At 45.0% G+C, this 116889-nt stretch overlaps 12 protein-coding genes across 16 annotated transcripts; 5 read left to right on the forward strand and 7 right to left on the reverse strand.

Annotated features, from left to right (window-relative positions):
- The first annotated feature begins 12336 nt into the window (after positions 1-12336).
- On the forward strand, positions 12337-15356 carry LOC129600331 (uncharacterized). The gene is made up of 3 exons (XM_055498812.1): positions 12337-12675; positions 13151-13373; positions 14867-15356. The coding sequence occupies exons 1-3, from the start codon at positions 12669-12671 to the stop codon at positions 15354-15356; spliced, it is 720 nt and encodes a 239-aa protein (XP_055354787.1). The 5' UTR covers positions 12337-12668.
- Positions 15357-18663: 3307 nt separating this feature from the next.
- On the reverse strand, positions 18664-19349 carry LOC129600332 (G-protein coupled receptor 39-like). Its single transcript, XM_055498813.1, has 2 exons — positions 18726-19349; positions 18664-18678 (listed from the first exon to the last, which is right to left on the reverse strand). Exons 1-2 carry the CDS (start codon positions 19347-19349, stop codon positions 18664-18666), a joined length of 639 nt encoding a protein of 212 aa, XP_055354788.1.
- Positions 19350-22366: 3017 nt separating this feature from the next.
- LOC129600318 (uncharacterized) lies at positions 22367-24605 on the forward strand. Its single transcript, XM_055498802.1, has 2 exons — positions 22367-23449; positions 23928-24605. Exons 1-2 carry the CDS (start codon positions 22552-22554, stop codon positions 24449-24451), a joined length of 1422 nt encoding a protein of 473 aa, XP_055354777.1. The 5' UTR covers positions 22367-22551; the 3' UTR covers positions 24452-24605.
- On the reverse strand, positions 24138-26052 carry LOC129600319 (uncharacterized). 2 transcript variants are annotated; one of them, XM_055498803.1, is made up of 2 exons: positions 25764-26052; positions 24138-25684 (listed from the first exon to the last, which is right to left on the reverse strand). In XM_055498803.1, the coding sequence occupies exons 1-2, from the start codon at positions 25822-25824 to the stop codon at positions 24894-24896; spliced, it is 852 nt and encodes a 283-aa protein (XP_055354778.1). In that variant the 5' UTR covers positions 25825-26052; the 3' UTR covers positions 24138-24893. The 2 variants fall into 2 exon arrangements, 1 of the variants encoding a protein (XP_055354778.1); XR_008692038.1 differs by having other exon boundaries at positions 25554-25684; positions 25819-26052.
- A 215-nt stretch (positions 26053-26267) lies between these two features.
- On the forward strand, positions 26268-29030 carry LOC129600320 (uncharacterized). Its single transcript, XM_055498804.1, has 3 exons — positions 26268-27065; positions 27144-27537; positions 27933-29030. The coding sequence occupies exons 1-3, from the start codon at positions 26415-26417 to the stop codon at positions 28814-28816; spliced, it is 1929 nt and encodes a 642-aa protein (XP_055354779.1). The 5' UTR covers positions 26268-26414; the 3' UTR covers positions 28817-29030.
- Positions 29031-29714: 684 nt separating this feature from the next.
- LOC129600329 (uncharacterized) lies at positions 29715-31118 on the reverse strand. Its single transcript, XM_055498811.1, has 2 exons — positions 30938-31118; positions 29715-30867 (listed from the first exon to the last, which is right to left on the reverse strand). The coding sequence occupies exons 1-2, from the start codon at positions 31023-31025 to the stop codon at positions 30089-30091; spliced, it is 867 nt and encodes a 288-aa protein (XP_055354786.1). The 5' UTR covers positions 31026-31118; the 3' UTR covers positions 29715-30088.
- Positions 31119-34420: 3302 nt separating this feature from the next.
- LOC129600324 (uncharacterized) lies at positions 34421-38679 on the reverse strand. Of its 3 annotated transcripts, XR_008692041.1 has the most exons (5): positions 38180-38679; positions 37071-38069; positions 35886-36955; positions 35390-35757; positions 34421-34480 (listed from the first exon to the last, which is right to left on the reverse strand). XR_008692041.1 is itself a non-coding variant. In XM_055498806.1 (3 exons), exons 1-3 carry the CDS (start codon positions 36581-36583, stop codon positions 34449-34451), a joined length of 1098 nt encoding a protein of 365 aa, XP_055354781.1. In that variant the 5' UTR covers positions 36584-36603; the 3' UTR covers positions 34421-34448. The 3 variants fall into 3 exon arrangements, 1 of the variants encoding a protein (XP_055354781.1); XR_008692040.1 differs by lacking the exon at positions 34421-34480 and having other exon boundaries at positions 34971-35757; XM_055498806.1 differs by lacking the exons at positions 37071-38069; positions 38180-38679 and having other exon boundaries at positions 35886-36603.
- A 4794-nt stretch (positions 38680-43473) lies between these two features.
- LOC129600322 (dual specificity protein kinase zak2-like) lies at positions 43474-47180 on the reverse strand. Its single transcript, XM_055498805.1, has 4 exons — positions 46674-47180; positions 45556-46563; positions 44372-45440; positions 43474-44243 (listed from the first exon to the last, which is right to left on the reverse strand). The coding sequence occupies exons 1-4, from the start codon at positions 46987-46989 to the stop codon at positions 43718-43720; spliced, it is 2919 nt and encodes a 972-aa protein (XP_055354780.1). The 5' UTR covers positions 46990-47180; the 3' UTR covers positions 43474-43717.
- Positions 47181-50975: 3795 nt separating this feature from the next.
- On the reverse strand, positions 50976-56464 carry LOC129600314 (uncharacterized). Its single transcript, XM_055498797.1, has 5 exons — positions 55909-56464; positions 54702-55770; positions 51538-54573; positions 51398-51445; positions 50976-51334 (listed from the first exon to the last, which is right to left on the reverse strand). The coding sequence occupies exons 1-3, from the start codon at positions 56462-56464 to the stop codon at positions 54048-54050; spliced, it is 2151 nt and encodes a 716-aa protein (XP_055354772.1). The 3' UTR covers positions 50976-51334; positions 51398-51445; positions 51538-54047.
- Positions 56465-56514: 50 nt separating this feature from the next.
- On the reverse strand, positions 56515-57835 carry LOC129600315 (uncharacterized). 2 transcript variants are annotated; one of them, XM_055498800.1, is made up of 3 exons: positions 57340-57835; positions 57150-57245; positions 56515-57086 (listed from the first exon to the last, which is right to left on the reverse strand). In XM_055498800.1, the coding sequence occupies exons 1-3, from the start codon at positions 57638-57640 to the stop codon at positions 56515-56517; spliced, it is 969 nt and encodes a 322-aa protein (XP_055354775.1). In that variant the 5' UTR covers positions 57641-57835. The 2 variants fall into 2 exon arrangements, with proteins under 2 accessions (XP_055354775.1, XP_055354774.1); XM_055498799.1 differs by having other exon boundaries at positions 56515-57245.
- An 8728-nt stretch (positions 57836-66563) lies between these two features.
- Positions 66564-71649, forward strand: LOC129600317 (uncharacterized). The gene is made up of 4 exons (XM_055498801.1): positions 66564-67147; positions 67246-68265; positions 69510-70581; positions 70712-71649. The coding sequence occupies exons 1-4, from the start codon at positions 66835-66837 to the stop codon at positions 71235-71237; spliced, it is 2931 nt and encodes a 976-aa protein (XP_055354776.1). The 5' UTR covers positions 66564-66834; the 3' UTR covers positions 71238-71649.
- A 5715-nt stretch (positions 71650-77364) lies between these two features.
- On the forward strand, positions 77365-78571 carry LOC129600333 (uncharacterized). Its single transcript, XM_055498814.1, has 2 exons — positions 77365-78077; positions 78383-78571. Exon 1 carries the CDS (start codon positions 77365-77367, stop codon positions 77914-77916), a length of 552 nt encoding a protein of 183 aa, XP_055354789.1. The 3' UTR covers positions 77917-78077; positions 78383-78571.
- Positions 78572-116889: the final 38318 nt, after the last annotated feature.

A 116889-nucleotide genomic window follows, 5' to 3' on the forward strand; every position in this document is an offset into this window, starting at 1 on the left:
CCAGAGATGCCACGATGCCCTTCCGGGACGGAGGAGTAGCGATGCAAGATTTTGGCTTGAAGGAGAATTACAGTGGTGGTAATTCCTTAATACTGCGCTAGAATGAACGTCAAGGCGCTGCTTCGTTTCTTATTTATTGTGTCTAACTGTAAGTATACCATCTTGTATATTCGGCAATTAAAATTTACACACGTTCTCGTGATAATATTTATTTGGAAGAAAACTAGAATTAAAACTGCAAACAAAATTGATAACCATAACATGGTTAAAGCACATTTTTATCTTAAAATCTGTTTCCACGTATTTGTCGTTCTTCTTAAAAATCGGTTCCTTTCAGACTTCATGCGGCGTGTCAATCGTCTGCACACGCGAGACACTTGAATGCCTTCTCCTTAGCGCTGGTCAACCTTCCCGTAATGCCTCCGCATTTCTTATGAAACACAAGACGGCAGGTTGTACACGCAATTCCACGTTCCTTCTGACTTGTTTCCTTAGCACACTTGGCACACTGCAAAATACGGTATTATAAAATTTACATCCAGAAATGCTATTAGGAAGGGTTTGGGTATTGACCTTCACTTCATCATCGCGCGAAATAACTTCAACAAGTTTTGGTTTTCGCGTTTGAGGCCCAGAACCTAAAAAACGACTGGTCAATTCAAACAGAGAGATGTGGGAAATGCTAAACGAAGAATGTGTTGCGCATCATCTTCTTAATTAATACGACTGAAAAGCTTTGGTGTCATTCAGCGAGAAAAAAACTTGGATTTATGTAGTTGTAATTACTGGTAAATACTGTATGTTAACTCATTTTCACTAGATCAAACGGGAAAAACTAATAAACAAGGTTTTGGGCGTCTGTAATGGTAAAATATGTTCCTATAGTTTACATGAGGTAAGTATTTCCTTTCGGCTGTTTCAATAAAATGATGGGTTTGGATGACGGCACTTTTACAGTATCAAAGCATTATGCTGCGAGCTGCATGCGTTAACGTAATTTTACCGATGGATTTTGCCGAAGTGTTCTGGTTCCTAACATGATAAAGATATCGCAAAAGTTCGCAGAAAGTAAAATTATTCAGGAGCTAAAAATTACCATGTTTTTTACGACAGTAATTTAAATCAAAACAAACATCACTAAAATCTGGTGTCTGGATTACGAAGAAACGTCGTAAAGGTGTCCTTTCATGTCTAACGCCTATACCTCCATGGCCTATGCAACATGACCTATTATGCAAAGCGTCATACCAAGTACTGTGCATCTTCACATTATTTGTTCAGCGTCCTGATTGAAAAACCTGAGAATCTACATTCAGTTCTGATAAAGCGCAGCGCTGCTAGGTACCGTATATGGCCTTTTCATACCTGTATCCACAAGCTTTTCATACCTGTATCCTTCCGCGGCTGAATGTTAAGCCAAATTTGCAGACACACGAGTGTTGCTTGTTCTCTTCTTGTAAAAATTGTGGCGAACGTGGTGATGGAAACATTTCGAATCTGTTCTCAAACTGCCAACAATGCGCTTGTAACCGACAGAACCATCCGTCGGTTCAGAAAAAAATCTGTTGTACGTAAATTTTGCTCTTCCAGGATTTTATAATAACATTAATATGTTTACTGTCCTGTCAACGTTGCCCCCGCAAGGCTGCAGACAGAGTTTGACCTTTTGGCAAAACAAAAAGTTACCGGCAAAGCCACTGGACCCGCCCTCTCCCCTCCCGGGGCTCGTATGATCTGAACTGCATTATTCCTAAGGAACCGGACCAGCAAAAACACCCGGCAAACATTTTTGCTGTCTCCACCTTTATACGATCGCTAGAATGGCAACCCTTGGCCAGTATGGTAAAATTACAAAGATGGCTGCCCCACAGAAAAGGATGATTGGTGACCTTTTTGACCCTTCCACGAGCGCTGTTACAGTCTTACAAATTGATAACATTGCAGAATTATTCAAGACTGCTTGTGACCGACGAACGGACATCGCCAGTTACTTGGGGGATGAGTATATACGGCCACCGCGCACCGGAGCATGTCCCTCCCAATGCTTCCGTGCATATGTGCATTCGGTGGCGGTGACCGACGAACGGACATCACGCTTCCCTTTAATTCTGAACATAAAGGACCTTCGCTACGCTTCGGTCGACTACAATTATGTCTTGAACATTGGTTATGTTTGTACATATATATCATCAGAAATTACACCTTTGCCGTAGTTCTTACCTAACTGACGCATTAACTCCACAGCCTTTTTTGAAACGAGTTGCAGCGGAACGGCCGAAGCCTTGACCGGCCGACCGTCCAAACGTACATCCCGAGAAATTTCAGCGCTGGGAATAAGACGTAAAGTCGGCAAATAACTGCTCATAAAGCGCGCATCAATTCCTCTGGTCTTGAGGTTTGCCACAAAAGCGTCCTGCTTAAAGGCAAGGAAGGACACCGCTTCTCCGCTTTTTGCCATTCCATTTACAACTCTGACGCTACTCAATACCTAGCAACGCATTAGTATTTCGTGAGTGGGTTGTACCATAGATCTAACTAACATTCAGGTCAAACATATTATTTTTTGCATCGCTTTTCCCGGGTATCACCTACACTGATAATTTTAAAAATTTCTTACCGTGCTTGGATCCGCTTTCTGGACAGCTTCTTCGATAATCAAGCTCAACTTAGTGGGAGCCGACGCGATCTGCTCTTCTTTGACATTAGGCGAAAGCGGCGTCTGAGGTGGTGCGTGCTTGGGTTTAAGGTCGGGATTCTTCTGCCACTGAGCCGCTTCTCTGCACATATCCTTCAGAACAAAGTGACGTAGGGCTTCCAGACTTACGCATTTTTTATATCCACCATCTCCAGTACCTAAAGAAAAGCAACGAAGCCTTGTGACAGCCGTATACTGCTGTTGATCGACCACAGGCAACAACATGGCTCGTTTGTTCAGGCAAGGTTTCAATCGTTTAATGTTGTGCATCGTAGCTTATCAACGGAGCCTTATCAACGGACATCATTACTGCACTAGCCGTAACGCAAAAGCACATTATAATAATCATGCATGCACACCCCTTCGGAGCTGTTCGCCCACGACGGCACAGTAGAGGTGAGTTACGGTTATCGGACAGTGTACAGATTACTTTAAGATGTAAGCTGGAATATTTACAAGTTGAAGCACAAAATTCGCTTGCTTGACAAAATTTCTTGAAAGCTGGTCTCCACAGCTTAAAGATCAGAATTCTCCACAAGTTAAAATTAATCAGTTTATGTTTTCATAGTAAATAGTTTCAACCGAGTCCTAGACAAGTGCACTTCTGCAGTTTTTTTATACCTTTGGCATAAGATATTGACACTTCGATGATGTAAGTTGTGTAGTGCACGTAAGTACACGTTTTTGCTACACAAAGGCGATTGCTGTTATTTTGAGATTACTGCTGACGCAAAAAAGGAATCCTTTTTACGGTTAATAGCGGTTGAGCAGTTTAGTAAGAATGAGTTAAATTTAGATGTCTCAAGTCTGGAACGCAACTTTAGTGTTAAAAGCTGCTCTAAGTAGCTGCTTAAGTTGCTACTGCACAAAGTAAATGGGCGCTAACCGGTGCTTACTTTTGAAACGCTTGGATTACGCTTTCTGAGAAGACTACGGCTGCCAATATGGTTCCACGATGCATATATACGGTAGTATGACTTTTGGTTTGTTTTAAATGCATCGTCACACGCATCACTAGCAATTTTTGTTTTTACTGTAAGGAAACGCAATATTCTACCAACCGAAAATACTCAAACCAAATAAAAAACCGGCGTTTTTTGGCAAAGTCGCAATGTGCCATGACAGCGCAACCTGTTCAGCGTATGCACCCTGTCTATAACTTTTTTAGCTGAGATAAGATGTGTTTTGCAAAATGAAAAAGTTCAAAATATTTAAAAGGCCGTACGGGGAAAAATGGCACGTGGAAAAAAGGGCCGCGAGAAACAACCCAAAAAAGGAGACGGCCATTTTCTTTAGGCACTCGGTACTTCAAGCCAGACCGAAACTCGGGTTGTTTTTGTGCCTCTCTGTCTTTTAGCAGGATTTCAGATGATCTCAAGGACCGATTCCTTTTAAACATTTCAAATTGACTTTCATAACAGCTTGGTTAAGCTAGATAAAACCCAGGGAGCTCTGTTTATAATCCCGTACTCCTCATTTTATTTACCAGGTACAATAGCATTAGCACCAACGCTGCCTGCGCTTTTTCTACGGTCAACTCTTTAATACTGCTACTGTGCCGTGACTTGCCCTCACCAAGCACTAATCGGAATATTTCGATAAGACTCGGCACAGCCTCGAACTAGATCACTTACCACGCGAGTAAACCCATATATCAGAGAGATATTAGATCCAATTCGTTGTGTGGATTGACCCATTCCGTACTTCGTCAGCGTTGCGATCACTTCATCAAAGATCGAATCATGATATCGAGCAACAGCGGCTATCTCAACGTCCCGGCAAACGAATAACTTCAGAGCGTGCTGACAAAGAAGCCCAAAAAAAGTCTTGTCGCGAATGCGCAAAATTGCGCTGCGCTCCGCAATTTGCACGGAGAACGGCACAAGAACCCCTCGAGAAATGGTGCGCATGCTGAAAATTACACTTTTAGGTTTTTGCAGCTAAAAATATGAGAAACTAAGTTACGCACAGGCCGCTGTTGCGAACGTCGGCCAAGGCGTCGGAATTCAGTGTGATGATTACTGAAGTCTGTGGATATCGTCGTTCGTTATAATTCACCAAAGCCTTCTTTTGGTATGTGTCTTCAATTGCCACCTTCGTAATTTCTGGCCCAACAGGATCATGTATGACGACCGGGAGATTCTGTGTAGTAATCAGATCTCTGATTGCCGCTGGTGTGACTGTTTTCATGTCGGAAAGCTGAGAAGCACCATGTGCAAACATTTCCAACACCATGCTACCCGCGAATGATTTCCCACAATTAGTGTCTCCGTGCAGCAGTGGGGTAGGCATTCGAAGAAAGTTTTCAATGGTGACGTCGTAATGAACTCCTGCATAAGCTCCACCTAAAGTTGAACGTTAATAATAAATGCATGTTCTTTTAAATTTCTTCCGTAAGATTACATTTTTTGAACCAGTTTTCTTAAATGATGGCCAAATACATTGAAAGTAAAAGCCGGTTGCTGTACTGGGAAACAATTCCGCGTCTGATCATTTCGGCAGCACAAAATCACTGCGGCCAACGCTCAACTTGGCCGAGACTCGCTTCGTCCAGCACTTAATTTGGTCGGCGCTCCTTTTGGCAACTGGACATTTCCTTTCAGCCCTCCTAATTTTTCCAAGCTGTCCTATATGTCTCGGTTTTCGACGTTTTCGTATGTCTTCCTTAATTTTTTATATCTCCTCGTGTTTTTCTGATGCTTCCCTTATGTTTGCTGCTTTCGCTAATTTTGTTTACTCTAGCGGCTCGTTCAAGTGACACCACATAGTGTGATGTACGTAGCGGCGGTGAGTGTAGTGTATGACTGTACGTACTGGTACAGTGACGTACGAGTGCAAAGTATCTCGTACGTCACTGTACCAGTACGTACAGTCATACACTACACATAGTGTGTGTACGGACAATCATCACCTGTAGAGTGTACGCTGCTCCTGTTTGACAGCGCTGGGCATGCAGACGCTGCATGCATGCTGTTTTCCGTACATAGTACGAACAGTTTTTTTTTACTCGGTGGTGCCACTTGATCGAGACGCTACAGTGATTTTTGAAGTTTTTTTTAAATTTTTAATGTTTACTAATTTAAATTTTTAATGTTTAATTTTTAATTTGAATGTTTCCTTGTTTGTACATCTTCATGGGTACATGATACGGTATGCACAAAACATGATGACGTTTATATAAGCGGCCATTACTCGATTGTTCGGAGTTTCGCTTAGGTTATAAAGACTTCGATTTGAACATGATGGTGGCCTTAAGAGATTACGCTCACCGTTAACGAAGTCCATTGGCTCATAAAGAAACGGCCGCAATATGCGAAAGCCTAAATGAGCGTCGCCCGAAGTGATTCTGAAACTTTGGCGGCTGAAGTGATCGGTAGCCATCTTATAATGACTCAAATTCAACTCACAGTGCATTCTGACCAACAAATTTCACAGATCAAGTTTAGTAACAAGCCTTTCCAACATCTATTCGTTACTGCCTTTGAGTCTTTACGTTACTTGCCTAACCACGGTAATTATAGCATAAAAAGTTCTTGTTTGTTTACCTAGTGCAAGACTCAGCCCCAGCATCGTCTTCTCTGGCACCAACGACGACAGAAACTTCATAGCATCGAAATCCGGTGGAAAAGTTCTTGGAACCGACAGCTCAGGCAACGCGCCAGGGATCCAAATGTATTCGGAAGAGAGAAGATTAACGTCTTCAAAAGAGCCAAGTTGGGTTCGGCGGAAGGCTGTTTCAGAACCGAAAACTATCGTAGAACCATCTCCCTGTCTGCCATGACGGATAACTCTTTTTCGTACGATAGGTTGTCCGCTTTCTTTGGCTTTCCTGCTCGAAAAAATGGGAATAATGCAACTACCTCAAGATAGGCTGTATTGCAGCAGCTTAATTGCCACCGATGGGCTTTAGCAGCACTATTGCTGTAAAACCGTCAAAGTTCACAGACTTTCAAGATTTTCTGCTTTAGTGCACTATTACAGTATTTATTCATATATCTTCGTTTGGCATCAGGTAGCACACATATCCCTACGGCAACGCAACTTTACAGAAACTAAGATAAAATGTTTTCTTAAAATGCAGCTTACGTGACCGTTCAAGTGAACTGAACAGAAACTGTACAAAGTTAATTTGCAATTTCCGAATTGTTGTAACCACGCCAGAATGCCAACTATCATGCCTTCCTAATGCGGATAACACGAAAAACGTTAAAATACTAATTAATGTTGCAGGTAACACGAGAAACTGGTTACACAAGAAACAAAACTGAATACGTTAACTTACTGAACAAAATTATTGGTCAAGAATTTTCCGTATTCTTGGAGGTCATTCTGGCTCATTTTGCAAAATACAGCAGGTAAGCCTTTACAACCTTTTTTCAAGGCGGTTTTGAGGCATTCAGCGGAGTTCCAAGCAGTGTTGGAAAGAAAACCTTTGCTGAAACGTAATAATTTTATTAGTGGCTTGGTATTTTAAGGAAGTTTGTTAGTCATGCTGCAAGTTGGCGTTCAATTTCGCCGCTACGAGTACATGTATCTATACATCGAAATAGTAAGACAAAAGAAGTAATTTTTCAAATTAAAGAAGCGCGGCATAACTAACTGTTTTTGAAGAAAGCAGTATCATGCGGTCTAGGTAAATTATCTGAGTAACATTTAAGAAACTACAAAACGAAAGCAATGACAGACAGCAAGTTGTAAATATGGCATTTCACCACATTTATTTGAACGCCTAAATGTAGTGCACTGCTTGCTTTTTAGTTTTTACAGTGCTGGTTCTAAAGTAATTCTAATTGTCAAGACTCATTACACTCACAATGTTCCAAAAACATCGCAATCAACCTCCACTAAATATCCGCCATCCGTATCGTTTTCATCACCGCAGACAATGGCAATGATTTCAATTGCGCAGCTTAAAACTTCCCGTCGACCGTCATCTTCTTCCTTCAATGCCGCGACCTTAAAGGTCTTCGCGTTTTCCACGCCAAACGTGTAACAGGTGGTAGCCTGATTAAAAAGTTTTTGAGCAAAGCGTTACGGACTATATTCGCACATTAACATTACCGATGAATCCATGCGTCCGGTCAAGGATTATTCTGTAGGTGAGATGTCAACATAAGCACAATGCAGGTTTCATGGAAGATGAAATTTTACTGCATATCACCAAAACTACATTGAGAACATTAAATCTACCAGTTCTCTGCAATCCGAAGACGTGTTTTCGCTTTAATGAATTTTATTCGTGCGTCATCTGTGCAGTTACGTGGACAAGAAAAACGTGACTAACGCCACACCTTATGTGCTCTGTTTATGTGAACTGGGCCGGCACACTACCGCTTGCGGTGTATGTAATTGTGCGCGGCACATGAGAAGAGCGGCGCCTTTGGTCTTTGGCAACTGTGTGGTCTGCCTTTGCCGAACTTATAGATCTTTATGTGATGCATGCGTGTAGTCAGAGGCGGTTTTAACAAAACCATACAGAGTCACTTAAAGAAGATTGAACCCGTTTATATCTCAATGATCTAGTGATTAATGTTAGCGCCATGGCGAAAAGAATCAAGCTGGAGGCGAATTCTCGTGAAGCGTCCTCATTTATGGCTGAAAAATATGGTTTTCAAAATTTGGAGCGCCTGAAAATTTGTTGCGCAGCTGTACCGAAAAGTTTGCCGTTTCCTCGTCGACTGAAGGTGAGATGTCCTCGCTTTGAATGAAGCTCTTTCGCTAAATAAATTTAAGTGACTACACCGTTAAAAGTTTCCTTATATTTGTAATGCGGGCAAAGCAGATAACATGCATTTTTTGAAGATCAAATTACTACCCAGGACACATTTTTAGTGCTCAGATTTGAAAAAATGTCTTCCGTAAGCATGCTACCTATATGCATTTCTTAAACGAAACATGCTTGTTACTGCGTAGTTAGTGTTAAGCACAGTTTGATAGAGGTTTTGCGCGCCACTTTCTCTTTACAATTAGTGCAGCAGCAGATGTACCTGTAATTTGTCAAGTAAGGACTGAACAAAAACCCTGGGTTGACTCTTGACACCGTTGTCCAACCCTTAACTTTGCTTTGGGTATTTTCGTGCAATGACAAACAAAATATTTTGTAGTAAGAAGCCAATAGTCAACCATTTGGAAGCAACGAAATAATCCACTGCAGGCGGCTTGAATTGGTTATACGAGTATAACGCAAACTGTCCTTTTCACTTTACTGGTTAAGTTACAGTACCTCGAATTTGACTGAAACGGAATATCGGATTTGTGCTCCCCTTTCTTGTAATGGACACCAGCCCAGATCCTGTTTGAAAAACGAGGCAGCCCCACCCCTCTCTAAAATTACCTTACACCTCACAATTAAGGCGACCGCTAGTGAATAGTAAGCGCTGCAAAATAATAGGTTGCCGAAAATTTCCTCCTGAAAACTGTGAGTTATGGTTAAACGGACATCAGAAGGATGTTGTGTTGGCATAACGTTGCTTAGGTAGGTGTATGCTCTATAAAACTCGCAAAGTCGTGCAATTCCATATGCCGATAAGCCGGTAACTACTGCGTTCGATTCGACTTAAACTGGATGGGTTCATTTTTGAATATACTGCCCCCTTCCAAAATTTTTTTCTTGACAAAAATTCCACCCCCTAAAAAATTGCGCCCCCATTCAGAAATAATGCCCCATTGGCCATGGCCTTAGACTATTTGCATCCGGGGCCACAGATTCGATAGATACGGTGTAAAATGCAGCAACTGCATTACTAGTGCAACAGGAGCACTGATTCTCCCAATGACCCTAGTACGTGCAGTTGCAGACATTTCAGGTTGGGCCAGTGATCGACGACTGTTATAGGCCATGTCTACCAAAGTGCCCGTTAACCTAAAATTATTACTGCCGCTCTCACAGAGCGCATACGGCAATATGTACATATTACAAAATATGAATCCCTGTGTGTATACTCATTTCGTATACTCGAACACACATGCTCTGAGAGGATCATAAGATAAAGCAATAAGGACTTCGACCGAGCATTTTTTAAACGTTTCAAATTATCTTAATTTCAGGTATTATCGGAAATGCTGGGGATGTCTAAGTTGTTAACAGACACCTTTTTGAAAGACTTTGAATCGTTTTCTCCCGCATTTCTGGAAACTGGTCCTTTTGTTGCCCCATTCCAAGTACTGTGTCCACCAGTTATCCATTGTCTGAAAGGCTGCGTGTGGAAAAAGGGTGCTAATAAAGGAATGCCCAGAGTCTTGCAATGGCACCGTGATCCAACCAATGTACGACCGTAATTGTATTGTATTGTTAGAAAATTTGAACCTTTAAATAGTCTAGTTCGATTTATTTTGACGATGCTTATTTTAGTGTGTGTTCGACTAAAGCGACTAATATTCGACTAAAGCGAATCGAATGTACTAGGTATAGGATCATGGAAGTAGAACTTTCCTCTGTCACGCACTAATTCGAAATAGACCTTCCCACTACTACGAGAAGTACCTCAGTCCCTTGCTTACTGCTCAATTTAAATACCCGGTGGTTAGATACCCGGCTTAGGTTGCAATTCCATGTGACTGACACGGTACCGCTTATTCCACTAAAATATTTCGGTTTCATCCTAACGAAGCGGCAATCGTGTAGCAACGCGATGATAACAAACGTTTGCAGGCGTTCCCACAGGTAACGTCATGCAGCGAACGATTTGCCACCACAATATGCATGAGTTTCGCTTTCTTTTCTGAATTTGCTTACGACACCACACGACCTAGCACTCAGATCACCTCGTGATTAATATCATTATAATCCTAAGAATTTCTATCTTTTTTGAAGATCAAATCATTTTCAAGTAGCAGGTGGAGATTTTATAGATGCCCGCGCGGATACAATGACTGACTTAGATCAAAACGACAAAAGCCGCTATACCGAGCTGAGTGTCGTAATATGCATACTCGCTGCAACCTTTCGAATCTGTATTGTTTTTTCTCGATAGCTGCCTCACCTTTTCTGACCTGTCGCGCGCGTCAGTGCTGATGTTGCATGACTCCGATGCAGTGGGTGCTAGTGCGCGCCATGGGACAAAATGTGCGTTAGCATTCGAGGCAATACTGCTTTGAGTTCTTGATGAAAGCCGGCTGCGTAAGCACGCAACCGTCACTGGCGCCGTATGGAGTACTGCTGCCAGGATGCCTGAACAGCGTCTGATAAAGTTTTGATCGAAATCAGCTATCATATCCGCGGTGGCTTCCTCGAGAATTCAAAATTTTACTTTCCTACACGGGTATGATTTTGATTTTCAAAGAACATTATAGAGTTTCTGAGGGTTCTAAAGATAATAATCACGAGTTGATCCGGATTCCAGGTGGTGGAGTATGCCCCTCGTTAGCTACTACTGTCTCCAAAATTACCTACCGATCATCAGATTTATCTTCCCCCACGATCAGTTAGCTAACCTATAGACTTAAAATTTTACACTACATGTAGGCACTAAGTTTACGCTTTGCTTCAGGTTACAATGTTTTGTGGCGCCGGAAAAATTGTTCAAGGATTAGCAGTCACTTTAAGGTGCCGGGGTTGTGGTTCTCGTTATTCCCCTTGTACGTGGACGAATCGGGCTACGTCCACATATTCTTTTTACGATTCAGAGCAGCCGTTCCTTGATATTTCCCAGGAAATATACGTTTGCCGAAAATTTGCACTGGAAATCGTGAATAACATGTATGCTAGGGCTTCAGCGTTTGCAATGTTGCCGTTAAAATACTTCTACTGTCATTTTTTTTTACTTTTAGATTCTTCAATCATGCAACTTACGACGGTATTGCGGAAACCATGAGACATACGTACGGTTGGAAAAAATGTAAAGTCACATGGTTTTGCTAAGAATTAGTGAAAACGAGAATAAATCTGACATCTCTGAATCTTCTAGTGTTCTCACGAAAAACTGTAGCCATCATCTTCATACGGCATGAGATCGAATGTGACATTAGAGAGCGAAAGATCACGTACCAGTTCCAGGAAAAAAGAAGTGTGCTGCAATACCTGGACACGCGCATGGATGAAATTTTTACCAGCACCTACAAACACCGGTGTTCTAAAGCCTGCATAGCGAAGCAGTGCGGAAGGATCTTCATTATGGACGGAATCTGGAAAGTCGTTTTTCGACATTGTATAGCAGAAGTAGAAGTACGTAACTGCCAGAACGGCGTGCTGATGCAGAAAGTGAATAGTTTGTCTTTTCCCGTGAAAATGACTTTTAACACCCGGGTGTTACTGTGCTACGGGATTTTTTGCCCTGGGGTTACATTTTTTACGATTTACGTACCTAGTGGTTCGCAAATTAGGGGCTACGACCATCAGGAATTATAACTGGGTATTTCCCTATCTTATATCACTGTTGTACCAGTATTCTCTTGAAGTGTACGTACGTTACGTGCGTACACGATATGTCGAGACTAATTGCAGTTGTCTTCATAGCAACGCTCTAATTTACCTTTATATAACGGTAGCCGCTATTTGTGATAAGTTGCAGGTTGGCGAGTTCCAGTAAAGATACGTACTCCTACAAACGCATACAGTACTACCTTTACGTACATTAAACCCCGCATCGGTCCCTTCTTTTGGATTTTTTACAATTTGTGTAATGCAGTGGTGAGACGGAAGATCCGTCATGCTGTATTAAAGTCTTTCACGTATTTTAGTGTCCTTTTCCGTTCCTTGTCTTATAAGCATTGCTTGAATTAACCATTATACCAAATAGCATAATTGGTGTGAGAACGGGAGTCGCTTTATTGCTTTTTAGTATAGCGGTAATAATAATTAATTCGTGATTGCAAAACGATGTGATGATTTTTTCAGAATTTTGTGAAAGGGATTCCACTCGTAAACTTTCCATGTGTATGCACGCACTCGCCATCCGGAAAATCACTGTACTGCAAGAAACACACCCACCTGGACCGCCATACCGAGAAGGAAACCGATAACATTACAATACACATGGCAGGTTGGTTTTTGGTGGCACATGTAATAAGGGAAACAAACTCCTCATTAAGTCATCCGGTGTCGTTCTCCTGTTATCTTGCAACTACGAGAAACTATTTCACCTTCATGGTTTGCTACACCAAAGGGAAGCCTGCCAAACAAAACTTTATACGGGATCTTTCACTAGTGCGATGAAATTTGGCATACGGATTTTAAGCCTTGTCTACAATTCGAAGCGAATTCAGCTTTGGTGTGGTTGTTAAACTGCACAAGATAGCTGTATTCAGGGGCCACGCCTACAGACACGGTACGCGAAGCCACCTTGCGAGGTGGCAACAAGAAGCGTTTCGAACTTGGAACAAGGCCTTAGTGCATGTAATTGGTATCTTGCATAAGGTAACTGAATTCCGTTGCTCATACAGATGTACTGTTAAAGTTGTGAACGCGTTTGGTGAATTAGATCTTATTGCTGGTGTCAGAGCGCTGTGGTTTTCCAGGAGTGTCCAGAGCTATGCAGGCAAAAGCAACGAGTGACATCAACTCAATTCTGAGCGGTGAAATGGATACTGAGACACCGGACAGCGATTGTCGAAAGTTTGATCCGAATGCCGGATGCAAGAAAAACAAAGGAGAAAACCAGCGCGGGCACCTGTACAGCCGAGGATATCTTTTCCTTGTGGGTCCAACAGGCCACATTTTTAGCTTTGCCCCAATCTACAGGTAAACTTGATAATGTGTTTACAGTCACGTCAGACTGCATCGTCGCCTAAGCATTGCCAGTCGAGTTTAAAGCGTGGCGTTGTAGTAACTTGAGGTTGGAACCGACTTTAACACTACAAAATACAAGTATCTGCCTAGTGCCTTCTCCGCACATTACAACTTCTCAGTCTCTAGCTAACCTTGCAGGAGGCTGAAAAATTTGTTCCGCATCACCTTTCGCAATCAGCTTTCCCCTCAGCATTCTTCTCAGAAAATCTGACGGACAGAACCAGAGTTTCACGAACAATACCTTGGCAAAACTAATTCACGGAAAGTTTCTACGTGCAAACGCGCAAAAAATTGTCAATGTGTTTCTACTGCACCCGCCACACTTGCAAGACAGATCAGTTTGCGGGATGCGACGATCTTACGACCGATTGAAATAGATTGATTTCATCCTGTCTCCGGCATAGTGCTTGGGCAACTTGAACTAATCATATCGTTCGCGGACTCTGCAATTAATTGAAAACAGCCAGTTAAATTTGAGAGGTACAGCAGAAGTTTCTGTTTAATTCAAGCTCGGTGTCGAATTGCCCGTCGACCCCGTGGGCCCTTAAAAATAATGAAGCTTAAAAGAGGAACAACGACGCGTCATCGTCTACGAAACCAAAAATACTCCATAAATAGAGCAATCTACAATTAATGAACGGTTCGGGGGCTGCCAACTTGGTTAAGTCGACTGACTGATAAAAAGCTGCAAAACGTCTACGGCGCATCTAAATTTGCGGTACATCTCACCCATCTGCGTCACAGGGGCGGGCATCACGCCACCGGGAAATCAATCTACTGGGCTTTTGGTCTACTACGCCATTATGTTGATTTGTATAGTTCTGTTACCAAAGACAGAATTCCGTTTATGAACTAAATGGACAGACAAGCTATGCATTATTTCATGAAAGTTTTAAATCTAAGAGTCCTCAGAGTGAATTTCTCAGTAGTTTTAAATATGGAATGCTGACACTGAGCAAAAGCTTACGCCCCAACCGGATACACTCGAACCGGAAGGTAGCGCAAAAAGTACCTCGCGGCTTTGTCACCATAATGTTATGTGTTCGGACCACTGACAAAGAAATTCTTCAAAGAGCTGTCGAGAAAGATCATCGACAGTACAGGCAACCCCCGCTCAGGAGAGTTTTTACGCCAAAAAATCAGTATTGAGAATCAGCTAGGAAATGCAGTTTCTATTCTCGGTACATTCAGCGACACGGTAGAGAAGGAAGATATGTACTTTGCCTTTCATTTAGCGGATCGGAAATGATGTTATGGTTTTTGTTATCTGATATTCTTGTAATGCATTCTCCAGTACGAACCTCAAATGCAATAAAGTACTTCACATGTTATGTGACACACAGTAAAATACTTTGCAGTGACAAATGGCTATGTTCGAGGGATAAAAACTTTTTTGTCTGTATGCAATAGGATGGTGCAAAGGATCACGAACGGTTTTTTTTCAGGGCTGAAAGCCTTGGACAAGTTTACTTATTCGTCGTCAGCGCGCTTTACGATTTGCTGCAAAATGTTGCGCCGGAAGAATGGGAGAACATTTTTGTGTGCTACGATAACATCTGTCAGCTCAACAGACTTAAAGCCGCAAGCGCTCCTCTTCCTTTTCCGGAACCATTTGACCAAATCTGGAACCGTGTGTCGAAAATTGTGGACGGGCTTCATATTCAAAACCACAAGGATCCCAGATGCAAAGAGAAGTACCATCCTGATAAGTATTTGAAGAGTCATCCTACCGCCACTGAACGAAACACCATGGCAGCAGAACAGACATTTTCCTGGATCGCCAAGTTCAAGAAGCAATTAAATGCAATGAACAAGGCAAGGCAGTTTTTCTTTATCCACCGAATGATAGTGCGAAGAAACGACTACATGTCTCACTGTGTGGCGAAAAATAGCCGACCTGTAGGTGGTACGATGCGCACGTTTAAAGAAAAATGAGCGGTAATATTGGTGCGCAAGGGTTACTTAGGTTAACATCTTTTTCAAGCGGCTTCATTTAACTGGAAGAGTCTACGCCTTTCCATCTGGGTGTCCTCGACTTTAGCCAGCGATGTGTCAGCAACAGTGTGCAATTTGCCTGCTCCGTTGGCAGGCGGCAATGTAGTCTGTACAATTTATTGTCCTGTCGCGGTAGTTCGGGCATTTGCGTTAATCAAATTAAAAATATTACTGTACTTAGTTGTATATTATTTCTCGCAGTTTTCCAGTATAACTTTTCACTGCGGATCCGAATATGCTAAAGTCTAGTTTAGTGAGACAATAATCGGCCAACCAGTTGTAGCGGGAATCAAGTAGTGGTAACTTTCAAAGGGCTTATAGCTGACCTTCCAGACTGTTATCTTCTAGCAATAAATTCCACGAAAATTTTTATAAAAAACTTGAATTTCACGTGATAGGTGCTAGATGTGATGACTCCAAATGAAGGTGCACTTCCATAAACTTCTTGTATGTTAAAATATTCAGGAAGATTGTGGATAGTTATCGTGCAAAGCTAGCTAACTTGGAGATAATGTACCCCAAGGATGAGACATCCGATAAAGTACAAGTTTTGTGTTGTGCCTGATATCTAAAAAGCAGGCGGAAAGATAGAGCTGGAACAATCGAAGAAAAAAAGCAGTGTCTAATATTCACACACGCTAGCACTGGTTGCGGCCCGTTGCGGCCTGTCGCGGCAAATAAGCCGTGTCGCGGCTGTTGCGGCATCGCGGCAGGCCAGTGCTGGCACACACGCTAGCACTGGTCGCGGCCCGTTGCGGCCTGTCGCAGCTTATAAGCCGTGTCGCGGCTGTTGCGGCGTCGCGGCAGGCCAGTGCTGGCACACACGCTAGCACTGGTCGCGGCCCGTTGCGGCCTGTCGCGGCTTATAGGCCGTGTCGCGGCTGTTGCGGCGTCGCGGCAGGCCAGTGCTGGCACACACGCTAGCACTAGTCGCGGCCCGTTGCGGGCTGTCGCAGCTTATAAGCCGTGTCGCGGCTGTTGCGGCGTCGCGGCAGGCCAGTGCTGGCACACACGCTAGCACTGGTCGCGGCCCGTTGCGGCCTGTCGCGGCTTATAGGCCGTGTCGCGGCTGTTGCGGCGTCGCGGCAGGCCAGTGCTGGCACACACGCTAGCACTAGTCGCGGCCCGTTGCGGGCTGTCGCAGCTTATAAGCCGTGTCGCGGCTGTTGCGGCGTCGCGGCAGGCCAGTGCTGGCACACTCGCTAGCACTGGTCGCGGCCCGTTGCTGCCTGTCGCGGCTTATAAGCCGTCTTATAAGCCGTGTCGCGAATTCTGGTCCGCAACGAGACAGTGACAGTTAAAGCCGAACTTGGTACAGATTGAGCCACTTCTGGCTTTATCAGTTTCCTTCGTGGCGGCCAACTTCAATGTAGATACGACAAAATCGATTGACGGTCCCAGTTGCTCTGAAACCTTCTGCAATGGGATCCAGGAGCTGGTTGGTAAATCTGCGAAACTAGCGAAACCACTGAATGAACGCCGATGCCAGAAAGGCAGGAAAAACTAGCCATTTCGTGGTCCGCAGTCCCAACCCACCATCCCTAACCGGCAGTGTCATCTGGCTGCACTGAGCATCGTTCACTCCAACGTTGAAAACTATTGAAAATAAACTATTGAAAATATTTAAAAGGTCCATAAGGGAAAGACGTTCCAGAAGAAACAAGGTTTTGCGAGCTGGGTCAAAAAAATTACCTTTGGCCTTCAATAATTGGCTTCATTGCTAACAATTGCAGCCAAAATTTTTCAAAAACGCCTTACTAATTGTTTTAGCAAATATAGTAAAATATTCTCTCTATCGTACTAATCAGAACAATGCGGCAAGAAGCCCACGATAAACACCAACACAGGAAACCGCAATTTTTTTCAGGCATATTTAGCGGTTCCCGGTTTAATATATTACAACTGCCAGTTTCGAATTACCAGTGTAGTTCACAGTATATTCAAACCAAACAGTCATCTGGTTGGAACATTTAATTTAAACTGAATGAACAGACAAGGGTGCGGCCTCATGGGAACCGCATTGGGAAGGCGAAATTGTTAGCGAAGAATAACTATCCACGAACACACATCATGCACTTTTTAATACTTACGTAACTGTATTGTACACTGTATAATGTAAAGAAAACCGTCAACAACGGGGCTCTTGAATTAAAGCTACAACTGGATTGGGTGGCATTTGTTCCGAGGATACTGCGTGTTTCCAGTCCTTGATACTCTTTAGCACGATCCGTGGATTAACCATGTTTATCGCTTGACTGTCTTCGTCCAGCGCAGCATCACAGACCGGCGACACCCGATATTTTGCGGATGTTGTTGGCTTTTTTAGCTGGTGGTTTCTGCGGCTTCCCGCTTTTCTCCGCTTAACCGAGCCGTGTCAGTGTGTCACGCACGCCACATCCTCCGAAGACGAATTCTTCTCGCGTACAATGTGTCACGCATCCACTGCATCCAGAATATATATGGGCGCATCAAAAACAAAGGTCACTTTCTCTGTAATATACTAACACACGTCTTGCTCAAGCGACTCTACCCAAATGCACTGATATTGATCAGGGCCTAATTGAAGAACAATCGACCGGCAACCGCCGTGCGCCGGCTCCATTAACCTAATCCGAGCCGCGCGTCAATTGCACCGAGTAGGCCGCGGCATTCGTCTTGCCGCCGGTGGCCATGAACGTCCCGGTGGCTTCCGGCTGGATACGAGAGCGTTTCAGGACCGGGAATACTTTAACGATTAACTGCCGCAAACGGCGCCGGTAATCTTTGTTCAACACCAAACAAATAATCTGCAGAAAACTACTTCTGTAAAATGCATCCACATTTTAAAACAAATTGCAATAAATTAAACTTAAATTAAAAATACTCGTACATTACATATAAATTTAAATTTAAACATTATTCAGTCAAAAAATTAATTGCATTGAATTAGAAAATTTAATTAAAAATATAATGCGTTTAATTACTCTACCCATAATTTAAATAAATCTACAAAAAAATAGGTTAAAATTAATTTAAATTAATTGAATATTTAGAAAAAAACAAACATACCGGCACACTAGCGTAGCCTAATAACGCCACCGCCCGCAACGTCAGCTGCAGCACCGGGTCGGTTTGGAACGCCTTCCCGAACAGCGTGGAGGCCATCTGCATCGGCACCATACACGACGTATAGCAGACATAACAAACGAACAACATCCGAACACTCCGGGCGCGCCGACGCTGCAGCTGATCCCCCGGTCCGGCGGCCTTAGTGGTCGTCGTGCTGCGCCGGGCCATCCACCAGCGCACCAGCAACACCGCGAAGATCACCGTAAACACCACGGTCAACACGCCCACCGGGAAAAAGACCCCCAGGAATACGGACAGGAAGGAGGAGTACGTGTCGGTGTACTGCGCCACGCAGGCGCCCCACGGGAGGGCGCTTTTCAACTCCCCGCCCACGCGGTACAGCAGCAACACCGCCATGATGACCGGGAGCAACCAGGGTAAGAAGACCATGACGGTCAGCGGGAGGGGCCGGATCCATTGGGGATAGCTGTGCGGGAAGCAGATGGCCACGAAGCGGTTGATCCCGATCATCATGTCGGTCAGGGTCACGCTTTTGATACAGATGTAGAAGGCAAACATGGCGACGCGGCAGTAGGCGTTGGTGGATTGGTTGCCCAGCGGGATGCCGGTCGCGGAGGCCGTGACCATGGGCATCCCGACGCTGCACTGGAGGAGGATGCTGAAGAGGAAGTTGAGGAGGAGGACGCCGGAGCCGGCACGCAGGCGTTTGGAGGAGAGGATGATGGTGATGACGGCCACGCTGAAGACGGTGCCGATCAGGCTCAGGCACACCACCAGCCAGAACCACAGGAGCAGTGCTGGTCGGTGGACGATCCAGGCCGGGAGTGGCGTTAGGGTGGCGTTGTTGGTCAAGTTGGACAACATTCTATCAATCTTTTGACCTCAGCGCAGACGAGATTGACCGTATTACCAAGCGAAAAGCGTGGGAAGAATTTCGCGTAGTCTTAAAAAAAAGGAAGTTATGCAGATGATATATGGATACTGCTCGGGTCAGACAACAGGGTATCAATCTTTTGACCTCAGCACAGACAAGATTCCCCGCTGAACTCAGGGAAATAACGTGGGAAGAATTTCCCGTTGTGTGGACAAACCGGGAGTTATATAGACGCGCGGTTCGAGCGGGTCATGCGCAGGTGTGTTGTTGGTCGATGCGCACCGCAGCTAATCCGGCACGCTTCTCGGAATCATTCAGCCAGAATCAGGCTTGACGTTCCTTCCGCAACAGTGGCATTGTTATCGACAGTACGCCGGAAAAAAGCCGCGTTGATCATCCGACGCTATTTCCGTCGGCTTGGCGTGAGTAATGCTCGACGCATTCAATTATCCAAAACAAACTAGCAACGATATTCGATTAAATCGATGCTGCTTTTTAGGGAATTGTAGAAATTACCTAACGCACAAATATGCAAGACAGCGGCAACGTTGATTTATATAGCCGCTGGACGGAGTTACTGGAACTGTGCTTTCCAGGAGCTAAATTCCCGACTGGAGTCAATTTCCGGATGCGGGCGATTTCTTCCCAGTTAACGCTTTTTATAATGCAAGGATTGTTTCTAATCTGGTGCAGGTTAAAAGCTTCCGCCACCGGGAAGCCTGTTTAATGATGCGGCACATAATTCGATCAGCTCCTGGTTAAAACAAGTCGCCTGACAAAATTAATTCCTTGCGTGCCTGCACAATCTGACTGACGGTTAATGCCGGTCAAATTTACAGTTCAACGGCAATGGACGCGCTGACTCGGCATTTACTAAATAAATGCCCGGCTAAACAAGCGCCGGATATTTAATTCGACCTGGCGTTTACGCCATTCTATGCCCGTTTTTCAGGTGGTTTTTAACAAAGTCCAGATTGCTCTCCAGGCCAGCAGCACTCAAGTGTCACTTTGATACCAGCACAACGGTGGATCACGGGTTATTGTTGTGTATCTTTTTGTGCTGTATCTGTTGTATAAATTCAATTAAGTAATGCGCGAGTACCACTACCGGTGTGCGCTTGATTGTGACTGCTCAACAATTGACGGTGCATGCCGGCATCCGGCATTAACTAATCGAAATGAATCTCTCATGTCCGCGATTTTCCCCCATGGAATTTTACCCTTCTCTCATGTCCATAAAATGCAGAACCATTACGGTCGTTTTACAGAAATATAAAGCAAAATATAGCTGTACAAGCTTGTCCCGTAATTTCTATCGTATAGGTACAGAGAGCACGTATTTAGCGCGTAGCATGCGCTATGAACGACTGCCACTGCACTATGTCTACCACAATGACAAATTTGTTCCTATTAAAATTTAGGATACTGTGGAAATGAAGAGAGGGGTCAATATTTTATGATTTACATCGATAGTTTTTTTATATTAGATTGATATGCATGCATCAAATATGCTCAATGTATGTACACGTAAAGAGTGTGGGTGTAGCGGGCCGTAGTATGGAGTTTGGCGTACCCTTTGTATTTGTAGTGATCGCTGCGTTAATGCGGTTGAAATTACCGGGCAATCTCAAATACAATACTGTTAGAAGGATAATTATCAGTGTGATGTGCACACTCAGCGTGATATCGGTACTGAGGAGTCGCGTAACACCAAAACACTCGTATAGTTATCCACGCCCTCCCGGAAAAAGTGAGATCGTAGCGTGTTGCGTTGATATGACTCCACATATCAACGGAGCACGTTAGTATGTCCGCTCTCGCATTGGCTCGTCGAGCATCTATCCGCTCTGTGAGTGGCCAGGTTTCACCCAACCGTATTTGCGCAAAACCACTAGGCGTGATCATAACAAAGACGCTAATTGGCTCAATACTATCCAATGGGGAAATTAATAGCCAAATGGCACGGCATTTTAAAAGCACCAAATGCCAAACATTTCTTTCAAAATTGTTTATTAATAAAAACAATTAAATTTTGTTGGAGTTTTTGTTGCGACCCAGTTTTCTTTTTTAACTTAATTGTCCAGTTCGTGTTGGTGGTTTATGTGGACTGTTTTTTTCATTTTTTAATCCGTAATGCAGATCGAAAAAGCCTGTGCGGAGCTCCGCTGACAGAATAGCACCTAAAACCAGCATCGACACTTGAACAATCCACAGTGTGGTTGACTCTAAAACAAAGAAGTCAAAATTACAGCGAAAAATGCAGTAAACTTACCTTTGAGGCGCTGTTTGAAGAAATCAGCTACAAGGAGCTCCTTTATGTTGAGTTCTTGTAGTCCCAGTTACCTGTCCATGCAGACATTTAGAAGACGCTATCGCACAGTTCTTACTACAGTGTACGTAAAGCTTGAAATTTACCTTTCATAATAATGAAATCATCATGAATAAAAGGAGCTCCTACGTTGAATCCCAAGCGTTGAATCCCACAAGGTCCTTCACTTGTGCAGTGTTTGCAGAGAGATTACTGTAGTAAGTTTTATCGCTCCTACTCGGAACATCAGCTGTACTGGTGCAGACGTTGGAACTTCGACGTGTCTTTACGTGTTAGACTGCGTGTGAGCTCAGCGCTGCGCTACACGTCACTTAGTGTGTGAGTGCAGTGGCCCGAACTTGTACGAGCAGGCGCTGTACGAATTATTCCCCTAGTGCGACCCTAACGAGCTGTGCATAACGATGTTCTTGGGACTCACTAGCGGAACTTCTTCGTTTTAACGGAAGATTTTATTTCCGGGAGGGACGTTCCATAAATACGGTACATACAGTACAGACTTATTCACGATGCCATATGGTGATTGTCTTTGCTTTCTAAACAAACAATCTTGTCGTCGTCTTTGCCCAGAGATAAGACGCCCTTATCTGCTGCTATCGGCAGTCTCCATAAACCATGACCATGAGCTTTCAGAGAAAGCCCTTACGCAACGCTGCCTTATATTCTCTTTGCACTCACAACCGGCATTTTGCTCGATTAAATAGCAACCTTATCAAATCGCTCCGTCTAATTGAGTGTAACCGGCAGCGAGAACACCGCAATTTCTTCTGCCAACGCGTGCCTTTTTGCCATCCTGCATCCTTCCCGCACAAATTGCCTTCATTCCTCCGCAACCGTGTCTAACGGATCATTAACTATTTACGAGAATGTCGCAACCACGCAAGCACGTCGCGCTACTACCGTACCCGCTGTTCGGGCACATCACGCCGTTATTACAGCTAGCGCGGAAGATCAGCGCGCACCACGACGTCACCTTCATGACCTCGGCGCTGCGCGTCCAGCAGCTGCGGCACCGCGGCATCTTCACCGCCGCCGACGAACAACACATCCGGTTGGTCTCGCTGCAGGACGGCGTCCAGGAGAGCGACGACAGCGAGGGCACCCTCGGCCAGATGATGGAGCTGGGCGAGAAGACCATGACCTTTACCACCTCACTCTTCGCCACTATGCCGGCGGCCGTCGACCCCCATCCGGACGTCGACTACCGGCATTTAGTGGACCAACCGCTCCATCGTCCCGTCGACGTCATCATCGGCGACCTGGTGGCTTTCTTCCAGGTGGAGCTGCTGACCGCCCGCGGGATCCGATGTTTCTGCTTCCTCTCGTGTTCCGGCCTGATGCTAGCGAATAAACTGGACATCGGGTCGGACACCCCGGTGATCCCGGACGCGGCCTTCTTTTCTGATTGGGAGGCGCACGAGGACCTCAATGTGACCGGCATCCCGAAGGCGTACAAGGATATGGCGGATAAGTACGGGGGCAACTTTCTGAAGGGGTTCCACCATGTCGCCGGATATATTGTCAATTCGGTGGAGGGGTTGGAGGAGAAGGTCGCAAAGAGATTTGCGGAGCATTCGTTGACGGCCAATCGGCCGGTGCGTTTCGTGGCGCCGCTGTTTGCCGAAGCGGAGGGCGGGGCGAAGAATGCAGCGGAGACGGCGGCGAATAGTCTGGTGGATCAGTGGCTGGATAAGCAAAAGGAACGGGATGTTGTCTATGTCAGTTTCGGCTCGTATGCCGTCTCGCAAAAGGACCAAACACTTGGTACGGATCTATATTTTTTTCATTATTTCCCTTATTAATTTCTGTTTTTTTATTATTTTCTTTACTAGTTTCACGTTTTTTTTTATTATTTCCCTTGATATTTTTTATTATTTCCCTTATAATACTACTTGTTTATTTGATTTTTTATTTTAATTGTTTATTTTATTTATTTTTTCTTATTTCCCTTTTTATTGCCTTTTAATGGGACGTATTTAAAAGCATTTACTCATCGTATTATTTTCCGTTTATTTTGATTTTGTTGTTTGAGTACTTGTTTATGCGTTTGTTCACAGCATTATAAAAATTTAGTTAGTTTTTGTTTTTGTATGATTATTATTTATTAACGTCCATTAATATTTTCCGATTTATTATTTATTTTTTTAAAAGTCGATTAATGTTTTCCGTTATATAAAAAAATTGTTTTATTTTTCATTTGTTGTAGTTTATTTTCTTGGTATTATTCATTTCTCCGTTGCAGAAATTGCTAAAGCGTTAATGTCCTTGGATAAACCGTTCATCTGGTCGCTAAAAGCCAACCAACAAAAACTACTTTCGGACGACATGAAAGCCTTAATCGAGCAGCAGTCGGCGTCCAGTAAATATCTGGTGTTGGCGTGGACGCCGCAGCGGCGCATCCTCAACCACCCGGCGACGCGGCTCTTCGTCAGTCACGTGGGATACAACAGTCTCCTGGAGGCCTTCGACGCCGGCGTGCCGCTGGTGAGCTGGCCCATGTTCGGCGACCAGTTCGCCAACGCCAACATGGCGCAGCGCCTGGGCAACGGGCTCAGTCTGCCCGCGACGGGGATGTTGTTCGCCCGCGTCGTCCCGGCGGCGGAAGTGGTCGAGGCGGTCCAGAAGGTCGGGCAGTGGGATAAGCCGTACGCGGAGGGCGACTACACGCAGAAGGCGCTGGAGATCAGCCGGGTGGTCAAGGCGGCCGCCCGGCCAGGAGGCAGCTCGTATGAGGCCTTTTCCCAGCTTGTTTCTTGTGACATTTAAATAATAATCGGCTACAGTTAGTACTACCTATATACAGTAAATACAAGTAGAATTAATTTCCCTTTTAATACTCGGGGCGGTGGGTTGTTTTATGACTACTTCGAATTAAAATTGTGAAAATATTTCGCGGGATAAACCTTGGCCAGCACCGTTTCTGTTCGCATGTGCTAACACAAGCATAATTACAACTTCCAGGTGAACCATATGGGGTTCAATCGGTCGTATCCTGTACAATTCAGATAGGCGCAGATGCTATTGACACCACTGCAGAATTAGTAGCTATTGCACGCATTTCCGTAAGAAACCACCTTTGGGCGGTAACCAATAGGCTCAACAGTGCCTTAAGGCAACCGCCCATCGCGCTGCTAGCACGTGCGTGATAATTCTGTGTAGCGCACCGCTGTCATGTGCAGAAAAAAATGCGATTATTAACAGTCAACGGCTACTGCAGCGGCTGCGCGAAATAAACGTATGCTTTTTGGGCCAACCACTCGGAGCGGCGGAGATCGGGCCGGAACCAGCACTCGACACGTGCCAACAGTGGACAGGCCTCCGCGCGCATAGCGATGGTCAGCGTGCTGGCGCAGAAGGGATCGGCTGCTCCTTGTGCCGACACGTTGAAGGTGACGGAGCCGTTGAGCAGACCGGGGATGTCCTCGCCCAGCAGAGAAGGATAGGGCGCCGCCACGAAGTAGTCGTCGAATTTCCAGATGAAGTGCAACATGGCCTGCGTCCGGCTGCAGTCGACGTTCCCGCTGCAGGTCATGGAGAAGCTGCACAGCGCCGTGGACACGTCGCGCATCGGCGGGACGAAGACGTTACGGGCCGGAAGCTGCGGCTGCAGGTAGAACCCGCGGAGGCGGCACAGGGAGCCGTTGCAGGGATCAAGGCACTCCACCGTTCCGCCGGAGTCGCGGCCGACGTTGTGGATGAACAGGTAGCTGGTGGCGCGGATGGTCATCTGCTGGTTAAAGTGACCTTTGGGGGAGTCCGGCACGTCTTCGTCGTGGATGGTGGCGTTGTGGTGGCGCCACACGATCCGCTGCGCCGACGCTCCTGTTTCAGCGTCGCACTCGAACGTCGCCGCGTCTCCCACCGGAACACGGACTGTACCGGGCGGGGACGGTTCTGGCTGGGCCAAGGCGGGGTCCTCCAGGGCGGACAGGTTGATGACGCCGTCAGACTTGATGGTTTCGGCCAGGGTCAGCTCCAATGCGGCACGCCAGGGCTGTACTGCAATGCAGCGGAGGTCAGTGGAGCAACTTATACACTAATGTCATCGCCGGGCCAAATGTTCAATGCCCGAACGTACCAGAGTTCGAACCACTCAAAGGACAGCCGTTGACGGCACATCCCGGCATACTAACCATCATTCCTAGTTAGAGAACACTGTAGCCCATACTGTTGTAGAATTCAATACAATAACAACATCGAACGATGATTCGCTGCTCTGCCAACGTTCTCAGTTCCAAATATGTTGCTTTCTATGTTGCTTTCACTTAGTATAGTATCCATTGCTGTAAAGCCCTTGTTTTACGTTGTTCATACGGCACCACCAGTGCTGCGCCCCTGCTGAAAAAAATCCCGGGAAATAAAGTTGTTTTGTCTGCAGAGTACAACATACAATTGCCTTGTGTCAATGTGTATCTGTACAGTCGGTATTTTCAGTTGAAGTGGACTCTGCACAGCAATCTTGTTATGAGATCTACAATTTCTTCTATCTCGATATGTATCGGCAACATGAGCTGCTCACGATCAATATCGAAGTGCAGATAGCGCCAGTATAAGGTACAAGTTAAGCTGTAAGTCAAAACGGGAAGGCAGTCCCATGTTGCCGACACAGGCCAGCAACTGCTGCTTCCAAATCACGCTGCTGTTGCACCTGCACGACAACACAGTTGCAGTTCTTTTAAAAAACCTACCTTGTACGTATGTGTGTTAATAGCGTTATTCAGCAGCTCTGATGCAGGTGGCAGGTGCCATGGCGTCGTTACGGCCAAAGCAGCATCTTATCGCAATGTTGCTGCCAGTTATTATGTTTACGGTAGTCGGCATTGTCGGTGCCCTTCCTTATCCTGGGTGCGGGTATGATTATCAGTTGCGCAGTTTGGGGTGTACGAAGAATAATTTAACACTATCCAGAGCATCTCCTGTTGACTCCACTCCGCTTGACGTCCAGTTTATTTACCTCGGTTGTCCGGCTGTAAATAATTTTCCCCAACGTCGACCGTTCGATTACTGCAACGTAGTACACGATGATATATCATCGCTGCCATTCCGAAAATCTATATTGACCCTAACACTGCAAGGATTCACTGCAGCAAACGGCGGAAGGTTTCTCCTTGATAAACTCCTGCATCATAATAAAAATAATACTCAAAGACTGAACATTCATTACTGCAGAATCGGCTATATTGATCGCGGATATTTTGCCGGCTTCCAGAAATTGTCGCGACTCCAGCTGGAACACAATGACATTAGCAGTATCAGCGTGGACGCTTTCGACAGCTTGTCCGGGATATCAGCGAAACCGTCGCTGACGAATTTGTATTTGGACGACAACGCATTGGAAACACTGGACTGGAGTACTCTGTATCCATTGAGAGACACGTTGGTAGGAAGGAAGTTGTAGTACGAGTACAAGAAACACATAGAAGTACATAATTATGATCATTCTGAATTTGCTATACAGGCTAAACTACATCTTGACGACCAAAAGCCAAAGCTGCATTCCCTAACACTCAGTGGTGGCGCGTTTCTCACCTCAATCGTGCGCTTACATCTTGCAGTAAATTCACTGAGGTACATTCCCAACGAAATATTGGACAGCATCGGTTGGAACTCCTCGGTTCCAACTACCTTAAGCCTCGGTGGCAATGCTTTCTGCGAAGGATACACCAATTGTGACTGCTGCGAAATGGGCTACTTTATGTCCTGGACTAAAAAATTCATTGCGGTAAAAGGAAGACCCTGGAACGGGCATAACTATGTCACACTTTCTTGTGGATCGCAGTCAGGTCTGACATTCGGGAGTAACCACCCAGGATCTGCACAGAGGCTTGCAGAGCTAGAGAAGTCTAACCATTGTAAGCATTATTAGCCCTGACACTAATTAAAAAAGTTTAAAATCTTACAGATTCAAAGATCGTCTTTAAGTCTTAGACAGCTACAGATATAACTGTTTCAAGAACCGGGATGTTGGCAGTTCCTTCATTTAAGGCGGTGCAAGGAAGTAGAGACCACATTCGTGCATATCTAAGGGAACTTTCACTATTGCGCATTCCCAGAGAAAGTTTTCAATTGCTTATGTTATTTTGTAGCCGAAGGGTTTGTATACACAGACGTAAAATCCGTTTGCGCACGCTTTAAAAAGTTTAGATGCATTCAGGTGTACCAAAGGTCTCATGATAAACCGATATTCTTCGAATAGAAGTACAGCATTTAGGTTTTTACGTCGCAAGTTGTGATTTGTAAATTGTAGGTAATGCCACGTCGACAACCGTAACTAGCACTGCTATCCCGACCACGACAGCCAACGTAACGACCAACACTAGGAAACCAGACGTAAATAATTCGAGTTCGCTGTGTCCTGAAACAAAACCCATTGAAATTAATTGTACTTTCGGTCGTTTGTCCCTGTCCCAGCCTGATCTGCAGCGGGCTGAGGGCACGCTTCTGGTCTTCCGCACCGATCGCTCGTTCGCCTGCCAGATGAAACTATACAATCTCCATACAATGTCAATGGACCTCTTCAACTTCTCCGAGCAGACCGACCACCAGCCAGGTCAACAGGAAGTTATACGCGTCGAATGCGCCAACGGAGTGTCCACTCTCAGCTCGACCGACCCGGAGAATTCGCATGCGCACCAGTTGAACTTTCGCTCCGATCTGACCAGCCAGTGCTTCGCCAAATTCACGGAATTTCTCCAATACATTGACACTAACCTTGTCACCGAACACGTGACGGTGACCAGCGAGGAGAGCCGCCTCGCGGACGAAATGTGGAGAACCTGTGGCGACATCACAAACGCTACCTGCACCGATGGAACCTTCGTCTTTTCGCACACTAAGGATGCCGCATTGAAAGCGGAGGGCGTGGTTATCAGGGTGGACCAGTCGTTCGACTGTCGGAGCACCTTGGTGGCCATTCACGAGCACCTTTTGGCACAGGAAAGCACAACCGTGCAAGCTCCCGCAACGCCGCTATCCAGTTCGGTCGCGGCGGTGTGCAGTCAAGATCGCTTGTTCGTCTCCGAAGGTCATCCACGACGATCGAAGAAAACGACGATAGAGTACTCGGCACGGCCCAGCAAGTTCTGCCGCGGTGCTTTCCATAAGTTTGTGGAGTATTTGTTTGGGCTGTAGCGACATCGGCATTGCGTTGGGTTTGTCCAAAAAGCTTTAGCTTCTTTGGTTTGTCTAGCTTTGTGTTGCGCCGGGATCATTAGCAAGCTGATCACTGGCAAGCTGCCAACTTAAAGCGCGATTATGATAATTCAGTGAAAAGCACTTACTGGGCGGTAGAAAAGCGTCCCAGAAAACCACAGAGCGGTATATAAAAAAATTCAATAAAAGCATTTCGTTTTACTGAGCTGCTAATATGCCAGCTCCCAGAAAGTGTTACAGACATGTCCATCAAACGTTTTTCTGGCGCGTATACAATACGTAGTAATTTTTTAAATATTGGAAATTCAAGAAAGTATAGCAAACTAAATGTTACAAAGGATGAAAGTACAACGACGAATTGACGAAAGAAACAATGTCCACGATAGATAAAGGCCAGACTCGTACTCAACGCGTTTGTTTACTGATCGGTAGTAGATTGAGTTTTCCATTAATTGCAATACTCGTAAAACTCCAGTGATCAGAATACGCTATTGTTATTGTTATTATTCAACTTTACGGCTAGTACAGCGCTATGGAAATGCTGTATGTCGTCTGTGTGTAATTGCACTGACAGTTTTACAATAAGTAATATTATTATGTAACTACTGAAGACCAGTTAGTTGTAAGTACTGTGTGATTGTTGCTTACAGTACGTACTTCCGATAAATCGAAACATCAACCCATACATTATTACTACTATAAAAATACAAGTACTAGTATTGTAGCTTTTTTTTCCTTTATTAGCTCAAGCCAGTCATGTCACAAGTTTGTAATAAAAACAGGATTAATTGTAGCTTAGTATTAAATAGTCGTATAAGCCGATATTCACTCGTGCTCAGCTTGTACGTACTACGAGTACGTATAACAGACCTTCATTAATGCTATGACTTTACTCACGACATCCGCTATTATTTATAATATATTAGTCACAAAGTGTGATTGCGCATTGTAAGGAACAGCTTCGGCGTCGTCTCTGGGTTTCTTGACAGCGGCTTGAACAGCTTGACCTCAGCGTCAACGACTTCAGCAAGTGCTAGCTTTTAACTTAGGAAATCAATACATAAATTAATAATTTTCTCGTATTCTCATCGGTGGGCTGGCAATATAATTTATTCTAATACGGTCATGCAACATGTATTCATGCTTAAATACCCGTATACGGGTATTTGCTGTACGTACAGCAAAGTTTTTAACTGTAAAGCTGTAGTTGTAACGGAGTGCTACCGTCTCAGTCTACGTCTCATGCAACGGCTACGTGAAATGAACGTATGCTTTTTGGGTAAACCAGTCGCGACGGCGGACATCGGTGCGGAACCAGCAGTCCACCTGCGCCGACCGGGGCTCGGCCTCCTCTCTCATGCTGATGGCCAGTGTACTGGAGCAGACGGGATCGATAGCTCCGGGCGCCGACACGTTGAAGGTGACGGAGGCGTTGAGCAAACCCGGGACTTGAAAGCCGAGCAGATCGGGATAAGGCGCCGCTACAAAGTAGTCCTCGTACTTCCAGATAAAGTGCGCCACGGGCGGAGTCTGGCTGCAGTCGACGCTCCCGCTGCACGCCATAGAGAAGCTCCACCGCGACGTAGACACGTCACGCATGGGCGGCACGAAGACGTCACGGGCCCGCAGCTCCGGCTGCAGGTAGAATTCGCGGAGGCGGCACAGGGAGCCGTTGCAGGGATCGAAACACTCCACCGTTCCACCGGAGTCACGACCGACGTTGTGGATGAACAGGTTGCTGGTGGCGCGGATGGGCATCTGCCGGTAAAAGTGACCTTTGGGGGAATCCGGCACGTCGTCGCCGTGGATGGTGGCGTTGTGGTGGCGCCAGACGATGCGCTGCGCCGATGCTGGCGTGTCAGCATCGCACTGGAACGTCGCCCTCTCTCCCACCGGGACCCTAACTGTCCCGGGCGGGGGCTGTACCGGCTGGACCTGGGCGGGGTCCTCGAGGGCGGACAGATTGAGGACGTTGTCAAACATCATAATTTCGGCCATGCTCGCCTCCAATTCGGCACGCAAACGCTGTACTGCAATGCAGAGGATTTCAGTAGAAGAGCATACGCGCTAATGCTATCCCCGGGCGAAAGATCAACGCACCAGGGTTTCGACCGCCGAAAGGACAGCCGTTGAAGACGCATCCTGGCCGACTGGCCAACATTCCCAGCAAGAGAAGAATGTAGCTCATATTGTTCGTTCGGAAGCGCTGCCCGATTATCTGCTTGCACTGCGATGCAGCTACCGAGTCCACCGTATGTGGCGTATTCGCTGTACACTTACAGACACCTCAGCGGCATGCATGCGGCGGTTTTCGAATTATTCCGTTGCCATGCAATCGAAGCCACTTTGGCAACCGTCTTGACCCGGTTCAACTCTGCTGTTGACTGTTCGCCAGCGGTAGTCTTTTTAATAACACAGTAGAAAACTGGCACGTGAAGAGTCTTTGACACGAATTCCTTGGGTAATTTAATTTAATCGTTTCTGCTGGTATGCATTGGCTTTCCACAAGACTTTGATGTATACTTGATGGCGATATTTTTTATGTAAACATGGGAATCGCTTACGATGTGCTACGAGTAGTGCTACGTTGGAAGACAGTGCTACCCGGTGTATACGCCTATACATCTTAGTTCGCAATAGACGTATAGGCGCATTTTTTGAGCGGGAAAAACGTTACAGAGAGTTAAAAGTAAAACGCCCACATGTGCAGACAGTACGTGGAATCGAGCAAGGAATCCAGCACGCATATAACATATCACAAAGGGTACAAATATAGTGAAGATTTGATGAAAGAAGGCCGAGATGCATTGCGGCAACCCACATACGACAATGGTGCTTCCTTAACGTCGCCGTGAGAGTTGACCAGATCGCGTAGGTCAGACACGTGAAAAACGTAGGTCAGACAGATCCTCAATCTCTGCAGCAAACGTCATCGCGGTAATTTAGATTACTGCTATGATTTTCCAGTCGGCCGAATTGTTAGCTATACCGGCAGCTTACCGATAACGCCAGATTCCGATCGACACAGCAGAACTTGCCGGCCGTAATGGCCAAAGGTTGCTGGCGCAGCAGCAGCGCCCCCTCGTCCAATTGGTTTCTTGTAGTGGAACTGAAAAGGTCACGGGCATATAGCCGCTTTTCCACCACACGCAGAAGCTGCTTAGCCTAATCGTATAACCCACACATTATGCACACAGTATTGTGAGCAGCATTAGTTTAAACTGGTTGTACATGGTTCTTACCGCAGATGCAAAGCGGATGCAGATGAAAATGGAAAGAAGGATAAGAATGAAGGCGCGCCACAGGATGAGCAGGACGAGGCACCCCAGGAATCCCAGCACTAAGGTTACTGCTTTCTGACGCGCTGCTAACCGGCGCATCCGTATTAAGAAGGGCTCGGCGCTCGTTAGGCTGGCGATGATCCGCTGGAACTGTTGTACGTCAGAGAAAAAGTTGTGCAGTGCAGTATATGTAATACAAGCCCTCTTTAACACTCTAACATAAAAATATCAGCAGTGTACGCTCTGCTACATTTCTAAAAATTTATTCGGTTAGGTGTATTGTACACACATGCCTGATGTCGGTAAAAGTGGAGAAGGATGAGCGCGCACAGGCACATGGCCGGACAATGCGGTGGCCTGGATGGAGACCACAAGCTGGCGCAGGATAGCCGCGCCGTTAAACAGCAGGTACACCACTTTGACCACAAACACCGCCCATCGCCGGACATTTTCCGCACGAGAGGCAAAAGGTTCTGCGGGGAAGCGAAGTGCCAACCAGCGCAACAATGTCCACGATAAACAAAGGTCAGGCTCATATTCAACGCGTTAGTGTGGTGATTGCATTTCCTCCTTGCCAAAATTGAGCAACGTTTGCTGGACACTACAGACTATTTAGTATAACACCGATTGTCCGTTTGACACCGAGCGCGAGCGAATTCGGCTGGTCTTCGTTTTCAGTGTGGAAAATGCGTTAAGTGTGGATCTAAATGCCCTGCTATCCAGTGATACTGCCGTCTGCTAGCGAAGCTTTTTCGGCAAAACCACCACTATTACTCGTAATAGAGATTTATGTATACACCACGTATTTTAAAACTATATACTGTTTCACAGGCGGACATGCTACAAGGCATAAAATAAACAAAAATAGTCATATTTGATCTGCACCACGCAAAAACATTTGCAAAATTATTGGTACAGCAGCGGTGTTATAAAGAAAGAAATTTTAACGATTAAAGATACACAGATCGAAAGTCGCTTCGAAAAAGGTCCCACACAGCATCGAGTTCAGGGTTCTGACCCAATGGGTTGAGCGCAATCAGTTGCACTGCTTATTCGCCTCTTTAGCAAACCTCGAGACAGTGTCTTTGCTAACGTGAAACATTTCAGCGACTTCCGCTCTGCTTTTCCCTTCCGTACATTGCTGAACGATTTTCGCTTTCATTGTAGCATCATGGTTTTTCGGGTCCTGTAAAGTGCAAACAAAACAAGCTTCACAGTTGACAGCAGGCTACGATAGTGAAAATCATGGTCCTCACGGTGTTTTTGCCGGTATCTTTATGTTTGGTCGATTCCACCAGTGCAATCTAAACAGTCAAAAGTGTTAAAATAATTATTATAAAGTCAGACAATTCAAATTTCATCACCGTACAAGCACAGTTCAGCAGCTCTCTAAGAGCTTACCATGGGCAAAACGACAATCAGGATGGCAAATGTCAAGTTTAACAAGTTCATCTCGACGAAAGCTGTACTCAGTTGACGGGACCTTCAGAATTCTGCACAAAAATGATTTTAAAACTTAAGACAGCAGTGTTTGACTGCTCAGTGCTCTAATCGAATGGTTTTCTTATAAATTTTTTTGTCGACTTCCTAGTACATCCAATTATTTGTGATACTGCAGCATTGTTCCGTACTGTATAGCTTTCATCACACGTGCTTGTTACAGTACATGTGTTGTTTTCCAACCAAAACGGTAGCCAGCGGCATTATTTCTGCTCGCTGGGGATAGTGCAGTAAACAAGTTACACATGCACATTATGGCATGTTTGTAAGTTGTAAGTTGTGACAATTAATAATGCTGTTTATCAAATAAAATATTTGGAAGAAGTTAGGAACAAGTTACTTACTCCAACGATGCGCACAAAAAATCTTCAAGGTAAAACATATCTATACAAGTTTCCGCAACAGATACTAGAAACCAACACTATTCCGTACTCATAATTATCAAAACAAAACCATGTTGTTAAATGTATTGCTTGTACATGAGCCGAGCAGAAAACCCCAAAAGCCCAAAAGGAAAACAAGAGAGAAAAAATAAGAAAGACAAACAACAACGGAAGCTAAGAGGAGCTGCGCCGGTGGCCCGGAAACTGGGACAACGGTAACTGTTTGGAATTCTCCATTCGGCAACGTCCACAGTGGCATCCTCGCAGAAGGCTGTCCGCCGTAGAACTTTCTGGCTGGTACGCAGGCGGAGGATGGTAATATGGTGACTGGTGTAGCAGTAAACCCGATAAATTTAAAACATGAACGATAATATTGCCATTACGGCTATAAGTGACGAAGGCGCGTGCCCTTTGTCCAGCGTGGTAATAATATCCTAATGCGCTCCGTCAACATGGTGCGGTGCGTTTAAAAACAGCATCTGTCGAAATGACACATTTAGCGGCAAACGTAATTTCGGCAATTTGAAAATTCGCCAAAACCATAAAAAATCTACCAAAGGGAACTGAATTTCACCCTTGTCAACATTTTGATTTTTGACTGGATTAAAATCTTAAATTAAAATCAGGTTAAAATCCCGTCAGCAAAGACTGTTTGTGTTTTGAACTAACTTGGTTGGACTACATATAGATGGACATTGTGATGGGCAATGTCCAAGAGTAAGTGCGGGCGCAGTCTTTAAATTTGGCTGCGTGAAGGCCATTACAAAGACATTAAACAGAATAAGCACATTCGATGAAACGGTATGGGTTTCCCTTTTGCGTTCACGCAGCGCGTGTAAAATGCGAAATTCATGGCTGATGTCTTTAGAAATTGGGACGAAGCCCCTATCTGGTGAATTAAGACCTTTGAAAAAAAAACATTGGAACGACGCTACTTTATTTCGCGTGTTAAATTTGTGTACTAAGTATGTAATACAAAGTAAGTGTGAAATCTACCACAAACGCAACGAAATGTACATGCTCCTGTCAAATAAGGAGTAATTCAGTCAAAATGTCACAGATAAAACTATTTGGGAAACAGTTTCCCCTAATTCGGTTAAGAGCGATGCGTCTTTTTCCAGGAACATGATAGTTATTCAAGGAAACTCCAGTAATACAGGAAGTCACTTAAAGCAGAAGGCGAAGAAGCGATTTTTTAAAGAAATAGTTTCTAGATTTGCCAGCGCCTAATTAGTGGGACTGACTGCCGTTGATATCCACTCTGACGACATAAGAAACATTAAAGCTTGGATCTATATCAATATCATCCATGTCTGGCAGCGAAAAGGTGGACCACTGACACGTCTTCGCATCGTACACCTCCATTATTTGCGCAAGGCCTTCCTTACCATCCACGTGTCCGCCGAAAACGTACACTTGTTTTTGATAAACGAACGCGCAGTGGTTGGCTCTGGCGTGCAAAAGGTCACCCACCTGTACCCATTGGCTGGTTTTACGGTCCAGTCGGACGCATGATTTTAGCAAGTCGTGTGAAGAAACGGGGTTAGTTTGACCGCCTAGCAAATACAGCTCTTTATTGAGAACAACGGCGGCGAAGCCGACACGGTCATCCGGCAGGGGTGCAACTGAACCGGGTGGTCCCCACTGCTTTGTTGTCGTATTGAAGCGTTCCACCAATCGAACCCTCTCGTCGGTAGATGTCCCAAATACAAACAGTTTGCACTTGCTGCCAACTATCCGGTCAACCCTTCTGATCCTGAATAAGAACAGAACAGGTTAGCCTGTATATTCAATAGTAGTGAGTAAAAGGGTCAAAAGAACATAGTCTGATGGTGCACGTCGGTCGAGTCATTTCCACAAACAGAATACAGTGAACATTCTTACCAATGAGGCATGGGAAGCGGAGATACCGAGAAATTTCTGCCGTCCAGCTTTTTGAACGGTGCTTGAACATCCTCTTCATTCCAAAAGTAGATCTGATCGTTAACGTTAACCGCAAATTTTCCAGAAATCCCTAATCCTGCCCTGTCGGTTGTCGTTGTGCGCCAGCTCTCTTGGACAATGTCCAGTTCGATTGTATGCTTTTCACTGTTCGTTTTATCTTGTGCTCGGCAGACAATAGCATTGCCCAATGTGAATATACCGTGACGAAAATGCATGTTCTTCAAACTCTCGTGAAACAACAACGGCCGAAGTGTGCCGGTTAGCGGTTCAAACGAATTCATAAACATTGGTGAGTACTGAATTGCCCGTTGACCGTGAAAAAAGACAAACAGCTCCTTCGGCACCTTCTTATCAGCTTCCTTCAACAGTTTCAGGAGCTGTTCGGCCGACGGTCGTTCTTCGCTTGCTGAACGTAAACACTGGCGAATGCAGCTGGAAAAATAGTCTGGAATGAAATCCGGCACGAACGGGACGAAACCATTCACCAGCTTCTCTTCGAAAACATGGTCCGCAATGCCCTTCCCGGCCATAATTTTTTCCGATTGCTCACACTCCTTTTTCTCCAACCATTTCTCGTCGTTTTTCGCGATGCAGTCTGCCAAATCCAGCATTATGCAACCCAGACTCCAGATATCCATTTTGCGTCCTGTGTTTATGTTTCTTTCTTCAACGATTTCTTGTGATGTTGTTCTGAATCTTTTGAACATTTCTGGAGGTAAATAACGGATTGTTCCATGAAAATGCGGAACGTCGTTTAAGCGGGTTACCCGTTCCAGTCATCTGCCAATGCTCGTCCAAATCGCCAATCAGGAGCCGCTTGTGACGGCTTGATGTTTCCTTGACAAGAATGTTTTTTGGTTTCAGATCGCCATGAATGATTTTATTTTGGTGCAGAAAATTTATGCCGTTTGTGATATCCAGTGCGTAACGAATAGCCGTGGTGAACTGAAGGGACTCTTCCGGAGGCACAATGCCGGTTCTCAGTCGATTGAGCAACTTCTCAAGATCACCTAGAAAATATTGCGATGATCAGAAAGAAAAAGTGCAAGGCAGATTAGTCAGCTAAATCGTAACTGCATAACACACTGTTAAAATGAATAAGGTTCAACAACACTAACGAGCTACCTTCGCAGTAATCCATCATCAGTTCGAAGTAAGGTATTCCTGATGTCGCTTTGAAAACGCTAAATTTATGGTAGGCAAGCAAGCTTTTATTGCGAAAGTTGACTATCGTCACCAGTCGATTGCGAAGTTTCGGCCAATTTTGGTTCGATTGCAGATAACGGTTTCGATTATCCAGGTGAACGACTTTGACAGCCACCATATTTTTCCCGGAAAAGTTTCCTGGTACTGTAATTGTTGCTTTGTATACTTGACCGATTGCTCCGTATCCGATGCAGTCACTCATTAAGTAGCGATATTCACAATTACTGCCAAAGGACTCCTCGTTAATGACTAACTCCGGTTCATGATCGCCAAGCTGTGCATTTGTGATGGTTTCCGGAAATCGGGTGGTTACACTTAACGAACTGGCCTGGCTGTATCTTATCAAATCCAGAAGCTGACTTGCACTGATTCTCTCATTGCTATTGATGCGTAAACATTGCCTAACCCATGCAGCCACTTCCGGTGGGATACTCTCATCAACAACGGGGACATAGCCCTCAATGACACACAACGAGGGACTTTTTGGATCAGTTCTTTGCAGTACGTGTCCGTCTATTTCAAGGGACCAGTGGGTACTCGTTGACACAGTCACAGTTAGCTGTGCAAGCTGAAGAAGAATGCAGCCCAAACTCCAAATGTCCGTTTTTCTTCCAACGGGTCCCTCTGATGATTCAAGCACTCCGCATACAAGCATTTCTGGTGACATGTAGCGAGCGGTTCCCATCATGTGAGTTATGTCGCCTCGAAGTTGAGCAAAGTCCTCGTAATCGCAAATCAGAAGTCGTTCACTACTGTCCACTAGGATACTTTCAGGCTTTAAATGACAATGTATAATTTTTCGCTCGTGCAAATATTTCAGACCCTCCGTAATGTCCACTGCATACGAGATGGCTTTTACCGGGTGAAGTGGACGGCCTTTCTTTTGGATTCGACGAAGTAATTCGTCCAAGTTACCGTCTGCGGACGAAAAATATGCATAACATAAGTATGTAATTAGATAGCAAACAGCTTTAACAGCAATTGAAACAAATAGCTTATGATGTCTTCGTCAGTTATGTCGCAAATACCCGGAAAGTAATCCATGAGCAGTTCGATGTTCCAGTAACGCCTCGCCCGAAACACCGTTATCTTGTGATACTTCACTAGATTGGGATGATCCAGTTCTAGGATTTTTTTCATTTTCGACGCGAATCTTTGTTCACGGAAGCCCGGATGCTCGCGTTTATAATATATAACCTTCACCGCTACCTCCCTGCTTCCAGTGAAATCACCTTGCTCCGTAATGGCCGCTTTGTAAACAACTCCATTTTCTCCTCTTCCTATAAATGATCCCGGTTCGTACTCGTAGCTACAAGATCTTCCGAATACTACAGCTGTCATTTTCAGCACAGTTCAAAATTCAAATGTGTAGCAAGTGCGGAAAATATCAAACTCTTCCCATATAAAACTTGCTGAATCTCTCAACCTCATTAAGCAAAAGAATTATTAAAAGGCGCAGTGACTGTGCTACAGGGACCACGAACGTGTAATTATTAGACGACAATTTTCGAGGTTAATCATTAAACGCTCTGCTGTGTTTGATGCAATTATTTTCGGCAGTATTATAGCACACAAGCACTTGTCCAAGTTGACTCAGCGTGAGCGAGGTCAAGATTGCCCTAGAGATAAACTGATTCTGTCATTCGCCATAACTCACGCTGGGCACAATATGATATTTATTTTGTGTTATCTTTGCTGTACTGTACTTACTGTAGTTTCTGTACCAGTAGCGATACTTATCTCGGGTGTTACGAGTGCATTAGCGTTGCTGCGGCCACATGCAATGCGACTAATAATTTAAGGAAGCGACGGGTTTAGGATACGCGTTTGGCGAAAACAGCGAAAACCGGTCTCATACCGAAAAACGGTCTGGGACAGCTAGTTAGCGCAAAGACAGCCACACTCATACGTGTGTGAAGTGAATGCGAGCGGAGTAACCCACTCATACACACATGTGCCGATCGAGCGATACAGCAAGGCAGCATTCCGCTTGTGCTTTCTGGCAGCTTTAATAATACAGCAGAAAACCGGTAGTCTAATGGTAAGAATTCCCTTCTTGCGTGATTTGATATAATCTTTTCTTTTGTTAGGCAATGGTTTTCCACACACCACTTTGATGTTTATTTGATGACGATATTATTTATGCAAATTTGAGAGTCGCACACAATGTACCACGAGTAGTTCGCATTAGAAGTACAGGCGTGACTTTCGAGTAGGAAAAAAAGTTTTACCGAGTAAGAACGCCAAAATGTGGGGACAGTGCGTGGGATAGAGACGGAACCTGACAAGAGCATAACAAAATCTCACAAAAGGTACAAATATAGTGAAGAATTTATTATTTCATTCGACATCAGTCAGTTCAGAGATCAGATGGGCTAGCACAGGTTATACACTACTTATACTGAACAAATTTATTGAAGAACCGATGAAGGAAGGCCGAGATGCATTGCGGCAGCCAACAAAAAGCAGGGATAATTCCTTAACACCTCCGTGTGAGTTGTGTGATGCAAAGGTAGGTAAGACAGATTCTCAGCATCTACGACAACATCATCGCGTTAGTTTCGGATATTATTATGGTTGTCCACTCGGTCAAATTGTTAGCTTTACCGGGAACCTACCGAAAAGCCAAATTGCGATCGACACAGCAGAACTTGCCGGCCTTAATGGCCAAGGGTTGCTGGCGCATCGTTGCAGTCGCAGCAGCAGCGTCACCTCGTCCAATCTGTTACTTGGAGTGGGACTGAAAAGGTCACGGACATACAGACGCTTTTCCATCGCACGCAGAAGCTGCTCAGCCTAATCGTACAAATATCACAATATTGTAATCAATGTAGTGTATTTCGTTGTACAGCGTTCTGACCGCAGATGCAAAGCGGATGCAAATGGAAATGGGTAGCATTAATTTAATTTAATTTAATCGCAATCAGAGCAGGTAGCCCATATCCGGCTAGGTTGACAGTCTAGCATGGGATTTTAAACCTGGCTGAACATCAAGAAACGCAATCAGAAGATCAGAATCAAATATACAAGGATTTATAGGAAGCTAGCACAGAACAAAGCGGCCTTAAAACAAGTTAGAGAACGTAAGTTCAACAAATCACTACTACAGCAGTAAATTTTATTCGGCAGCTTATTTAGCCTCCATGCGAGCGTCGCTTCTCCAATTTTCGTCACCGCATGTGTTTTGATGGTTGGGCGGCTAACGTGTCGCAAGCTGTACGGCTTCTTTTGCTCGTCCAACACAATCATTTCCGTGATGTACGTCGGGACATGGAATGTCGTAGGGTGCCAGATTTTATATAGCCATGTGGCTTCCTGGTGCTTCCATCTGGTGAAAAGCGGGAGGATTCCGAACTGATTCATTAGCGTTTTGACTGGTGTTCTCGGGTAATTCGCGATCGCCCGAACAGCATTTTGGTGTGCAGCAGCTGATTTTTCACGCATGGACACAGACGCGCCGTTCCACGTTCCAGGATGAGGATGAGGGCGTGCCACAGGATGAGCAGGGCGGGGAAGACGGGCGCACCACGCCCGGCCTTGCTCCGTTGTCCAGGCGTGATCGCCGAGGTAGGAGGAGGCGGCGAGAGCGCTGAGCAGTCGGGTGGTTAAGAGTACCACGACAGCGATCATGGCGAGGATGAGGTGCTCTACCATGATGACCCCGACCCCGTGAGGAACAGCGAAACGGTGTCCGCGTAGAAGAACACGTGTCCGCGGAACGGCCAGTACTCGGCGCCGGCTAACACTTGCGGGTGGAGATACGCGTACTGCGCTTCGCGGATGATACAGACGAGCAGGCACGCCAGGAATCCCAGCACCAAGGTCACTGCTTCCTCACGCGCATGAGGTGTAGTGGTATACACTCTGTTACACAGCAGAAAATTGCCAGTGTTAGTAATATGCATGCCAGATTACTTTCCCAAAATACATAGTGCATACTCGCGTGATGGCGGTAAAAGTGCCAGATGATGAGCGCGCATAGACACCATTTCCCAGTCCAGGCAAAGTGGGCCAACAGCGTACGAACGGTCTGGCTGGACAATGCGGTGACCTGGATGGACACCACAAGTTGAAGCAGAATAGCTGCACCGTTAATCAGTACCAGTTTGACCACAAACACCGCCCATCGTCGGACATTTTCCGCACGAGAGGCAAAAGGTTCTGCGGGGAAGCGAAGTGCCAGCCAGCGCAACAATGTCCACGATAGACAAAGGTCAAGCTCGAGCTCAACGAGCTTGTCTGCTGATTGCACTTCGTCCTTGCTAAAATTGAGCAACGTTTGCTGGACACTACAGACTACTTAGTATAACACCGATTGTCCGCTTGACACTGAGCGCGAGCGAATTCTGCTAGTCCTCGTATTCGGTGTTGGAAAATGCGCTAGGTGTGGATCCAGATGCCCTGCTATCCAGTGATACTGCCGTCTGCTAGCGAAGCTTTTTCGGCAAAACCACCACTATTACTCGTAATACTGATTTATATATACACCACGTATTTAAAAACTATATACTGTTTCACAGGCGGACATGCACCGTGGCATGAAACAAAACAATAATGGTCATATTAAATAAACACAGCGCAAAAACACTTGCAAATTTTTTGGGAACAGCAGCGATGTCATAAAGAAAGAAATTATAACGACTAATGTAATACAGATCGAAAGTCGCTTCCGAAAATGCCCCACACAGCACCGAGTTCCGGGTTCTGACCCACCGGGTTAAGTGCAGTCAGTTGCATTGCTTATTCGCCTCCTTTGCAAACCTCGAGACAGTATCTTTGCTAACGTGAAACATTTCAGCCACTTCCGCTCGGCTTTTCCCTTCCGCGCGTTGCTGAACGATTTTCGCTTTCATTGTCGCATCATGGTTTCTCGGGTCCTGCAAACAAAACAAACTTTACAGTTGACAGCAGGCTACGGTAGTGAAAATCCTGGTCCTCACGGTCTTTTTGCCGGTATCTTTGTTTTTTGTCGATTCCACCAGTACAATCTAAACAGTCGAAAGTGTTAAATATTATAAAGTCAGATGACTAAAATTTCATCACCGTACAGGTACAGTGCAACTGTGCAACACAGTCGGTCCAACAGTTCTCTAAGAGCTTACCATGGGCAAAACGACAATCAGGAGGACAAAGGTTAAGTTTAACAATTTCATCTCGACGACAGCTGCACTCAGTTGACGGCACAGTACCTTCAGAATTCTGCACAAAATTGATTTTAAAGCGCAAAACAGCAGTGTTTGACTGCTCAGTGCTCTAATCGAATGGGTTCCTTATAATTCTTCTTTGTCAACTTTCTAGTACATCCAATTATTTGTGCTACTGCAGCATTGTTCCGTACTTTATAGCTTTCATCACACATGCTTATTACAGTACATGTGTTGTTTTCCTACCAAAACGGTAGCCGGAGGCATTATTTCTGCTCGCTAGGGATAACGAAATAAACAACGTACACATGCACATTGTGGCATGCTTGCACGTTCTGACAATTATTAATGCTGTTTATCAAATAAAATATTTGGCAAGAAAACTTAGGAATCGATTACTTACTTCGTCGATGCGCACAAACTTCTGCAAGCTACTCTAGAAAACACAAGTTTCCGCAACAGAGACCAGCAACCAACACTATTCCGTACTCATAATTATCAAAACAAAACCATGTTGCTAAATTTATTGCTTGTACATGAGCCGAGCAGACAAACCAAAAAGCCCAAAGGGAAAAAAAGAGAGAAAAAAGAAAACAACAAAAAGACCAACAACATAAACAACATCTATCTTAATGACACATTTAGCGGCAAAAGTAATTTCGGCAGTTTGAAAATTCACGAAAACCATAAAAAAAAATTACCAAAGGAAACTGAATTTCACACTTGTCAGCATTTTGTTTTTTAACTGGATTCAGGTTAAAATCCTGTCAGCAAAGACTGTTTGTGTTTTAAACTCGTTTTACTGGACTATAAATGGACATGGTGATGAGCAATGTCCAAGTGTATTGTAAGTGCGGGCGCAGTCTTTTGGATGCGTGAAAAGCCATTACAAAGACATTAAACAGAACAAACACATACGATGAAACGGTATGGGTTTCCCTTTTGCGGTCACGCAGCGCGCGTAAAATGCGAAATTCATGGCTGGTGTCTTTTGAAATAGGGACGAAGCCCCTATTTGGTGAATTAAGACCTTTGACAAAAAAACAATGGAACGACGCTAATTTATTTCGAATGTTAAGTTTGTGTACGAAAGCAACGTGGTCGTTTGTATGCTGCTGTAGCCACTTTTCTACGATAACTCAGTATGTAACACAAATTACAAAGTAAGTGTGAAATCTACCACAAACGCAACGAAATTTAGACGCTCGTGTCAAGTAGGGAGTACTTCAATCAAAATGCAGTCACATATCTGTATAAAACTAATTGTGAAACAGTTTCTCCTATTCGGTTAAGAGCGATGCGTCTTTTTCCAGGAACATGATAGCTGTTCAAGGAAACTCCAGTAATACAGGAAGTCACTTAAAGCAGAAGCCCAAGAACCGATTTTATAAAGAAATAGTTTCTAGATTTGCCAGCGCCGAGTTAGTGGCACTGACTGCCGTTGATATCCACTCTGACGACATAAGAAACATTAAGGCTTGGATCCATATCAACATCATCCAAGTCGGGCAGCGGAAAGGTGGACCACTGCCACGTCTTCGCATCGCACACCTGCATTGTTTGCGCTAGCCCGTCCGTGCCATCAATGCGTCCGCCGAAAACGTACACTTGTTCTTGATAAACGAACGCGCAGTGGTTGGTTCTGGCGTGCAAAAGGTCACTGACCTGCACCCATTGGCTGGTTTTGCGGTCCAATCGGACGCATGATTTTAGCAGTTGGGGTGCAGTCTCGGAGGTGGTTTGACCGCCTAGCAAATAAAGCTCTTTATTGAAAACAACGGCGGCGAAGCCGACACGGTCATCTGGCAGCGATGCAACTGATCCGGGTGGTCCCCACTGCTTTGTTGTCGTATCGAATCGTTCCACCAATCGAACACTCTCGCTGGATGATGCCCCAATTACAAAGATTTTGTTCTTGCTGCGAACTATCCGGTCAACTCTTCTGATCCTGAATAAGAACAGAACAGGTTAGCCTTTATATTCAATAGTAGTGAGTAAAAGGGTCAAAAGAACATAGTCTGATGGTGCCCGTCGATCGAGTCATTTCCAAAAACAGAATACAGTGAACATTCTCACCAATGAGGCATGGGAAGCGGAGATACCGAGAAATTTCTGCCGTCCAGCTTTTTGAACGGTGCTTGAACATCCTCTTCATCCCAAAAGTAGATATGATCGTCAACGTTAACAGCAAATTTTGCAGGTATCCCCAATCCTGCAGTGTCAGCTGTCGTTGTACGCCAGCTCTTTTGGGCGATGTCCAGTTCGATTGTATGCTTATCACTGTTCGTTTTATCTTGTGCTCGGCAGACAATATCATTGCCCAATGTAAATATACCATGGCGAAATTGCATGTTCTTCAAGCTGTTGCCAAACATCAACGGCCGCAGTGTGCCGGTTAGCGGCTCAAACGATTGCATAAGCACTGATGAAAACTGGTTTTCCTGATGGCCGTGGAAGAAGACAAAGAGTTCCTTTGGCACCTTTTTATCAGCTTCCTCCAACAGCGTCAGGAGCTGTTCCGCCGAAGGTCGTTCTTCGCTTGCTGAACGTAAACACTGGCGAATGCAGCTGGAGTAATAGTTTGGAATGGAATCCGGCACGAACGGGACGAATCCGTTCACCAGCTTCTCTTCGAAAACATGGTCCGCAATGCTCTTCCCGGCCATAATTTTTTCCGATTGCTCACACTCCTTTTTCTCCAACCATTTCTCGTCGTTTTTCGCGATGCAGTCTGCCAAATCCAGCATTATGCAACCCAGACTCCAGATATCCATTTTGCGTTCTGTGTTTATGTTTCTTTCTTCAACGATTTCTTGTGATGTTGTTCTGAATCTTTTGAACATTTCTGGAGGTAAATAACGGATTGTTCCATGAAAATGCGGAACGTCGTTTAAGCGGGTTACCGTTCCAGTCATCTGCCAATGCTCGTCCAAATCGCCAATCAGGAGCCGCTTGTGACGGCTTGATGTTTCCTTGACAAGAATGTTTTTTGGTTTCAGATCGCCATGAATGATTTTATTTTGGTGCAGAAAATTTATGCCGTTTGTGATATCCAGTGCGTAACGAATAGCCGTGGTGAACTGAAGGGACTCTTCCGGAGGCACAATGCCGGTTCTCAGTCGATTGAGCAACTTCTCAAGATCACCTAGAAAATATTGCGATGATCAGAAAGAAAAAGTGCAAGGCAGATTACTCAGCTAAATCGTAAATGCATAACAGACTGTTAAAATTAATAAGGTTTAACAACACTAACGAGCTACCTTCGCAGTAATCCATCATCAGTTCGATGTAAGGTATTCCCGATGTCGTTTTGAGAACGCTGAATTTATGGTAGTCAAGTAAGCTTTTGTTGCGAATATTGACTATCGTCACCAGTCGATTGCGAAGTTTCGGCCAGTTTCGATTCGATTGCAGATAACGGTTTTTATTATCCAGGTGAACGACTTTGACAGCCACCGTATTTTTCCCGGAAAAGTTTCCTGGTACTGTAATTGTTGCTTTGTATACTTGACCGATTGCTCCGTATCCGATGCAGTCACGCATTGAATAGCTGCATTCACAATTACTGCCAAAGGACTCCTCGTTAATGACTAACTCAGGTTCACGTTCGCTAAGCTTTGCGTTTGTCATGGTTTCCGGAAATCCGGTGGTTACACTTAACGAACTGTCCTGGCTGTGTCTTATCAAATCCAGAAGCTGACTTGCACTGATTCTCTCATTGCTGTCGATGCGTAAACACTGTCTAACCCATGCAGCCACTTCCGGTGCGATACTCTCATCGACAATGGGGACATAACCATCTACCATGCTACGAATCAGTGCAATTACTTTCGGTTTAAAGATTTCCATTACATGTCCGCCTTTTTCAATTGACCAATGGGTTTTCGTTGACACAGTTAACTTGGCAAGCTGAAGAAGAATGCAGCCCAAACTCCAAATGTCCGTTTTTTTTCCAACTGGTCCCTTCCGAGAGATCATTTTACGTGCAATCATTTCTGGTGACATGTAGCGAAGGGATTCCATTAGATGAGTCAAGTCGCGGGCAGGCATAACGTCGCCTCGAACACAGTCTTCGTAGTTGCAAATCAGAAGTCGTTCACCACTGTCGACTAGGATATTTTTAGGCTGTAAATTACAGAGCATAATTTCCCGCTCGTGCAAATATTTCAGACCTTCCGCAATGTCCACTGCATACGAAATGGCTTTTACCGGGTGAAGTGGGCGGCGTTTCCTTTTGATTCGACGAAGTAATTCGTCCAAGTTACCGTCTGCGGACGAAAAATACGCATAATATAAGAATGTACTTAGACAGCAAACAGCTTTAACAGCAATTTAAACAAACAGCTTATGGTGTCTTTATCAGTTGTGTCGCACCTACCCGGAAAGTAATCCATGAGCAGTTCGATGCTCCAGTCACGCCTCTCCCGAAACACCGTTATCTTGTGATACTTCACTAGATGGGGATGCTCCAGTTCTAATATTTTTTTCATTTTTGACGCGTTTGTTTGTTCACGGTAGTCCGGATGCTCCCAATCTGGATTAAACAAAACCTTCACCGCTACCTCCCTGCTTCCAGCAAAATTACCATGCTCCGTAATCGCCGCTTTGTATACAATTCCATTACATCCTCTTTTTATAAATGATCCCGGTCCGTACTCGTAGCTACAAGTTCTTCCGAATACTAGAGCTGTCATTTTCAGCACAGTTCAAAATTCAAATGCATAGCAAGTGCGGAAAATATCAAACTCTTCCCATAAATAACTTGCCGATTCTCTCAACCTCATTAAGCAAAAAAATTATTACAAGGCGCAGTGACTGTGCTACAGGGACCACGAAACTGTAGTTATTAGACGACAATTTTCGAGGTTAATCATTAAACGCTCTGCTGTTGATCGATGCAATTATTTTCGGCAGTAATATAGCACACAAGCACTTGTCCAAGTTGACTCAGCGTGAGCGAGGTCAAGATTGCCCTAGAGATAAACTGATTCTGTCATTCGCCATAACTCACGCTGGGCACAATATGATATTTATTTTGTGTTATCTTTGCTGTACTGTACTTACTGTAGTTTCTGTACCAGTAGCGATACTTATCTCGGGTGTTACGAGTGCATTAGCGTTGCTGCGGCCACATGCAATGCGACTAATAATTAAGGAAGCGACGGGTTTAGGGTACGCGTTTGGCGAAGACAGCGAAAACCGGTCTCATACCGAAAAACGGTCTGGGACAGCTAGCCCGCGCAAAGACAGCCACACTCATACAATGTAGTACGTGTGTAAAGTGAATGCGAGCGGATTGACTCACTCATACACACATGTGCCGATCGAGCGATACAGCAAGGCAGCATTCCGCTTGTGCTTTCTGGCAGCTTTAATAATACAACAGAAAACTGGTAGTCTATTGGTAAGAATTCCCTTCTTGCGTGATTTGATATAATCTTTTCCTTTGTTAGGCAATGGTTTTCCACACACCAATTTGATGTTTATTCGATGACGATATTATTTATGCAAATTTGAGAATCGCACACAATGTACCACGAGTTCGCATTAGAAGTGCAGGCGTGATTTTCGAGCAGGAAAAAAGTTTTACCGAGTAAAGGCCTATTTATACTCGGCTTTAAGACCGTCACATCTCACGGAACTGATAAAATTTCGCAACTATAAACACTTCCCCATCTCCGTCACATTGCACGTGGCTGACTTTTGGAGTATAACCACATACCCGGACATCGTCCGAAAGTTAGGTCCGTCAAGTTGATGGCCGTCAAAATTTGGCTTCGTCCGTCAAAATTTTGAAATAGAACTGGTTCTATTTTTTCAAAGTTGACCGACATCAAGTTCTGTGCTTTTCGCGCAAGTCTGCTTATTTCAGTAGCCGTTCTTTATGAACTTTCCCCAAACTTGCACGTGGTTTTCACTTAACTTTCTACTACGTTTTGTTCCCTTTAACGTTTTCAAAATTTTTGCATTAGAAACTTTTAGCATGTGTGTGCCACTTTTCATGCGCGATACGTATTTCAGTCTTTAACCCGACCGCGGGTTCACACGTAGTATAGCAACAGAAGCGCAGTTTCTGATGTTTTCAAATCTAAACAAAATTTAAAGTGTTAGATAATTACTGGCACCAGATGTATGTACTAGGTTCCGCTTGCCATACATTCAGCACAGATTGTAAAACAATTATTTCGGGTTGTTTTGGGCTCGAAATTTGGTTTTTGACGGACATGCTGTCCTAGTATAAATAGGAGCCGCTTTGTACACGACCGTGATCTAAGCTGGATGTTAGGGCCGTTTTTTGTCACGGCCACCTTTTTTCTTGTACATTCTGGTGGACGTCCATAAAACACAATTTTGACGGACGTAGAAAAAAACGTGACTGAAGTGAAGTATAAATAGGCCTTAAGAACGCCAAAATGTGCGGACAGTGGGTGGGATAGAGACGGAACCTGACAAGAGCATAACAAAATCTCACAAAAGGTACAAATATAGTGAAGAATTTATCATTTCATTCGACATCGGTCAGTTCAGAGATCAGATGGGCTAGCACAGGTTTACACTACTTATACTGAACAAATTTATTGAAGAACCGATGAAGGAAGGCCGAGATGCATTGCGGCAGCCAACAAAAAGCAGGGATAATTCCTTAACACCTCCGTGTGAGTTGTGTGATGCAAAGGTAGGTAAGACAGATTCTCAGCATCTACGACAACATCATCGCGTTAGTTTCGGATATTATTATGGTTGTCCACTCGGTCAAATTGTTAGCTTTACCAGGAACCTACCGAAAAGCCAAACTGCGATCGACACAGCAGAACTTGCCGGCCGTAATGGCCAAAGGTAGTTAACCCATCGTCTGCAGTCGCATCAGCAGCGTCCCCCCTCCAGTCGATCACTTGCAGTGGGACTGCAAAGGTTACGGGCATACAGACGCTTTTCCGTCACACGCAAAAGCTGCTTAGCCTAATCGTACAAATAACACAATGTTGTAATCAATGTTAGTGTAATTCGTTGGCAGCGTTCTTACCGCAGATGCAAAGCGGATGCAGATGGAAAGGGGAAGGAGGATGAGGACAAGGGCGTGCCACAGGATGAGCACGACGGGGAAGACGGGCGCCCACGTCCGGCCTTGCTCCGTCGTCCAGGCCTGATCACCGAGGTAGCGAGGTAGGAGGAGAAGGCCAGCACGGTCAGCAGCATGGTGACTAAGTGCAGGCACAGAACGGTGGAGCCACTGTCTTCCAGGGAATTAACGGTGCTCTCCAGCTGCGTCAACAACGCGTGACACGTCGTGTACGGTACATAGGTCCCCTGCCGCAGGGAGGCGGCGAGAGCGCTGAGAAGTCGGGTGATTAAGAGCAGCACGACAGCGATCACGGCGAGGATGAGGTGCTCCACCATGATGACCACGCCCCCCGTGAGGAACAGCGAAACGGTGTCTGCGTAGAAGGACACGTGTCCGCGGAACGGCCAGTACTGCGCGCCGGCTAACACTCCCGGGTGGAGATACGCGTACTGCGCTTCGCGGACGGTGAAGACGAGCCATGCATGCCAGGAATCCCAGCACCAAGGTCATGGCTTCATCACGCGCTACCAACCGCCGGATCCGCATTGATGGCTCGGCGCCGGTTAGGCTGGCGATAATCCGCTGGAACTGTTGTACGTTAGAGAATAAGCCGTCGGATGCTATACGAAAAAAGGAGTGAAATATTCATCACCACCTACTACACTATGAAACATACAGCTGAAGTATTAGCAATACACGCTCTGCTGCATTTTGAAAAATATTGTCATGGTGTACACACTACTCACACGCTCGGTGCCGGTAGAAGTGTCCGATGATGAACGCGCCCAGGCACAATTTGCCAGTCCAGGCAAAGTGGGCGAAAAACGTAGGGACGGTCTGGCCGGATAATGCGGTGGCCTGGATGGAGACCACGAGCTGGCGCAGGATAGCCGCGGCGTTGATCAATAGGTACACCAGTTTGACTAAAAACACCGCCCATCGCCGGGCATTTTTTGCACGAGATGGACACGGTTTGGCGGGGATGCGAAGTGCCAGCCAGCGCAACAGTGTCCACGATAGACAAAGGTCAGGCTCATATTCAACGCGTTAGTGTGCTGATTGCATTTCCTCCTTGCCAAAATTGAGCAACGTTTGCTGGACACTACAGACTACTTAGTATAACACCGATTGTCCGTTTGACACTGAGCGCGAGCGAATTCTGCTAGTCCTCGTATTCGGTGGGGAAAATGCGCTACTGTAGGTGTGGATCCAGATGCCCTGCTATCCAGCAACAGTGTTAGCGGGAGTGTTGATACTGCAGTTGTGATACAAAGTAGGTGGCAGTTCTGACGACTGGTCATGTTGCCAATAATCTGCACGCGATCACATTTCCTTTTAATTTGATGTCTTGAAGGCTGAGCCAACAAACCGTAACCGGCGAGAACGCTACAGCTGTTGGTTCCGCAATGTAGTATGTTGTGCACTGGAAAGGAGCTGAAATACCTTCGCTACGGCCACGGCAGTTACAGAGGTCTGCACGTACCGTAAGAAGGGCGAAAGCTGAACAATACTGAATGTTGTTGCGCTCGATAACTGATACTGCCGTGTGTTAGCGAAGCTTTTACGGTAAAACCACTATTAATACAGATTTATACACCACGTATTTAAAAACCGTATACTGTTCCACAGGCGAACATGCTACAAGGCATAAAAATCAATAAACAAAAATGGTAATAATAAATGAGCACCAGCGCAAAAAACATTTGCAAAATTTTTGGATACATCCGCGGTGCTGTAAAGAAAGAATTCATAACGATTGAAGCTATACAGATTGGAAGTCACTTCCGAAAATATCCCAGTGTTCTGACCCACTGGGTTGAGCGCAATCAGTTGCAGTGTTTATTCGCCTCTTTAGCAAATTTCGAGACAGTATCGGTGCTAACGTGAAACATTGCAGCCACTTCCGCTCTGCTTTTCCCTTCCGTGCATTGCTGAACGATTTTCGCTTTCATTGTAGCATCATGGGTTTTCGGGTCCTGCAAGCAAAACAAGCTTCACAGTTGACAGCAGGCTACGTTAGTGCAAACCATGGTCCTCACTGTTTTTTTGCCGGTATCTTTATTTTTGGTCGATTCCACCAGGGCAATCTAAACAGTCAAAAGTGTTAAATATTATAAAGTCAGACAACTCGGATTTCATCACCGTACAGGTACAAGGCCACACAGTCGGTTCAACTTACCAGGGGCATAACGACAATCAGGAGGGCAAATGTTAAGCGTAAAAAGTTCATCTCGACGACAGCTGTACTTAGGTAGTTGACGGTGCCTTCAGAATTTTGCACAAAAATGATTTTAAAGCTGAAAACAGCAGAATTTGACTGCTTAGTGAGTTAGTGCTCTAATCGAACGATTTCTTTGTCAACTTTTTAGTAGATCAATTATTATTTGTGATACTGCAGCATTGTTCCGTACTGTATAGCTTTCATCACACATGCTTTTTACAGTACGTGTGTTGATTTCCTACCAAAACGTTAGCCAGAGGCATTATTTCTGCTCGCTGGGGATAATGCAGTAAACAAGTTACACATGCACATTAAGGCATGCTTGTACGTTCTGATGATTATTAATGCTGTTTATCAAATAAAATATTTGAAAAAAGTTAGGAATCGGTTACTTGCTTTGACGATGCGCACAAAAATCTGCAAGCTAGAAAACACAAGTTTCCGCAACAGATACTAGCAACCAACAATACTCCGTACTCATAATTATCAAAACAAATCAATGTTATTAATCAATCAAGTTAACAAATCAATAATCATCAAAACAAAACAAACAAATGTTGTGGAATTTATGGCTTGTACTCTGTACATGAGCCGAGCAGAAAAACCTTGAAGCCCAAAGGGAAAACAAGAGAGAAAAAACAAAACAACAGAAAGGCCAACAACGAAAATAACACCTATCTTAATGACACATTTAACGGCAAAAGTAATTTCGGCCATTTGAAAATTCACCAAAATCCTAAAAAAATTCCGAAAGGAAACTGAATTTGGCACTTGTCAGCATTTTGTTTTAATTGTATTCGGGTCAAAAAATCCCGTCAGCAAAAACTGTCTGCGTTTTGAACTCATTTTGTTGAACTATAAATGGATTCAAAATGAAAACCTTTTATAATAATGCAAATTGCAACTTACTTTTAGAACGCTCAAGTGCTTGCCTAATATGTGGGCGCCCTGGTGGCAGTTTGCTACACTTTACTCCTTATCCACTTATAGGCTGCTAATAGTAATACTAGCCGCGAATACGATTTAAAAAAAGGTGACCACTCCGTACACACCCTTTCACACCCTTTCACTCCGAGCACAACCTTTTCCACTCCCTTTCATTCCGTACACCACCTTTTAATTTTTTTAATTTTTTCACAGCAGAGCTATTTCTGGAATAAAAAAAACACGCAATCTCGACCGTTTTTTTTATTTTGAACAGCAACGCTTTTCACCCTAATCTCCGCAAGATCTGCTCCGTAATAGTTGTATATTCAATCGTCGCTTGCCAGGTGAGTTTATTTGCCGACGCTGTCATACACCAGGATGTCTTCGTCGGAACGGTCCCATGATGTTGCAAAAAAGTAGTAATATTTTTTTTTGTAGTTTTGCTTTTCTGTGGTACGCGTAATAAGTATTTAAGTATAATATATATAAATATATAATAAAAGTTTGGTAGTGCACCGAGTGAATGGTAGTCCGCAAAAAGGTTGTGCACGGAATGAGAGGGAGTGCAAAAGGTTGTGTACGGAGTGAAAGGGTGTGTACGGAGTGGTCACCTTAAAAAAATCCTGGCGCTCCCCAAGTACCTTTTTTGATAAAGGGGGAGCATTGTGCGCCAGTTTGGAAAGTAGCCGGAATGTCTTCAAGTCACCCTTGCTTTTTTTAAGTAACCGAATCTTCAATTTACGGGGAAGCCATGGCTCCTCTAGCAGTCCCGTAAACGCGCCACTGCTCAACTTCATGATCAGCGCCTTGAGATTCCCACGGCACTAAACGTTTCTTCTAGTGTTAACTGAAATGGACTTTTCGTTTAAATGATGTGTATGCGGAGTCATTTGGAAGCGTGAAAGCTATTACGAAGGCATTCAACAGAATACGACGAAACGATGTGGTTCCCTGTTGCGGTCAGGCAGCGCGCGTAAAATAAGAAATTCATGGATGTAATCTTCAGAAACTGGGACGAACCCCATATTTGGTGACTTAAGACCTTTGGAAAAAAACAATGGAACTACGCCACTTTATTCGTGTGATAATTTGTGTACTACGAGGGCAATTGGGTGCTGTGAACATACCCTGCACGCTTGGGCTGCGATGAACAGCCGGTTAAATTTAAGCCGTTTGCATTTAGTAAACGGTGATGTCAGTAGCGTTGCGAGCAACGGCTAACCGGCTGTTCACAGCACCCAATTGTCCTCGTACAGCTACACGGATGTTTTTACGCTGATGTAGCCACTTTCCTACGATAACTCAGTAATAAGTGTAAAATCGTGTCAAATAGGGAGTACTTCAGTGAGTTCAGTCCAAATGTCAAAGATAAAACTATTTGTGAAGCGGTTAACCCTAATTCGGCCAAGAGTGGTGCATCTTTTTCCAGGAACATGCTAGTTATTCAAGGAAACTCTAGTTATAGAGGAAGCCACTTAAAGCAGAAGGCGAAGAGTCGATTTTTTAAAGGAACAGTTTTTAGATTTTTTACCAGCGCCGAGTTAGTGGGACTGACTGCCGTTGATATCCACTCTGACGACATAAGAAACATTAAGGCTTGGATCCATATCAATATCATCCAAGTCGGGCAGCGGAAAGGTGGACCACTGACAAGTCTTCGCATCGTACACCTCCATTGTCTGCGCTAGGCCGTCCTTACCATCCACGTGTCCGCCGAAAACGTACACTTGTTCCTGATAAACGAACGCGCAGTGGTTGGCTCGGGCGTGCAAAAGGTCACCCACCTGCACCCATTGGCTGGTTTTGCGGTCCAATCGGACGCATGATTTTAGCAGTTGGGGTGCAGTCTCGGAGGTGGTTTGACCGCCTAGCAAATAAAGCTCTTTATTGAAAACAACGGCGGCGAAGCCGACACGGTCATCTGGCAGCGATGCAACTGATCCGGGTGGTCCCCACTGCTTTGTTGTCGTATCGAATCGTTCCACCAATCGAACACTCTCGCTGGATGATGCCCCAATTACAAAGATTTTGTTCTTGCTGCGAACTATCCGGTCAACTCTTCTGATCCTGAATAAGAACAGAACAGGTTAGCCTTTATATTCAATAGTAGTGAGTAAAAGGGTCAAAAGAACATAGTCTGATGGTGCCCGTCGATCGAGTCATTTCCAAAAACAGAATACAGTGAACATTCTCACCAATGAGGCATGGGAAGCGGAGATACCGAGAAATTTCTGCCGTCCAGCTTTTTGAACGGTGCTTGAACATCCTCTTCATCCCAAAAGTAGATATGATCGTCAACGTTAACAGCAAATTTTGCAGGTATCCCCAATCCTGCAGTGTCAGCTGTCGTTGTACGCCAGCTCTTTTGGGCGATGTCCAGTTCGATTGTATGCTTATCACTGTTCGTTTTATCTTGTGCTCGGCAGACAATAACATTGCCCAATGTAAATATACCGTGGCAAAAATGCGTGTTCTTCAAACTGTTGCCAAACATCAACGGTCGAAGTGTGCCGGTTAGCGGCTCAAACGATTGCATAAGCACTGATGAAAACTGGTTTTCCTGATGGCCGTGGAAGAAGACAAAGAGTTCCTTTGGCACCTTTCTATCAGCTCTCTCCAACAGATTCAGGAGCTGTTCCGCCGTCGGTCGTTCTTCGCTTGCTGAACGTAGACACTGCCGAATACAGCTGGCAAAATAGTCTGGAATGAAACCCGGCACGAACGGGACGAATCCGTTCACCAGCTTCTCTTCAAAAACATGGTCCGTAATGCTCTTGCCGGCTACAATTTTCTCATACCGCTCACCCCCGTTTTTCTCCAACCATTTCTCTTCATTTTTCGCTATGCAGTCTGCCAAATCCAGCATTATGCAACCAAGACTCCAGATATCCATTTTGCGTCCTGTGTTTATGTTTCTTTCTTCAACAATTTCTTGTGAAGTTGTTCTGAATCTTTTGAACATTTCTGGAGGTAAATAACGAATTGTTCCATGAAAATGCGGAACGTCTCTTAAGCGGGTCACCGTTCCAGTCATCTGCCAATGCTCGTCCAAGTCGCCAATCAGGAGCCGCTTGTAACAGCTTGATGTTTCCTTGACCAGAATGTTTTTTGGTTTCAGATCACCATGAATGATTTTATTCTGGTGCAGAAAGTTTATGCCGTTTGTGATATCCAGGGCGTATCGAATAGCCGAGGTGAACTGAAGGGAAGCTTCCGAAGGCAGACTGCCGGTTCGGAATCGATTAAGCAGTTTCTCAAGATCACCTGGAAAATTTTGCGATGATCAGAAACAACAAACGCAAAGAAGATTACCCAGCTAAATCTTAAATGCATAACAGACTGTTTAAAATTTAAAAGGTTCAACCCAACACTAACGAGCAAAGCCTAGTTATGTTCGCATACCTTCGCAGTAATCCATCATCAGTTCGAAGTAAGGTATCCCTAATGTCGTTTTGAGAACGATGAATTTGTGGTAGGCAAGCAAGCTTTTATTGCGAATATTGACTATCGTCACCAATCGATTGCGAAGTTTCGGCCAGTTTTGACTTGACTGCAGGTAACGATTTTGATTGTCCATGTGAACCACTTTGACCGCCACCGTATTGTTCCCGGAAAAGTTTCCTGCTGCTGTAATTGTTGCTTTATAGACTTGACCGATGGCTCCGTATCCGATGCAGTCACGCATTGAATAGCTGCATTCACAATTACTGCCGAAAGACTCCTCGTTAATGACTAACTCAGGTTCACCTTCGCCAAGCTGTGCGCTTGCTATGGCATCCGAAAATCCGGCGGTTACACTCAGCGAACTGGCCTGGCTGTATCTTAATAAACCAAGAAGCTCGCTGGCACTGATTCTCTCTTCGCTGTCAATGCGTAAACACTGTCTAATCCATGCAGCCACTTCCGGTGGAATGTTTTTGTCAACAAAGGGGACATAACCGTCGATCATGAACTCCATCAACACGTGACCGGCGACGGAAATACAAGATCGAATAAAATCGTATTTTATTAGATCGGAACAAAAACATCAATCATCGTGAGCAAAACATCAGCGAAAAACAAAACAGAAAACACCGAAGTGAAATCTAGAAATCTTTCACTGAGGCAATATCCGTCGTAATGAATCGGAGAATCCGATGAATGGAGATCGACTGCACAAGAGCGGCTCGGCAGCTCCGATCCGGCGGTCCAATCCGAGACCGACGTGAGCTCAGAGCCGAACGCTCTGGCATGCCACGGGTGGGGACACGGAGGTCCTCCGACGTCTATCGGATCCATATCGGCATCGGGGGATCCAAGGGTGTACAGTACGCGTCCGTCTTTTTCAACTAACCAATCGGGCTTCGTAGACACAGTAAACTGTGCGAGCTGCAGAAAAATGCAGCCCAGACTCCAGATATCCGTTTTTCTTCCAACAGGTCGTTTTAAAGATTCAGGGCGCACTGCAAGTGCAACCATTTCTGGTGACATGTAGCGAGCATATCCCCCCTTGTGACGTATGGCGCCAACAACTGTAATGTTTCCCCGAAGTTGAACAGAGTCGTCGTAGTCGCAAATCAGAAGACGTTCATTGCTGTCGACTAGGATATTTTCAGGTTTTAAATAGCAGTGTATGATCTGCTGCTCATGCAAATATTGCAGACCTTCCGCAATGTCCACTGCATACGAGATAGCTTTTACCGGGTGAAGTGGACGGCCCCCTCTTTGGATTCGGAGAAGTAATCCGCCCAGGTTGCCGTCTGGGCACGAGAAATACGCACAACAGTACTACTTGCAAGTTAGATAATCTAGCTAAACAGTTTATAATGTCTTTGTCAGTTGTTTCGCACCTACCCGGAAAGTAATCCATGAGCAATTCGATGGAGCAGCGCACAATCTCCCGAAACACCGTCATCTTGTGATACTTCACTAGATGGGGATGCTCCAGTTCTAGATTTATTTTCATTTTCGACACGTATGCTTGTTCACGGGAAACGAAACTTCGAAATACCTTCACCGCTACCTCCCTGCTTCCAGCGAAATTACCGTGCTCCGTAATCGCCGCTTTGTATACAGTTCCGTTACTCCCTCTTCCTATAAATGATCCCGGTTCGTACTCGTAGCTACAAGTTTTTCCGATTACTTCAACTGTCATTTTCAGCTCAGTTCAAAATTCAAATATATAGCAAGTGCGGAAAATATTCAACTATTCCCATAAATAGCATGCTGATTCTCTCAGCCGCAGTACTCTGTAAGCCAGTCGTACAAAGATATTAATACAACTTATACAAGACGCAGTGACTCTATTACAGCGACCCTGAAACTGCAATTACGAGACGACGATTTTCGAGGCTGTTCACTAAACGGCTTGCTGTGATCGATGCGATTAAATTCGGCTGTATTATCCCCTTCAAGCGCTTTTCCAAGTTGACTCAGCGCTAGCGAGGTTAAGATTGCCCTAGAGATGCAATAACATTATCATTCATCACATTACTCGCGCTGGGCACGGTATGTTTTCTTTGCTGTACTGTACTATACTTAGTAGTAGTACTAAATACTGTAGCTTCTGTACTGGTAGCGGTACTTATCTGATCTGGCGTTACGACTTACGAGTGCATTAGCGTTGCTGCGGCCACATGCCGTACTGCTGATTCTTTCTAAGAAGCCGTTCCATTTGGTATCCATAGACCTTTATCGCAATTCAACAGTAAGAGCGACATCCTGCCATTACTAACTGCAGTCCGCGTAAAGTAAAAGTTAATAGCTGTTTCTTAGGAATTTTTTTACTGCACATGAGCACATCCAAACTTGGATATACCGTAAAAAATTTAGAGGGAACAGTTAAACGACAGGCTGTTACCTTTAATAAGTATCATATTATGCGGAAGTCGCACTACGACTACCGGCGACCGCACTAGTTGACCAAACGTTACTCAATAAAAGTGGTAAAATACGAAAGATAAATAGGTAAATGTTTTCTTAGGCGAAGATCTATTTACCAAGCTGTTACCTATTCCTACGTGCACTAGCGTTTCTAAGTCAAGACAGAACTCCTAAATCAGAATCCAAGTAGGATAACGCCGCACTTAACATGGGATAATTCTAGCGCTAGTAAGTAATAAAAACTAGCCATCATCAACCAATTAGCGGCAACAGAGTAAATCGCGTACAACAGTCTGTTAACCTGTACAACGCTTCCAACTATCTCAGCGCCAATATAATTATTATCAGATACAAACTAAGTACCAAAAATAACATTCATATCGGAAACACTTCCTCTATGCCACATATCGCATTTCCACGTTGTATTTGGATAGATCGTCACTGCTTAAAAACTCTATCGCCCGTTTCTGACCAGTGAAGTCGCTATACCGCTTCCAACCTTCTCCACTAGCTTTTTAGTTCCATCGTCCCAGGGTCCGTAAATTTAATGGCCGCCGACTGGGAGCGGGTTTGGGAGTGCCGACGGGGAGGCTGTCGGACTTCAGTTCCGATATGCCTCTTTGACAAACAATTTACGTGTTACACGTACTACACAGTATACGCTCTTCGAAGTGCGGGGAACAGTGATGCACGATTGTTACCTATAAAAGTGTGCAAATGCTTATTGAGCAGTTGGTATGTTTGCGCGGCGTATCCATTTGACCAGATTACAGACACTCCAGTTTGTTCATGAAACTTAAGAACCATTCAGTGGTTTTCTGCCCGTCAGGTGGATAGCGGTTCCCTTTGTGGTTCTGCATAAGTGATAAGTCTTCGTAGTGCGAGATCTGATCGGTTCGCATGCCGAAGTTAAGGAGTCCAGGATATCGTTCCGCAGGTTCCGAAATCAGTCTGTGCTGTTGGCTGCCAATAGTTAATATGCTCCTTTGTATGTCCGTTGACCGGACGCCCTGACACCGCCGGGGGATGCTGATCCGGTGCGGACTAAAGACTGATTGCCTAACTACCTCAGCGTCTACAAATACCGCAAAAATTGACTGCTCTTTATCGACATATTGAGATGCTATACGGAAGTTGTACCACAGGTCCACAACTTCCGCACTCGATGACCAACCTGCTCAGTCGGTAAAAGGGAATACGCTCTGGACTCCCATGAATGGTCGTACACAAACTAACTCCTACTTCCGACAGTACAGCGGATGCGGTACTAACGAAAGTAGCCGAAACCCCGACACTTGGAAACTTCTCAATGGTTGTAAACAACAAAACAGAACAACATCCGCTCTACGATAAAGCCACAACGACGATCTATTAAAAGCTAATTGAAGTGACTTCGCAGTCTTGGGTCGGCCTACTTACCTTTACCCGTCTTTTACTTTTACCTTTTCAGTGTTGCCCTTTTAACTTTACCTTTTTCATTGGCTTAACTTTGCCGTCGAGATTACCTTCACCGTCCCAGGTGACCTTTGGAAAACACCGTTGCAAAGCCCGTCCCGTTAATCAATATTTAAAATATTAGCGTCGTCACTGCACCGTTTTAAAAATGCAACTTTCTCTCACTGTTTGATGCTTTAAAATTAGGAATGCATTTACTGGCCGTTACCATGCATATGTCCAAAAACATAATACTACTGTATCCGCAGCGTCCTCTGTGTTCTATGCAGCTAAAAAGTTATCTTCAGTGCAAAATAACACCTCTGAATGGTGCACTCATCCGAAAAACTCTGATGAAAATCGGCGACGTTGTAAACGGTTGAATTTGTAATCTTTTCGTTATCTAGAGAGGGTGCGGCAGCCCAGTTGAAACAGCTCATTCAAAAATTCTCATTAATTTTGTTTTTGAAATTATTTGGCTATGTTTATCACCATTTATTCCTACAATGTATTTGCTCTTGAATGATGCTAATTTCATGGAAAAAGTTATTCGCCATAGCTCCAATAATCAGGTTCCAGTAAATGTCATCGATTTTTAGGCTTGACCAGTTGAAAAAAAATTCTCTAGGAAATTTCGGATAGAGGAACGAAATTCTTTAATCGTGATTGTTTTCGTATAATTTCTCTTGACCATAGCAACTGAAAAATATATGGTTCTCCATATAAAAAGTCTGTCCCCTGATTTCAGATCCCGAAAAACAAAAATGAAAACAACTAAAAAAAAGCTTCCAAAGGTGCAGGGTTCATGTTCGCGGCGAAAATTTTAATTTTTAAACCTGTAGCCATGCGAATTGTCCCATCCATAGTTAAAATGAAAGCTAAGTGTCACACAAACCATATTTCAAAGTTTTCGTCCGCAGAAGACATTTCTCGAGTTCGCCCTAGAGCGAGACGAGAAGGTCCCCCTCGGAATGGACACTACCCAAGCTAACAAGACCAGCAAAATGCACCGATGGGTGAGATCCGGGTAACAGCAAGCACATTCCTCTCAAAAATGGATGCTGAATTCGTTTAACCTATTTTCATTCCATTCTGGAATGAACGAGAATTTTTTAAAATTATTTTGTGAACAAAGTGCGCTTCGGCATTTGCGGACTGGTAAGGTGCTCCCTCAGCGCCAGACTTACGGTTGACATTCTTCTTCGTCAAAGATGCATAGCAGATTCGATTAGTGGCGTTTAAGACATACCTGATTGTTTGGGCATTCAGTAAAAAAAGTTTGACAAAAAAATTATTTGCAGTACACTGCGAAAAAAAATTTTGAAAAGTTGTTTCAATTTGGCTGCCGCACGCTCTGGAGAAATTCGAACGCGTGGATGATCCGGTATTGAAACTGTATATATGTACTGGTGTAGTCAAGCGAGCGAGCGAAGCGAGCGAGCGTTTTTAAGTTGTAGTGCGTCACGCGAAGAGCTGGGTCCCCGGGGTCCAGGGGTGAAGCCCCTGGCCGGGGTTTGGGGCGGAGCCCCAATAAGCAGGGGGTGCGGGGGGCGCAGCCCCCCGCTGAAACAATTGAGAAGGTACCACAAAATTATCAGTACTTACCGGCCCAGGTGCAGTATTTTGGAAGAACCGTCACACGGAGAACCACCCGGGCATTATTGACGAACCCGCCGTACTAAAGTATGGCAGGGCCGTAAATTTTGACCCGGTCCGAAAATTTTGACCGGTCCAGGTGGCGTGTTTTGGAAGAACCGTCACGCAGAGAACCACCCGGGCATTATTGACGAACCCGCCGTACTAAAGTATGGCAGGGCCGTAAATTTTGACCCGGTCCGAAAATTTTGACCGGCCCAGGTGGCGTGTTTTGGAAGAACCGTCACGCAGAGAACCACCCGGGCATTATTGACGAACCCGCCGTACTAATGTATGGCGGGGGCGTATTTTAACAGATCTTTTACCGGCCATTTGAACATGGTTTCACCACTTTTCGGCAGGATCGGTTAACCAACTTAAAGAAATTGAGGCACCACTGAACCATCAGTAAATTCGCGTCAGTGAGTATCGAAAGATTCGACCAGACAAAACTTGGAGCGATCCGTCAACAATTTTTGGAAGTACCCGTATCGTTTTAGTATCGGCCAGCAGGATGTAGATCCCTGCCAGGTTCCTCGAGCCAGAACTAAACTCTAGCAAAAGATACACTCCGTTGAAAAGCCTATGGTGGTTGCTGGAGCTGCACAACATAATTATCTCACTCAAGAAAACGTGGCCGCAGCTCACAACAGCAAAAAGCCGCCCGTCGGAATGTGCAAAACCTGGGTAACTGTGATACGACATCGAGAGACGGCTCTCAAGTCCCTCATGAAGACTCGAGTTGAAGCAGACCGGCTACAAATAACTGCAGACAAATGCCTTTAATAACTGGTAGATCAGTGATTCGAGAAGTTGTTTTCCTAAACTCGACCGGAGTAGACAAAAATCGTCCGAGCATTGACACATCAGATCCACATATGGCCGACGCCAACAACCGCAATAATTGACATGGACCTGAAATTTCCACACAGACAAAACCGCAAACAGAAAGAATGGTTTGCAAACCGAACCAGCTGCACCTATGGGGTGCCCCAGCCTATCCCGATACCAAAACCCCAGAGGCAGTGGAGAAAAAACGAAATTGAAGCTGATCACACAGCTATCTCTGCTCCCCCCCAACACCCTAAAAAAAAGAAGCCATCAGGCGGGAAGACAGGCAATAGTCCTCCACATGGAGTTTATGGAGTATGGAAACTCTGTACCACACGGCTTTTAAATTCCGCGCTTAGATTTAAACAAGCCTACCTGCCGGTCCATGCAATACCCGCACCCATCTGGAAAACAAGATACCAGCATCGTGCAGAACATGGGGCAAAGAGCATCTCATGAAAACGAGGGCCCTAAAAAATTTTGCCACCAATGCCGAACCTTTATGCGCGGAAATTACAGTTCAACAGCCGGAATGAGGTGAAAGAAATAAAGGCCACCCCCTTGGACGGCTCCAACTATCCTTGCTTAACGGTAGAATGCCAGATTTGGCACTGCGATACGGATATCGTTCAAAGCATCCGTTACCTGAAGTGATGGCAAGTCGTCGTTCCCATTCCGACGGACAAGGTAGAAAAGCACAAGGCCTTCCCGGGAGACCCTTGGTATGCTAACCAGGATAGTTACCTAAGTCTACAGCCTGCTGGCTAATGGTGGCAAACCGACAATATCGGCGATTGATTACGGGTTGCGAAGCCACTGTGCCACCGAATAGGGCACGAAAAGACCACCGCAGCCAGTTAGCCCCGCCTTTAAACGCAAAAATTTGAGTGTCAAATATTAACTATATGCTTTGCCAAATGCAAACCGCCATTTTCAAACAAATTCTCGCGTATCTGCTCCTGTTTTTATTCATCACCGGAACCGAATTTCGTTGTTTCAAATCTTCCGCATGCCAGTATGCGCAAAAAAATCAAGAGCCACTGTTGTTTAACTGCAGTGGCTCTGACATCCCAAAATCATGGACTCGAATGGGTTTTGGAAAAGTTGGTTTTGCATTCATATATTCGTTGTTTAACTGCCAGTTACTTTATCGTTTTCCGTCGTAAGAGGTACCTTATCGGTTATTACAATAAATACTATATCATTTTGCGCCACCAGTTACCCTTGTTTTTTCGCTTTTACTTGGTTTACCACTTTTTGTTACTTGAATCATACTTTTACATTCAACTGCCTTAAGCCTGCGCTTTCCGCGAAGTGAAAGCCAACTACTCTCCTTATGTCTTGCAGTCACAGCAGAAATGCATCCCACTGAGTGGAATAGTGTTTCTTCTATATTGTATTCGAAATAAGGTTATGTTTTATTCTCGTTTCATTTTTTTGCTTTGCGACTCTCTTTGCTCTTTCGGGACCATCCCTTACGCCGCCAGGTGTAGCATTGTTTATCGGCTGGTTGCGGCCGTCAAGTTGAAGAGCTGGCTCAAAATCTTAAAACATGCCGGTCAGCACTACCTGTGAGCATGATGCTTTTGGCGGCTATCCCAAGACCGGCCTGCGCTAAGCCAGATGTGCTTAACGGTTTTCTCTGTGCTCCGACTGTCCACTACCCCTTTGGAGCTAAGCGCGTTATGTCAGACTGCCAACCCGCTCTCGACTGCCTACTCTTTTCTGCGTGCAAAAACCGGCTTTGCTATTCTCCAAAACATTCCATTCGGCCGACCGCACTCAGAAACAAAATCTCAATGTTATAAGTCCCGTCGCCGCTAAGTTACCTGTCAGTACTGGTGGTCGTGTCCGTGGACGTCAATGTCGTGTCAGTGGGCTGACCTCACTAAGCCGGCTATGACCCGGTGTGACCCGGTAGCCTGAACATGTTTAATTTTAAAAATAGTTAACGCTACTTCTGCACAGACAGACATCTGTTTAATAATCGCTTTTTGTCTATAACAAACAGACAAGTTTGCGGGTTGCCAGAATTGTATGAGATCATTTATCGGGTTTTGCTGTTGGCTCTTATTAAAAATTTACAGCAGACTTCATTACCCAATGAAAGGATGTACCCTTCTATACCCTGTTTATACCCAATAAAAGGATGTACAAACAAATACGGTCGTCTTATTCTGAAAGTCGGTGCCAGGACCGACATAGTATAGGACGTCTGACGTAAACAGCTTACCGATATGTCCCAGCATATGATGCAGCTGGGAACGGTAAGACAGACCCCCGCATGTTTACTGTTGTTGGTGTTTTATCCAAAGAAGTTTTTGCACAAAAAAGTATTACACGCTCGCTCGCTTGCACTAAGGGCGGTTACGACCTTCTATACTAGTAAAAGTGATCAGTTGCCGAGAAAAAGTCGGGCAGCCGAGGGTCACCGATACCTCGTGGTCCTCATGGTATGCCACGCTGAGTTGCCCAGTGCAGTAGCCAGAGTAAATGGCCGTGGTGGTGCAGCAGGCGAAGCCGACATTCCCAAAAACAGAGTCTTCCTGCTTGCTTTCGAAGACAAGGCTACCGGCGGTCACACTCCGGCCAGTAAAGTCCGGGTCCAGTTGGAAGGCTCGGCCAAATTGTCTGCGACGCCGCACCGGCGAAGGAGTGGTATGGCGCCACTACAACGGCACCATGTTCAGCTATCTCGGAAGCTTCTCTAACAAGGCATGCACCGGGCGCGTCGACTGCAGCCAGACGAAAGCAGAAGCTGCTTCATCGGGAAATGCGACGGACATTTTCGGTTGGCGCCATGCAGTTCAATGGCTACGCCATTGAACGAACAGCGCATCCCGGCAGTCCAGTTATTGCTTTTAGCGATGCGTTATTGCTAATTACACGTTTCCCCGGCCCTCATTCCAGCGGCCAGCCGATTTACCGGCTTGTTGCCGGCGTGACAGGGCGCGGTCCGACCAGTTAGAACTAATCCGTCGGGTAGCGGTCCGCTGGGAAAGAAAGAATTTAACAGCAATAGGCGGGTTGCCTGGCGTGCCTGATCGCCTCCATGGTCCGTAAAACCCATCTCTCTCACCAGGCATTTGGGGGTGCGGTGTGTTGGCCGTTCCGCAAATCAGACACATCTGTCTCCTTCTACTTAGACGCCATCACGCTGCTTCCCACGAGGCCGGGCGCGGTCTTCCTGGTGGAGGACCTCATCTTCAAAATGAGCGCTGTCGTTGTCGGTTGTGCTCTTTGTAGCCTGGCTGCTAGGCGCTGCAAGTCCCCACTGCGCCACGGGACGGGTGATCTTCCGCTATAAACGATGTGCACGTCGGGCGTCGGTATGGCGAGAGTCATGAAAGGCCTTGTCGGTATCAACATTTAGAAAGGGTGTCTACTAATAAAGTGTTTTTATGCCAGTGCACAGCCTGCTTTAAAATTCTTCACCCAGAGCGAAAGCAAGGGGTGTGGCTTGGGCTCAGCCATACAGAGAATGAGAATGCTTCGGCTCTGACCATTCACATGCAGTTTATTCATAAGAGGGGATGTCAGTAGCGCGTCTAGATAACCCTTGTACTTGCTACCGTCACCCGGCTGGAGTATGACGTTGCGGCAATACAAAAAATATGTCTGAATTTGGCGGGTACATAAGCATTAAGCACCATTTATGGCCACAACGTTTAACTCCGGCCGGCAGTCAGCAGCAAGTACAAGGATTACTTAGATGCGCTCGTATATTTACTTATCAGCGTGCAGCGGTAGTACTGCAAGCAAAGCGCATTACACACTCAATACAGCAAGTTGAACGACAAGTTTTTAGATGAACTGCATGTTTTCTTTATCGTGGATATTGGAAACCCAGATTTTAACAAATGCAGTCATATCGCCACCGACGCCACATAAAATCTTAAATGGATTGCAGTTATTCGTCAAACATGACGTCCTGTCTGGGGAGCTGAAAGTGATGATGCGATTTAATATAATAATATTATTATAGTATACGCTTATACCGTTGTACGATTGTACAGTATATACTTATATGCTTCTACACTCGTACAATACAAAACGGAACGTGTCTGCTCGGATGAGTTGCTGAAAATGAGTCGGTACTGTATGTGGCGGCAATAAAATAACCTTAAATGCAATTTCTTCTACAGAAGTACTCGTAATAAAAGCGATCGGTATTTAACTAACGATAAGTATACAAGCATATCAAACCGGCCAAGTGTACATAACAAGATAAGGATATCACGCATCGACGAACTCTGAATTAAGTGTGCAATGCGCATGTCCGTTCGAAGCGCATTCTTTACCGCTGTTTCGCTAGTTAGCTTTGGAAAAAAGCCGGTATGGGTTGATACAGTAGAAATTAATTGGATCCATTACGACACGGCACTGCATGAATAATTGCAAGACCGTCGCCTAATTATTTTTTCGCGATAACTTTATTAATATAGCTGCGCCTTGTGATGATTTGCTTTTGCACCTGCCTTAACAGCGCTGAAAAAAATCGGCCGTTTATTTATGGAAAGAATTGGACATATTTTGCGTTCCTTATTCTTTTGAATTGAACTGAAAATGACAGTCGAAATCTTTGGAAGAAGTTGTTCCTACGCGTACGGACCCGAATCATTTATAGGAAAAGGAAGTAATGGAATTGTATACAAAGCGGCGATTACGGAGCATGGTAATTTTGCTGGAAGCAAGGAGGTAGCGGTGAAGGTTATGCATCAAAATTTCGAAAGCATGGACTACCATAAACGAATATATGCATCGAGAATAAACAAATTGCTGGGAATGGAGCATCCCCGTCTACTGAAGTACCACAAAGCAACGTTCTTTCGGGAGATTGGTGGCTCCTCCATCGAACTGCTTATGGATTTCTTCCCAGGTATATTTTGCAATACAACTTCCTAAGACTGTTTTGTCAAATTATCTAACCGATACGTAGTTTTTTTTTGTTTTGCTAATTAAGTTTCTCGTATGCAGACGGCAACTTGGACCGGCTGCTTAAGCGAATCCAGAAAAGTGGTCGTCCACTGCATCCGGCGAAAGCTATCTCGCATGCGGCGGACATTACGGAAGGCTTGAAATATCTGCATGAGCGGCAAATTATACATTGTGATTTAAAGTCACAAAACATCCTAGTCGACAGTAATGAACGACTTCTGATCTGCGACTACGACGACTTTGTTCAACTTCGATACGACGTAACAGTTGGTGGCGACATAACTCACATGAGGGGAACTGCTCGCTACATGTCACCAGAACTGGCTGCACTTGCAGTTGGCGTTGAATCAACAGAGGGACCTGTTGGAAGAAAAACGGACATTTGGAGTCTAGGCTGCATTCTTCTTCAGCTCGCACAGTTAACTGTGTCAACACACACCCATTGGTCAATTGAAAAAGACGGACATGTACTGGACACCCTGAACCTTAGTGATCAGTTTTTCATGCTTAGAATGGCTGACGGCTATGTCCCCGTTGTTGATGAGAACATTCCAGCGGAAGTGGCTGCATGGGTTAGACAATGTTTACGCATCCACAGCAATGAGAGAATCAGCGCAAGTCAGCTTTTGGATTTGTTAAGATACAGCCAGGCTAGTTCGCTCAGTGTAACCCCCGGATTTCCGGAAGCCATAGCAAATGCACAGCTTGGCGAAGTAGAACCTGAGTTGATCATTAACGAGGAGTCTTTCGGCAGTAATTGTGAATGCAGCTATTTAATGCGTGACTGCATCGGATACGGAGCTATCGGTCAAGTCTATAAAGCAAAAATTACAGCAGCAGGAAACTTTTCCGGGAACAATACGGTGGCTGTTAAAGTCGTTCATCTGGATAATCAAAACCGTTATCTGCAATCGAACCAAAACTGGCCGAAACTTCGCAATCGACTGGTGACGATAGTCAATATTCGCAATAAAAGCTTACTAGCCTACCATAAATTCACCGTTTTTAAAACGGATCTTGGAATGCCATACATTGAACTGATGATGGATTACTGCGATGGTAAGCGAAGATTCGAAAATACCTTGCTCGTACAGTCGCTCGTAAAACTTAACTGACTGAGCAATGGTGATTCGGTGGGTCGCCACTCTTGAATTACAATATAATACCCCGAACCGGCTCCTTTCCGGTTTTCTTCTTTATCTGACTAAGTAGATCGCACCCTTTTGCAGAGCACTTGCAGTTTGGAAACTATTTAACCATTTTTTTGCGTCGTTAAAAAAACGGTGGCGAAACACATAAGCAGTTTCACGCGAACCGCTGCACTACTTTATTGATAAACGCAGTCACCGTCACGCACGTGCGGCTGTGGCGTCGCTGTACGTGATGCGATACTGGAACAGTAGCCGATCTGGGTGCTGTTCTACAGAGCTGTAGTGGGTTGGCGTGTTGACCGTACCACGATGTTGTGTGGGCTGGTGGGATGAAAGGTTGGCACGACCGGCAACGGCGCGGTCGTGGACGCTCTTACTGACGTAACACAATTACTGAACGTAACAACGGACGTTCACGGCATGTTTAATGACAAGAACAATGCAACACTAGCAAGGTTTAGGCAAGCATTTAACAAGCGGAACAAGCTGATGCAAGCTGTAATAAGCGAATGCAAGACTGAATTGTAGAAATTGTGAAGAAGAACAGCTAGCCGGTAAAATGGGCAGAAATTCATAACGCAACGATGAATCATAACTGGGTGGTCTTATGGTTGTACAACTTCTATCGCTTACTCCTATACACATGTACCAACTAACAGTGAACAAGACGAGCGATAAATCTTCATTAAATAAAGAAACTAATCAAACTGAAAAAAAAATTTGAATTTAAATTATACAGGCTACCCGCATGATTATGTGTAATGATCACTCCTGTTACCGATATAGTGGTATAGTGCATTGGCCCGCGTGACTTGACCAGTAAATGTTTCGTCACTGTTTTCGTAACCAACTGAAACTGCCAGAAAAAAAGTTAAATTTTTTAAAAAAAAACTTTCAAATACTCATTACACCGTGCGCTTTCCTTCAGCAGGTGCAGAGAAAACAGAAAGGAAATGGTTATGTGCAAATTATAGTTATAGTTCAAGGTTGCCCCACCGAACGATCATTGGCACTGACCATGCACTAGCTATAGGATTGAGCGTCCATTCAGGTAGACTTTTGCTCGGTAGTGCTGATTTTGAACCATTTAAATTTTGAACAGTTTTTTTATACAATTACATAAAAAAGCTTTATCATTGCAAAATTTCTCAGATGATCTTGAAAAACTGCTTAAACGGCTGAGAACCGGCAGTGTGCCTTCCGAAGCAACAACCCTTAAGTTCACCACGGCTATTCGCTACGCACTGGATATCACCAGCGGCACAAACTTTCTGCACCAGAATAAAATCATCCATGGCGACCTGAAACCAAAAAATATTCTGGTGAAGGAAACAGAAGGCCGCTACAAGCGACTGCTGATTGGAGATTTGGACGAGCATTGGCAGATAACTGGAACGGTGACCCGGTTAAAAGATGTTCCGCATTTTCATGGAACAATCCGTTATTTACCCCCGGAAATGTTTAAAAGATTCGGAACAGCTTCCCAAGTAAGTAGTGAAGAAAGAAATATAAATACAGGACGCAAAATGGACATCTGGAGTCTGGGTTGCATAATGCTAGATCTGGCTGACTGCATCGCAAAAAATGACGAGAAATGGCTGGAGAAAAACGAGTGTGAACGATCGGAAAAGATTGTAGCCGGGAAGAGCATTACGGACCATGTTTTTGAAGAGAAGCTGGTGAACGGTTTCGTTCCGCTCGTGCCGGATTTTATTCCAGGCTATTTTTCCAGCTGCATTCGTCAGTGTTTGCGCGCAGCTAGCGAAGAACGACCTTCGGCGGAACAGCTCTTGTCACTGCTGGAGAAAGCTGATAAGAAGGTGCCGAAGGAGCTGTTTGTCTTCTTCCACGGCCAACAGGGAAGTCAGTTTTCACCTATGCTAAAGCAGTCATTTGAGCCCCTAACCGGCACACTTCGACCGCTGCTGTTTCACAGGAGTTTGAAGAACATGCATTTTCGCCATGGTTTATTCACATTGGGCAATGCAGTCGTCTGTCAATCACAAAATAAAGAAAACGGGCAAGAGCATACAATAGTATTCGACGTCGCCCAAGAGAGCTGGCATACAACGACAACCGAAAGGGCAGGACTGGGGATACCTGCAAAATTTACAGTAAGCATTGACGATCATGTGTACTTCTGGGATGAAGAGGATGTTCAAGCACCGTTCAAAAGGCTGGACGGTAGAAAGTTTTCGACATCTCCGCTTCCCATGCCGCACTGGTAAGAGCTGTCTCTGTATGTATTGTGCACTTGCAAATGGGTTAACGACGTACTCATTTAAATTATGCGATCTAGGCCCTTTCACTCATTATCAAAAATAAAGGCTAATATGAACTGCGTTTTCATTCAGGATCAGAAGAGTTGACCGGATGGTCTGCACCAAGCACGAAATCTTTGTAATCGGGGCACCATCCAGTGAAAATGTTGGATTGGTGGAGCGCTTTGATATGATAACAAAGCAATGGGGACTACCCGGTTCAGTTGCATCACTGCCGGATGACCGTGTCGGCTTCGCTGCCGTTGCTTTCAATACAGAGCTGTATTTGCTAGGCGGTCAAACCAACTCTGATTCATCACTCCAACTGCTAAAATCGTGCGTCCGATTGGACTGTGAAACCAGCCAATGGGTGCAGGTTGGTGACCTTTTGCACGCCCGAACCAACCACTGCGCGTTCGTTTATCAAGACCAAGTGTACGTTTTCGGCGGACGCATGGATGGTCAGGACGGTCTAGCGCAAATAATGGAGGTGTACGATGCGAAGAGATGTCAGTGGTCCACCTTTCCGCTGCCCGACTTGGACGATATTGATATGGATCCAAACCTTAATGTTTCTTATGTCGTCAGAGTTGATATCAACGGCAGTCAGTCCCACTAACTCGGCACTGCCAAAGCTAATACAGGCGGAACTCAGTAATTTTTTCGTTTTTGTTTCACCCGGTTCACCTAATTGTAAGCTTGCATATAATAGTTTGTAGTAATCGCAGTTATTTCTTTAAGCAATATAGGCTTCTCACCTTCTTCTCTAAACGACTTTCTGTATTACTGGAGTTTTTCTGAATACCAATCATATCTCTGGAAAAAACGGCGCACTACTCTCAACCAAATTAGGCGAACCTTTTCATCGGATACACTTTTGTCTTTGTCATTTTAACGTACGAATGCGGGAAGTATTCAGGGACCATCGATTTGTTGTGATTGAGTATTTACTGTAACTACAATATTGTTTATTTATGCCTTTAAACCGCAAACGGTGCGTGTACTAGAAGATAGTAAAGCATGTGTTGTCGCATTTGTTGAGCGGAAAAATGCTTGAGACTTATCTATCAGAATTTTCCGTGGTGTATACAATACGCAAAATGAAATACGGAATTTAGCAAGTCTACAAATGTATAACAAAATACATCTTACAAAGGATAGAGGTACACTGACGAATTGATGAAAGCCGAGATTGCCGAAAAGCACTGAAAGCCGGGAATGCCGAGAAGCATTGCGGCAGCTCACACACGACAAGTTGGATTCCTTAACGTCACCCCGTGAGCTGACCAGGTAACGCACAATGAAAACGTAGGTGAGACAGATTCCCAAGCATCTGCAGCAGACATCATCGCCTTAACTTACAATATTGGTATGATGTTTCATTGAATTCTTAGATGTACCAGCAACGCACCGATAACGCCAAATTCCAATCGACACAGCAAAACTTGCCGGCCGTAATGGCCCACGGTTGCTGGCGCATCGTCTGCAGTCGCAGCAGCAACGCCACATCGTCCAGTCAATTGCTTCCGGTTGGACCGAAAAGGTCACGGGCATACAGTCGTAGAAGGACAGGTGTCCGCGGAACGGCCAGTACGCCGCGCCGGTTAACACTTCCCGACTTCCGGGTGGAGATACGCGTACTTTGCTTCGCGGACGATTAGGACGAGCAGGCACGCCCGGAATCCCAACACCAAGGTCACTGCTTCATCTCGCGCTTCTACAGATAACCGGTGGATCCACAGTCATGGCTCGGCGCCAGTTAGATTGATGATGATTCACTGGAACTGTTTTACTTCAGAGTACAAGCTATCCAGTGCTATATACAAAAGATTTATAAGTAGAATACACACTCTGATACACTCTAACATAAAAATATCAGCAGTGCACGCTCTGCTACGTTTCTGAAAACTTATTCGCTTAGGTGTATTGGACATACGCGCTTGGTGTCGGTAAAAGTGGAGAATGATGAACGCGCACAGGCACAATTTGCCTGTCCAGGGAAAGTGAGCGAACATAGTAGGAACGGTTTGGCTGGACAATGCGGTGGCCTGGATGGAGACCACGAGCTGGCGCAGGATAGCCGCGGCGTTGATCATTAGGTACACCAGTTTCCCCACAAACACCGCCCATCGCCGTACGTTTTCCGCACGAGAGGCAGAAGGTTCTGCGGGGATGCCAAGTACCAACCAGCGCAACAATGTCCACGATATACAAAGGTCAGGCTCGTACTCATCGCTTTTGCGTGCTGATTGCATTTCCGGCTAACCGAAACTGGCCAATGTAAACTGGCCGCTACGGATTATTCAACATAAAAACCGATTTTCCGTTTGGACATCGAGCGGAGTGAGCGCGAACGGATTCTGCTAGTACTCGTGTTCAGTGTGGAAAATGCGTGAGATTTATATCCACTGCTATTGTGACACAGTATCGGTGGTAGTTTTAATACCGCATTTGTGTTACGTGGCAGTTGTGACGACTGTACCCAATATCTGCACGCGATCATCTATCCCATTCGTTTACGCAGGATGACACTGATCGTGGCCGCCTGTTGTTACTGGGTGTGCAGTCAGCTGTCAGCCTGTCGCTAGTCTTGACAACTGACAAGGACGACGCTCCACAGCGGCTGAGCTAGCTACCGGAAACCATTGTCCACGAATACCGCTGCAGCTGGAAGTTCCGTAGCGGACAGATGTTAGGCATTGGAAAGGAACTGGAATACCTTCAGTTCGCTCGCTCCCGTCAGTTACTTTGGAAGGGAGAAAGCGCTCAGTTTCCTGTTCAGCGCCTTGAGATTCCCGTGGCAGTGCTCCGAGTGTTTTGCGAAATGTTTCTTCCCTGTGTCAGCTGTAGTAAAGCGTAGTAAAGCATTCCGATACGAGTGTTTGTTGGCATATAAGCGGATACACAGGGGCTGCATGGGTTCGATCATTGCACTCTGTAGCAGCATATTAAAGTAAATCGAACTCATGCACTGACGTTGTGAGCAGTTGCCGTTAAATTTACTCCGCATCCTTCTGCTTATCAAACATCTTCCTGATCAGATTTCTATTTGATTAAAATTTCAATTAATACATGGCGCTAAAAACCTAAGAAACCTAAGAAAACTGAGAAACATAAAAACACAGGGAAAGAAAAAGAGTTACAAGATACCGGAATCTGCGGTGGCCCAAGTGTCAGATGGCCAAAATGTCAGGTGGCCCAAATGTCAGGTGGCCCAAGTGGCAGGACACCGTTCGAGGCATTTCTGGCCAACCAATCGGCATGGAAGTTTTTATTGATGGAAGAAAACACTAATACTGCATTCCATTCCATTTTTTAAACAGCAAACAATATACATACCTTTGATATGACAATATTGTGGTAAGGTCACTAAGGTGTGACAAGTTAACAGTAAATTTTATATTGGACACAGGTACAACACTTCAACCGCATTTGAGCTTATTTACTTAGGTGAGCTATGTTACCAAGATATTTATTTTAAAGTGAAAATTATCTACTAGCTGTTAACCAGGGTTTTATTTCGACACTTCAGCAAACTAAACACACAAATCTGCACCCCATAAGAAGCTAGCTTGTACCGGCGACATGATCAGATTCTGGTGTGTACTCGTACATGTACGTTCATGCATTACTTTTTATACTGAAAAAATTAAGTACACTGTACTGTAGTTTCTACAGGTAATGTTATTGGACATTTGGTGGCTGGGATCCGGCAGCGAATCGCTCTTGGGTCGACATTACAGTACTACATACAGTACAGGCTGTACATTACATTACATTAGTTACATTACATTACATTACATTACATTACATTACATTACATTACATTACATTACATTACATTACATTACATTACATTACATTACATTACATTACATTACATTACATTACATTACATTACATTACATTACATTACATTTATAACCGCGGCGTGGAAACCGGGTAAGCTACGCTACGTGCAAAGCATTCTCGTGAATGTGAATTACTTGCTCCAGTTGCTAAGGACATTAATTTTGAGATGGGATCCGATCTCTAATGTGCCTTAGCAACTTGTGATGAACATAGCAGCGCTGCTGCGTCCAGTCGGCGTACGTGCACTTCATCCCTTCGAAGTTGGTGGATGGGGACGACCAGCGGCAGTGGATACTGCGATCAGGACTGAACAGCCATCACAATAGGAAGTTTTTATAGTTGCAAGAAAACAATAATACTGTACGAGTACTTATTCAGTCGGTTTATTAAACAGTACTCAGAGATAGATGACAATATTCTACGTAAATGTCACAATATTCTAGTACGTAACAATGTCATGATAACATTGGGTTTTAATACTGGAAACGGTTACAACACATTTGAACCGATTTCAGTTATTCATTTAGACAAGCTAGTTTTTTCATAAAAAAATTTCTGTTAAAGTAAGTGAAAAATATGTGCTTTACCTGGCGGCTGGTTGAACCGTGCCGCTTATAACAGTTTCAAGGAATGTTTTACTGTATATCCACATGTGGATGCAGCAAAAAATCCCAAGGAAACTGCGATCTCTGTCTTCAAAGGTACATACCCGTATCGTTCAATGTGGCATTCGCAATGACTTGTTTTTAGCCTGTAGGCGTACAGATACATCATATCGGAATGCTAAACACCACAGAAAAAAATAAACTGCAGTGCTTCCTAAAAAAATGTCATGCACTGCACTGCGTACGTGCAATTTTGATAACGTATAAGCGGTATATTTACTATCTGCTGGTAAACTGATCGCGGAAACCGTAAAGTTTTGTCCTTATCGAAAAAGTAAAAGTCAGAGCGTTGCCGTAAAAGTGTTGTCCTTACCGATGACGCTTGTTCCCGATACCAGTGAAACCTCATCGTACGTATACCCCCGAAGAAACGTACACCCTTCTATTACGTACGAGAAAGGCTGTACCGAATTTCGCCGTAGACTAGAGTACAGGGGAACCTCTACGTGACGTACACCTCAGCGTTGCGTACACCTACAGCAATTCTCCGTACCGCATAGGAATTTAACTGTACGCAGTCACCTCGTAAATGCGTACACCGCTGTTTCAGAACTGAAGATTTTAAACTTTCTATGGGGAAAGTTGTGAAAATCAAAGAAATAAGGAGAGCTTACTCGCAATCACTAGATTTTTGTATCCCGAGTTAGATTTTAATGATCTTTTCGGTTGAAATGTGTGCAAGGGAATTGTTTTCGTCTGCGTACATGCACACAAATTTTCATGCAGTTTTGTATGTGAACCACTAAATTACGTGTATTTTTAAGGCTTATTGCATTGCGCAGTGTTTACACAGCATTTCGTAGCGGGGCAGTGCCCCTAGGTGTGCATTCACCCCCAGGGGGGCTGGGGGTAGCTAATTTGAAATCTGTACACTCCTGAATTACGTACGAAATTTATTGTACGGAGGTGTACGTATTTCAGAGGTTTCACTGTTGTTAAACTGGTGATACGACAAAAAGCCCAGTCTAAAGTTCTTAACTAGTCGTGTGACCTTTAACTTTTTCCTGCAGCTGCAGACAACGATTGGGAATTCCCGGCACTCTCAATCGACCGAAATGACTGATGTGTCCCTGACAGCATTCACCTCGCCGCACGTAGTGCCTGTGCGAGCAGGTACGCTGCACGATGCGTGGAAGGCCTCCCGCCGAATGATGACGCACAGTATATGCGCTGCCGCCTTCTCCTGCTGGCAGTGCCGGTCAGTGTAGTGGGATACGGTGTGGACGGCTGCCCTCTGGGCGGTCCGAACCCGGGTAAGCGCTGGCAGGGCCACCAATATTATCCCCTGGCACGTGCTTGTCCCATAATTTCCATCGCATTAACACAGCGCCAACTACAAATTCACGGGTTGCGCCAAACTCCTTACTATTTAAAGAGGACCCTTAAGTATAACAAGTAAATCTTGAGAGGAGTAAACTTGTCACTGCGGTGGACATAATGAAGGGGCGAGTATTCCTAGCGCAGCTTCGGGCTAAATACGCTCCATCAGTACTTCGAATGCTGCCTTATATGGGCTCCCCTTATATTACTCTCCCTTATCTGGGCTCCCGGCTAGTTAGCAATACCCGTCAAATTAAATTTATCGGATTTATAGCAGAACCCTTTTCTACTTTTTCAACCGGATTTACAAGTGAGCACACCAAAGAATTCCGAAATTTCACATCCGAATTATATTTATATGTATTATCTATATAATAATATTCTTCATTAATTTTAACCGGATTTGCCAATGAACAAACTGAAAAATGCCGAAATTTCGTATCAAATTATTTTTTCATGGGGTTCTTAGTGCATTTAGACAAAATCGCATCTTCACGGTCCATTTGACAAAGTCACAAACATAAATGTTATAAAGATTTTGAATCTGTCGTTGATGCAACCTGAGCACTTTGAAACAAACTAAATGCTACAAAAGTACTGGCAAAATAAATATTTTAAATAAATCAAAATTTTCAGTCAGGCATAACACTGTTAACAGCTGCGAAAGTGTGATTAATAACGTAACCGCCCATATAGAGGGTTGCTCATATTGCTCGGGAGCCCATATAAGGCAGCATTCGAAGTAGCCTTAGGTTGAAAATTACGGGACAAGCCTGATAGTCGATTGGCCTTGCAGTACAGCGTTGGCGGGCAGCAGAGGTCGTGGAGACGGCTCCGTACTGGTAGACTGACCGTGTCGTCGACCTCTCCGCCCTGGAGGACGCCGCGGACCTTGTGACGACGACGACGATGCAGCCACTCCCCGATACCGTTACTGTCGAGGTGGGGGACCGGGCGTGGTTCGAGTGCAGGGTGGCCACGTCCGCACTGGCGCAGCGGATCGTCTGGCGCCACCAGAACACCAGCACCCGCGGCGTCAGCAATTACGCGCCGAGGCACTTCGACAACGCCGCTGTCCTCTTCATTCGCGAAGCCAGCCTCGACTCCGGCGGGACGGTCGAGTGTCTCCTGCCCTGTCATGGCGGTGATGACCTTTGCGTTGTGCGCACCTTCCACCTGCAGCCGACGCCGCGGAAGCTGCGCGCCAAGGACGTCTTCGTGCCGCCGATGCGCAGCGTGACCGTCCACAACGGGAGCTTCTCCATGACGTGCCGCGGCCGCTTCGACTGCAGCCAGACTCCGCCCGTGTCGCACTTCCTCTGGAAGTACGGCTACGGGAACTACGTCGTGGCGGCGCGCTTTTCCGCACTGCTGGGCGGGGACATCCCCGATCTGCTCAACGGCTCCGTCACCTCCGGTCGGCGCCAGGAGCGGCCGATCCCTTTTGTTCCAGCACGCTGACCCTTACCGTGCGCGAAGAGGGCTACCCCGATCCCTGGTCCATACCGGTGCACTGCTGGATCCGCACCCATGTCCACGTACCACCATCAGTGGTTTACCCAACACGCATTCGCTCGTATCACGCGACCTCTATAGCCAGCCGTGGAGTGCCGCGATTAATTGTAAATTTGTAAGGCACCGCAGTACCGTGTATCTGTCATTTTGTATGCGTACCTTGACAGCGTGGGCCGCCGTGCCGGTATTCATTTTTCTTACTGTTAATGCATGCGTGATAAGCACACCAAGAGGTGCTTGTAGCGTAGTTTTCCCAGGGACACCGTTATAATTTTGTTTTACTGGGCGTAGGTGGTTGTTCACAGAAATGTTTGCACTCTGTTGTTAATTCCGTGCTTTTATGTCATCGTTCATCAAGTGCATCAAGCTGCAGTTCATAAATTTAAAAGAAATATTTGTTTTTGTCCTGTAGGTACTACAGGAAAAACTGTTTATGGGAAAGATTCTTCGAAAGAATCTGAGTATAACGAGGTCAAAGGGTCGTCCTGCCACGAGCGTATGAAGGGAGTGAAGACGGATGCCGGATTTGGAGCAGGACGAAGCAAGAGTCTATTTAAGCATGATTGTATTCGACAACCACTTCCAGTCTGTAAAATTATTTTGTGCCGTTCTTCGCTTTTAAATTTTCGGTAAAATGAGTAAAACGCAGGAAGAACTTGAAGTTATGACATGTGAAGAATTAAAGGTCATGTTAAGAGAGCACGAGCTCACGGTTACCGGCAATAAAGCCGAACTCGTTAAACGTATGCTTGATCACCAGCCTGGACGTGCTGGCCATGGTGGTAAGAAAGATTCACAGCTGAACGCGTCGGGGAATACGGTCGATGATTTGGCTAAATCATTGGGATTGTGTGAAAGCACGGTTGCCATTTTGAAGAAGGAGCGTTTCGTTACCATTGAGAAAGTCCTTTTCCTCTCCAAAGATGACCTTTAGACGACTCCGCTGAATGCCATCCCGCTGTGCGACCGCAAAGATATTTGGACCTACATCATGGATAGCCGAAGTGAAGAGTCAGTGATTATTGTCCCACCTGCACCGTGCAAGAAGGTCAGCAAGCCCGCATCCGCGCTGGCAGAATTCGACCGAAGGGTCATGCCGGATCCGGTTGAATTTCCACGTTGCAGACCCAGTCCTGTTCCACCGGTCGAACAATTCCGCAATGGTGAGTTTGGCCTAAGAGAAGTTTTTAACTTGAAAAGTGACCCGTTGCCAAAGTTGGCAAGAAATTTGCCACGACCGCACGAGGTGGTGTATTCCCGCGCGCAAGCAGAGAAGAAGAAACCAGTTGGCGCCTTAGAGTTAACATACGCAGAATTCATGATTGGGTCGCTTATGTTGATTAAGCGGTTGAGTAAAATGCCGAGCCACGCAGAAACGTTGTGTGAATATGCCGAGTACGTTGAGTTCTTATCCAGTAAGGCTCCAGATTATGAACCAAAAGCTATATTGAAATTTGATGCTGGTTTCCGGCAATATGCCGAGCGGTTTGGTTGCTCACTGAATGATTTCAATGCGTGTGGAAATTTAATTCATCAGTGTTTTCACGCTGGTTCACTGTTGCCGGTTGACGCCCACGCCGTGAGCGAAGGTTTTCGAGGTGGTCACGATGGTCGGTCTCGCGGGTACGGTCGTGGAGCGTACAATGGTCGAGGAAATAATTATAGTGGCGACGGGCTGAAAAAACTGAGCTGTTGGGCGTATAACGAAGGGCAATGCCCGCGTGAAGAAGGAGAATGTTGGTACACTCACGTTTGCGGCTCCTGTTACGAGAAAGGCCACAATTGGCACGAGTGTCAGCGTAACCAGAAAAATAGCAAGCGAGGTGGGCGCAACGGCGCCTGATACTGCGAAATTTCAATTATGCATATTAAGCTGACGTTAAATTGTTTATGTTATTCATTGACAATTCTCAGTATGAATGGTATTGTAAATTGCTGCAGTTCTCCGTGTGAATTGTATTATTATTGTTGATTTAATTAAATTGCATTAAGTCATGGCAAAGTTTTCATGGAAATTTGCTTATTGAAAGGTCAGTGAAAATGGTTGAATGTAATAATCATTAACGGTCACTTCCAGTAAAATTCAGAACATTTAATTATTGAATAAATTCTTGAAATGAACGAATGAATGAAATTATTTGTGGTGAATTCCCGCAAATGCTGAAATTATTTGTGGTGAATTCCCGCAAATGCTGAAATTTAATTTATGAAAATGATGAAATGTGTCCATTGTATGCACTGTATTTTGGTCATCTCCAACAAATTTAGAAATAATGAAGTTGAATTTGTGAGAATCATTGAATGTACATAATTTGTATTCATGGTCAGTTCCAGCAAGTATTGAGACTGAACGTTGAATTTCTGAAAATGATTTAATGTAATGATTTATGGTTGATCTGCGAACTGCAAAAATTTAAGGGTTCCATGTGTGTTAAGGAATTGTGGCAATGGATTGCAGCTGGTTCTGCAAAGTGCGAAATAAATTCTGCTTAAGCCCATTGTTGAGCAAAATGTTTTAAATAACTTGAATTGCTGGTGATGTTCCTTTTTTGGGTTGCTTGGGCATGTGAAAAATATGATGATTTTGTTCTCGTAAACTTGTAGACTTTGTGCTACTGCTGTTTTATGTTCACTGTTTGTTCGCAAAATTGCCATGAATGTGAGAACGTAGAAGACCCGGCGCACAAACGTCGCGCCCAAATGAATAAACCCATGGCTGTTGAGAAGTTCCTTTCCTCTTGCTCCCCGTAGACCGTAGTTATCGTATAGTTAGAATACTGCTGGTCAGTGTAGCGGGATGCGGTGTGGAAGGCTGCTCTCTCGGCGCTCCGAGCCCGGGTAAGCTGTGCCGTATAGCTTTTCGCCCAACGATATTATCTCGGCGCAGGTGGCACTATCTGTCCAGTCCGCTGATTTACTCTTTGTGTAAGGAATACAGATAGAGCAAGGAAACAGATTCATGGGTTACGCTAAGATTCATACCGCGGCCCGCCACGACACGCTCTCTGCGCGTTAAGGCGCTGCGGGACTCGCGTTAGGCGTCCTATTATTTTGTCCACCATTCATTTTGTCCACCGTTCATTTTGTCCACCATTCATTTTGTCCACCAATCATTTTGTCCACCATTCATTTGGTCTACGCTATTTAAATTCAATATATTATAAATACAACATTACTACTTAATTTAATATTAATTTAATATTGGTTAAAATAAAACACACAACAGACACGGTCTGGGCGTAAGATGTAAGCAGGTAAGTAGACGCGCGCTGTGTGATGTGCATAAATTGAACTCATCCGTATGTTTCTTTACCGTTTGCTTATTACATGTAGTTTTTAACCCGCTGAATTTCGAAACGCATATAGTAACGCATACAGTTGCGCAGAACTAGGTACAGCAGCAGCATTACGCACAAATTAGTGAAATTACCGTACTCGATAATGTTTGCAGCAATGGCGCAGAATTTTGAAAAAAAAGATTGTGATATCTGCCATATAATATGAAACCATTAATATGAATGTGTGTACACGTTCTCATAGTACGTATTACTACGTAATACTTATCGGATTGCTATGCGAGTTTATTAAATTCATATTAACTTTGTCTTATAAAAAATAGAAATACCGTACTTTGGAATTGTATCGTAAACGAAGCGTACGGTGGACAAAATGAATGCTGGACAAAATGATTGGTGGACAGAATGAATAGACACGGCGCGTTATGGCCTTGCCACGCTTCATGTTAAGTTGTCGGCTGAAGCTGTTTTTTCACAAGGTGCGTATTTGCCATGTGTGTAACAGGAGCACTATGGTCACTGTCACACAACGTGTAATTACTTGTGATGTGAATATATACGGCCAAGGTGCATATAGTGGGATAGCGGGCCAAGGTGCACGTATGGGAAGTCCGAGGAAGCAGTCTCCGTATTTCCGGCCGTCACGCGCCTAGACTGTTGCGTTGTGGCAGAACAATCATGTCTTCATGCATCGCGCAATATAAGCAACTAAACTCACAAGATTAACAAGTACTTGTACATATTACATAATCGCACTTGACGTATGGGAGTAGGATCATACGCCGGATGTACGTACGGATGCTGACTGTCCGCCTTCCACCTGCAACACAACGGATAATCTAGTCAATCTCTTCTGTGATTTGCTGTTCTCTTTTATTAGCGATGTATATGATGTCATAACGCAAAGTCTATATAAGTTCTTGTTACTTCTAATATCGATATCAGTAGTCTGGGATTTACTTCTGAGACTGCTTTCTAATTACGATTTCCTAGCGTTGTGAACTGTGATGTGAATTGGATAAAGAGACAGCAATACTTGTTCCTACGGAAGTGCATAGTCGTTCCCGGATTATCGCTTAGTATACAGGTTTGCTCGTGACACAATCGTCCTAGCTCTTGCCGATCCTCACAGGACTTACGACCGGAAGTTGTGGTTAGCTTGTTCCTGAGGGATTCCTGAGTTCCTGTGTTCCTGAATCGTTAATCGCTTTCCTACCGTAATTCTTCTGTTACAGTTTGAGAGTACGAGTGCCTACCGATTGAGCATTACAGGCGTGGAAGAGTAAAGATTGTTCATGGAGCCTTAAACGGCGTGAACGCTTATACACGACATGGCGCCCACCGGTGTCTTTTAATTTTCCCGATGTTACAGAAAATTATTGGTGGAAAGTTTGATGGTAATTTACAGTAAAAGTGGTCCGTTTTTGAAAGGCGTCGAACCGCAAAGGTACGCCGAAGGAGGTCAGCGTTCCTGATCTGGCCTAGTTAATTTATTTTTGGCGAGCTTCCTCGCAATTGTGAGCTTCCTCACTGGTGAGCTTCCTCGCCAATTAAATTAATTACTTAATTTAAATTGGACCGTAGGAATTTAACAGTCGAAACCTCAAAGGTCGGCTGTGTAATTCATTGGTATCTGTGTGGGTAATTTCCGGGTTGTCTGCGCAAAGCAGTAACCGCGGCGAATAAAGCGTAATCTGCAGTGTCAGTGTACCTGGACTGCAGATAGAGCAGATAGTAAGCACCGAGCCATTGTCAGTGGCCAGGTGAGATAACGATCTCCAGCAGACTGATAAAGGCAAGCCGCAAGCGGTAGCCAGAATCAGCAGCTAGAGAGAGTTGACCGTGAAAAAGGTAAACACCGGCAAACGGTGATTGACCTGTGAACTTTAAATTGCTGTAGCACGCAAAGTGCAGCAGTGTAATTTTAGGAAGTTATTACAGTCGAAACCGCAAAGGTCGGCTGTCAGTAAACCATCACCGAACAATTCAAACCTAAAAGGAGGATTGGGAAGTGACGTAGCAGTAATTGCACAATTGCAATTTTCGAAACCGGCAGCACAATCGCTGCTGTATCTCTTATTTTAATTAGCCGCAAAGGTTAATTTTAAAATAATAGCTGAAATGTCGGGCGGTTCGATTCCTAGAAATCGCCCACCACCGCGTAAAATCCCAGATAATAAAGTGATCATTGGGGCGTACGATGGATCGAGAGCTCAGACAAGGTTCAAATTCAACGCAAAAGAAATTCCGTTGAATTTGATGTATATTGCTCTTAATGTTGAACCACCAGAAGCACAAGATGCATTCTGTGGAAAGTCATGGATTGATTATCAGGAAATCAGGCGGTACTTGAATTCCAAAACGAGATTGCCAGCACATTTTAAACCTTGGATTGAGTACGAGGGATGTATCCCTGAAGCTTACCTGGACATCACTGATGAGCAGTTTAAAGCTGCTTTGCAGGATGCAAACAGGTGGCTGCCAGAATACACGGAAGATTTGAATAGACGAAGAGAGGCAGCTCAAGCCGCACTAACAGCGTCTAAAGCAACTGGAAAAACTCCCAAAAAACAGGCGGCGAATGAACGAGTCACGCGAGGTGCCAAGGAGAGAGTTCCAGCTCAGGCATCCGGCGCGATACTGGATGAGCCCATATCGGAAACTCCAAGCGTGGCCGAGAGTCAGACAGAACCCCAGTCGTCCCAGTCGGACAATAACTTGATAGCTTTGTCGGCTGCGGATAAAGCGGATATTTCTGAGGGATCTGAAACAAGAGCAAGTAAAAGCATTCGAGGTGGAACAATGACGTTTCACCCGGCACAATTAAAATTACATAGCTTTGTGTCAGAAAAGGATTTTGAACAACCAGATGAGGACTTCCTTACTCAAGCTAGGGAAGTCGATGAGCAGTTAGCTGCGGCAGAAACTGACCAGGACGTGGGTTTGATAGTCCGGCAAACCATGCCCGTATTGATCCAAAGTCTCCGCACGCTCATCGCATCTACAAAAACAAAAGTAGATGAAATGGGTAATACTATGTCATTAGATGCCCGCGTCGATGCAGAACGAAACGAAAAATTGAAATTTCAAAATGACTTTAATGAAATGCGTATTAAATTTGAAGATGAACAAACGGAAAATGATAGATTGGCTAACGAAATACGTATAGCAAACACTAATCTGCACGATTTAAGAGAAGCCAATAGAAATGCGGAGGCTGCGTGTAACGCAATGCAAGATGAGCGCGATACTTTAACAGACACGAATCGAAAATTGGAAAAACAGTTGGAAGATGCCCAGAGAGATCTTTCAAACGCGAAAGCTACGATTGATGGCTTCAGCGCGCAACCAGCACCGGATTTAACGAAACAAATAGCTGATTTGAACCAAAAGCTCTCGAAAGCGCAGAAGGATTATAATTCTGAGAAAGATGCGCATAAATTAACTAATAAAAATTTGACGGATGCGCAGAACCTGGTCACGAAACTTACCAAAGACTTGGATGACGAGAAGAAGCGGGCTAAAGACGCTGAAGAGTCTCTCCAGCGGGATCTTACGCATGCGAATGTCCAGCTCAACAATAAGTCTTCAGTTGGCCCGATGCACATTCCCAAGGAAAAGGATGATGCGTCCCAAAAGGAAATTGAGAGGCTACAGGGTCTGTTGACTACAGAGCGAGAGAATGTTCAAAAGGCCCAAAAGGAATTTAAAGATTTGAAAAAGGACAAAAGATGTGATAATTGTGAGAACGCGATTCAAGCGAAAAATAAAGCACAAGCTGATGCTTATGAAAAGTCTGAAACGTGCAACCGGCTTTACGCGGAAAATGCACAGTGCCGAAAAGAATGGCATGAAAAACATGATCAGCTTACCAAGATGGAAGTAGATTTCAGGGAAGCATGTAACGAACTTCTCCAGTTTCGAAATTCAAACACTGCTCTTGGAGGCAGTGAGAGATATTTTCAGAGGGAAGCACCGGTAGCGACAGGAGATGTATTACGTCCTCCCGCGTTTACACCATTTAATCCCCAAAATTTCTCGTCATACGTTGATCAGCCTTTAGCTACTGGCAGTAATCCAGCTGGCATATTGAGGAAGCCTAGACAGGAATCACGAGTCGAATTCTCGGAGGCTCAGGCCATGCCGCGTTCATCGTCAGAAAGTCAAATTCCAAGGGAAACGGCATCTGCGAAACAGAGGAAGAATGGCTCAACAGATTTACGCCAACAAATTCTGAAAAGAACAGCTGACGAATCTAGTCGCCAGATGCGAGGAACGGAAAATAGAGACAGTTCTGATACAGAAAATGAACTGATGGATGATGCCCTGATGGAGGACGAACATCGTCGCCCCAGTAGCACGGCCAGTAATGAGTCTATGTCTAGAAATCCCCAGCTGGAGGAATGGCTAAATAAACAGACCCAAATTTCGGATAGAACGACGCTTACACAAGAAAGCGTTGTTGAACTTTTGGCGAAAATTGTGGAAAAGGACAGCGATAAAACAGTAGGAGGTATGAAGTTACTTGCCTTTGATGACGCACATCCGGAAAAAATTCAAAGATGGCTCATGAATGTTGAACAATGTAGAGCCACGAATAACTGGAATGATGAAACAACGTGTCGCAGAGTAATCGGTGCATTCACCGGTCCGTCTTTTCAATGGTTCGAAAAGTTCTGGAAGGACAATAAAGGCAAATCATGGTCAGATTTCTTCAAGCCGGCTATTGTGGAGCATTTTAACGGCTCTTTGTCTAAAGCCGATATTCGTCGAAAAATGAATAACCGTAAGCTGGAGTTCTATGAACCCGTTCGTGCTTACCTAGATAGCTTCCTCCCATGGTTCGAAGAATTGAAAGTATCCGATGAGGAACAGGTTGAAGCACTCCTAGAGGGCGTCCAGGAGCACCGACCTGCGTGGTTCCGTGAAATATATAACGCGGCGCCTAAAAATTATGCGGAGTTTGAAAAGAAACTACAAGAGTGTGAGAAGCTATGGAAGCGTATGAATAAAGATAAAAAGGCACCTGAATCAACACAGAAAAGCGCTCCTTCAGAACCGAGAAGTGCCGGTAATAACAATTATAATAATTCGAATTATGAAAATAGAGGCGGCCGCGGTGGCTCGTCTCAGAGAGGAAATTATTATTCGAACCGGGGAGGCCGCGGAAATTATGGTAACAATCGCGGAGGATATTCCTGCTCGTACACGGAGACAGTGATTCCTCAGCCGCAAAATTCGGTGGCTCCTGTGCAGCCTGTCCTGAATGTGCCCCAGCCGCAGTTTGTCCCTGTCCCGGTGTTTCAACAGCCGCAATATGTTGAGCAACAACACCCGGTGCAATTTGCGCAGACCTTCCCGCAACCAATTCCCATGCAGGCTGCGATGCCTGTTCCTATGCAGATGATGAATCCAATGATACCAGTTATGCAGTCACAGTTCCAACAACCGGTACAGAACTTCGATCCGCAATACCAACAGAATGGCCCTGCGAATAACAACAATTATGATGGCGGCAATAATCGTGGAAATTACCGAAATAATAATAACAACTATCGCGGACGTGGCAATTATAATAACAATAATAATCGCCAACAAAATCAGAATAACCAGAATTACCGGCAAAATCAGCAGGCAGGTAGTCAGCCCCCGTTTGATGAACGAAATATCCTAAAAGATAAATGGCGAACAAATCGCGGAGTCGAGATTTGCTTCCGCTGTCATGGTCTTCATCCTGCAGCTGGTTGTACGAATCAATTTATACTTCCCCGTCAGTATGAGCCATCTGCAGAATTATTGGCACGTTACAATAACCCGCAGCAGCAGATTAATATGATGGAGTTGGACTTACCGGCCGGTTTGTCCACGCCGCCGCCACAGTGCAATAAAATGGAAGTACAGGATTTTTCGCAATATCCGTTGGCAGATCACGTGTGTTTATTACCGACGCTGGATGCCCAGGCATGGTATTCTGTTATTGACATAAATTACCAGAAAGTGAAAACCATGCTAGATACTGGGTCTAGCATTTCAGTCATGTCTCTCAAAATGGCTAAAGATTTAAAATTAAATATTCATCGCTGTCCTGATCACATTAAAGGCAGGGTTGTACATACAGCGTATCAAGGAAGACAGTTGATCGAGCCGTTGTCAGTAGTGGTTACAATCCACGAGTTTGGGATGGCTTTTGAGCACGCGATGCTTGTGAGTTCCACTTTCGATAGGGACCACGTTGTTTTAGGTTTAGACTTTTTAGCTACAAAGCCTTTTATCCTGGATATGAACACCATGACGTGGCGTCTCTCGCGTAGACAGCCTAATGCACCGGCATTTTTACGTCGTGAAACCCACTTGATGTCGGATGTTATTCGCTCTCACGATTTTGATCCATTAATTCCTGCGGGAGTTAAGCCGTCCCCGTCAATTCCAGCGTTGATGTTAACAGAGCGCATCGGTGTCGCTAAGGAAGCAAAATTCGTACCGTATGAGTCAGCTCATTTAATTCTGGCAAAAGCTGATCCGGAAATTTGTATTTTACACTTACAAAAGGCCAAGCAGGAGTGGCCGCGTCCAGTCCCGCCGCTACCAGTGATAAAAACGGCTGATGTCCTGGTGAAAACGGAAATTAAAGAAACTACACCAGTTCAGGTAGCTCCGATTAAAAAGGGATCTGACCAGCGTGATGAAGAGTTTGTGCGCAGTGTTGTACAGGAGATGATTCGTCAATATCTCCCGAGAGCGGCTTCCGTCGCCGATGAACCAGTCAAGCCTGCAATTAAAAAAGAAATTAAAGTGGAGAAAAACCCAGAACCAAGTCAAGTTCGTGGGGGAGGCGGTGAAACAATTGTAAATAGTATGCAGTTAAGTTCGCGGGGGAGAGAACAGGCGTCTTCCCAGCCGCCAATCAAAAAAGAAAAAGCTGTACAGCCGTCGCCGGCAAGCAGTTCAAGTACCTTACCTTCGGTATCGATTAGTCCTGTGCCTAAATCTGGCTCCAGTCAAGTTCGTGGGGGTGACGATTCCCTGCAACTTCCGATTCAAATTTCGTCAGTGGACGCAGTATTAAAGCAGCATCCTGCAGCAAAATATCTCTACATGGGTGTCATGGAAAAGTCCGCAAAGGTTGTCGAATGTCTTAGCATGGACAATAAACTACTAAATGTCATACCGGTAGAGCGCGACCGTAGAGACGTCGATCAAGTCCATGATTATCCGTCTTTTATGGCACGTAATCCAGAGTTGAAGAAGTGGATGACGCCGATGGACAGGCCACAGGATAAACAGTTGTTTCCCTCGGAGCAACGCTTCAGAGATCCACAGTTTTGGCGCGAAACTCAACAGCAGTGTGTTGATAGCCGGATGTGGTATAAGATGTACAAAAAGCCGTCCCACGCTAATACTAATTTTACGAAGTACGAAATTAATCGGTTTGTTATTTGTGAAGGGATATTGTGCAGAGTACCTGATCATTCTGGTGCATGTCCGAGAATTTACGTGCCGCACCAATGGCGACAGAAATTAATCGCCTGCTTCCACGAAATTCTTATCCATCGGCAAGCGTACGGCCGACATGAAAAGCTATACCCGTACTTGGTGAAATTATTTTATTGGCCTGATTGTATAATTGAAATCGAACGATTTGAGAAAAACTGTGACGTATGTCGGAATTCGATTAATGACCGTCGGCATTTTGAAACAATTAAAAGAAATGAACAATTACACGCACAGAAAGCTACAGGAAAACGTAAAGTTACCTTTTCCGGGGACAATCCAGCACCAGCAGGGGAATTTGAAAATGGTAACTTTGTCCCTGCAGATGGCATGAAGCCCATTGATATCGGTCCGTGTCCAACTTCCTACGAAGATAAGCAGGCGGAGAAGCAAAGAGAAATAAACTCCCAATTAATTGGTAACTCACCGCAGGAGTATAAGTTGATCAGTGACCAAATGTCGGATTTACTTCCTCCGGCAGTCAGGGCATCATACGACTCTCCTGTAGATGTCGACATCAACGAACAGTGGGAAATCTGGAATGAAATACAGAAAAAGAAGGCATTGAGTGAATCTGCAGCTGTTAATTCAGTACAACCCATCGTAGGAAATTACCGACCACCACTGGAAGGTTCGGGAAGGAGTTCGCCCAGGCGTAAAAAGTCCAGTTACAGCCGTAGAATTCGGCGGGAATACGCCGAGCGCGAGGCCGCAAGTCAGATGTCTGCTGAGATAGTGCCGCCGGCACCGGTGTTGCAACAACCGACGGCTAAAAATTTGCCCAAACGGTCTCAGGACGTCCGTGAGTCCACTGATATCCCGGCATGCGTGTATTCGAAGGATGTCATCGAACTGGCGTACAGGGACGCCCATCTGAAACAGGCACAAGCACAGGTTGAAGTCAATTCGGTAGAACACGATATTTACCGCTTCGAACCCGAACCCGGCCCGATCGATTGCTTCAAAATGGAGTTATTTCCGGCTTCCCCGGTGATAATCCAGCCCCATTCACAGGGAATTATCCGCGCAACGACGTCCATGTCTGATGAGCAGTTTATGGAATTTCAGGATGAGTACCTATACACCCAGCCGTTCTTATATGAAGGAAAAATTCCCGAATCAAACAAGAATGCCGTACTCTTGGACGGCGTCTTAACGCTTAATGAGTACGGTAATTGCCGAGTCTGTGTTGTCAACGTTTCGGATAAACCATTGGTTCTGTACGAGGAAACCAACCTTGGCGAAGTCGCGCTCGTCGATGCGGTCTATCAGATGGACTCTCCAGAGTTTCAGGAGAGTTGTCAAGAAGAGATTAATGGTGTTCCCAATGATGACAAGGGCATCCCAGTGCCGGAGAAAATCCATGAATGTGTAGCCATGCAGTTGCCGCCACCCGCCGTCAGTGCTGTTGACCCTGAAACAGAGGAAACTTTCGCAAAGATCAAAGTGGGAGATATTTGCCCTAGCAAGGACGAACTGAAAGCTATATTTTATCAGGCAAAATCAGTCTTACCGACTAAAGCGCGTCCTGTGGGATGCTGTACCATTTACGAGCACTCCGTGGATACAGGCACAAGTTTGCCGGTCAGAACTCCTCCGTATCGCACGTCGTTTGAAGATCGCAAATGGCTCCAAGCTAAAACTCAAGAAATGATTAAAGACGGTATCATTGAGCCAACAAATTCGGCGTGGGGAAGTCCTATATGTATCGTAAAAAAGAAGGATAAATCTCGGCGATTAACCGTGGATTTTCGTAAATTAAACGAACGGTTAATGGGCAGCAGTTATCCGCTTCCCAGAGTTGACGACATATTAAATGCCCTCGATAAAGCTACGGTGTTCAGCAAGATTGACTTAAAGAGTGGATTTTGGCAAATTAAAATAAAACCGGAAGACCGATGTAAAACGACAATGGTTGGTGAAGAGTTCACGTTCCAATACAAAGTCTTACCTTTTGGGATGAAGGACGCGCCTTCGGCTTTCCAGCGCGCCATGGATTTAACGCTTGCAAACATGAAGTGGAGGAACGTGTTAGTTTTTATTGATGACATTATTGTCTTCAGTAAAAACCTGGCAGATCATATGCGTGATTTACAGGAGCTCTTTCTGCGGCTCCAGGAATGCGGCTGGACGATTAACCCTGAAAAAACAGAATTATTTGTTAATTCAATTACCTTTTTGGGTCATACGGTCGATCAGTTCGGTATAAGTACAGATCCAGAAAAAATTCAGGCGGTTAAGGAGTTTGGCCCTATAAAAGACAAAAAAGACATATTACGGTTCCTAAGTATGGTAGGATATTATCGTCAATTCATTAAGAATTTTCAAGAGATTGCGGAGCCGCTTCAGAAGTTGATTCCCAAAAAAGTTACCTTTGAATGGGGAACGGATCAGTGCAGGTCTGTGGAACAATTGAAGGAGGCCTTGGTGACGGCGCCGGTCTTGGCCCGTTACGACCCAGAGGCTTTGTCGCGAGTTATCGTCGATGCCAGCACTATCGCTGTGGGTGCAGTTCTTATGCAATGTCCCAAGGATAAACCGACGGATGTGCCAACGAACTGGCGTCCTATCGCATATTTAAGTCGCAAGTTGACTGAAACACAGAAAAGACTGTATTTCCCCACTGAACTTGAAGCTTACGCAGTTATCTGTGCTTTAAAGAAATGGAAACATTATTTGTCCGATTATCAGTTCGAAGTACAAACGGATCATCAAGCATTAGTGTTCTTAAATAATATGCGCGATGCTGCTGGTCGCCTCGGGCGCTGGGCGTTATATATCCAGCAATTCAACACGAAGCCTGTTCATATACCTGGCAAGGAGAATGTAATTGCTGACGCCTTGAGTAGAAATCCAGGAGAACAACCGGAACCTGACTCCGACGACTCGGACATCGAGTTTGACTATCGGCAAACTTACCCTTTTGCCGGTGATGCCGCGATGATCGAGTGTTGTTTCGCTATCCTGGAGAGAGATTATGTGGATATTCGCTTTGAGATGATGTCGGCCGAAGTTAAAGCCATTCCAGAGGAAGACATGAAAGCCTTTGATGAGGATAAGGTGCAGAAGTTGATTACAGACGATAAGGCTTCATACTGGGCTGAAGAGCAGTCTCGCGATGCGCGAATTGTCCGATGGCGGCTGCTCCTAGAAAACAAAAAGGAAAAGATGTCAGATCACGAGAAATTACACCTAAATAAATTTGTAGTAAAACAGGGTGTTGTATACTACAAGTTTGAATTAAACCGCAAGATCTATTACTGCATGTATGTACCTGTTCACTGGCGGCTTCAGTTCCTTCAGGATAACCATGATTCCCCGTTAGCGGCACACTTGGGCGTCCTGGCCACCTATAAAAGGATGTACAAGTATTTTTATTGGCCCGTATGTTCGAGTCTGTTAAAAGTTATTGTGCCTCTTGCCCGGCGTGCCTTGCACAAAATCCTCTCGCTACGGCACCGGCCGGTGCTCTCCAGTCAAATCCGACGGTTCCTCCTCGGTTAGTTTGGGCAATCGACGTTGCTCCGGCTCTCCCAACGACGGAATCTGGAAATAAAAACATTATAATCGCTGTCGATTACGGAAGTAAATATATAGTCGCTGAGGCAGTTGAAAGAAATGATGCCGCAACTTTGGCGTTGTTTTTCTATCGTCGTATTCTCACGGTCTTCGGCATGCCTGTGCACATTACCTCAGACCGCGGCAGTAATTTCATGTCTGAAATGTTTCGGGAGCTTCTCGCTCTCGCTGGTGTTGCTCATGCACCGACGGCGTCAGGTCACCAGCAGGGTAACGGTCTCGTTGAAAAGCGTGTAGGGGAAATCAAAAAGGCATTAGCGAAGTATGTAAATGAGCAACAAAGTGACTGGGACATTTTCCTCCCAGCACTTTGTGCGGCATTTAACAGTAAGGTTGTGGAGCGAACGGGCCGCTCACCATTCTTCATGATGCACGGCACCGAGATGCGCTTACCGATAAATAACTTCCTGCCATTTGAAGAGGATTTCGTGATTCCCGCTCACGTATATGTACAGCAGATGCAACGCGGCCTTGGTGAGGCCTTGGATTTAGTAAATGCAGAAGAGTTTCGCCATAAACTTAAGGACAAAATTCGTTACGACGCAAATATTTCACATGTATCGTATAAACCGGGAGATCAAGTTTTGGTATACGTGTTACATCGGAAAGTAGGGAAAAATCCATCCCTTATGCCCCGTTGGACTGCTGGATGGGAAATTGTGCGTCAGTCAGGGCCAGTGCATTATGTAGTAAAAAGTAACCGGCGCGGAAATGTCAAAACTGACACTGTACATGTCAGCCGTTTAAAGCCGTATAATTTCCGCGACGTCGATATTATACTGCAAGACGAGCACTCACCGAAATTGCTCGATTGTGTGGAGAAGGAATGCCCTGATGAGTTAGTTGAGGCGCCCGCGCCGCCACCGGTGATTCCATCTGTCGACTCAGCATCGTCGCGCCTTGATGCTGAGTATGCCGAATATCTAGATAATCAGATGGAAGCGGTTCCACTGCTTAAAACCCGCTCCGGGCGTGTGGTGAAACCTGTAGAAAGACTTGTGAACCAGATCAACGACAAAAAGCGTAAAAGAGACCCGTCGGCTGATGCTAAAAAGCGCATGGCCACAAATGATAGGGAACCGGCTATTCTGAAAGTATCCCAGCCGGGAGGGGGCCAATCTGAACTAGTTGCCCCGGTGGCCAGTGATATTTCGTCTATTACCTGTAACGCAATGGAGATTGGGCCGGCGCAGCCAGCAAAAACTTCTTGTGCAGTTGTGGAAGACAGAACTCTCCCAGTCCCGGCTTGGGCACGCCCAATTGAGCAGTTCTGGCCACAAGGCGTAATATCCGATGACGCTCTCGATAAGCAGGAATTCTGGAGGTATCGCCAGATGGAGTGTAGTGATATGATGTTGTGGGACGCCGTTGTTGATGGAGATTGCACTCTTGAGGAATCTGCATACGCGGCTTGGCATCTCCCTCTAGTTCTGAAAGTAAAAGGCATTATTTGCCATTACGGCGAAAGAGAGGATGTCCAGAAAAGAATTCCTAAAATTCTGATCCCGTTTCAATGGCGTAAAATATTAGCCGAATCAGTGCACCGTCGGTTGCTTCATAAGTATGGTAGCGCCATTTCGCCATATGACTACTTATATAAAAACCTTCGGTTTTTCTGGCCTGAAATGAAGGCTGATTTAGCGAAATTCTGCCGAATTTGTACCTTATGTAATCTGGATTAAATGGCCAAGCGGCCGTGTAAATTTGTACATTTATTTTATTTTATTTTATTTTTGAATTTTAAGAATTGAAATTTTATTCCTTAACGCATTAAAATTGTCTGGAAAATTCCCAAAAACTGGTGTGTACGTACAGATGTGCTGTGTATGATCGCCATTGGACAGTCGCAGTGACGTAGTAGCGTTCGTCGCTCCTTCTTGAACGTCAGCTGTGTAGGAAGCTACTTTCAGCTGGCTGCAGATGAGTTTTCACCTGTAATGATCAGTGGCATTCATTAATTCACTCTCAATTTTGTGTGAAGTTGCTCCTTCTCTACACTGATTTTACGGCTGAACTTACTCTCTACCGCTATAATGCATCGCCCCAAAGTACCGTCGCATCCTTCCTTTCAGCATGAGGATACTACGAGTTCCTCGGAAGATTCGGTGCAGGTTTTGGCAGATGTCTTGGCCGATGTTCAGCCGCCAATGTATCCCGATCCTCATGTTGGATGGCCTGAACCAACGTTTGAATGGTCCCATCTCATGGTGGATTGTGGCCTTCGTCCGTCTCCGTATGACTATGCTCGTGGAGGAAAGAGCTACATTCCTCCGTCTGGTTTGATTAATTGTCCCTACAATCCGGACAGAGATTATGTCGAGCTGCATCCCGACACTCGATTGCGTTTCCGCGGCAAGATTTACCATAATGGATCGGAGATGACATTGGATAAATACAACCGCTATGTCCATACGCTGGATTTGTCAAAGGATGCACATTATGCATTGCTTCGTTACCTGCGAGTGGATTTCCGACAAGGATGGCTCATCGGGCAAATCGTCTGCGAACTTCGTCGGAACTTCGCCATTAATGTTGTGCGTAACCCCATTGAGTTCCTCATTGCACTGGATTATGTCCCGGGGGAAACGGGAGACCATGGCGCCGTTGTTACGCTCGTGGACGCGTATAATCAGCACATTGAGGAATTGGTTTCCAACATTGACGAGGACCACCGCTTGGAAGCAGAGCAGCGTTATTTTGATCGCCTGAATGCAGCGGACCCGCGCTCATCATCCCAACAACAGCAGCAATTGCAACAAAGTCGTTGGCTGTTGCACGAAGGGCAGGAAAAGCGCGGTCCTGGTAAACTGGATGCTTCGATCGCCAAGCGCCATCGTCCACGCCGCGATGATGACGATGATATGGGCGCTGCGGTGTAATGATGATTTTCCCCTGCAATTACAGCCCTGTTTTAGTTTTACCGCCTTTTTATTTTTTTTTTACGGAGGAGCATTATCCTTAGTGTTGAGCATTTTATTCGAAGTCTTTAGAATTCTGTACAGAACCTGTTTCCGTTTACAATTAGCTCTTTAGCGTTATTGTTACAGCCTGTGCTATGTACAGCTTTCCTATGAAATGGCTTACCACTCACTTTCCGGAGCACAGGTTTGGGCTGTTCAGAAATAAATCCGTTTAAATCAGATGTCTTCGGGTATTTAAAAATCAGAATTTGGCAAACAATCCGACGGAAAACGATTTTAACACACAAATGACAGCTTAAAATGTAGAGTCTACACGTTTGAACATGTAAACAATCATGTCTCTGTAGCAACCGCCCGTATGTCGCCAAATGTTAGGGCACTGGCAGTCACACAGTGTACAGCTGCTTCCGGTCTGCACAGCTGCAGTGTCTCAGCGATTTTCTTGTTTAGTCTTGCTTTTTACATTTTTAGCTGCAGCTTTTAAACTCTTCAGACTTTGGCCGTCGTTTGTTCTGGCTTAAATCTCTGCTCTTTTAAAATGGAGATGGAATTTTACAAATCAGAGCGCGGGCGTTTGATTTGCGCGGAACAGGATGATAAGAAACGCCGTAAGTTTGTCAAGTTCTCTGAATCTGTTGCGTATGTTTCTGCGAACCAGGAACACATCGCTGAGTTTGTGTACTTTTGGCGTTCCTTGGTTGGCCCGTATATTTCAATTTCGGAGCTCTGCAAGCTTTCTAACTCCGAAATTGTGGCCTTAACTTTTGTAGAACCCGAGCCATTGGATTTTGAGGCTCAGGTGGCCCTGGAGATTGAGAACATCCGCAAGTCGGAGTCGCAGATGTATTACTTGAAGATTGGGTTTATTCTGTATCCCGACACTCCAGTTCGACGCGAAGCATCTGAACGCCTGCGCAAGGAATACGGTCTGCCATCCCTATTTAACCCGCCAGAGACACCGCGTGAGCGTCATCAGCGCATGCTAGAACACAACAAGCGTGTGATGGAGGAGGAACTCTGTTGTGTTGACTGCGAGAATAATGGTCCAGGTTCGTGTGGCCGTATTTTGTACACCTTGGATGATGACGAGCCTGTTCCAAATATCTGGGGATCTGGCAATCTTGAAGACTGGAAAGAACCAGACTTAGATGTGGATGACTGGTGGGCAGAGCACAAGCTCAATTTTAAAGACCCGATGGAATTCTTGCCTGTGGACATGCTGTGGGTGGACGAAGACTTCGGCTCCGATCAGAAACCGAAGAAGAAGCGTAAGCACATCGTTGTGCAGCGTCACCCTCTGCGTGGCATTCCTCACAATTACTGGAAGTGAGGATTGTTGTTGATCGGCCCTTTGTATTTCCAAAGCACGGCGGGAGGATCTAAACTGTATGGGCCCTTTTGTTTAAATCTCTTGCTGTTTCCTGCTCTTTTGTGCGTTTTTAATGATGTCTCAGCGTGGCGCGGCTGATCGCGTATAATTTTCTAGCTGCCGCATTTTGAGTGTTTAAATAAGTATTGTTTTGCTCTCTTCCCAGTTGTGATCAAGCCTACAGTTATGGCTCTGTTTTCCATGAATTTTGTACTGATGGAATGATCCATAATTTTATAGGCTTTAAGTATTTTGTAAAAAGGAATTAAAAGCCTGTGGAAGTTACGATTTGGCGTGTTGAAAGCGGTAAATTGTCGAGCGTATATTCGTTCAGTATACACACTCTAGCGAAATTGTTGACGGTGCTAAGAAGTGTTGCTGCTATACACACGCTCTGCCGTAGGCCGTGTGTTAACGGACTTCGCTGGTTACGAAGTATGCGGTCGCCAGTGTGGGCGGCTGTCAAACTCCTATCCTGAATGTATCCCATTATGAATTTTTAATTTAATCATTTACAAATTACCGTGATCTTATTCCGCTGATTCCGCTGCCTTAACTTTATTTGTGAGATCTGTGATACCGTGGTTATTTGTCGGATCACAATGATTCCTCCAGCTTCGGAGAAGAAGAAAGCGGTCAAGCAGGCGCTGGAGAACCGTGTAACAGCGTGGACGGAGATAATTGCTCAAAAGATGGCCGAACGCACTGAAGCTCAGCAGCGTTTTGAGCGTGGCAGAATTGCCGTCAAGGAGGCTGTATCCAAGCTCCCTCCTAAGATCCCTTGATGTGGCATTATCTGGCGGACTTTTCGATGTGGATTTCGCCACTGTCGTTAGAACGTTCGGTATTTTGTACGGAATGCCTGAAACATCGCTTCACGTCTATGATCTCCTTGCCTTCATTCTTCTATTTGTACGCTCATGCCTCTTATGAAATCTCATAGTCCAGATTTAGCGCAGCGTTTTATCTTGTATTTTTATTGTGTTGCGGTTAGTTTTCTTCGTTATTCAAGGTTGCATTCGCGACGTGTGTTGTACATTGTTTAGCGGGTACATTATGGTTCTTGCGTTTCCGTCCCGTAAGGCGTTCTGGTTGCCGTTTAGTTACTGTGCGAGTTGCGAATTTAATAAAGTTTAAGTAGCCGCTGTCGCTGCTGTTGTCGGTAATTTTTGGACAATGTAAAGTACGACCGCACGGGACTACACTTCCTTTGGGATATTGTGCTAGTTTTTATGTAGCTGGCTGCCCAGGTAGATTGCTCACTGGCACATTCGCTATTACCTCGTGTTCGTGTACGTTTTTGGTGCTGATGTTTTTCCAATATTTTACGTAGAGCGACCCCGCTAGTATAGTAGAGGCTTCCGTTGCTTCGTCATTGGAGGTCGGAGGTTCCAGTCCACATAAAAACGCGATTTTGTAAATATCCTCATTTTTGGTTTTTATTTTATGAATCGTTATATTCTTATTCGTGGGATTTAATATGAGGAATATTGGGCGAATCGCTGTTGAGAGGTGTCAAAATGAAGCTGTGGTATTAGGATTATTTTCGTCGATGACTCCTGTAGTCGAGTGGTCCAGTAAAGAGGACGAAACCAGGCGAATCCGTTTACCTGTTGCTGGTCCTGGGTTCTAATCCCTAAAAATCAAAGCATTTTCTTAAAAACTTTTTTTTTTTGTGCTTGAATTTTTCCATTTTGTGTCTACTTACACGTTCGGTGTGATACTGTTAATTTTTTATTAGTTTTCAACGAGCGGCGCTTAGTTGTACAGCCCTTACCGTGCGGATTTTGTTGTTCTGCCGTGAGACTTTGTAGTGTAGTGGTTGTCCGCCTTATCCCTGCGCCTACTCGGTGAATTTAGGGCCTTGGGTTCGAAACCCTTACAAGTAATGCACATTTTCGTACACCTTCTTTTTCGCCTTTTATATTGTAAAAATAGCATCAAATACGCATTGCCGTTGACCGTTGTAATTTTGCGATCATTTCCGATGAGCGAATTCAAAAGTTACTGTCGTAGAACAGCGTGGTTTAGTGCTTTGCACCGTTGAACTACAGCAACGGGGAAACGAAACGGTTGCGGGTTCAAGTCCCTTACAGCTAATTTGCAATTTTGAGAAACTTACTTTTTTTCGTTTTATATTCTGGTTTTCATTTTTGGAAAAGTATTGTCAACAGTCCCCGGAATGTCAGAATTAAACTCAAAGAGCTGGGCGTAAAATTGTATACACACTCAATGGTTAACGTCGCACTTGGCCGTATGTTTGTCTGTATTCAAATGACTTTGTAGTTCAGTGGCTATGAATGATGGCCATTCGCCTCATGTACTACCTCCTAAACGGCTAGTCTTAATCTCAGGGTTGCATGCTGCATGTTGAAAACTACATTTTTCTGCCCTATATTTTTGCACCTTTGTGGGATGAAGAGTTAATCGTTTGGTGCCTTATTGCAGTCAGGTTAAATATACACGACATGGCGCTTCCGGTGTCCAGCCTAACTCGGCTAAAGCGTAGAGCACCTTGTGGCGTAGTGGTTAGACTGACAATCCATACCGACCCGCTTCTTGCAAGTCTAGACTTCGAAATCCTAAAAGTTAATCCGTTTAATTTAAAAACCTTCTTTTTTGGTTTTATATTCTTAAATTAATATGCAGCATTATGTTGGCATCGAGATCGCTAATTTTACGTTCACTCCCGACGAGCGAATTTTAAGTTTAACTTCGCAGGTCGTAGTGGCGTAGAGCACTGAACTGTTGAACCACAACAACGGGTGCAATGAAGGTTACGGGTTCGAAACCCCTTGAAATTAAATTGCATTTTCTGAAACCCTACTTTTTAGTGTTCATATTTTTATTGGTACTCTCGTAGAAATATTTCCGTTGTCGGCGCGAATTTTGCGATCATGATGGTGGTGAAACCTTAAAATTTATCAGCTGCTGCAGCGGTGAATTTTCACTATATCGCGGATTTTCGTAGTACAGCGCCTCCAGTGATTGCCAAAGTAAAAGTAAAATGTGGTATAGCCATGCTAGCGTATGGGCAAGAGCAGGATTTAGTTGTCCACCTAGATGCAAGGTTCAATCCTGCGTGAATACAAATTTTGCAAGTTTTAAACGTTCCTTTCAATTCTTTTTACTTTTCCTTGGTGGTTTCTGTAACTTTGTCCCCAGGATGGAATATTAAAATTGTTTTTAGCATCTGATTCACGGGTGCAGGTGTGATAATTGATTTTAAGCTGCTAATTTCTCACTCTGCACTGGAATTCACGGTCGTTACGGTTGCGCATTCTGTTATACCGATTTTATTGCGGTTATTCAAATGCTGCACAAACCCAAAATTAAAACTCGAATTAAGATCTGTCCGACCAGCAAAATTAATGACTATATGAGAATCTGTATGGAATCATGAGAATTGCCTGTTAAAACATTGATGAGATTACTTCAACGAGATTAAACTATTAAACGGAAGAAATAAAAGTCGGCCGAATTTTAGAACAAAATTATCAGATATGTTACAACCGCTGTTTAATCCAGATCCAAGTTCTCTTTCGCAGTTTTCAGGTTGGCAAGACGCTGTTCTAGAGCCTCACGGATATACGCGATATGTTTAGCATCCATTGTCGCTCGAGCCTTCAGCGTGTTTACCAGCGCCTTGCAGTTATCCATAATATCTTTCTCGCGTTCAACCTGTTCTAGTAATTTGTCGATTGCGTCTGGCTTTTTAATAGCATCCGGTTTTGCAGTGCTCATTTCATTGTCAGGCTTTTCGGCCTTCTCTTTGGTCTTCTGGCTTTTCTTTTCGGCGTCTGTATTCTTTGATCGGGGAACATATTTCGGACGGCCGCCCATAGCTTTCAGCTGAGTGAGCGTGATAATTGGTTCTCGCTCAATACGCCCGTCTTTGCTCGCTCGGATTATCAGATTTACGTTGGTGGTGTTGTTCTTCTCGGGCTCGATTGCGTCCAGCCGCTCCATGACGCCATCGACAACCAAATCCCCGTCTTGTCCCACGTAACCGAAGCTGCAATCGGCGAAGTGTTGTACTGTGTCTTTTCCGTTGACTGTCACCTTCATAGTGCCCATTTTGATATCTGCACAATAAATCATTCTATTAAATTACGCAAGGCAAGATGATTTGCAGTATATAGCGCTGTTATGCTATTTTAAATCATAAATATCAAAAATGCCACTTGAAAGACACAAACACTTACTGATGGTCTGGGCCAGAGTGGTGCAGAGACAGCAGCCTCGGATGCTTCGTAGCCACAGGTCGATGCAGCTGTCCACGAAAAGATTCCCGTAGACGACGACGACATGTTTCTGGTTAACCAGTTGGCGCAGTCCGCGTTCCAGCCAATAGTCCACGTCTTGCAGCTGTACGACGAACGTACAGATCCAGTGTTGGATTTCGGTGCGTGACATGGCATATCGGCCGTGGTAGAGGATTACTCGAATCATCCGACGAAACTTGCTAGTTGTGTCGATTACCTTCGTTTCTGGATCGCGGTTATTCTTGACTTCTTCGGCGACTTCTAAGACGAAGCGCCCGTCGCGGCTCATCTTCTTGAGCAAGATTCCAGCATTAATAGCGTCGCCGAGGAAGAAATCCACTCGTTCTTCCGTGAAATCATCGTGCATTTCCACAATGAACTTCTTGATAGATGACATGTCCACATAATACCCCGTAATGTCGGCCTCAAGAATGCACGCGTGCGCTGCCGTATGCATCGCCAGTTGTCGACGGCTTCGGATGGTTTCATTTGGCTGTAGAGGCTCGGCCATGGCAAACTGAACTGATTCGCGAGTTCGTCCTTTCCAGTATTCGTAGTGGGCAATCGCGTCTGCTTCGGGCGATGGCAGAGGCTCTTCAGCTGGTCCTACAGGCTGCGCTGACATGATGCTCGGACGGTTTAAATTGATTAAAATAAAATTCGGCGAAGAGAAACAAGCTAGTAATTAAATGAAACAGAAAACCCGTCACCGTAAAAGGATAGCTATTGTTGGGTTCCTCACTTTTCCATTAGTGAAGAACAGCTGATATTGCTTGTGCAATGTACCGGCATGCTGTCGCGTGTCAGCCGCCTTAATATGGCAATGCTACCGGAAACTGCGCAGTTTCCGGTCTGTGTTCCGAATATTTCCCAGCCGCGTGTTTTGATTGTGCCTTTCCTTTTTCGTATCCTTCTAACCACTATGACTTCTATTTTGTGTTAGAAGTTGGTTTTTGCGGATGAAATTTACCGATCCCCAGCGAAACAAGCGGTATTCCCTGTGACTTAGTGCAAACAATCAAAGTGGGGATAAAATTCGCAAAATCCACTTGTCGCCTGTCAACCGCCTGGTGGTAGACTCAGTGAATTTTGCATTTCCAGTGTCGGTGCCAGTGCACATTATCTGTTGTGCTTTTTCTCGGTACTCCATTCTCCTATCAGCTGGCATTTGATTATTTTGTTTTGTTCTTCCTACCCGTGTACAATTCGTCATTTTTATACTTTGAGAATGTCTCCCCCTGCAAAGAAAGCGACTGCGCGAAAGTCTGCATCGCGTACACCGCGCCCGAGTCGTGCAACAGCAGGGCTGAGTTTTGGTTATTCTCCGGACAGCGATGAAGCCCGTTCTTCATCGCGTGTCACTCGATCTCGTGTATCTCGCCGTACTTCCGCGCAACCAGTGTTCTCTGCGCAATCTTCTGGGTCATCGGGATCGGTGAGTGAAGCAGAGGCTCAGCAACCTTCAACGAGTTGGGCAGATGCAGTAGTCAATGCTTTACAGCGCCGCTATGACAAGCAACGGCGACGAACGATTTTGCGACGCAATGCTGCTGTGGTTCGCCGCCAGGCTCGCCGAGGACTATTCCCTGCTAGTCCTGACGTTGAGATCCGTCAGCCATCACCGAAGAAGCCACAGACGCAGGCGGAGAGACAGCTGGGAACTCCAGATTTGACAGAAGAGGAGCCTTCATCATCTGAGACTCCGTCTTTGCGAGCAAAGCGAGGTACTTTTGTACTACCCTGTTGTTGTGGTTTTCTTTCCTTAATCATAACGTTAGCACTCAGTTTTCTGCTATTTCTAGTTGGCTTTAGTAGCTTAAATTTCCAGTTTATCTCGTGGTGAATTTGTTTGGTGTCCTTCGTTGAAATTAACAGATAAGTTGGCCTATGCCGTCGTTGTATATCCGTGATATAGTTTAGCGGAGATAATCCTTTGCCTCGCTGGTATTAATTGTTACTTCTTGTTATGCCAGATGAAGAGCATCTGCGTAAAGGCGGAATTTTATACGCGCCCTACAACCCGGATGCACCACGGCCGGTCTTCAAGACTAAGCAGACGGCTCGCAAACGAGCGCACTCAGGAGCATTTCCGAGAATGGTTGTGGCAAGCAGCAGCGGTGAGAGTGATATTGTTATTTCCCAAGCCTATTTCTCTGGGCTTAATCGCTTCCATCCATACTATCAGCATTTGTACTTGTCCCGATTTCTGTATTCAAATGGAACTCTCATCAATCGATTTGACTTGTGTACTGTTACTCGCTCCTTGCCTACTGTTATTGCTCTTGAGTTGCGTCGCCAGTACCTGTATTTAAATCCTGTTTTTCTGGCTCTATTTCAAGAACTCGCCAAGCGTCAGCAAGCGGATGCGGTAACTCGTCAAGCGGCCATTGTATCTTCTGCTGTGGAGAATGCTGAACCGCAGCCATCCACTTCTGCTGGGCCGTATAATTTTCGTACCCGCGGGCAAAAGCGCAAGTATAAGGAGGTTTCGCCGTCCTCGTCTTCGGCGCCAAGCGAAGTATCTGTCTCGGATGATGGTGAAGATCGTGAGGATCCATCGGCTGTATTGTCACCTGATCAGAACGCTGATGTTGAAGCTGATGAGAACGTTGATATGGAGGTCGATTGTGATGGCGACGATGCATCTGATTTTGAGAAAATGGACGTTGATCCGCTGCCATCCTTGCAGCCAGCTGTTCCAGCTTTGCCACCTGTCGCTGCTGTCGCTCGGGAAGATTCACCTGAATTTGCGGAACCAGTAGTTTATGCTAACCAGCAGCCGCATTCTGATGAATTGTGAATTTTCCATTATTGATTCTTACCCTTCATGCCGTACATTTTTGCCAGAATTTGATGATCTGTCATTTCGTTTTGATCTTAATTCGAATTTAGCTGCCCATATCTTGCGATTTGTTTTTATTTGGTAGCCCTTACTGTGCAACCTGAGGAAATTTTGCGTTTATCTTGCACAATTTTTATTTTTCTAGTTTTACGCGCTGGGCTGAGTCATTGAACAGGTCGTTTAATATTTTTGCCGCTGTGCCGTGGCTATCAGTGTTAAATCTCTCATTGTACCTGGATAGATCTGATCTTTGATTACGTTGCATTAAAGGGATATAGCGCGAAGCGCTGATTGGCTGTTTTTCTACCTGTATGGAATCTCCCGCACTTTAAAAATTCGCTCCACCAGACGGGTATAAAATCACTTGCGAGTAGTGTGCAGAAATCGGCATTGTGGATTTTTCGTTTCGGCCTTTTGGCATCTTGGACTTTCAGTGTGTATAGACTGTAATTTTGACGCTTTTCTCTTTGCGCTTTTAGCGTTAAAAGGTCACTAGTTTTTCATTCGTTGGGTATGCCGCCTATCGATCCTAACCGAGCTTTTGACAAGTTAGTAGACGCCATTTTTCATTCGTCTTCTAACCAGCAGCAGCAACAGTATAATGCCGGTTATAATCACCGAGGAAGGGGTGGAGCCCGTGGTGCTTACCGTGGCAACTTTCGTCCGTACGGCCGAGGAAACCATAGGAATTTTGGAGACAATAACTTGCGTCGTGGAAACGATCATTGGCGTCGTAATGGCCGACCTCTGGGCGCACCGGAAGTTATTGAAGTACCTGATGGAGACGCTCACCCAGTTGCTCCAGTGGAAGCTGCCGCCGCAAACATGGAGGTTGACGACCCGGGCAACCAAGCAGCGAATGCACCGAATCCGGTCCAAGGCAACGGAAATGTGGCTGCAGGTGAGCCCAATGGTTTCAACCCTGCTGTCAATTTACATGGCCCACCAGCCTTGAATGCCGTTGTCGTTCCTCCGGCTGTCATCCCACCTGTGCAGCAGCAAGCCCCGCAGAATGCTGAATTTCCCGGTTTGCCACCAAATGTGTTACCACTTCCTGAAGTGCCGATTGTTCGCGATGCCCGCGACCGTTCTCCGGCTGATCGCCCACGTGCGCCGTCTGCGCCTTCCGGTCCTGTTGGTTCTGCTGAACATAATTTTGTGCCTGGTTATTTGGCTCAGCAACAGCAGCGGGAATTGGATGCCGATCGCCGACGACAGATGGCTGCGGAAGTTTCTCGCCGTTTGGATGCCGCTGCTGCATCTGGCTCTGGTATTACTGGCCTCTTTTCATTGGCTCCCAGTGCTGGCAAGTAACCTTGACTCACCTCTGACATTGACCTTGGTTGCTTTCTTTGATCTCATATTGTTACTGGCTTTGTTCCACTGCCTTGACTTTTGTTTTTGTTGTCTTTTACTGGTTTACATTATTGTATCCGTGCGCTGGTAGTTTGCACTCACCATTTTGATACGCTTATTTGTAGCTTGTTTGTTCTTGTTGACAGTTGTTACTGCATTATGTAGTACTCAAGAATTCGTAAGAATACTACTGGTTGGTTGATTTGGTGCTTTCGCTCGTTTAATCCATAGTTCTTCAGAATCGCACATACTCACATTTTCAGATTTTAATTTCACAATTAATAAAGCTTTATGCCGTATACTGTACATAAAACACCATCAAGACTCAAACGGCACAGTAGTAGTCATTCATAGTTCGCCTTCCTGGATCCTTGGACCTCCGCCCTGCCAAACCCGTGGACTTCCGGATGCCTTTTCGCCAAGGATTCCACACTAACTCTCTGGGAATCGCGGCGTACAGTCACATTGGGCATCGGATGGACGCGTGGATTGTGCGGTGGATCGGGATCAGGATGGATGGACGTGCACAATCGCACTGGGATGTTGCGGGATGGATTGTTTATATTGGCACGGCCAAGCATCGTTCGTGGGGGTGACGTATGGGAGTAGGATCATACGCCGGATGTACGTACGGATGCTGACTGTCCGCCTTCCACCTGCAACACAACGGATAATCTAGTCAATCTCTTCTGTGATTTGCTGTTCTCTTTTATTAGCGATGTATATGATGTCATAACGCAAAGTCTATATAAGTTCTTGTTACTTCTAATATCGATATCAGTAGTCTGGGATTTACTTCTGAGACTGCTTCCTAATTACGATTTCCTAGCGTTGTGAACTGTGATGTGAATTGGATAAAGAGACAGCAATACTTGTTCCTACGGAAGTGCATAGTCGTTCCCGGATTATCGCTTAGTATACAGGTTTGCTCGTGACACAATCGTCCTAGCTCTTGCCGATCCTCACAGGACTTACGACCGGAAGTTGTGGTTAGCTTGTTCCTGAGGGATTCCTGAGTTCCTGTGTTCCTGAATCGTTAATCGCTTTCCTACCGTAATTCTTCTGTTACAGTTTGAGAGTACGAGTGCCTACCGATTGAGCATTACAGGCGTGGAAGAGTAAAGATTGTTCATGGAGCCTTAAACGGCGTGAACGCTTATACACGACACACTTACTTACAAGTACCGTACATGCAATAATTTACGTACTTACTTACAATACTTACTTAGGGGGCATCCATAAATTACGTACGCAGAAAACCACGGTTTTTTCACCCCTCCCTCCCCCTTCGTAGCGGTCCGTCACGTTTGCTTGACCCCTCCCCCCTGGTCCGCTCAATCGTAACACATGGAGCTGCCCACCACCTCCCCCCTGGGTTCGCCGGGGCCGTCACAGCTTGTCACGTTTTTTGGACCCATCCCTCCCTGGTTCGCTGCGTACGTAATTTATGGATCCCCCCTTACAGTACCGTACTTACTTACAAGTACCGTACATGCATTAATTTTACACTCAACAAATTCGTTTTTGCAGTTGAGTATTATCTCTATTCTCTAGTGTGCCTTAGCAGCTGGTAATATAAAGCAAGAGCGTTGCTACGCTACGTTTAGTTAGTTGTCTGCTGCTGTCCCGAGCCAACGGCATAAAACATTACGTCGTTCATTACGAGTACACATCTTTCAGTGCATTATTTCGTTGCAAATCATGGTCAGTGCACCTGCACGGGGATGGGCCGTGTCAGGCCGGCCGACCGTTGTTAGTTCTACACCGTATGTCAGTTTTACCGGCAATTCAATGTACATCAGTGCGTGCATGCTATATATACTGCTCACCTATATACTGCACTGCATTTCAGCGGAAGGCCGCGACCAACAGCGTCTACAGGGCCACTGAACTGCAGAAATCGGAGGACATTTCAGTTGCGGCGTCGGCCATTCTGGCATCGGTATCGGTTGATGTCTCGGCGAAATCGGCGAATGCCTGCCATAAGCGGCGTCTCCAAAAATTGAATCCCTTTTGCATTTTAACCGCAGCTGCAGCATGACCCACATGAATCCCAACTTTCCTGGGACCTGCAGCGGCCAGCTCGGCCGGACTGCAGCAATCATTTCGGCTGCAATCCAGCCGTCCAGGCCGCGGCATCATACTTCATCTGCAAGTTGGACGGCCGGACACTGCGCGCCGCCGACGTATCCTGTTTTGTACAACATATTATTTTGTACTACAGAGTATGTGATAGGACGCCGCCACAAAGCACAGGCTACAGATAGTTAAATCGTCCATAAGAAACACGCTTGTACCGTATTTTCTATCGCATCAACAGTCCACACATGTACTTGTACAGCGACAAATATCTGTACAAATTCACAGGCCATATAAAGCTGAGCTTAGTAAGCTACACTAGTTACGTTCGTGAGTGGTGATGTATCTTTACGTTAGAAATACAGAACAAGCTTGTATATGGAATGTAAAGCTGTGTCCACCAAGATGTCGTTTCTCGTGACGGTGTTGATGTCCCGGCCACAATGGCTGAGCCAGCAACAGCACCCGTCTAGTTATATTTTCTCGACCAATCGCGAGAATGTTCTACCGACGATTCTATTCTCTTATTGGCTGTCTAAAAAAATAAAAAATATGCTTGTTTAACCTGCTTGCTATGACGTTCTCTCCAAGTCCACAGTAGCAGTAAAATGAGCCAGTTTGAAAATCAGTTTTTCTTTATGAAAATAATTATGCTTGTTTTATTCATCATATCAGCGCGAGCGGGCTATGGTCTTTTCAGTACCGGGGAATCATTGTGCGTCAGATAAGTGTTTTTCGATTTCAAACAATAATTATTTCGAAAAATGGTGCAGTTAATTGTCAATGTCGTCCAGCATAAGAAATCAGTACGCATTGGTAATTTAAGAAAACAACTAATAAAGCAGCAGCACTACGCCTGCGGAATATCGGACAGGAATATAAGTTTAAAGAATGCTTGACAGGAACTGCCACCCGGTGCGGCGGCGGCCGCTATCACCACGCGGTTGACCTCCTCAGCTTAATAAAATCACCTTCCGCAAAACATCGCTCCCACTGTCCGACGGTGGTGTCCGGATACCACGGCTATCACCTATATCGCCAAGACGCCCGAAGAAGCAGGCTCTTCAGCCACCATGGCAGAGCCAAATATAAACCACAAGCACGGATTTGTACGTGGTCGTTCTACTGTCTCTCTTCTGGTTTTTGAAAGAAACGATGGTTGCATGCAGTAAAGAAGCTAAATGTAAGATGCTTGCAATGTATCATACTGTATGCAAGCATGCTAAATGCTAAATATAAGATACGATAGTAAGAAATATGATACGTTGGTGTGGGATGTCACTGTTGCCGATACCTTCGCCCAAACCTACATAGGGCATACGTCAAGTGTTCCAGGAAGTGCAGCGGAAGTAAAAGAAAATCAAAAGCTACGGAAGTACGATGGACTCGCGGATCGCTACGTAGTACAACCTCTGGCTTTTGAAACTACGGGAACTTTTGGACCGCTAACAAAGAAATTTTTCAAGGAGTTATCGAGGACGATTTGCGAATGTAGCGGTAACCCACGGTCGGGGGAGTTTTTACGCCAGAGATTCAGTATTGAGATTCAACGAGGAAGTGCAGTGTCTGTCCTCGGAACTTTTAATGACATGAGAGACTACGAGGATGTTTTTTTAGCATTTAGATTGGCTGGGCGGGAATAATCAGTGCCCGATGTTGTTTCTTTTGGCAGCTTTGCTGTGATTTTGTTAACAATGAATTAAAACTTTAGATACGATATATAGGAACGACACATTCGCTTACAGCTGTGGCCACGGTCACTTGGCCACTGCTGATGAAATTATTTTATTCTCTACTCTGCTTTCAAATTGCAGTGCATATTGCTGCAAATAATCGCCAACGGGCGGTGTATTGCATAGACTGTGATCTGGCAGTGGATCGCTTTTAGGTGGACATTACAATTATGATCGCGGCTCAGGAAATGGCCGGGTAAGCTGCGCTGCGTGCAAACCATAATACGGTAATATTATTTTGAAGAATTTAATCAATGCACGCATCTCCAGCACAGCAAAAATGTCAAAATTGATATCGGTGTTGCTGCGCCTCCGCCTGGCGATCAAGCTCGTTGCAAAAAAGTAAAAATGCAGCGCTCCGGTTGGCTAGTGCGATGTGCCCATACCATAAAATTATTGTGTATTTGTGCATGGTTTACAGCGTGGTGAAAACGTACGTATTGTACGAGTGCAGCGACCTGCATTCTCGTGAATGGGAAGTTGGGACCATCCATAAATACTTGTTCCATTTGAGAAGGCACACTGGAGATCAGTGTGTCTTAGCAACTGGTGATGAAAGTAGCAGACATCGTTGCTACGCTATGGATATTTAGTTTCTTCTTTGCTGCTGCCCTTGCGGCAGACAACATAATGCCGTTCGTTACACCTCCTACAACGCATCCAACTTTTCCATGACCTGGACCGTCCGGTTCGGCATTGCATTTCATGTGGAAGCGGGCTGGCCCCTTCATTAACGTTGCGGCGCCGTATCCTGTTTACTGACTTTATTGGTAAAATCAATCCACAATACAAGAATTTGAAGGGAAAAAAACACGCTAAACTGTAACAGAAAAGCTTCGTTCAGCTTATCCAGACTGTGATGATGTGACATAGCAACGTACAGCAGCAGCGTAATAAGCTGTCAGTATGACTGTGGAGAGCTGTGTGAATAAATGACATGGTGAACACGTGACACAGTCCTTCCATCGTGCCCAGCACTGACGCCGCATTTCCCCGTTGAATTTCTATGGACAAACGCTGCCGCACAAAGTCCTGCGAGCGTGCCTCTCCGGTGTGCTGTTGCAGTCTTTTGTATAACAAACTCTTTTGTATAACATTCAGTTTTGTATAACAAACTGGTCTTATAAGGAATGGGATAGGGCGGCGCGACCACCACGCAGCGGCGCGGTGCCGGTGTTTGGCTGATCCCCGACCTGTGCTACGTTAATGCCAACACCAACGTTTCGGGAATACTTTAGACTCCACTACACTATGGGTCATCAATACTACTGCAGGTTGGACGAGAGTCCTCGGTGCAACGGATGGGCTAGGCTCGGGTAGAACTCCGGAAAAAATCTGCCGATTGAGGAAATCGAACCCACAACTTCCACACTTTATGGCCGAGAGAGCCACCACTAGGCTATCGGCATAGCATACAAATTGCACTGAAATGTTTATCGAACGATCCAAAGAGAGAGGCTGCCTCTCTGACACCGGTTACCGTGGGTAGAATGTTGAGACACAGCTGCATGCGCCCTAACGTCAGCAGCTGCGTTAGCGGCATGTAGCGCACGACTGCCGACTGCTGCCTCCAGTCGGCGTACGGGCACTGCATGCCGTCAACGTCGGTGGACGTGGAGTGGACAACCAGCTTTCTACCACTTTTTTCAAATTTGAAATTAATTTTTAAAATTTTTGAAATTAATTTTAAAATTTGAAAAAATAAACGGGAGAAAGCTGGTTCGCTACCAAAACGATCTGCATAGTAATGTGGGTCTTCGTGAAAAATTCGAAGAGCATCGGTTCAAAATGAGACTTGGTACACCTCCGCACGTGTAAACTTTTGGAATTTATTTCACAAATAACTCCCGAACCGGATGTTGCGCGCACAAACGGTTTTTCGCCTATGTATACGAATCCTTTGAAGTGCGCGACAGCGAAAGTTGCCGTGGATGTATACAAATTTGGTGATATGTGCCGGGCCAAATGCCTTAACATTGAGTTTTAATATTGGAAACGGCTACAACACATCAACCGCATTTTAGTTATTCGTTTAGATCAGTTACTTTTTTCAATAAATAATTTCTTTTAAAGCGAAAAATAGACGCTTTCCGTGGCTGCTACTTGAATCGCGACTGTCTTTTAACAATTTAATCCTTGGAGTTTTTCCCTGTACATCCAAGTGTGGATGTGCGGTAAAAAGCGAAACTGTTATTACTTCGCGATGACTTGTTTATAGCCTGAAGGCGTAGAGATACATACGAGATACAGATACAGATACATACGTATTACAGATACAGATACATATTCGTATTTAACTGAATGCAAAACATTCACGAAAAACATACCTTACATTGTGGTCTCTTGTAATCTCTGCCTGGAAATATATTCTGAATTGCATACGTGCAATTGTGATGGCTATAAACGGTATAATCGACCGAAGCGTAGCGAAGGGCTTCTATGTTCAGCGTTTTGTGAAAAAAGTGGTATCCGTCGGTCACCGCCACCTAATGCCTTATGCGCGGGCTTACTATCAAACGCACACATGCGCACTGGCCGTATATACATACTTAAGCCGCAAGCAAACTATGGCGTCCGTCGGTCACCGCCACCTAATGCACTTATGCGCGGACTTACCATCAAATGCACATATGCGCACTGGCTGTGAATACTCAAGCCGCAAGCCAACTATGCCTGGAGCCCTGCGCGAGCGTCATGTTTGGCTCACGCTCGCTCGTGTCATTTTAACTATTGCGAAATTTTTCTCAGCTCGCTCGTGCTGAAACGTCTGCTCGCTCACTCGGCTCGTGTCCAGATTTCTTATTGCTCGGATCGCTCGGCTCGTTGACAATTTCAAATTTTTCTGCTCAGACCGCTCGCGAGCAAAAGTCAGATGCCGATTAATTGTAAAAACGTACTTTGGTATTTTTATGGCAGCACCGCTGCATGAATTTGAGCCAATTTATTTCGCGCGAAGCGCGAAGCCAACGCGCATTTTTGGAAGAAAATGGGCTATAAATTCTATAAAAAATTGTACGGGACAGAAAACAGTGCGAAAACATCGATGTTTTTGCATAAAGTCCTGAGGTTTCCGAAAATATGCCCTTATTGCTTGTACGAGGTGCTTGTACAATTGCCTTTATCGCTTGTATGCCTTATGCCCTTGTACGAGGTACGCTTGTACGAGACCCTTAATGCTTATTGCTTGTACAGGTAGAATACCTACAACTTTGCGAAAAGTTTGCTGGTTCTGCAGAACGCCGTCTTCTGCAGAACGCCGTCTTCTGTCGCTTTTTTCCGAAAACTACGTTGATTTGCAAAGATGCCGTATTTCAAACGAAAACATCGATGTTTTCGCAAGAAAATTCGTTGGGTTCGCAAGAGTGCCGTCATATATGCAAAAAAAATCCATGTTTTTGCGAATAGTGATGAGGCTTCGGAAAATCTTCGTTATTTGGTTACAAAAACCGATAATTTTAAACAAAATCCGTCAGTGCAACAGAACGCCGTCATCCGTACGAAATAATCGATGTTTTCGCGAAAAACAGGTGGTTTGCAAAGATGCCGTATTTCAAGCGAAAACATCGATGCTTTCGCAAGAAAATTCGTTGGGTTCGCAAGAGTGCTGTCATATATGGAAAAACATCGATGTTTTTGCGAATAGTCCTGAGGTTTCTAAAAATTTGCCGTTATTGCTTCTGAGATACGTGGTACCTATGATTTTGCAAGAAGGCCGCCGGTTCTGCAGACGGCAGTCTTTCGCGCGAAATCACCGATGTTTTCGCAAGAAAATTCGTTGGGTTCGCAAGAGTGCTGTCATATACGCAGAAATATCGATGTTTCCGCGTATAGTCCGGAGGTTTCCAAAAATACGCCGTAAATGCTTCTGAGATACCTATGATCTTGCAAAAAGGCCGCTGGTTCTGAGGACGGCAGTCATCCGCGCGAAATCACCGATGTTTTCGCGAAAAATACGTTGATTTACAAAGATGCCGTATTTCAAACGAAAACATCGATGTTTTCGCAAGAAAATTGGCCGATTTCAAACGAAAACACATCGATGTTTTCGCAAGAAAATTCGTTGGGTTCGCAAGAGTGCTGTCATATATGCAAAAACATCGATGTTTTTGCGAATTGTCCTGAGGTTTCTAAAAATATGCCGTTATTGCTTCTGAGGTACCTATGGTTTTGCAAAAAGGCCGCTGGTTCTGCAGACTGCCATCGTCCGCGAAAACTCATCGATGTTTTCGCGAAAAATACGTTGATTTGCAAAGATGCCGTATTTCAAACGAGAACATCAATGTTTTCGCAAGAAAATTCGTTGGTTCGCAAGAGTGCCGTCATTTGCAAAAGTCGATGTTTCCGCAGATAGCCTGAGGTTTCCAAAAATACGCCGTATTTTTCTGAGATACCCATGATTTTGCAAAAGGCCGCTGGTTCCGCAGACGGCAGTCTTCCGCGAAAACATCGATGTTTTCGCGAAAATACGTTGATTTACAAAGATGCCGTATTTCAAACGAAAACATCGATGTTTTCGCAAGAAAATTCGTTGGGTTCGCAAGAGTGCTATCATATACGCAAAAACATCGATGTTTTTGCGAATAGTCCTGAGGTTTCTAAAAATATGCCGTTATTGCTTCTGAGATACCTATGATTTTGCAAAAAGGCCGCTGGTTCTGCAGACGGCAGTCTTCTGCGCGAAATTATCGATGTTTTCGCGAAAAATACGTTGATTTAAAAAGATGCCGTATTTCAACCGAGAACATCAAAGTTTTCGCAAGAAAATTGGTTGGGTTAGCAAGAGTACCGCCATTTATGCAAAAACATCGATGTTTCCGCAGATAGACCTGAGGTTTCCAAAAATACGCCGTTATTTTTTCTGAGATACCCATGATTTTGCAAAAAGGCCGCTGGTTCTGCAGACGGCAGTCTTCCGCGCAAACCATCGATGTTTTCGCGAAAGATACGTTGATTTACAAAGATGCCGTATTTCAAACGAAAACATCGATGTTTTCGCAAGAAAATTCGTTGGGTTCGCAAGAGTGCTATCATATACGCAAAAACATCGATGTTTTTGCGAATAGTCCTGAGGTTTCTAAAAATACGCCGTTATTTTTTCTGAGATACCCATGATTTTGCAAAAAAACAGCTGGTTCTGCAGACGGCAGTCTTCCGCGCAAACCATCGATGTTTTCGCGAAAGATACGTTGATTTACAAAGATGCCGTATTTCAAACGAAAACATCGATGTTTTTGCAAGAAGATTCGTTGGGTTCGCAAGAGTGCTGTCATATACGCAGAAATATCGATGTTTCCGCGTATAGTCCGGAGGTTTCCAAAAATACGCCGTAAATGCTTCTGAGATACCTATGATCTTGCAAAAAGGCCGCTGGTTCTGCAGACGGCAGTCATCCGCGCGAAATCACCGATGTTTTCGCGAAAAATACGTTGATTTACAAAGATGCCGTATTTCAAGCGAAAACATCGATGTTTTCGCAAGAAAATTCGTTGGGTTCGCAAGAGTGCTGTCATATATGGAAAAACATCGATGTTTTTGCGAATAGTCCTGAGGTTTCGAAAAATATGCCGTTATTGCTTCTGAGATACGTGGTACCTATGATTTTGCAAGAAGGCCGCTTGTTCAGCAGACGGCAGCATTCCGCGCGAAATCACCGAAGTTTTCGCGAAAAATACGTTGATTTACAAAGATGCCGTATTTCAACCGAAAACATCAAAGTTTTCGCAAGAAAATTGGTTGGGTTAGCAAGAGTACCGCCATTTATGCTAAAACATCGATGTTTCCGCATATAGACCTGAGGTTTCCAAAAATACGCCAATAATTCTTCTGAGATACCTATGATTTTGGAAAAAGGCCGCTGGTTCTGCAGACGGCAGTCTTCCGCGCGAAATCACCGAAGTTTTCGCGAAAAATACGTTGATTTACAAAGATGCCGTATTTCAAACGAAAACATCGATGTTTTTGCAAGAAGATTCGTTGGGTTCGCAAGAGTGCTGTCATATATGGAAAAACATCGATGTTTGTGCGAATAGTCCTGAGGTTTCTAAAAATATGCCGTTATTGCTTCTGAGATACCTATGGTTTTGCAAAAAGGCCGCTGGTTCTGCACACTGCCGTCGTCCGCGCAAAATCATCGATGTTTTCGCGAAAAATACGTTGATTTACAAAGATGCCGTATTTCAAACGAAAACATCGATGTTTTCGCTAGAAAATTCGTTGGGTTACCAAGAGTGCCGTCATTTATGCAGAAACATCGATGTTTCCGCGTATAGTCCGGAGGTTTCCAAAAATACCTTGTAAATGCTTCTGAGATACCTATGATCTTGCAAAAAGGCCGCTGGTTCTGCAGACGGCAGTCTTCCACGCGATATCATCGATGTTTTCGCGAAAAATACGTTGATTTTCAAAAATGCCGTATTTCAAGCGAAAACATCGATGTTTTCGCAAGAAGATTCGTTGGTTGCGCAAGAGTGCTGTCATATACGCAAAAACATCGATGTTTTCGCATATAGTCCTAAGGTTTCCAAAAATACGCCGTTATTTCTTCTGAGATACCTATGATTTTGCAAAAAGGCCGCTGGTTCTGCAGACGGCAGTCTTCCGCGCAAATCATCGATGTTTTCGCGAAAAATACGTTGATTTACAAAGATGCCGTATTTCAAACGAAAACATCGATGTTTTCGCAAGAAAATTCGTTGGGTTCGCAAGAGTGCTGTCATATATGCAAAAACATCGATGTTTTTGCGAATAGTCCTGAGGTTTCTAAAAATATGCCGTTATTGCTTCTGAGATACCTATGATTTTGCAAAAAGGCCGTTGGTTCTGCAGACGGCAGTCTTCCACGCGATATCATCGATGTTTTCGCGAAAAATACGTTGATTTTCAAAAAATACCGTATTTCAAGCGAAAACATCGATGTTTTTCCAAGAAGACTCGTTGGGTTCGCAAGCGGGCTGTCATATACGCAGAAACATCGATGTTTCCGCGTATAGTCCGGAGTTTTCCAAAAATACGCCGTAAATGCTTCTGAGATACCTATGATTTTGCAAAAAGGCCGTTGGTTCTGCAGACGGCAGTCTTCCACGCGATATCATCGATGTTTTCGCGAAAAATACGTTGATTTACAAAGATGCCGTATTTCAAGCGAAAACATCGATGTTTTCGCAAGAAAATTCGTTGGGTTCGCAAGAGTGCTGTCATATATGGAAAAACATCGATGTTTTTGCGAATAGTCCTGAGGTTTCGAAAAATATGCCGTTATTGCTTCTGAGATACGTGGTACCTATGATTTTGCAAGAAGGCCGCTTGTTCAGCAGACGGCAGCATTCCGCGCGAAATCACCGAAGTTTTCGCGAAAAATACGTTGATTTACAAAGATGCCGTATTTCAACCGAAAACATCAAAGTTTTCGCAAGAAAATTGGTTGGGTTAGCAAGAGTACCGCCATTTATGCAAAAACATCGATGTTTCCGCATATAGACCTGAGGTTTCCAAAAATACGCCAATAATTCTTCTGAGATACCTATGATTTTGCAAAAAGGCCGCTGGTTCTGCAGACGGCAGTCTTCCGCGCAAATCATCGATGTTTTCGCGAAAGATACGTTGATTTACAAAGATGCCGTATTTCAAACGAAAACATCGACGTTTTCGCAAGAAAATTCGTTGGGTTCGCAAGAGTGCTGTCATATACGCAAAAACATCGATGTTTTTGCGAATAGTCCTGAGGTTTCTAAAAATATGCCGTTATTGCTTCTGAGATACCTATGATTTTGCAAAAAGGCCGCTGGTTCTGCAGACGGCAGTCTTCCGCGCGAAATCATTGATGTTTTCGCGAAAAATACGTTGATTTAAAAAGATGCCGTATTTCAAGCGAAAACATCGATGTTTTTGCAAGAAGATTCGTTGGGTTCGCAAGAGTGCTGTCATATATGGAAAAACATCGATGTTTGTGCGAATAGTCCTGAGGTTTCTAAAAATATGCCGTTATTGCT

The sequence above is a fragment of the Paramacrobiotus metropolitanus genome, unplaced genomic scaffold (assembly GCF_019649055.1).
Source record: "Paramacrobiotus metropolitanus isolate TYO unplaced genomic scaffold, Prichtersi_v1.0 Parri_scaffold0000171, whole genome shotgun sequence".
Classification (NCBI taxonomy): Eukaryota; Metazoa; Tardigrada; class Eutardigrada; order Parachela; family Macrobiotidae; genus Paramacrobiotus; species Paramacrobiotus metropolitanus.

Bases quoted from the DNA above. Each gene is read 5' to 3' on its own strand.
- LOC129600324 (XM_055498806.1), bottom strand. From the start codon at position 36,583: ATGGATATCTGGAGTCTGGGTTGCATAATGCTGGATTTGGCAGACTGC. The intron at 35,758-35,885 runs GTAAGAATGTTC...GTTCTTATTCAG, and splicing joins CCGCTTCCCATGCCTCATTG to GATCAGAAGGGTTGACCGGA. The intron at 34,481-35,389 runs GTAAGGAAGGCC...TCATTTCGACAG, and splicing joins TTTCGGCGGACACGTGGATG to ATGCTGTTTTTAAACGCACC.
- LOC129600329 (XM_055498811.1), bottom strand. From the start codon at position 31,025: ATGAGCTACATTCTTCTCTTGCTGGGAATGTTGGCCAGTCGGCCAGGA. The intron at 30,868-30,937 runs GTGCGTTGATCT...TCTGCATTGCAG, and splicing joins TTTCGGCGGTCGAAACCCTG to TACAGCGTTTGCGTGCCGAA.
- LOC129600315 (XM_055498799.1), bottom strand. From the start codon at position 57,640: ATGACAGTTGAAGTAATCGGAAAAACTTGTAGCTACGAGTACGAACCG. The intron at 57,246-57,339 runs GTAGGTGCGAAA...TCTCGTGCCCAG, and splicing joins GCTCATGGATTACTTTCCGG to ACGGCAACCTGGGCGGATTA.
- LOC129600332 (XM_055498813.1), bottom strand. From the start codon at position 19,349: ATGTTGTCCAACTTGACCAACAACGCCACCCTAACGCCACTCCCGGCC.
- LOC129600322 (XM_055498805.1), bottom strand. From the start codon at position 46,989: ATGACAGCTCTAGTATTCGGAAGAACTTGTAGCTACGAGTACGGACCG. The intron at 46,564-46,673 runs GTAGGTGCGACA...TTTCGTCCGCAG, and splicing joins GCTCATGGATTACTTTCCGG to ACGGTAACTTGGACGAATTA. The intron at 45,441-45,555 runs GTAGCTCGTTAG...AATATTTTCTAG, and splicing joins GATGATGGATTACTGCGAAG to GTGATCTTGAGAAGTTGCTC.
- LOC129600331 (XM_055498812.1), top strand. The intron at 13,374-14,866 runs GTAAACTTGATA...GTTTTTTTTCAG, and splicing joins AGCTTTGCCCCAATCTACAG to GGCTGAAAGCCTTGGACAAG.
- LOC129600319 (XM_055498803.1), bottom strand. From the start codon at position 25,824: ATGATGGTTAGTATGCCGGGATGTGCCGTCAACGGCTGTCCTTTGAGT. The intron at 25,685-25,763 runs GTACGTTCGGGC...GCTGCATTGCAG, and splicing joins TTTGAGTGGTTCGAACTCTG to TACAGCCCTGGCGTGCCGCA.
- LOC129600333 (XM_055498814.1), top strand. From the start codon at position 77,365: ATGCAGCCACTCCCCGATACCGTTACTGTCGAGGTGGGGGACCGGGCG.
- LOC129600317 (XM_055498801.1), top strand. From the start codon at position 66,835: ATGACAGTCGAAATCTTTGGAAGAAGTTGTTCCTACGCGTACGGACCC. The intron at 68,266-69,509 runs GTAAGCGAAGAT...AAAATTTCTCAG, and splicing joins GATGATGGATTACTGCGATG to ATGATCTTGAAAAACTGCTT. The intron at 70,582-70,711 runs GTAAGAGCTGTC...GTTTTCATTCAG, and splicing joins CCGCTTCCCATGCCGCACTG to GATCAGAAGAGTTGACCGGA.
- LOC129600314 (XM_055498797.1), bottom strand. From the start codon at position 56,464: ATGGAGTTCATGATCGACGGTTATGTCCCCTTTGTTGACAAAAACATT. The intron at 55,771-55,908 runs GTATGCGAACAT...AAAATTTTCCAG, and splicing joins GATGATGGATTACTGCGAAG to GTGATCTTGAGAAACTGCTT. The intron at 54,574-54,701 runs GTGAGAATGTTC...GTTCTTATTCAG, and splicing joins CCGCTTCCCATGCCTCATTG to GATCAGAAGAGTTGACCGGA.
- LOC129600320 (XM_055498804.1), top strand. From the start codon at position 26,415: ATGCAGGTGGCAGGTGCCATGGCGTCGTTACGGCCAAAGCAGCATCTT. The intron at 27,066-27,143 runs GTAGGAAGGAAG...TTTGCTATACAG, and splicing joins ATCCATTGAGAGACACGTTG to GCTAAACTACATCTTGACGA. The intron at 27,538-27,932 runs GTAAGCATTATT...TGTAAATTGTAG, and splicing joins GCTAGAGAAGTCTAACCATT to GTAATGCCACGTCGACAACC.
- LOC129600318 (XM_055498802.1), top strand. From the start codon at position 22,552: ATGTCGCAACCACGCAAGCACGTCGCGCTACTACCGTACCCGCTGTTC. The intron at 23,450-23,927 runs GTACGGATCTAT...TCTCCGTTGCAG, and splicing joins GCAAAAGGACCAAACACTTG to AAATTGCTAAAGCGTTAATG.